Consider the following 121,896-nt stretch of genomic DNA (forward strand, 5'->3'; position numbering starts at 1 on the left):
ATTTTTTCCACTCTTTCTCATGCCGGGCCGTCCACTCAAACACTGTGTTGTGCTGTAGCAGCTCCCTTAGGCATGCTGTCTTGGAGGTAAGATTAGGAATGAACTTACCCAGAAAGTTGATCATCCCCATTGCTTGCAAGACACCTTTTTTGTCAGTGGGTGCTGGCATATCCAATATGGCTTGTACCTTTGACTGATCAGGTTCCACCCCTTCACTTGTAACCTTATCTCCCAAGAAGGTCATCTCTGAAACACCAAAGAGGCACTTGTCTCTATTCAGTTTAAGTCCATTCTTGTTAACTCTCCACAAAAGTTTCTCCAGCCTTTCATCATGTTGTTGCCTTGTATTTCCCCAGACTACGAGGTCATCTATGTAGACTCTGGTGCCTTCCAGCCCTTCAATCAGGGACTCCATTGCCCTGTGGAAGATCTCTGGTGCTGATTTAATTCCAAATGGGAGCCTCAAGAAACAGTAACGCCCAAATGGTGTGTTAAAGGTAGTGTACCTGCTGCTTTCTGGGTCTAGCCTCACCTGCCAAAATCCATGTGATACATCCAGTTTGCTAAAAAACTTAGCTCCTGCCATTTAACTCATTATTTCCTCTCTCTTAGGGATCTGATAATGCTCTCTTTTAATGTTTTCATTTAGATCTTTGGGATCAAGGCAGACTCTTAAGGCACCTGTATTCTTTTTCTTGACACAAGTGATAGAGTTCACCCAGTCTGTAGGCTCTTCCACTCGTTCAATGACACCCATTTGAGTCATTCTTTCAAGCTCTTTTTTCAAACTTGTCCGTAATGGAGCAGGCACTCTTCTTGGGGCATGCACCACAGGCACGGCATCATCCTTGAGCTGGATTTTGTAGGTGTAAGGCAATGTTCCATGTCCTTTGAAGACTGAAGGAAATTTACTGATAATGTCTGAACTTCCTTCATTCCCTTGGTGTTCCAGTCTTTTGCCTTGTTTGGTTTCTTTCATGGCATCAGTATTAATCTGATAGATCCTCTTTACTAGTCCCAAGTCCTCAGATGTTTTATCTCCTAAAAGTGACTCGTGTCCATCAGGCACGATGGTGAACAAAATGTTATGCTGTTTGCCTTTTGCTGTCACTTTAAGTCTGCATCCACCTTTTGTTTGTATTGGCTGGTTATTGTAGGCCCTCAGTGGCGTGACATTCTCTGTAAATCTTCTAGGCTTCTCAGTCAGTGCCTTGAAATCCTTCTCGTTGATCAAGTTAGCTTTGGCCCCTGTGTCAATTTTAAATGTTACCAATGTTGCATTGACTAACAGTGGAGCAGTCCATTTATCATCTGTGACTGAACTAACACTTTGGCCAGTGTTAAGTCTTGAAGACTGTGCATTGACATCTTCTTCATGTGACACCATCTTAATGAAAAATGTTTCACTTAGATCATCACTGTCATCTGTGTCTTCCTGCACAGTGTGTACTTTTTGTCCCTTCTTTTTGGAGAGACACATTTTTGCATAATGGTTTTGTCCTTTACATTTTGCACATTTTTTCCCATATGCGGGACATTGTTTTGGTCTGTGTTTCTCTCCACATCTCTTGCAAGGGAACATTTCATTGTCACAGGTTTTGTTTTTGTTGTCATTGTTTTTGAATTTACTCCATGGCTTTCTTTTAATCGACACTGCATTCACTGCCTCATTTTCTTGTTGCACTGCTCCTTGAACAGGCTCTCTAAAAGTCAGTACATGTTGTCGTGCTAGCTCACTGGCTTGACTTATCTTTATAGCACTTTCCAGCGTTAGTTCTGTTTCTCTCAACAGTTTCTCCCAGAGCTTCTTCTCATTTGTTCCAAACACTATTTGATCTCGTATCATAGAGTCTCTGAGATCACCAAAATTACAGGACTGAGCTTTGATCTTGAGGTCTGTGAGAAATGTATCAAATGACTCACCCTGTTGCTGTAAGCGTGAGCGAAAGAGGTATCTCTCGTATGTTTCATTTTTCTTTGACAGACAGTGCTCGTCAAATTTCTTCATGACTTCATGTAAGGAGAAAAACCTCAGGAAAGCAAAGAATCACGGGCCCAGAGTTAATTCATGTACATGGACGATTTCTGTGCACGATCTGTCAACTACAGAGTCAGTGCAGAAATGCGCACCAAGCATCTGCTCAAACTTTATTATATACTGCTTTACTCATGGGTGGAGTACAAGTTAGGAAAAAACAACTTCTTATCTGGTGATTGCATACGAGGCTGCACAGGATGCAGCCTTGCAAGACAAAGATGGACAAGTTGATTAACGATCTTGTAGTGCGTTAAAACAATACATGTGGGTGTTGTCTAAACTTGAGCAACTTCCTCATGTGATCACTTTGTTCCAGCTAAAGAATTTGCTGACACGCTATGTACAGGCATTTCTGTGCAATTCAAATAAGCTAAACATAAACATTTATCACTGTTGAATATTAATAAAATTCAAAATCTTTTGACACTTCATCAAAGTTATCTTTGTCCTTGGGCTGAGCAAACACAAAAGTGTTGAAGACTATTGCTTCTGTGCCGGCGATGGTGAGCAGCATGGCTATTTTCCTTTCATCTGCCTGTCGATCCACTCCGACAGCTGCAATATACAGTTTGAACTGCTGTTTGAAAGTCCTCCAACTTGCATCCACGTTTTCAGTCAGTTTCAACGGACTTGGCGGTTTTATTGCATCCATCTTGTTGCGTTGCTTCTTATTCTTGACCCGACTCCTGGTACCATGTAATGTTCTTATTCCTCTATGAATAAAACATCAAGAATTCCTCCTTGTGCTAGCTTCAGCTAGCTGTTTATTGTTTTTCTACAGTGATCACTTTCTTCTTCTAGTCTGAATATCTTATTGATTCCAGAGCGCCCCCCTTTGGGTAGCTTCAACAATAGCAGCTATCATTACAGTTGTGTCATCCCCAAACTTGATGATGATGTTGGACATGTGTTTAGCAACACAGTCGTGTGTGAACAGGGAATATAGGAGGTGGCTAAGCACACAACCCTGTGGCGTACCTGTGTTTAGGATGAGTGGTGAGGAGGTGTGCTTACCAACTCTCACCACCTGGGGCCTGTTTGTGAGGAAGTTTAGAATCCATCTGCAGATTGGTGTTCCCAGCCCAAGGTCGACGAGCTTCGTGGCAAGTTTTGAGGGGATGATGGTGTTAAATGCCGAGCTGTAGTCAATGAAGAGCATCCTTGCATATGTATTCCCTTTTTCCAGGTGAGTGAGGGTGGTGTGCGTTGCCAGGGCGATGGCATCCTCTGTGGCTCTGTTTGTCCAATAGGTAAACTGAAGAGGGTCCAGTGTGTCAGGGAGGGAGGAGCAGATGTGACCTTTGATCAGCTGCTCGAGGCACTTCATGATGACTGATGTCAGTGCAACAGGACGGTAGTCATTCAGACAGGAGACCACTGATTTTTTGGGAACAGGAATGATGGTGGATGCTTTGAGGGACGTGGGGACCACTGACTGCCTCAGGGAGAGGTTGAAGATGTTGGTGGTCGGCACACACTCTGAGAAGCCGGCCTGGGATGCCGTCCGGTCCTGGAGCTTTGTGAGGATTGACCTAGTCCAGAGTTAAAGTTACAGCCTCACTGTCCTCCTGAAGGTAGAGGATCTGCTCTCTGTTGTCTGCGTCAAAACGAGCATAGAAGTTGTTGAGCTCGTCTGCGAGAGATGCAGTGGGCTGAACATTGCCTGTATTGTCCTTCTTGTAGTCAGTGATGCAGCGCAATCCATTCCACAGTCGCCTGGTGTCAAAGCTGTGGTAGCTGGACTCCATTTTGTCCCTGTAGTCCTTTCTGGCCTTTTTTATGGACTTTCGGAGGTCATACCTGGCTGCTTTATATGCATCAGTGTCCCCGGAGTTAAAGGCAGAGGTCCACACTTTTAGCTTGGCGCGAACGTCTTTATTTACCCAGGGTTTCTGATTTGGATATATGCGGACAGTGGTTTTTGTGATGGTATCATCCATGCACTTTCCAATATATCCAATGACAGAGTCTGTGAGTTCATTGATGTTGCCATCAGCTGCATCCACAAATATCTGCCAGTCAGTTGTGTCAAAGCAGTCCTGTAGGACCTCCTCAGCCTCACTGTCCCATTTGTAGATGACCATGGAAGCTGTTTTTTCCGCACGCTTTTTTTTCCCGCACGCTTTTTTATTTTTTTCCGCATGCTGACTCTCGAGTCTCTCACCCTCTTTGTTTTTCACATAATGATATTATCCTATATCCTCGCATGTGATTGGCCACGATATGGAGGGATTGGAGCATAGCTGAGCCACTGTGTGAGAGCTGAGCAGCAAAAGGAAATTAAGTCAGGAGCCGGCTCTCACTCAATGGGAGTCGACTCTTCTGAAAGCACTCTCTAACAGAGATGGGCAGTAATGCGTTACTTGTAATGCATTACTGTAATCCGATTACTTTTTTCAAGTAACGAGTAAAGTAAGGGATTACTATTGCAAAAACGGTAATTAGATTACCGTTACTTTCCCGTAGGAACGCTGCGTTACTGCGTTACTAAAACCGTGATTTTTTTGCGAGAATGTCTCATGACAGTGACGTAAGCAAGTGCGACGTTCGTGGCAACAGCTGTGTGCAGATCAACAGTGGATCATATATCGAGTGCGGGAGAGAGTATGAGCGTGCAGCGTTTAAAGCGTGGAAGTACTGACCTTATTTTGAGTTTGATTCCATAAAAAGTGACAAAAACATTAGTGTCCATTGTGCGTGGGAAGAAAACTTCTTTTTACGGCGAAAAAAAACCCCTAAACTTCCAAGCAAGCACTGAGTGCGCTATGACGTAATGGGAAATTCACAGAGAAACTGCCGTATCCTTCCACTGACCGCTGCGGCTCACCTGCACCAGGGTAAACCTCCGCCTACCCCACTCCTGCTTTACAGGTAAAAATAGAGCAACAGGACCGTTAGTCTTTGATTTTATTTCTTTTCTGCTGTGTTTTACTTGCATCTATTTGAAAGAGTGAGTGTAAACACACACAAAAAAATATTTTATGTGCTGGAATGTGCAGAAAATAGGTTTAAATGTTAAATTTGTTCAAGTCAGAGAATGTTGCATATAATTAAATTTTTTCTTGATGCATAAAGTTAAAAGATTAAAACTAATAAAACAAGTTTTAAAAAGGGACCTTTCCATTTGATTACATTTTGTATGATGGATTATGCAGAAAAAGTAGAATTGGGCTGAAAGATCTATTGTTTTATCACCTATTCAGGTTGTAAATCGTGTTTTTAAAAAGTAACTAAGTAATTAATTACTTTGGAAAATAAGTAATCAGTAAAGTAACGGGATTACTTTTTTGGGGAAGTAATCAGTAATTAGTTACTGATTACTTTTTTCAAGTAACTTGACCAACACTGCTCTCCAAGCACGGCTCTGAGAGCTGATGCTTTTGCGCATGACACATTATCAAACGTTACGTTGTGTGTCATGGATACTGTTGACTCTAGAGGCGGAGCCAGACATTTTATACATTTGTTTATTTAGACATATAGGAAAAAAAATATATATATCACATATGCAGGACACCTTAAACTAGTTTTTTAATTAAGCATCAAGGCAGAACAAAATCAGGGCTGTATCAAGACACGATACACCTTTTGTGGCACTTTCTGTAAAGACTCCAAGTACAAGCTCCTTGGTAATTTGTTTTTGAGGAGTTCTCCAGCACTTTGACGTGATTGTGCACGCACAGGCCGCCTTTTCAGCTCTTTGTTATTATGGCAGACCTCACCTCCTTTGAAAACGGCTTCTGCGTTCAGTGTCTCTTCGTCATAAATCACCACAGCCACAGTGACAGGGCAGTCCTGAAATCTGCAGTACCCCATACACCTGAAAACCGGTGCCTTTGATCTTGAAGAGAGTTTTTTCACACTGTGTATCCGAAATCCAAAACTGCAATACGGATTAAGGGTTCTGATTCCACTGGCAATTATATTTGTCCACTGCAGTCCTTTAAATAGTCTTCCTGACTGATGTTGCCGTAACTCCTTCCATTTATTCTCATTTATGAAGAAGAAGCTTTTCTGCTGTGGCAAACCAGATGTGAAAATTTTTTCTTCTGAAGTGCTACTGTCTGTGTTGACCTTAGCTGTTTCATCTGATTCATTCCTCTGCAACATTCGGATATACATTTAAAAAAAATATATAAACACTTTCAATGTTTTTCACTACAGTGTCTCTATGAAAATCCAACAGCATCATTATGTTACAATTTCACTAACGAACCCATAGGAGAAGTTTCAAATTGTCTTAGGAAATTTGTCTTAGTAAGTGAATATGACTAAGAAATATTTATTTTACTTCGAAAGATCATCACAAAAAGATTTTAACTTTAAATTTAAACTTTGGATTACAGTTCAAAACACTTGAAATGTTTAATATAATAATTACATGCTGATAGTGTTTAACAAACATATAAACTCTGTGTTTTCTTTCTCTGTTGTGTATTAAAAACAGCGAAAGTTATGAAATTACCTTAGCATTTGCATTTGAAGACGAAGATTTAGAGTCACTCTCGAGGGATTGTGTGTCTGGGGTATGGATGCCGCTCTCTGCAGTTTTTTGAAGTGCATCCTGGGAATTAGAAAGCGTTTTTGTTTCTTTACAAATTAATGTTTTTCCAAAGCATCACAATGTAATACTGAATAAAATACAAATAATTACCTCTTTTCTTGAAGGTAAAAGTACATTTCCTACAGATTGTGGAGACTTTGGCGCAACAACAATGTCTTCCTCATTCTAACGAATCACAAATTAATTAAAACATAACAATTACACTGAAATTTCTGTATGTCTTTGTTAACCCTGATGTACCCGCCAGGGGGAGAGCGGCGGGGTCGGGGGATGCGGGTCCCCTGCGGAGGGACGGAGGGATGGGATGAGGAGGTCGGGGTCGCGAGAGAGAGAGAGAGAGAGAGAGTGAGAGATTGATGGTCGAGAAACACCCCGGCGAAAGCACAGCGTGTCGCGTGGCGAGACGATAAGAGCGTGGATGGCGGGTACTAAGTGTGTCGGGGTTTGGTTACGGAGGCGGCATCCAGGCGCGTGCTGTACTACAACAACAACAACAACTCTGGCAACAAGGTGCCAACGTGAAAGAAGAAGAAGAAGAAGAAGAAGACAATGTCACGCACTAGACCGTGGGAGCCAAAGAGCACAAAGGTCGGTACAGGTGGACCGCTTTCGCCGGCGGTGTCATCGTCGTCCTCCTCCTCCCGCTCACCATCACCGTCGCCGTCGCCAGCGCGTTTGGCGTACGTGGGGTGGTGTGCGGTCGCTCCGTTGTTGCGACCGGCCACGTTTCGTTATCGAGGGCTAGGGGTCGAGGAAGACCAAGAGCAGCAGCAGCAGCAGCAACAACAAGAGGAGGAGAACTCGGAGGAGGAGAGGGAGGAAGAGGAGCAAGAGGCCGAGGGGGACAACGACGACGACACGACAGCCCGAACGCTCGCAGACGAGGAGCGCTACTGGGAGGATCGGGAGGAAGAGACCGAGGAAGAGGAGCAAGAGGCCGAGGGGGACGAAAACGATGAGGCGGCGGACCACCAAGGGTACGCGGTCACAGAGGATCACGGTTACGAAATGTCGTTGCAACTTTGCCAGGACGGCGGCTCGCAAGGCGAGCCGAAAGGCCGAGAGGAGGACGAAGAAGAAGAAGAAGAAGAAGAAGAAGAAGCAGGCGCCGAACCGGGGCGGGGGGTTTCGGAGCTTTGGCAAGAGGACGCCGGCCGTGCCGCAGGTGGCGTTCATGATCGTGGGCGCGATCGCCGCCACGGTGCTGTCGGCGAAACTCGCGATGCAGATGTAGCCGATGATTATGATGAAGAAGAAGACGACGAAGACTACGAAGAAGACGACGAAGACTATGAAGACAAAGACTGTGGAGGAGGAGGAGAAGAAGGAGAAGGAGAAGAAGAAGAAGACGACGACGACCTCGACCCGCGAGGACGAGGAGGCCCCACCGAAGAGGCCGTGGCGGCGGCGCGAGACGAGGCCTCCTCGTTCATGGCCTACTTCCCGCCGGAGATCGATGACTCGGTGATCGCCATGACCAACCTGGAAGCGGACAGGCGCAGGCCCGCCATCGACGGATGGAAACCGATGGGCCGCGTCGACTTCCGAGCCTACGTGGGGCTGCTCGTGCTCGCCGGTGTGTACAGGTCCCGGGGAGAGGCCTGCGAGAGCCTGTGGGACGCCGAGAGCGGCAGGTCCGTGTTCAGAGCCACGATGCCGCTCAAGACCTTTCGAGCCTACTCGAGCGCGCTGCGCTTCGACGACAGAGAGACCAGACCAGCCAGGCGAGGCGGCGGCGGCGGCGATAGCTACGACAAACTGGCCCCCATCAGAGCCGTGTGGGACAAGTGGTGCGCGAGGTTGCCTGCCATGTACCGCCCGGGACCGGAGGTCACCGTCGACGAGAGGCTGGTGCCGTTCAGAGGTACGTGGTGTGTGTGTGTGTTGCGTGTGTGTTGCGTGCGGATGAGAGGAGGAAGAGGAGCGGGAACGACGACGACACTAGCTTTCTGTTATTGTCGTCGTCGGGTTCTGCGTTTCTGCTTTTACATGACTTTATCGTCCACGCTTGCACGTGTGTTCTCTGTCAAACTCACGTCTCTCTCTCGCCATCAGGAAGGTGTCCGTTCAGACAGTACATGCCCAGCAAACCGGCCAGGTACGGACCTCACCGAGGGATTGACGCCGGGACGCAACGTCACCCGCGACAACTTTTTCACCTCGCGCGAGCTCGCTGACAGGCTCTATCGCGAAAGAGGCCACACCGTGCTGGGCACTCTGCGATCGAACAGGCCCGAGATCCCCAGAGAGCTGCGCTGCGTCAAGGGCAGGGCCGTGGGCTCCGTCGAATCCGTAGTGCTCAGCGGCTCCGCAGGACGAGGAGGAGGAGGAGGACGAGGGCCCGACACGATTATCCTCTCCTACGTGGCAAAGAAGAACAAGAACGTGCTGCTCCTCACCACCGCTCCTCGCTACCACCACCACCGCCGCCATCGCTCCGGTCCCGAGCCCTGGCCTAGCCGCCGCATCGGCAACAGCATCAGCAGCAGCAACAGAAGCAGCGACAGCAGAAGCAGCGACAGCAGAAGCGGCGACGGCGCAAAACCGCCCTTGGTGCTGCATTACAACCGCACCAAGGGAGGCGTCGACAACCTGGACAAGGTCGTGAGCACGTACAGCTGAAAGACCTGCAGGTGGCCCGTGGCCCTTTTCCACAACATGGTCGACGTGGCGGCCTACAACGCGTTCGTGCTCTGGAGGGAAATTCACCCCGACTGGATGGCGGGCAAGCTCAACAAGCGAAGGCTCTTCCTCGAGCGACTGGGCAAAGCGCTCGCGCGCCCCATGCTCGAAGCCAGGGCGTTAGCGCGAGGAGGAGGAGGAGGAGGAGGAGGAGGAGGAGGCAGAGCCGCGGCCCAAGGTGCTGCTGCCGAGGCCGACGCGGATGCTCGTACTACACGTGCCGCCGCCGCCGCCTCTAATGATAATAACGCTACGCCACGCGACTCCTCTCCGGTCAAGAGGCGAAGGTGCCGCGTGTGTCCCAGGAGCAAAGACGTCAAGACCAAGATCCTGTGCCACGAGTGCCGAGTGCACCAACTGCGCCGTCACGTACTGTCCCAACTGCGCCGCTTCTTCTTCCCGCACCGCCGCTCCCCAGACGCCACCGACGTCGTAATAACACGAGCGCCCCACGGGGGGCCCTGGCGACCCCAACCCAATCATGATCATCATCATCATCCTCCTCCTCATCATCATCATCATCATAACACACATATGCCCCGAGGGGGTCGCTAGGACCCCCACCCTAGCGACCCCCACCCTAATCACCATAACACACATATGCCCCGAGGGGGTCCTAGCGACCCCATCAACATCATCATCATCATCACCATAACACACATATGCCCCGAGGGGGTCCTAGCGACCCCATCATCATCATCATCATCACCATAACACACATATGCCCCGAGGGGGTCCTAGCGACCTCATCATCATCATCATCATCATCATCATCACCATAACACACATATGCCCCGAGGGGGTCCTAGTGACCCCGACCCCATCATCATCATCATCATCACCACCATAACACACATATGCCCCGAGGGGGTCCTAGCGACCCCGACCCCATCATCATCATCCTCATCATCATCATAACACACATATGCCCCGAGGGGGTCCTAGCGACCCCGACCCCATCATCATCATCATCATCACCATAACACACATATGCCCCGAGGGGGTCCTAGCGACCCCATCATCATCATCATCATCATCATCATCACCATAACACACATATGCCCCGAAGGGGGGGTCACCAAGATCCCCCCATCATCATCATCATCAATACCATCCTAATAACAACACACACGCCCCTCGGGGGGGGGGGGGGGGGGGGGGGGGGGGGGTCACCACGACCCACGCCCCGAGAACAGGTGGGCGCACAAGGGTTAAATATAAACACTGCCACATGTTTAACTGGTCTTTGTGCTCATAAGAAACTTTGTATATTGGAAGTTAGCTTTTAACAAACATATAATGATTACATTTAGGCTACGTCCACACGTACACGGGTATTTTTGAAAACTGAGATTTTCCGTTTTTGTTTTAAAAAATAATCCTGTTTACACGTAAACGCAGTAATGAAGGAAAACGCTGCTAGGAACATGCCAAAGCAATAGGTGGCGATATATTCCTAACCGTGTAGACATGTTGGCCAATCAGAAGTCTAGAAGCCTCGGTGGGAAATAGTAAACAAGAATGGGGCTTAGAAGCAGAACCAAGTCGTATGTGTGGAGGGACAGTAACTGTGTGCATATATGTAAGCATTTAAACACTGCAGAGAGTACAATTAACAGTAACAGTATTGTAGAAATTCATTTCACCGAAACAATAACGTGGCGCATGCAGTATGACGTCAAAAAAGGTGCACACCTTTGACGCTGCGTTGTCTCCGTTTTCTCGTCCACACATAAATGCAAAAACTGAGTTTTAAAAAATATCCACCCTGGCCGGAGTTTTTAAAAATCTCCGTTTTCAGTGACCGAAAACGCCGTTTACGTGTGGATGATGAAAGGTGCAAACGCATAGAAAAATCTGTGTTTTCAAAAATACCCGGGTACGTGTTGACATAGCCTTAATTTAGTGGTCTTTTTTAAAAAAAAAAACACATATCTCTATAAGCCTAAACTAACGGTGGCAATACCTCACCTTCAGACACAGTAGTAGGTAGTGTTTTTGAATGACTACTTTCATTAAAAAGCACTATACGTGCTAGTCTACTTTGGTTGTATGAGGTGTACGTTGACTTTCTATGTTGTTCAGCCATTATGGATCAAATTAGCGTCTAAATCGGGGTCGGCTATACGATGGGACAAGAGGGGGCCTAAACAAACATCTTCCCCCTTTAACTCAAACTTTAGAAGTTGAGAAAAATAATAGATTACAAACTCAATATGGACAAGATATTTACTACAGTAGCTGAAAAGGCCACTGGAAAAGGCACAACAGAGATGATAGGTTTCACTTCTCATTTTCTCTTTCCCTCCGAGCTGTTTGTGCGCAGGCTCACACTGTATTCGGCAGCCCACTCGGCAGTTAGTATGCAAATGAATTTCAATTTCTGTGGCAGCTTTTAAACACTGCACGTTGTACTCTCCCACATGCCATATTATCCATTGTTGATCTACGCACGTCTGTTGGTGCCACCGACATCGCATGCTTGTACGTCATTGTAATGAGATATTCTCACAAACAAAATCACGGTTTAGTAACGCAGCATGTTTATGAGAAAGTAACAGTAATCAAATTTATTTATTTTTTTTTAAATGACAATCCTTTACTCATTACTTGGAAAAGGTAATTTGATTAGAGTAACGCCCATCTCTGCTGGTAACTTACTTACACTGCGTTCTTTTTTTTTTTGCCTGCCGTGTTCAGCACTGTAGCAATCAGAATTATTGTCTGAAAGCCAAGAAAAATGCCTAAAAGATTTGTTTTTTCAAGTGGATCATTACAGCTTTGCTATACTGGTCCACTTGATTGATCGTTATTATTATTTATTTATTTAGGAACTTCTAAGTTATTACAATCTGAACAGACATGACTGGGGGATAGGAAAGGAAAAGACGTAGACAAGAGAATTTCAATAAAAGTAGAGGGGGAAAAAACAGGGGAAGAGGGACGGTGAGAAAAGACACTAAAAAATCCACTGGATCAATGGCTGGGAAAAAAAAGAAGAAAACAAGCAAAAACAGAACAACACAGTAGGGAGACCACAGCAACAACCTAGATAATTATAAGTCAGAGTAAATAATAAATATTGAATGTTACTGAGCAGCACGCAAGACCGATAACGCACGGTCTTAAACTGAGTTCTAATAAGTTGATAAAATTGAGTTCAGTCTACTTAATATTTTTAATTAAGCACAAAACTAGGTTTTCCAGTGTGTACAGTGAAATTCACACTGTTGCTGTATAGTTTACGTCACCTGATTTACGACAACTTGTTGTTTTATGCCTTTCAAAGTAAGAGTAGTAGCTGTGTCCAAGCTGCAATAGAATAGTAAGCACTTATGAACCAGTTTGCGATAAGAAAAATATTAATTAGGTTATTTACACCGACAGGTGCACGCTATTTAATTTTTTTTTTTTTTAATTATTATTCAAAACCAACCATGATGTTGGCGTTGGGATTTGGGTTGTGAGAGCGTCTGCGTTGAATGTAGAAGCCACTAGTGATGGGATTTCCAGCTCTTTTAGAGAACCGGCTCTTTCGGCTCGGCTCACTAAAAAGAGCCGGCTCTGAACCGGCTCTTCAGGTTGTTTTGTTGCTTTAATTAATTTATTATTAATTATAATATAAAATTATGCACAAAAGAAATTACTAATGTAAAAAAAAGTGGTTTTATTTATATATGTTTATATATGTGGTGGCCCCTAGAGACAAAACACGTACAAACTCCAAAACACATTTCTAGCATGAACTGAACTTCCAAAACAGAGCTACCTAGATCACTTAAATTACACAATTGAAAGCATGAAAGCATATGTGTTCATTTACCTGTTATTACCACACACCAAATCCGGTCGTTGAGACTTGCTGACTTGTGCTGCCACTAGGTAACAAAAGCTCAACACTGCCCCTAGCATCCTGGAGCACTTCTGTTGTCTTTTGTACGTGTTTTGAGTTTTTATGTGCTTCGGAGTTTTTACGTGTTTTGGAGTTTGTACGTGCTTCGGAGTTTGTATGTGTTTTTACGTGTTTTGGAGTTCGTACGTGTTTTTATGTGTTTTGGAGTTTGTATGTGTTTTTACGTTTTTTTGGAGTTTTTACGTGTTTTGGAGTTTGTACGTGCTTCAGGGTTTGTACATGATTTGAAGTTTGTATGTGCTTTGTCTGTAGGGGCCACCGTAAATATACTTTTATTTATTCACTCCACATAAAATGTAATAAATAAATCATATAATACAAAAATCAACTATTCACATTTCAACTTTTTACTATTTAAATTTTCAGCTTTTTCCTTTTACAAATTTAAAGTGAAACAACACAAAACACTGCAAACCACAACACAATTAAATATAAATTAAAATATGAAACCAAAAGAAGATGCATATTCTCTGTCATATGGGCCAGCATGAATAAACTTTCTGAATCCTTTATCATCTGCAACTGAAAATAGTTGTGGATGATTACTATACCTTTCTAATGTGACGTTGTTGTCCCTGGCTCTCTTTCTCTCTCTCTCCCTCCTGCTCTGTTCCTGTGCTACTGCTACCGCCCCTCCCCCCTTTTCCCAGCTTAAAGCAAAAGGCTCGCATGCTGAGTGAAGCGGAAAAAAGTGCGAGAGAGAGTGTGAGAGAAAGAAAAAAAAATACACGGCTCGTGATAAGGAGCCGGCTCGCGTTGTTCACGTCAAAGAGGCGGCTCTAAGAGCCATTTCGTTCGCGACCGACCCATCACTAGAAGCCACGTTCAAAACTTCCCTCTGACGCCGCTGTCTTTCTAAATGGAGGGACAGTAACTGTGTGTGTATGTAAGTGTGTAAAAACTGCACATAGCAAGATTAACAGCAACCGTATTCTGTCTATATTGTCACTGTAGAAATTCATTTCACGTAAACAATAACGTGGCCCACAGCATGATGTCAAAAAAGGTGCACACCGTTGCATGAGTAAATCTCAGTTTCCCTCGTCCACACGTAAACGCAAAAGCTGACTTTTCTAAAATCTCCACCCTGGCAGGAGTTTTTCAAAATCTCAGTTTTCAGTGATCAAAAACACAGTTTACGTGTGGATGAAAGGCCCAAATCCATAGAAAAAGCTGTGTTTTCAAAAATAGCCGTGTACGTGTGGACGTAGCCTTAATCTCCAAAGACCCGAACTCTTTCATGGCATGCATTTTTAATTTCTCTTTGCTATTTGGGATGATTGGGACCTGATGAATGTAAAAACAAAGAATTACGTGATTTATTTTTTACCTGATTTTTGTTTCTGAGAAGAATGAGATCCACATATGAGGACATTCGCTTTAAATTTCGACAGAACAGCAGCAGTACAATGTCCTCGTAAGTGGATATCAGGCCCTTGTAGAGCAAAATTTAGTATTTTGGTCTAGACAACCCAAAATGTGATGTCCACATATGTGGACGCCAGGTCCTACGTTACTTATTATTTATGACTTTTTAAGGGGCTTGTTCAGATGAAATAGAACAAAATGCAAAGCATTAAAAAATGTCAAAAACACAACAATCTTAATCACAGCAGAGTAGTTTAGGTCCAGAAGCAGGGTTCATCCGCCATCTCTTAACAACAGGATTACGAATGAGGTTGTAGCCACAGTCAAAATTCTTATCCCATTGAACTACGTTATTAACTCTTTTGTTTTAACCTGTTTTACATTACTTCTCCTTGCTGGGACTTCATTTACCGTTATTTATACATTTTGAAAACAATTTAACGAAATAAATTTTTTAACATGACTGTTTACTTCATTCTGATCTTTGATTCGTAATCAATCTATCACCCACTCCCCGGCAAAATTACATGCTGTCCCGAAATCGCAACTCTTATAAACTAAGGGTTTTTAATTTAGTGACAGTTTTGATATCTAACTAAATTTGAGGGTATTTCACCAAATCCAGTTTTGTTTTTTTCTTAGTTCCCTCTTTTGTACTGAATCTCAAATATGTTCTTCACTCAGTATCCTTGCATGAATAGTGGCTGACAAATTTGGAATGGATTAGGCCACATGGTTATGTCTAGGTGTCGTATGGGTTGTTACTGGTAGGGAATTTCATTTGTATGCACTGCACTGTAGCATGTTGGATTCCCCAGTTGATTATAGGGTGAAGACTTTAGGGGCTCGTCTTTCCCTCCTTGGTAAACTTTTACTGCTATACTTTTAGTTTATGTATTTTGTTTTGCACTATGCATATTTCATATGCCAGCAGGTCATTTATTGTGGAAATTCTCATGTAGGAACTATTGTGCTGAATGATGGTTCCACTGGTGCACCTGGTGCTCATACATCAGCACTCCCATGCTGATGTATGAGCATGGCAAGTTGAGGAGAGGCCAATTTAAGTTCAAATGTTCTTAAAAGTATCTGTAAAGTGCTTATTTCTGCCTCAAAGCATGGGTCATCCAGCGAGGTTTGTTTTGTATGTTATATAGATCATTTTATGTCTCTGTTTCACCTGTCTTACCATTTCATTGAATTTTATGTTGTGTTTTAGTTCGATGGTGGTGTAGTTTGTGATCAAGGTGAAGCTGTAACAATATCAACCCCAAGATTTTACAACTCACATTAAAGCCAACTTAATGCCATCAGTAAAAAGTACTCTTTATTGACTTTAAGTGATAGTAAACTATAGGTCTTTTCTCTGTCCCCTTTACCCAAACCTGGATGTGGAGATACTAGAGTTTCATCCATTGTTTGTCCAACTAATTGTCCATCTTCCTCTCTATGGTCTTCTTCCTGTGACCTGTTTCCTGCTGTATGTCAAACTCCTTTTTGTACGTTATTATCCTTTATTTAACCAATGGTCCATCACTAGCCACCTCTGGTGTCTCCTGATCATCATCATGTTCCATGACTCTCTCTGTACTGGGCACTTGGGGCTTTGTTACTGGCTTTTAATAGTACCTCAATTCCTCCTCCTCATCTTCCACTTCCTGGTACACATTTTCTCCTTCATCCTTCTTTACTTTTGATTGGATAGTGATTTTGGTTGAGTTTCTAGAGGTAAGTCATCACACAGCAGCAACATGTTGCAATGCATGATTCTTTCCTCTTCCTTGCTCTGGTTTGACTTCATACACTGGGAGGCCTTCTGCAACTTGATGGATAACAACATGAATATTCTTTTCCCAATGATTAAGAAGCTTCCCTGTTCCTCCTCTAGGGGTCAGATTTCGAACGAGGACCAAACCTGTTCAATATTCCACTGGGGCACCACTGGGACAGAGCTGACAGAGTTTGTGCATTGGTGACAAAGGAAAACTATTGAGGACAGATTTGCAGTTTAATGTTGGAATTTTTATTTACATCAGTTTGTCATTCATTCCATTCAAACACATTTTGTGCCATTAATTGTAATGCACTTGTGATCATATTTTTGCACTTCTACATTAAATTTGCCACTTTGTTGACTTGTTCTTTATGTACTGCTTCAGGCAATTGCAATTCTGTCTTTGGTTGCTACCATGCGCTCACCCACAGAGAGGTTATGTTGGAGATGGTACACAGCAAACAGTAAAAACGCAGTACACAGTAAACTGTCACACAGGGGGCATATTCTGTGCAGGCAATCATGATCATCTGTCTGTTGCTGTCACTGAGGGCATCTTTCACAGGGTCACTCATATGAATGCTCCAATTGAAGGTGAGGGAGCGGTCTGTGGCCATGACATCAAAAATCTCTCATCATTGGCAGCTTCAGATTCCCCATGTACAATGTTATGCCAGTGTACTGATACATTTCATCCTCTGTGAGCTCAGTAGATTTAAATGGTTTACCTACAACAATATTTTCTGTTGCATTTTTGTTTGACAAATGTTTTGACAGCTGCCCAGTCAAAGTACATCCTGAGCAGCTCAGACACAGCTGGACTGTCCACATATTCTGAAATATAAGATAACCATATTGATGTTAGCATAATGGTGATAGGAAGGCCTCTACCCAACTTCCTAATGTGGGAGCCAACCAATAGGACCACTCCCTCCATGCATGTGACCAGTAAGAGCATGATCATCACTAGGTAACAAGATACCAGTGTTATGAAACACATACGTTGCATACCACTTGTATGCACAATCATATTAGGTCACAGTATGAACAAATATCCACAGGTGGTACACGGAAGTCAGGTAAAAAGGTACCTGGTGACAGGAAACTACTGTAAGTCATTTGGTCTGAGCGGGCCACCTGAGATTCAGTTTCTGAGGATGTTACATGTAGGACACTGGGTTTGGGCAATGGGTTGCAATGCTGAATATCCAGCTCAGCTCAAAGTTCAGTGTTTAAATTGTTTTCTGGCTCTCCAGTCTTCCTCTTTATACTCTTCCTCCGCCCTCGGTCTTCTCCTGGAACCGCCTGGTACTGGGCCGGGGGGCAATAACACAGAGGCATCATGACCATTGTCTGCATTCTCATTAGTGATGCTGTCATCAGTGTCATCAGGACCACTTTCAGAGACACTTTCAGTGTCACTCTCAGACCCCTCATCTTCCCAGAACCAAGTCATTTCCTCAATTATCGGATCCTCTGCTTGCTCTGCCGGGTTTATTTCAAAGTCTCATGCTGGGATCTCTGCTCTATTATTGTCCCAGGGTCCTTCGACTTCCTGAGGTGGATTTTATTTCAGTGCCTCCTGCTGGAACATGAGCCTCTTCCTCATTATTGTGAAGATTGTCCTCAATTTCATCTTGTGGCAGTTGATGGATTACTTGACTCAGAACAAGGAGGCTTTCTTCAGTCAAGAGATCACGCAACAGACCGATTCGCAGCCAGCAGATCATCGGATGAATTGCTTCAATTTCATCTTGTTGCTCCAATAAAAGGAGCAGTTGATGGCTTGGTACCTCTACAACAACAAATAGAGAAACTGTGTCCTTAAAACTTCTGAAATATTCATGTGTATTAACAAACTGTCCGATATTCCATCAGAAAAGTGAAAAGAGATATCACGTTTTTATTTCAAATAGGGTCGTTATGTTCTCCTTCTCCTCTCTTAATTTTTCTAGGATGAAAAAAGTCTGCTACAATAGACTGAAGGAAACTGACCCATACAGCTGTCAAACTTAAGCTGACTGGTTTCAAACTTTCAAAATGTCAAAAGTCCTTGAAAAAGATTTGATATCTTTTTAGCTAAGTGTTTAAAAACACGACTAAATGCTACTGAGTGCTGTGAAGAACGCTGTGAAGTGTTGACTGATATTTATCCACCAACTACATCCAAATATAATGACACAGAGATGAATGTCATAGGTTTTCTTGGTAGTTTGCGTTCTACACTTCTGTGATGTCATCGACTTTGGTTCATTCTGATGAAGCTGCTCAAGGCTCTGCTGAGACCTGCGGTTCAGTAACAGATATATTCAAATAAATAAATTTCTTGACTCATTTAGGAACTAATCTTTCAAGAATGGAAAAAAGTCTCTCCCTGCTCTCCTGTTCTCGCCTCTCCTCGAGAACAGGAGAGCATGATATAGATGATACATTTTAACATGGGAACAAGTCAGTTTAACTACAAACTTAGAATAAAATAGAACTTTATTAATCCTTTGGGGAGGTCCCCTTAGGGAAATTACGATTCCAGCAGCACAACACCAGGTCCCACTAAATGCAAATAAGAAAAATTACCAAGCAGGTACAAATAATTAAGAACAAAATATCAGCAGCGTAGCAACTTCATCTATCATGCTGCACTGTGTTAATAGCTGTGGTGACAGAGGTATCTCTAACCCCCTTTTATGTTGAGGCCATGGTGGTTTTCATGATGAGTGACGGTGTATCTGATGTCCTTGTGTTGGTGTTGTTCTTGCATCAGCACAATAATGCTGATCCAGGCTCAACATTGGTACTGACCAATTATTTTTTGTGCTTGTTTATATGAAACTCTATTCTAGAACAATTGGTCAGCATAAGTGTTTTCTTTATTCATTTATACAAGATAGTAAATACATTTTCAAGTTAGGTTTGCTGTTTAGTTTAGCCTAATTAGTTTATATTGGTTTGCCAGAGATAGTTTAAAAAGATTAGCCAACTTCTTGGCTTCTGCTGCTCCTGCTAACTGAAGGCTCAGAACTGATCACTGGTCAGTTGTGATGTTGATCCTGGACCATTATTGTTATGATGACGTAGAAACAACACCAACACATGACTATCTATTTTATGTGATACTTTAACTTCCTCTTACTGATATCAATTAAAAATAAATAACTACACAGTTCATGTTCACTATATTTCACTCTCGCTTTTGCACCTCAGCAATAAATGGTTAATGACAATAAATTAATTAATGATTGAACAACAGGGCAATTACTTTTTTACACAGGCCCAGGTAAGTTTGGATAGCTTTTTTCCCCCCTTCACACAAATACTTTTACAGCACTGCACCTGGAGTGAAATTGGAGTCAACAATGATACAGTTCTTAAAAACCTCATAATTTATTTGTATTGGTTGATTGATTGATAATACTATATTTGTCCTGGGGGGAATTGTTTTAAATTTATTTATTTTTATTCTTTTATTTGCTAACTCTACTGCTGTTAAGTCATGTGTATTATTATTATTACTTTTGTTATCAATATTTATGATTTTAGGAATGATTGCTGGGCTCAGTCTCAACCCTACCACTTGCATCCTCTATCCAAACAATCCTGACATTCTTGAACCTCAGCACAACCCATAGTTTCCAACAACACAATGAAGCTGCTTCCACTGGCAGTAGGAAAGGACAGGAACTTTCTAAGGCTGACAATCTAAAACGTTATTTATTAGCCTACAATGATTCCCCGAAGTCTAAAAGACAAAAGAGAAGTGGCACAAGGTTTCCGAGAAAGGGTGCCGACGTTTTGCCACAGATTTAGCTGTATGGTTTAGCCGTTAAGCTAGTTGACGCCTCTGTTGTTGTCCAGCGCTGTTTCTACTATTTTAAAATGGGTATGTTTGTAGTTTGGGTCATTTTTGTCAGATTGCTGAGGTGATTGACACATCTGTTTCACCCGAGGAAGTGAAACAGATGGAAGTCTTTAGGACCAGCAACAGATGGAAAGTAGTTTGAGTTAAATAAGGAGTGACAGAAGCTGGGGGGATTTGTGTTTGTATAAATGAAGACTGTTGTTTACTACTTTTACTTACTATCCTGACAGTGGATCAAAATGACGACACAGAGGAAGGAAAAGGAAAAGAACACCAAAATACAGAGGCTAAGACATCAAGCAGAAGTCGAAATTACTTACCAGAGTTGTCTTCAAAGAGAAGAGGACGCGATTCTCCTGTCAGAAAGACCTGGCACAACTCTTTGGATCTCTCTCCTCCCAGAAGTCTGCAGGACTCCCCAGACTTGTCACCACCGAGGCAACTTTCAGAGAAGTTAGAAAAGGTGCAAAGTACAGGTGAGTGATCCAATTAAATTCTAAAGCTGGTGTGGCAAGTCAATGTGAATAAAAGTAACAAACAGAGGACCATTTAATAAGAGTTTTTAACACACATACCATGATCTAATAACAAATCTTTCATTTGTATTCTAAAGAGAGGTTTTTCAAAAGTCATTACAAAAGAAAAACTCCTCATTTAGATAATAATAATGTTTGATATGATTGCTAATATCAAACCTCTGTGTTTCCCTCACAGATCAACTTATCTAATACAAGAAATTAACTGTGTCTTTGTCAGACTCAGCATTCAACAAAAGCAAGTTCAGTTCATCCTTAAGTAATCCTTAACTAAAAAACGCTCACCGGATCAGTCAGCGGTGGCTAAGAAGGATCAGAATAGACATGATTCAGACTCTGACCAGTCTCCTCCAAGGAGGCCCTCAGAAACCAAATAGGGCTCCGACTCCCAGACAGTCTCCACCCAGGGTGCGGCCACTGAGTAGAAGGGACTCAGATGGAGGTTTATCACCACCTCATAGGCCAGGCCAGTCACAGGTAAGCAGACTGTGTTGGAACAAAGAGTAATGTGAATGTAATCTGATTCTGCTCAAATTACTGTGTTTTTCATTGTTTTGCTATTATACCCAGAGTCAAAGAATGCTATCTGGTGGAAAGACAGGCCTGGTTTCTGTGGATATTTTAAGGAAATAGCAAGAGGAGAACAAACAAGCAAAAAACAATCAACTACTTTAACTTTTCCTCAACTTTTCGCTCTTGAGATATTTTTACCCCCATCGATGGAACGGCTTCATACGGCTTTGCATCTCATCTCAGCATATGATTTATTTTGTCATATTTTATTTAGTTCTAAAGTTCAACAATGAATTTCTACTGACTTACCCAGTCATCATCTATGACTAAATGATGAGGTAATGCTCAGACGTCAAATATCAATGCCAAATTCACCTCTCTGCTGTCATGTCAAATATCAATGCCAGACTCGCATTGATATTTACATATACATATACACATGCACATATACATATACAAATGTGTATAAACCAACAATGAAATAACTAATCTAATTCTTATATACAGAAAATACAGGATTACAGAAATGAAATGAATACCACAGAATGTACATAAAGTGCAGTTGCAGTCTAGCAGTTTGAAGCAGTGGGACAGTTCAATTGTTAAGGAGGGAGATGGCGAGGGGAAAGAAACCGTTCTTGTGTCGGGTGGTCCTGGTCTGCAGGCTTCTGTACCGTCTGCCAGAGGGTGGCAGGTCAAAAAGTCTGTGTCCAGGGTGTGAGGGGTCTGTGATGATGTTTCCTGGTTCTTGAGAGGTGCAGGCCCTGGATGGAGGGCAGGGGGGCGCCGATGATCTTTTCTGCTGCCCGTACAGTCCGCTGCAGTCTGCCCCTGTCCTGTTTAGTGGCTGCTCCATACCAGACTGTGATGGAGGAGCACAGGACAGATTCAATGACTGTAGTGTAGAACTGGATCAGCAGCTCCTGTGGAAGACTGTACTTCCAGTTGTCTCAGAAAGTACATAGAATGTAGAATGGGAGGGAGAGCCTTCAGTTTTCAGGCCCCTCTTCTGTGGAACCAGCTTCCAGTTTGGATTCGGGAGACAGACACTATCTCTACTTTTAAGATTAGGCTTAAAACTTTCCTTTTTGCTAAAGCATATAGTTAGGGCTGGACCAGGTGACCCTGAATCCTCCCTTAGTTATGCTGCAATAGATGTAGGCTGCCGGGGGATTCCCATGATGCATTGAGTTTTTCCTTTCCAGTCACCTTTCTCACTCACTATGTGTTAATAGACCTCTCTGTATTGAATCATATCTGTTATTAATCTCTGTCTCTCTTCCACAGCATGTCTTTTATCCTGTCTTCCTTCTCTCACCCCAACCGGTCGCAGCAGATGGCCGCCCCTCCCTGAGCCTGGTTCTGCCGGAGGTTTCTTCCTGTTAAAAGGGAGTTTTTCCTTCCCACTGTCGCCAAAGTGCTTGCTCATAGGGGGTCATATGATTGTTGGGCTTTTCTCTGTATCTATGAAGCGCCTTGAGGCGACATTTGTTGTGATTTGGTGCTATATAAATAAAATGGAATTGAATTGAATTGAATTCCAGTTGTCTCAGAAAGTACATACTCTGCTGTGTCTTTTTGAGGATGGAGTTGATGTTGGTCTCCCACTTCAGGTCCTGGGAGATGGTGGTACCCAGGCACTTGAAGATTTCCACAGTAGACACCGGGCTGTCTAATATGGTGAGGGGGAGCAGTGTTGAGGGATGTCTCCTGAAGTCACCTGTCATCTCTACAGTCTCATGTATTTTTAGTCATTCCTTCATCTAAACACAATGACACACTTTAGTTTGCAGTAAGTTTATTGATGGTTTAAATACATTTGTTTTATTTGTTAGTGTGCACATTTAGTTTACCTACATATTTATAACAATTCATTTCTTTTTGTTTTGTTTTGTGATTCTGACAAATCTTTGCTTCTTTTACCGGTTTCTTACACCCATTGATCCCTGGGAGCTGCCAGAATAAAGATGTTGGACTGCACCACCACTTCCTGCTGGAGGTGGGGGGGGGGGGGGGGGGGGGGGGAGAAAGTGTATTTTCTTTAGTTAAACAAGCTTTTGTATTTAACTAAATATTTGAGTTCAGGGTTTAGTGTTTTTGATTTTCTTCTTTGGTGTTTAGTTTATTAACTTGATTGTACTGCATCTTTTTTAACGGTTCCTGATTGTGTTGTGTTTAGTTACCCCTGTTGTGTCATAGTGACCTGATCAACCATTATATATACCCTCGTGTGTCATTTCCTGTTTAGGTCAGTTATGTTTGTGTGGGCAGTCAGTTGCTTCGTCAAGTTCACAGTTCTTTGCCTGAGTTCAGTTTTGTTTCTTTGACCTCTTTTATGAGCTTAACATTTATTGTTTTTGTAAATGTAACTTTTTGGGTTAAATAAATAAAAAACATCTTTTTCTAATAATTCCTGTGACGACTCCTGTTTTTCAAATTGGTCCATAACAATATGTATCTTTAAATTCTGATAAAAATGTTTTTTTTTAATCCAGAAGAGATGAATTAAAATTAGATGGCACTTCAAAATAAATTGTGGATTTCCTTTGATAACACTTGTTTAAGACATCTCATTAAATAAAGGCATGTGTCTAGAACAACATTGTTATATTGTAATATCCTGAGCTTGACCAGTGTATTTTTCTAATAGTTCAACAAGACCACTTCCAGATGAAATTATAAAATCATTGAACATTTTTATTTAGGTTGTTTCTACCTCGGCATGGCTCTGAATAGTAAAGTTAGAATAGAATAGAATAAAATAGAATAGATCTTTATTGTCACTATTACAATAAGAATGAAACACAGTTCGGCATCTCTCCATTGTATGTAGATTTACATTCAGATTCTTTTAGAATAGGCGAAGATGATAAACCCCCTGCAGTTTCCTCTTGTCCTCCACAGTACAGCAGTTGAACCAGTGTGGAGCAGTAGGTCAGAAGGCTCTCGATGGTGGAGCAGTAGAAGTTAATTAGCAGTCTCTGGGGTAATTGGGCCTGACGCAGCTTCCTGAAAAAGTACAGCCTTTGTTTTGCTTTTCCTACCTGGTGGAAAATGTTTGTGGACTAGGTAAGGCCAGCCGAGATGTGGACACCGAGGAACCTGGGATTGGGAAAAGTGGACCAGTGAGGATTCTGGGTACTCCTTCATAGATGAGGCTGAGCTGGACACAGAAGATGAAAATGTGGAAGTGTAACCTCTTTCTCCACTTGTCCAGGAGTACCCAGATGAAGATTTTTGGGAGGGATGGAGAGCTGCTGTTGCTCCCGCTTTCTTTGCTCTCACTGCCTCACCAGAACCCTCAGTGTCTCACAGAGCAGAAGAGGCCACTCCCTTGATCTCCACAAAGAGGGACAGGGAAGAAGATTATGTAGAGCAGGTAAGTACAAAGAGACAAAGAGTGAGTTTGGAGCAGCACCCTGAAGATACACCTTTCAACCTTGTCTTTGCTAAGTGTGCACAGTTTCTGTTCTTTTCTTCTCTGGGGTACAGATCACAGGTTTTCCTGGCCACACTGCATATGTGTCCAACTGACAAACATCAAAAACAAAATTCACTCATTTATGTTTGTTTTTGGCTTCCAGCTCCTGAGGGAAATATTAGGCTGTTGTTTCCTGTTAAATTCTCCAGTGTTCACCAGCTAGTCTCTGTCTTGCTAATGTTAGGTTCTGAGTAGGTTATGCACCTTGAGATTTTTGTTTTTAAAGCATCTGTAGCTTTTATCATCTCATACTTCTTTGACACAGAAGCCAACAAGTTCAGTTTCTGAAGCTTCAGTTTCCGTTTTCACATAAATAAATCTAATGAGATGCTGGAAAATGCAGACAGGTCTTTTTCATCTTGTTTTGTCTGTAGAGCAAATTTCATCCAGGGATTTGATGAACCAAAGCCAATTTAGGGAGTAATACTGACGGCTGCACATCAAACACATTTAGTGTTTGTTCTGAAGGCTTTTGGAGGGTAATGGTCATTTTTGTTTTGTTTATAGTTTTCTTTAACTATTAGCGAGGTGGTATTTTGTAATAGCTGAATAAGCGTATATCAGAAACTTTTAGTTTGCTATGATATCTAAAAGAAATCCAATGAAACTGAGTAGGAAGGCTCCTTTAGTGGTGTTTATGGAAGCTGCTGTCTGTTGTTGGAAAAAAAAACTGTCAAAATTTTGGGTTATTATTTAAAAATTTTGATTTAATAATTTCAAGTTATTTCCTCTAAGATTCGAGTTACTAAATGGACATTTTGGGATAATCCCTGAATTTTAACCTATGGACAACAAAAAAAAATGCTGTTTAATTTTTTTAAAAATTTAATTTAATTTTTACTGGAGGAAGCAAGTTTTTATACAAGGTGTTCTCTGTTATATACTGTGATATGAAATTAATTTTGGGGGAATGTATGTTTCATTTTATTGGGTGAGGACATATGAAACACGTGTCTGGTCTCTAATGTGTAAAGTGCATATTCCTGTCAGTAAAATATAATACTCCTTGTTAGTTAAAAGGGAAAACGTTTAGAATCATGATTTTATTTTTAAAAACTACAAAATTACGCAAGGCGCTCTGGTGACGTCATATCAAATGGTCCTTGTTAGGTAAAGCGCGGATTTTGAAAGCAGGAATTTCCCTTTAGTACAGTAGGCAGTTCTTTTCGAAGTTATATAAAATAATTTGACACGGCAGGGTTACACATATAAACTGCGTGTGTATATTAAGTGTGTTTCTTTGTATTTGTACATGTTTTGGTTTTCTAGGCTAATAGTGACGCCATCAAGCCGCGATGTTTGTAACGTTAGCTAACGTTAACTGCAACTTCACAGGTGAAGAAGCCTACTGAAAATGCAATAAGTTGTGTATGACGCATTGCTTGTAAGATAAGCCTACTGTTGGACGAACTCGGATAGTTTTTTTCAGTAATGTTAAACGCATTTAGTTTAGTTTAGTTATTGCTAATACTAGCAAGACAACTTTAGCCAACAAGCTAACATGAGAGAGTGACAGAAAACGGCTAACTAACCGACCAACTAACTGCTTTAATTACACATTTGTGATGGAGGATAACTCGTCTTCTTCTTCAGTGGTGAGTGGCGTCACTCAAGCGTCTTTCCTCCAGAGGACTTTGGAGCGGTTATCATCCACACAGAGCTTGAAACTGAAAACTGAGGAGGCAGCTCCTGTCGCTGTCATCGCACTTCAGAGATACCTGTCCGAGCAAACGAAAGGGCAGCAGCTCGACAGCTACAGCTACGATGTGACAGTCACAGATGGAGTCTGGCGAGCTAAATGCTTCCTTCACCCCAGTTTGAATCATCTGGTGCACAGCAACAGCCTAAAGACCGGGTCTGAAATCAGCATCACGCAGTGCTCCTTTGTTTACAACGAAAGGAGGCTGGGACATGGCTATATCTGCATTGAACAGCTCAGATGTGCTGCAAAAAGATCTGCTGTGCTGGCTCGTGTAAACACTGTCAGTTCACTGCCCATGCTGGTCAAGCAGGGAATGGAGAGGAGCGTGGTCTTGCAAAGTGATGTCCCCCTTCAGGTGAGCCGCAAACATTACCTGTCACTTTGGAACAACGACGACCCAGAGGGCGACATCTGGATGTCAGGATCCCCTTCAGCTGATACTGTGCTGGACGGTGAGATACTGCTATCTCAACCCCTCCCTCACTCTCACATTGTGTTGTTTATATCATTATTGTGTCACCTATAATTTATAACACTGCAGTGAACTTTGCTATTTGCAGGGGGAATTGATACACTCATAAATAAGGAGGCAATTAAGTGGCTTAAAGGCAGGATGTGGTGTATGACCAAAAATAATGTCCTCTATTGATTGATAGGTTGGTTTTGATTTATCTCTTAGACCTCAGAAAAAATAAAAGATTATAAATGACCATCACAGAAAAAGGCTTAACATAGGAGTTGAGCTCAGGAGGTAGAGCAGGTCATCTACTAATCGGGTGCTTGGTGATGCAGTCCCATTGAGATCAAAGATCTCTTTTAAACGGGAGACCTGACCAACAGGGCAGCAACACAGATACTTAAAAACAGATGTAGATTGCAATAACAAAATTAAAATGTACTCACATAAAACACTTGCACACAGACAAAGTAAACATACAGAAACATATATATATTTCTATAAAATTATAGTAAACAAAAGTTTTAGTTACTATTACTTGGTAGTAAAATTAACGACAATGGGTTTTCTGTAATGTCTTGATTCCAACAGTGTCCAAGGTTACACTGCTTTCTAGCCTGGACTCATCCTTCAAAAACACGTGGAAGCCCCTCCCTCTCCTGGTGAAAATCATACACAAATCCAGGTTAAGGTATTATGGAAAGTTTGGCCTCAAGATTGATTACCCATACCAGGTGTGATGTGAACAAGATCTCAGTTTTTTGTAATATACGTTCATGTTGTGACAGAGCATAGTTTAAATGTTTTCACCTCCTATGTCATCATATTTCAGGCATACTTTGAAGTTGCTGACCAGAGTGGCACAATGTCCCTTGTGCTTTGGAACGAACTTTGTCCCGAGTTTTACCAGCGACTGAATGTTGGCACAGTGTTGTACCTTCAAAATTACACTCTGAAACAGAGTTATTCAAACCGGTCACGCCCCCAAATGGACCACCATAGAATGAAGACCTTTAACTCTGTCGGTATGTACGTAACTACTGATGATAATCAGTAATTTTTAAAAATATAGTAGCACTATTTTCTGTGAAAAACCATTCACCATATAGTGTTTACATGGTTTTTGTAAAGACCTATAAACTGTCGTCTGCATGTGTTTTTTTCCCAAGAAATCTGCCTGAACCCTCGCAACCCAGCTTCAGTCATCACCGTGGTCTCACCAAAGAGCATACTTCCTCAGTGGGGACTGCCTGACATTTCCTACCAGTTCACTGCTCGGTAATGAATTAGAACCGTATTAGTCTACTGTCTTACATGTATCTCTCTGTTATCTGCACCTAAGGCATGGATTCAGTGCTGCAAGTATTGGTTTATGCATTACTGCAAACTACCACATCATTTCTAACTTACAAACATTAATATATTTTGAACATTCCAGTCTAGAGTTTGCTTGATGAAGTCTAGTGTAGAAACACTGCAAATAAATCAGTTATTACAGTGTTTGGGAAATTAGATTTATTACAGTGTGTTTAGACAGCGTGCAGGACTCTATTTGCTGTTTGTCCCTATTCTACAAAAAACTACGTGTTTGTGTTTCTACAAAATGAAGAAGTTGTTTTGAGTTTCGCCTAAACAACTGCTGCATGATGTTTTTGATGCTCACAGGTCAGAGTTGGAGAAGCTGGCCAACAATTCAGCATGTGATATAATTGGTTTGGTGACATTTGTTGGCCGTGTTGAAAGAGTGAAGAGTAAAGGGAAAGGTAAGAAATGTTCTTATCTTGTCTGTTGCCTGGAAGTGGTTTTTGATAATTGAAAGAATTTATTTTGGTCGGTGGTGTTCACCTTTTTAGGTCCAGAAAAGTACTGGACGTATCGCTGGGTACATGCAGTGGATGGAACATCTGACCATCCTTTTATTCTGGAGCTTTTTTCCACTTCTCAAGCAGAAATCTTCAGTCATATTTGTCCGAGTAAGTCAGCTGTGTCAAGTCTGCTGCCACACTGTAAGCATGCCAGTTTTTTAAAAAAATATATCCTCTATTCCATAGTGACCTACCTGGTTTGCACTCAGATGAGGGTTTGTCATGTGGAAGGCTCGTTGCTGTACCTCACGAGCAGCTGTGAGACTGAGACGTTCATCACAGGTTAGAACAAGCTGGAACAATAAGTACCTGATAATGTGGCAAATTGATTGTGTAAGTGAACTGTAAATGATGTGTCTAAACAACAGGTTACCATAAAGGTCAGCCGTACGTGAATGACCCCAGAGTGAAGAGCTTCATCCAGTGGACCAAGACTCTGAAGGACAATGTTGTCCTCCAGAAAACAGCTGTTGGTGGCTATTACCGCTACCCTCGCCCCTCAGCGATGTTTACACAGTCAATGGCTGATGGTGTGTGTAGTTGCATGTTAGCTTACATTGTTTTTCAGATCATGTGTTACAGCTTTATTTCATAACATATATCGCCTTACTCGTGTTTACATCTTTGTCCTGCAGCAAAAATGATTTAGTTTCGTTGTCAGCATATGTTCTGACTTTATTCTTTCCCTTCAGCTCAAGTTCCTCTGGTTGCTGCAGCTGATTTGAAGAGAGAGTTAGAAACCCTGCAGTACAGAGAACACAAGAAACTCGCAATCCAAGGTCAGATCGCAGCAGTGCAGTACATGGAAACTCCAGAGCCACAGGGACTAAAAGACAAAGAGGTGAACGACCTTATTTTAAATCGTCTTCCCAAAAGCAGTTGCCATTAGCAATATAAAACAAGTCAGCTGGTTTTCTGCAGGTGCCCAGTGCTTCCACTGATGTGTGTGATCAAACTGTGACGTACCCCAGTCATTCCTCAACAACAAAGCAGACTTTTGTGAAGAGTTTAACGTCTCACTGTACTGACAGCAGCTCTGAGAGCAGAAGGAAAAGAAGAATTCAAATAAGGTAGGATTGACTCCTGACTTTCAGATTTTTGAGCTTGATGCTGAGTCATTATTAAATTTTAACCCACTCATTACATTTGATGTAACATGTTTTCCAGTAAAACCACACAATCCTCCTTGAATTGCGGTAACATTCCAGCTAAAAGGTAACAACAACTCAGCAGGTAACACAACATTTATGTATCAACCAGTCTGAGCTCATTTGTCTTCTGCAGGAACGCTGGACGTAAAAATACAAACGAGGATGAAGAGCAGGCGGAAGAAGAGAGCAACTCTGCATTTGAGGAAGTTCAACAAGTGGGACTCAGTCTGCAAGCTGAAAATCCAAATCCAGGTGAATTGCTGCACCTTAAATACACATCTAACTCTGCTTCCTGATATATTGCCATGCTGATACGTTTGTCTTTCACCAGACTCTAACGATTTATCATGGGAAAGCAGCAGCTGGGTGAGGCAACAACAAGAAGTGTCCGAGCATTTGTGTAAAGGCGGTCTGTGGCAGGACAGCATCTGTCGGAGGTTCACGCTTGATGAGAAGAATGTCCTGCTGCAGTGGAGTAACCTTCAGCCAACACGGTGGACACCACTGCGGACTGCTGACGCTCTCTCTCCTGTGCTTTGTCCAGGATACTACCACGTAACAATATTAGGTGAAGTAACCCAGTGGTGACACCCAAAACTTAAAAACATGCTTTTTGCTGTTCCTGCCACTTCAGCCTCAGTGGAATATCGTCTTATTTCCTGCATAATACTCTTTTTTTTTCTTTTCTTTTTTTATGTCAGCAAACACTTTTTCTTTCTTAAATTTTCTTACTTTCTTTCTTATTAAGAGTCTCAACCAGACAAAAACCTTCGGTCTTATTCATTTAGTCCTGAATAGCCAAAGCAAACAGATCTTTATTATATTGCATATGCGTCATCAGTGAGTCATTGTGAGCTGGAAACTTGCTGTCAGTGGAAACACAATCACACAGTCAGAGGTCTGAGCCACCTTTAGAAAAGACCAGAATTTATATGATCTTGTATTATTAGGTTTGTACAGTTGTACAGTTAAACATCGCTTTTACAATCACAGCATTGTGTAACCCCGCCTACACTGTTAGCTAGGTCTTCCTTCAGTTATGGATGAAAACCAACGCCTAGAAATGGTGTGAAAACAAAAATCTTTAATGATGAGCAGGGCTTTTTTAATATTAGAAGAATGGTGATATATAAACCAATAAGGTAGACCTGCTAGACTTTTTCTTAACAATTAACAGTCAGGTCAGCATATGTGCAAAATAGTGTCTCTAAGCCAAAGGCTCAGGCCTCAGACTAATTTTCGAACTGTTTTTGCCTCTTTTAGCTATATTTGATAAAGAAAGAGATATATGTAATATATCTCAGAGACACAGCTCAGACTGTGTGAGCTCTGTGAGCACAGGAGCCTTACCCACCTGCAGCCCAACCCTTTGTTTGACAAGGGAAGGCAATGAGAGGAAGGTTTACCTAAAGGGACATGAAAGAAATCTTGTTTTATACTGTGGCTCAACTGAGGGACTGAAGAAGGGGCCAATATTAAAGAAATCAGAATTTCTTTGGACTATGAATCATGCAAAGCTTATCTGGTGGTAGTAGGAGTAAAAAAATATACATTTGGAAATGAATTCCCACTTAACTTTTTTTTCTGTTTTTATCTCCCTGGCAGGCATTAATAAGCAGATAGCTGTTGATGCTGTGTATATTCCTGTTGTTAGCTCCAGCGAGCCACAGGCTGTGGGCCTTCCTCAGGATCCACATGGCAACACGATGCTGTCCTGCCTTTCATCTGGTTTCCTCTGTCCTCTCAGCAACACTGCCAACAACAGTGAAGAGACTCTTCCCAGGCCAGGTAGTCACTGTGGGGGAGACAACGTCCATTCAGGAAGCATTTGCCGACACATGCATCTTTTACACTTAATATTTAAAATGTGTGTTTTTTGGGTTTTTTTCCCTGCAGAGGAAATCTTGGCAACTGCCAGTGAGCTTGAAGACACACATGTCGTGTGCATCCTTGACCTTTGTCACCTGGGTGGAGATAAGGTGGAAGTCATGATCAGCAAGGTGTACAGGTTGATGGAGGTTTCTCTTGACTAGAAGGTACATGAGAGCAAGCGCAGCATGTAAATATCAGCATTAATCATGTAACTTAACAGTTATCTAAAATAGAAGGAGCAATAGAAAGAGATTCCCTGTTATATGTACATTGAATGTTAAATAATTTATAACATTTTTTTTAATTACTTGAAGTGTATATTTTTACCATTAAAACGTTTCCACAGGGAACAACTTTGTGGTGTGAAAATGAAAATGTGCCCTTATTTTTTTTTTGCACCAAGAACTCAAAGCGGATGAGAAATATCCCTCCTGATGGATAACTTTCTAAGTAAAACTCAGAATAACATGCATATGTTTAAAAATATTTATTTTGAAATATTTCACAATATTCAGGTTGATTTATTTTTTATAAATATTTCAGTATCATTATTAATATCAAGATATTTTCGAATGTAAACGTAATTTTTAAATTTCTTTTAAAACAATGTTAACAGTATCTTTTAAAGCTTATTTTGATGGTAAATACAGAAAGAAAATGAACCATACAAGTGACTGTGCAACACCAACTCGAACGCAAAATAAGCCTCACCTCCTCTAATAAGACACTTCATCTGTTACAAAATTACTTTAATTTTAAAATCATGTAACATACATATGTAATCTATTAGACATATAAAATAAACAACTATGTAGCCTAAAGTTTTGTTTTTTGTTTTTGCTTTTTTACATTCTATTATACAATATATTCAATGTTAGTTTCTGCACTGAAACTGCAGAAATGGCTGAATACCAGGTTTATTTTGTTCATGTCCTGGCAAATCTCACACAGAAAACATTGACCTGACTGCCCACTCTCACACTGAGGGTGTCAGTCATTATTTTACAGATCAGAAAAAAAAAGGAAAATACAAGTTAAATGTGATTAAATTCACATACCTTCAAAAACAGTGACACTCAATGGCAACATCCAGGAGGAAGAAGAGCATTGTGAAAGGTGCAGACATCAAAAGAAAAGGTAACTACTGTTGGGGAAAGCATTAAAACTTGACTAAAAGGAACAACAGTACTGACTGAGTGGATGGATTATTTACAACTTCAACAAAGCAATACACACCTACAAGGAAAAGGAAAAAAAAAAAACACAAAACATCATCTCACATCAAGAGCAAAACCATCGCGATTGAGCACTGGCGTTTCAATGAACAGCAGTTCCCTCAACTACCTCTGCAAGGCAAACAAGACAACAATTTTGTATAAAGACATGGATCGAAATATTTCCTGGATTCTGTAAAATTAACTCAAGGAGAGATTTTACTACCACCGTCTGAAAGTATGGTATTGATAACTATTGAATAATGAAAGAAAACAGCTATAGTTGTCTATGGCACCTCTGCACTGCTGAGTAACACCTTTACTGTTTCTTTGCCACACTTGTAGAAGCATAGACATGAATAAATGGAGAATGAAACTTGATTTTACCCATCAGAAGTATTTTGATAATCCTGTACAATTGCACTTTTCCCCCTTTTTTTTGGCTGAATTACTGTGTGAAGTCTGCACAGTTGGAGAGCTGTTTCTGCACCCCACAATAAGGATTCATCTTCTTTATTTAATCTCTTCATTATTGTAAATGCATGATACTACAGAGCTTCTTTGTTAGGTTAGGCTCTCGTGTTTTACCTCCTGCTTGTGAGGAGCTACCACTCTGCACTACATTCCCATGCAGACAGACTATAAAGTGTGATCACTGCAGTCGTAGTGTATAGTGGACACCCTTTAAAGAAAGATACTGCTGATATAAACGGTTATGGGAATGTTAGGGCATTTTCATTAAAAAAATATTTCCATATAAATTACATGGTACAGCGGCTTATTATACACCTCTATATACATCTGTTCTGAAACATTTAAAACTATAAATTAACATTCTTCTCTTCAGTTTGACATTGCACATAGAAAAGTGTAAAACGGCACTGAATGGACATGCTCAAAGTATTCTGACGGATGCTTCTTGTTATCCAACGTGAACAGCACCAGTACAGTAGCTTCAGCTTCGAGGTGTGGAGACCAAGCTGTCGTATCGAGCCGCACGGGCTGCTTTAAATAAAGTGTAGCACAGTGAGAATTTCAGGAAACGCAGAGCTGTACTGGGAACGCACAGCAGTTTGTGTGAGATTGTCATTAACAAGATAAGAGATGAATGAATGTTCTTTATGGAGTTTACTTTTGCAATGTGGTTCTACTGTTAATCTGTCTACACTGACGCACTCCATTCTCATCATTGTGAAGTCATCGTGTAAGCGTAATCGTAAGCGCCTTGAGGCGACATTTGTTGTGATTTGGCGCTATATAAATAAAATTGAATTGAATTGAATTGAATCGTGTCACAATCTGACAACACACCATGCGGATTTGCAACTTCAGCCAAAGGGCATGTTTACATTTAGCTTTAGATTTGAATTGATGGACACAGGACTGCAGTTGGACACGTTGCTGCAAAAGCACGGTAATATAAAAGGTTAGACGTAAGACTGCATAAAAAAGATTGGAACATCCTGGAATGGTGCCAGGACTGCTTTCCAGATCTGCAGACAGTTTCTCATGCATGAATACAATAAAGTGAAATGGGTGGCTTTTTTTAATGCAATAGAGGCTGCTGTACTTCCATGTCTGCATTTTTCAGACGCTAATAAATTGGGTCACGTGGTCACGGTTGGAGCGTACTTTGTTTTCCTTCCCAGACGTTCAAAGAGACAAAAATGGAATGAAAATGTCTTAGATTAATTAAACATGTTTCGAAGATATTTAAACAGCTGTGCAGGTACAGCGTTGTTATATCACGGTATAACACGACAAGTGATGGTTAATAATGGCAATGGCCTTGTCACAGCAGACTAGAGAATCTCACCTGCATGTTTTTTATATTTATTGTTAAAAGTGAACCATTTTTTCTTTTTTTAAAACCAATATTTACATTGAAAATTGAAGTTTATTATGTAACCAATAATAATTGTATAATAACCATGGAACGTGCGCTTCCTAAGACCATCGTCATTTGGTGAAAATCCCAAATCTTTGCCACCCTGTATTCAAATCACCAAGCTTACAGTCAACTTACACTGCATTGCTTTGTATTGTAAAACCACAGCTGGCCCATACAGATGAATGGAGAACTGAAAACGGTTTGTGTGAAACTGTCATAGGGCAAGACACAAGGACCAGTGTTGACCTTTCAATGTCTAAAGCACAAACACAAACAGACAAAACTCAATTCAAACTTTTGTGTTTAAAAAAAAATTAAATTCCCATGTAGTGTTTCAATTATAAGTGTAATAAATAAAAATGAAATGATTTCATTAGGATTTCAGGAAATGGATAACTTGTGAATGAGACACTATCCTTACAGCCGGGGACCTTAATCTTCCAATATATATTTGTCATATATCCAATACAAATCTAGGCTTTTGTATTTAACTCTGATGCAGCAAAACAATAATCTATAACCTTATGAAAATATAACTTTGTATTTCAAATAGACCTGAGCTGGATTTTTAAAGCCGTAATCAGACACAACCATCAAACTGCGCCATGGATGTACCACAGCTGAAGGCACATTATTTAAGCCACCCCCCCCCCCCCCCCCCCCACTCACTCGGTAGGTTGGTTATCAAAAGAGGACTCATCCCGCACTGCTCATCAAAAGCACCGAAAATTTGTAACTTCAAATATCTGCTGTTGTCATTCGTTTTGAGGAAGTGGTGCAATAGCTGCAGCACCCCTTCTTCAGTCCCAGATTGAGGCTTTAAAAATCTAGATAGACCTTACTAAAAAACTGGAGAATTACTCTCTGAGCGTGGACCTGTGACATCTTAGTATTTACCAACCCTGATTTTTGATATGATGGTCATCTTACCACTGCATGTTTCACCGTAAAGCCCCTGTCATGTGACCTACATGACCTACAGTTCTCATGCACACAAATTCCATTGTGAGATTTGTCATTTTCACTCGAGTTATGTCGCCAGTGGGAGGGGTGTTGAGAATCTCACCATTAGTTAATGAAATAAACAACTATTGGGCAAAAATAAATACTCTACTTTTGAGTAGGAGGTGGTACCTAAGTGTGAACAGACACTTAAAGGAAACTTTGTTAGACAAAAATGTTCCACGTGTAAACATGTAAAAAGTTTCTTTTTAAGAGCTTTGATAAACCACTCGTCCCAGCAGTTTCACTGATGGACCCACTGAGTGCGACGTAGCCTGCAGATGAAGGCCCAGCACCTCACACTTCTTCGGGTCCCCGATGTTCAACGTCGGGTCAGTGCAATCTCTGCTTGTGGTTTCTCGCCAGTGACGTAAAAGGCCGGCTTCATCTGGAAAGGGCAGCTTCACATCTAAAGATCACAACAAGCAGTTTTCCCCACTTTTAACCAACTTGTCATCGAGTTTGACTCCCACATGACACAAAGTGCTTCCACCTTCACGGCCTCGTCACAGAGGCAGATCTCAGCACCACGGTCAAGTCCACAACGCTACCGAGTCAGCATGTTTCGATATTCTGAAACGCTGCCAGTCTGGTTTTGGGAATGTTGGTATTGCCTCTGTTGCTGTGGCGCCTGTTGCTGCTGCGCTAGTGGCTGTTGAATGTATCCCACAGTGCTTTGCTGTGGCACATTAGTGGTGTGTAAGAATGCTGGAGTAGATCCACCGTGTACGAGTCCTTGAGTCATCTGCAGACACAACAAGGAATATAAATATATTACAATAAGCAGACAGAATACTTTTTATCAAGTTTTATTTATAGAATCTAATGTTCGACTGATGTGCAGTGCAAACAGTGTACACATGAGGGCTGTCTCTGAATATCAAGACTTGCTCTGCATTAGGTAGAGGATTATATAAAATGGGTTTTGGTCGATAGTGGACTCTTTGTTAAGCCAAGTTGTGAGGATAGGTTTCACTGCCCAGTTGACCCTGGACCAAGGAGCTGATTGTGAGCTGCCTATGAGATATTGGAAGAACAGTGGAGAGGCACACCCCTGATGGTCATCAGTGTGACCACCTGTGAGATTATTTGGGAGTAAGAGGTCAGCAGCTATGGTTAAGAATGCCTAATGTGGTCATTTCAAACTTAAGGGGTGTCCACACTGGGAGCAACTTGCTCTTCAGGCATCACTTTGTCACTGACAGTTGGTTGCTACTGTACATTCTAGGTCCCGATTGCCTTGGTAACCCTCTAATGTATTTGGCACCCCATCACATGTCATCCTGCGCTCTCACTGGTAGTTAACTCAGTCACACAGCTTGAAGTTGAGAAATGTTAAGCGGGATCCACTCGCTCAGTACTGCCTGCAGTTATTTCACCTGTTGCTGCCTGAATTCGCTGAATAACTGACTTTGTATCATCCCAGGAAGTCACATTGCTGCTGGCCGCTTCTTATATGGATGCCTTCTTTAGAGAGAGAGTGGTGATGACCTACATCACCTCAACAAGCTAATTGTGAACTGTTACTCACATGTTCATACTTGCTTACATAGACACAAACATCACATGCATCACTCTGGAAATACAACACCATCCCTCATGGTTTGTGTGGTGTTTTTTTTTTTTTTTTGTTTGCTTGTTTTTAAAGGTATATGCCCTCATTGTAAACATTTGTTGATTTTAATAAACATTTCTTAACACAGAAAAATAATTCAGTATAATCTTAAAAATAGTAAGAATCACTCTAAAGTTACAGCACAGCTTTGGCACAAAGCTGAGGCTTTAAAACCTGTGAGAAATGCACCGTAGCTTGTTGCTGTGGTAACTCAGTATTCAGATACAGTCTAATACCCAAAAAGATCATAAATAAATAGAAAGCCTTGGTTATTTATATTATACAGCATTATGCAGCAATCCTTGCCAAACTGCCTTTTAGTCTAAAAATCTGTGCAAGAGGCTCAGGACGACATGCTGACTCATGTTGCTGCAGCGTACCTGAAAGAACTGCTGTGGTTGCTGGAGCTGCAGGGAGTGCTGAGAGGTCTGAGGCTGCGAGTGGTAGGCTGACTGGGACTGGTGCGTGATGAAGCTGTTGTGTGGGATCATTATCGGAGACGTGAAGACCGGCGAGGGCACGAGGACGGCATTGCAGTTGACCTGTTGCATGGGGAATGAGGGGGCGAGGATCTGCTGCTCCAAGGTGTATCTGTATGTGGCGCACGATGAAGAGGTTAGACACAACATAACATAACATAAAGACGTCTGCACGGTGAGAGGACTCACATCGACGGGGAGATGCCCATGTTGCACTGGGAAGGCTGCGAGGAGACGCTGGTGGGAACCAGCGTCTGCATTGGTTGGTTGAGAAGCATTCTGCAGGAAAAGAAACATATCAGGGTTAGAGGTTGGAGAACATGAAGAGGTAAACATAAAATGAATGTGATTCCTAAAATATACCGTTTCATCATCACCTGCCATACTGACATTAACACCTGGAGTTCTGAGTACTATGAGTGTTTCTCAGGGCTCTTACCGTAGTTGTCCATCTTGGCTGAACTGGTTGTCTGGGTGTCTTTGGTTTGCATCTTGCTGAGGCCTCGTGTTGGTCTGAGAGAACATCATGGGGTTGCTGTAGAAGGGCATCGTCAGACTCGTGTTTGTCTGCACTGGCAAACTCACTGACTGAGCCTGCCCACTCCGGGAAATCCTCGGCTGGACCTACAGAAACAGAGACACTTTAGAGCAACCGTCAACTCAAACGAGGTTTCAGTAAAACTGAGGATAGCTTCCAGCTGGTTGTGTTTCTGGTTTCAAGTTTGGATTTCTCTCTTGCACAGCGATGTACCTGTGTTGAAGGTGAGCTGTTTTCTCTCAGGAGCGAGTGTGGGGATGAGCTGTGAGCCCCGCAGACTGGTTTAGGCTGGCCCGACAGCTGTCTGATGACCCCAGACTGACTCTGCTGGGCAGGCCTTCCCGGGCCCTGCTGTTGCTGCTGAGGCTGCTGCTGCTGCTGCTGGGCCTGACTAAAGTCATTGTTGATAGGCTGCTGTAACAACATCTAACACACACAGAAATAGACAAATTGAATTAATTCTTTCTAAAAGGAGACAACTTACTGATTTCCATAACCTCTAACCTCGCCCCATGATGGGTGGAATACACCTCAGCACCCACATGATTGATGGATGGATGTACTGGAAAATTACTTCTTGTTTATTTGTAAGTCAGCAGGATTACACAAGAGAAGAAAAAGAAGCTGAATTTCACAAAACCTGGTCAAGAGATAGCAAACTGTGGCGCAGATCACTTGTCTCTGACAGCAAGACAGGGCATTGTCAGGATGCTGTAATACTGATACGTATAGGGGGATCGTTTAAGGTTCAATTCAGATTAGTTACATGTTGATGTGTGGCATGTTTATGCTTCGAATTACAGCTCATCTCATGTTGCCTGCACACCCAGAAGGTGAGCACAAAACAAAGAGACAATCACTGGAGTCAGTCTTTCATGTTGGCCTCTAGGTGGAGCCTTTTATCCATTACTGGCTATTATAGGTAATGTAGGCTGACTTTTCTCAACAGCTGATCTGGACGTAATGAGCATTTATTTCTGAAGTTAAGGCTGCCCATTTTGCCAATACAGAACAAAAACACTCCACTTGTGTCGTGTTAAGATCTCAAGATTAACTCGCGGCTGAATAAACAATCGCTGCAGTCTCTTCATTTGAAAGTGTGGGAACACTACCTGTAGGTTAGCAAGATGAAGCTTCTCCTTAATGTCGTGCAGCTCCTGCTGTTGCGTCTTAATGTCAGCTTGCAGAATGCGTGTCCTCTCTTCCAGCTGTTCCTTCAGCTGGTTCATGACACCGAGCTGCGGCTGTTGCAGCTGATACATGGAGGACTGCTGCTGTTGCTGCTGCTGCTGTGGTTGCTGTTGCTGGATAGAGAGAGCAGGTGAAAAGGGACGTAAGAACACTTTTGTGCTTTTTCAGGGAAACGGACAAATGTGGCTACAATCAAGTAGCGTGAGTCATGTAATGGTTTATTCCTGTTACGGAGGAAAGTACACCAATCTTCCAACCTTTTGTGCAATATTGATTCTACAGTTCAAATGTAACACAGATGAATGATTTCTGGGAGAAATACACAATAACTTCTTTTTATTAAACCGTGCACAACCAGCGGGTGAAATAAACACATCCAGCAGTAACAGTAAGACATTGTACACAAACAGAAAGTCAGAAGGCAACAGGCTGGAGAGGAAGTCTTAACACTAACCATTGCGGAGTGCTTGCTGCAGGTAGGAGAAAGGGGGAGGCTCATTGGGGAAACAAGGTCAAAGGAATTTTGTCTTTGTGCCAAATTCTACAGGGGGAAAAAATGGGAAAAGTCATTTTATGTAACACAATTTAGGAGACATTAATGTGTTATCTGTGCACGCTTGTTTCTCACAAACCATTTTTATCTCCAAAGACAAAGAGATACATGTAAACATTGTGTAAACTGACCTTTGAACTGCTTGGCTGGAATCTGGCAGATGTTTTTTCAGGCCCAATGGAAGCAGACTGCCACGATGGTGTGCAGGCTTCTGTGTAGGAGTTTGCTGCTGCAGGGCAGAGACAGGTCACCTCTAAGCAACTCGGCCGGGTTTGGTCATAATCACGTGAATTAATGTGAACACTTGTAACTGCGACAACTGAGTGAATTACCTTCTTGCGTTTATACTCATTTCACGAGTGGGATAATCATTGTGTCAGTAACACATTTACAGGTATTAGGCTTCATCTGTAGACACTCAGTAATTTTTTTTTTGGCTGGAAATAATAAATCCTGACCTGCCCTGCAAAGTTATTTAGAACAGTTCTACAAGGAAATTGGTGCCCAAAGAATTGCTTATGACTTAAGGATAAAAAATCAAGCCTGTGTCAACATTCGAGGTTTAAAAAAAAGAAAAAAAATGCTAATTTTAATGTCTAATTTCTGCAGCACAGTTAAGCCTTCATACAACATTTTCCACACTGTAGCCACACTCCCACAAGACCTATCAACAGACTTTGATTTCTAAAATAAGTTCCCCAAACAAAAATGGCCTGACTCGATTTTAAAAGGGAGACCTTTATGCATTTTTTCCCTAAACAGAGAAACTATAGCCTCTCTGAGAGAAAGCCAAAACTTCTTTGTATAGCGAACTGCTGATTTGGATTCTGTGATTACTCTCATTCTACCACAAATGGTTTTTCATTGTAGCAAAGTTTAATATACGTGTGGGCAAAGGAAAGACTGGAACACTGTTTTACTTTGCAAAAACTACAACTGTAATGAAGCTGCCACTGGTGCATTCTTCATAAATATGCAGATGGAAATGTTTTGGCATACTAGGCGGTGGGTGGAAGTCGTTGAGAATGGGGGCTCAAACAAATAGGGCAGGCTAAAGTAAGCCTTGGAAACCTTTCACAGATGCATCATCACCCACATACACCGAGGTGGGTGTAGTGACAACGTCTGGAGTTTTATTAGTGATCACAAAGATTACATAAAAAATAAGGATTGAGTGTGGGACTCTTCTGGAAACTAAAAATTGATCTTCCATTTCCATTGCTAATGAAAATGTCAAACGCAGGGACAGAGGGTTATCACTAGACTCGCATTATTTTGCTGCCTACAATCCCCAATAACAGATCTTCCACCCATACAGAGGAGCAGGATTTCTGTAAATAATGACCTACTGTTGAGTGAGTTAGCACTTTGGGGAGCAGAGGATGACTCACATGCAGAGTCTGACAGCGCTGTGTGGGAGGACTTCCGGGAGCTGTGGGAGGACACCGAACGTGCACCGCTGTTTCTGTCCCGTGGAGCGTCCAGTGTGGAGCAGATGTCCAGGTAGAGCTCTTGAGCCTGGAACACAGAGTAATGTTCAACATGGTGGGCCAAGTTTGAAGCTGACCTTGTAAATGTCACACGCTGTGCAGTATGTGTCCGAGTTACCTTCACAGAGGACGGGGCTATCTCAGGTGGCGACAGATCTTCAAGGCCAAACGCTCTCCTTCTTTCAGCTCGCACTTCAGCATAGCTGAAGGACAACAGAAAATGCAGTATTAAGGGAGGCTTGATCGATACACCCCTTACCCAAAGAGAGAGGAAATGTGTACACACACCCACACACACACACACACACACAGAAAGAAGAAACCAGGCTTACCTGACAACAGTGTGAGTGCAGACAATGAACTCAGGTTTGGAGTTCCACTGGTGGTAAGTAATGTAGTAGTGAGTCTGCAACCAAATCCACTGCTGACCTTTGGTCAGGAATCGATAATAGCAGGATTTACCTTTTCCAAACTGCATTACTAAGGAGAGAAGAAAGAAAGTCCACACGAGTGCTTTGACATTTCTGTAAATTTTTACATTTGCCCTTGATACAGTGATCATGAAGACTGGTAGAAAAAAAAAGCAACAGAAAAGTAGCTTACATTGCTTGTGACATTGGGCTATGAGCTCTAAGTCATCCACATGATAGTAATCATAGCCAGAAGTTCCAAGAACCTCGAAGGGTAAATAGCCTATGATTGGCGAGGCTCTGAAACACACACACGCGCACAAGGCAATAAACATGCAAGAAATACTTTTTCTAAGTATAGACTGGTGGCTGTCAGGATAATACAAATATTTTACCTGTGATCTAAAAACAGAAACTTCCATTCAAGGCTGTGTCTGGAGGTGAATTCATCACAGGGATCTTCCACGTTACACAAGTCCTAAACAAAAACAAAAAGACTGAGGAAAGTCCCTGCTAATATTTCACAGAGAAGCAAGGCATGATCGTGTTTTATGTACAGTATTTCCTGTATATGGTCATAGTTTTTAATATCAGAGTTGGTACAGTGCATGATGAAACTTAACACAAAGAGATCATTACACATCAAGAATATGCTTAGAGGGACCAAGCAGCAACAGCCACCGAGCATGTGCAAAAAGCTGCAAGCTGCTCAAATGGCCACTTGAGGCTGGCAACAAAAGCGAGTCAGTCCCTTTAGATTCCGATGTTAGAGAAGAGGAGGTACAGAAAAGTGTTTTGGTCTCTGGCTAATTTGTCCATAATAACTGTAAAGAGGATGATTTCTTTTTTATTACTGTAGAATTTTTATATTAAAGGTTTAATGTTGTGTGTCATCATAGTAACTAGGATACTAGCAGTCTCTGAGGTGTCGCCTTAGCTAATCTACGTTTGTTGTGCGCATTTTGGAACATGTTAATAAAATTATCTGACAAAGAGCATGGCTTCTTGCCAAACAGTCTGTGCTCCAGCTCTGCTGAATGAAAGTCAAGTGTTTTATTAGTATGTTACTTACTAACAAACAGGCGTCTGTATTTGTGCAATACACCCATGTACACGATGGATGCTTTTTCCAAACAAGGATTACTAGCAGACAACGTGGCAACAGCCATAATGCTAGTCCACAAACCAAAGACACAGTTGCTGTGTCTATCGTTTTGCATATTGCCCGGGATAATGCCAACGTTTTTATTAACACTTGTGTGTCACAGTTAAAATGCTGTGACCTTGAACCTCTATGGAAAATGAGAACAATGCACCTTTGAAAAGAACTGGGGAACTTAGTATTGTCTACATTTGAAAAACTGATGCCTACTGTTTACAAAGGATTCATCTTGAGACTGAGAAAAAAATCTTTCCATGTCATTCGTCCCAGTAGATATTGTTCCAGTCTGACCAATCAGTGTAATCAGCGTGTTTTCCAGTTTGGAATAACTAGTCGGCAGAGCTGAAGTCTGTGCAATAGATGGGGGGGGGGGGGGGGGGGGGTTCGAAGCTTTTTGGCTTTTAATAGCAACTGACCATCCTGTACATGTAAACTGCACTCTGACTTCTTTTACATATTGGCATTTAATCAATCTTCAACAAACCATCGCCGGAAACGTGCCATTTTATACATTTCCTTTGGGACGCTTGGAAAGGGTATAAAATCTGAACTGATCTCACAAAAATTTACAAGAGTGTGACTTTAATTCCCTTCTGTAACTTGACAAGTGGCCAGATTTCAATTCAAAGGGCCCTTTAGGGATCACAGCGTATCCTCATGATGTAACAAGTTGGCAAGTACACAGTGTGCCACACTGAACCTATTTGCCGCGAGAAGTTTTCCAGAGTGTGTGTGCCACGATGGAATCAGTGTATGCCGAAGTGTGTCACCTCTCAGACCTCATGGTGCCACTGATCCAAGCTCACTATTGCTGCATGGACCGAAACTGCTTTAGTGCCACATTTTAGCCCTCGAGTGATTTAGTGACAGCACACACTAGCGACACAAGCAGAGAAACAAAGCAACAGAAGCGCCATCAGGCTGCTGCCTTTTTCACTGATGATGCCACAGCAGGTAGCGCCACATATTTGATTTCCTAACGCAACCCGCGTGAGATTTGCACCCTCCACCCCCTGGGTCTTTTGCTTGTTAGGCAAATGTTTAAAGTGTTACTCTGTGGAGTCACAAGCAGAGAAACAAAGGAACAAGATTTAACATTCAAGCTGGTTTTACCTTCAGAAACTGCGGAGTGACTAATCGCACGGTAGCAATGAGGCAGACCTGCTCCTCCAGAGACGACTGCAGACTCCTTGGTAACGTCAACTCGAGCCCATTACAAGACGACGTAGGCACTGTGTGACCAAGAACATGTACATATGTATGTGTATTTCTGTTTTGTTTTTTCTAAATGTATTTGTTTTAAAAAGAAAACAAATCCTTACCATGGTTGTGAAACTTAAAATCTCCAACAAACTTGACATACTCGTATACAGGTGGCTCTTTTGGGTTCATGTTACCTCTAGCTAGATGACAGCAAAATTCAATGTGTGCCTCACCTAAAAAGCAGATATTGTCATGGTTACACCCTGAACATAATGAAGTTTACATGCATCATTATAAAAGCTGAGGTGCTTCTCAATGGTATTTTTGACAGAGAAAAACCAAAGAGTCAAAATGCTGACACCAATAGAAGAGGTTGCTTTGTTTCCTGTACTAGGACAGTGTAAAATAAACTTACCTTTGCATAGCAAGGTAATAAAATGTAATCCTTTTTACTGGTAAAAAACAAATGAGGGATGTGCTCAAAGGATGTTATTTACTGCAGACTTGGCTTTGTGACAGTTTGCTATTTAGGTCTCTAAAGATAGGCCGAGACTCTTGCGACTCGCCCTCTCTCTTCCCCAGAAAAGTCCAATAGTAAGACAGGATTAAGGTCAGGTTCTTGAGCCTCCCATACTACATTGCTTTGGATTACTGTGCTAACATAACAGTGATTTAAAGTCTTAACTATGATACTAAGCTAGCTCCTATTATTAGCTAAAAGTCTAATCATAGATACACACTAATCAGCAATCCAATAACCTGCAGACCGTCAAGTGTTGTTTTTGTACTTCAAACAAAGAAGAAGATTCTTGAGCCAACGTAACTTTTTGAGCTGATTTTTAGTGGAGAATTACACCAGCGGCAACTGTTCTGTCCACAGCATTTTGATCTCCCAAAGTGGGAGACAGTCTACAGGCTTTAACCTTTCTACTTCCGCTGTGTTTCAACACGATGACCCAGACACAGTGTGTGCAGAGAGCCCGCTCAGCGGGATACTCACTGTCAAGGAAGTCAGCAGCAATGGGGTCAGTCATCAGCATGTGGGATGATAGCAGCTTATACACCTCCCCGTGCTCCCGCTCCGGGAGGAAATTCAAGATATTTTGGTCCACCATATCTGACTGGTGCAAAAAAGACAGATGAATGGCAGTCAGTCTTCCTGGCACCATTTCAACAAGTGATATCTTACACAACAGTCTTAATGGGAGTCACAACGGCAATCTGCTTCAGATAAAGCAGCAAAACAGAGCTTTTTTCTGTCTAACTTCACTGTTATGGCAACAAAAATAAAACGAGGACCAGATATGGTGAAGTGAAATCTAATGTTGTCTAAATCACTGCTATGCTTAAGTGACAATACAGAGCTTTGATGGTTGCATGACTTTGAGGCCCTCTTACTTACCGGTAAATGGCCAATAAGTGAGGAAACACTGTCAGACACGTATATGATGTTACCATCTGTAGTTAATGCAACCAAGAAACCATCTAGGGCCTGCAAGAGGGAGGAAGTTACCACAATTATATTACTGTATTACAGCATGTTGAAAAATTGCACAATAATTGCACAATGTCTCATCGGGTCTTAATTAATCTATCAGCACATTATGCTGACGTGTTAACGTGCTGATATTTACTCTGCTTTCGCATATTGCCTGAAGAGACCTCACGTTTTCACTGCTGATCTTATAGCAAACTATGAATACAGGCACTTAAAATAAAAATCATCATTTTAGAGAGGATGTAGCTTTGCCTTTGTGTTTATTAATATTACCTAATGGCAGAGTTATAATAATAACAGCTACTCTTCAAAGACATCCTCCTGAAGTTTACCTCCAGCATTAGCTGAGTGAACTCCTCATTACTGAGAAACGAAGGCTTCCAGTCCTGCCTCACATCGCAGGTGTCGTTCTGTGCAGTAATGTCTGGAAAAGAGAAAACGGCGGAGAAAATGTTAGAAATATGTCTATTAAATTAACAAAACTCAATAGAAAGACTATAGAAATAGAAAGACTACATAAAAGCCCGTACCTTTCTGTTTCTGCAAAAAGTCGATGGTCCTCTGCAATATGGTGGACTTGTCCATCTTGCGCGGATGGCCCTGACCCTGCAGCATGGTGCACAGCTCTTTGATGAGCACATTGAATTGGTCTCTTCTCTTCTTTTCTGATTTGTTACGGGATGCCCTATAACAGAGCGGTTATTGCAAGTGAAAATTAAGTGACTTTAGTTCAGCTATCCTGTTTACACGGAAGATAGTTCGGAATAAGGAAAAAAGAAAACTAGCAGAACAAGAAAGGTAAATGTAACAGCGGCACGGCACTGAAAATGTAAGCAGAGCCTGAATATATTCAAATCTGTGGGTACTTTGTTATAAAAATAGGGCATGAAAACAATTAATTAAACATAGATTTAATCATACAGAATTTACATTTTTAAAAAGAGAAGGCTGGTTATTCTACCAACGGTAGTTATTCTAAGCCCCGTGGTTGAATTTGATATCTTCTGACACCGTGTCCTAGAGTGTCCATAGGAATTTTTCAGATAAGAAGTAATATGTAAATCTGGAGTTGAACCTTTGTGAACTAAGAACTCAGTCGCTTATAGGCTACGTTCACACTGCAGGTGTTAATGCTCAATTCCGATTTTTTGATCAAATCCGATTTTTTTGTCTGCTCATTCACACTACAAATAAAATGCGACAGCAAACACGCTCTAGTGTGAACGCTCAAAGCAGCCCGCATGCGCAAAAGAAGGCGTCACACGCAACACGCTCTGTTTAGACCCAGAACAAACAATATTGTTTGACTGACGGCCCTTAATATAAAGACTTCGGACTTCACGTTTCCCAATTTTTGCTTTAAGTTATTAGGTTATTTACATAATAATGTAAATAACCTAATAATTATCCTGATTGCTGTTTTAGAGGAGCGGTGCTTCAAAGGATAGTTGCAGATTTCTGTCAGAATCTGCAGATTATACAGTACAAATAAAATGTTAACGTTTCTCCAACGTTGTCTTCCCAACAGTTTCACCGGATGGCCAGGAAGCGTTCGCGATGTCTTATCGGGCGCTTCTCCGGCGCTGATAATTGGCGTCTGTCTTGTGTCGGTGACGTAAAAGACGGATTTAATGCGACATGACCGTTCAAACAGCAGTCGCTTTCTGAAACATCGGATATGTATCGGATTCAGTACCACATACGAAAGTGACCCAGATCGGGTTTGAAAATATCGGATTTGTGCCGTTCACACTGTCATACCATGATCGGATATGGGTCGCATAGGGTCAAAAAAAAAAAATCGGATTTGACGCGCTTTCGCCTGCAGTGTGAACGTAGCCTTAGACACCAGTATTTGTAAGTGTTTAAAATACTAAACGAGCCAAAAGAGGCCCAGATTAACCGTAATGTCACAGAAAATGAAATGAATTTCTTCATTTATTATGTCCAGTCCAGTCCAGTTTCTTTTAAAGTGATGACCTACCACCAATAATCTGTTTTCCATTCCCATTTATGTAAATAGTAATAAATGTGTGATACTATACATGAAGTGTTTGCCCAGTATGCACAGACGTCAGTACCTTTTTGCCCTGTCCTTCTCATCTTCATCCATTAAATCATCCATGCAGCTATTGGTGCTTGAAAAAGAAGGATACACGTTAGGAAGAAGTTCCTTTGACGTCATCAAACACGTGTCAGTGATAATATAATGAGTTCAGGTCATATTTTTGTCTTTTGCACAATATAACAAACAGTTTTCACAGCAAGACTTTTGAGCTGTCCTAGTATGAGAGCAGTTTTCACTAACAACCTCAACAATGGCTCAATCATCCAGGATTCACAAGTAAAGCAGATAAAAGAAATGTAGCCATTGTTTATTTTGTCTCTGTGAGATGGCAAAATATGTTGTATTTTTAAAAAAAAGACTATTTAATTGTCAATCTCAAGAAATTTCCAGAGACAATGTGTGGACCAACAACTACTAATGCTGTGATTATGTTAGAGGTAACCACATTTGAAGCCTCTGGTCTTCTCCCATGTTTAACAGGTCACTGTGACTTGTAAGTGACCTACTCCATATTTGTATTATTGCTTTATACTCAGAGGCTCGCGTGGTTGGATGTCTAAAGGCAGACAAGTCACGAGTCACTTCCATATCTTTTTTCTTACGAATTACTCCTGGTCGTAACAGGATATTTACTACCTGAGAACACAGCAGCAGGAGTTTATTTTTATCGCGTGTAACTGGTTAATCAGCAGCAACAGAGATAATCAGTCATAAAAAAATGTGTTAAATGTAATCAACCTTGTCAGTGCATGACTTTGACCCGGGTATGGCCAGTATCAATTTTTCGACACTTGAATGTTTTTACATGACTACACTGACTATGACCTGCATTATATTCATTGCCTTGAGAGTATCATGTGCTAGGCTGTAACTTGGGCGTTATCTTTAAAATGTCAAAAGAAGTGACCAGCTTGTACATCATAGACACAGCAGGTATTACAAAAAGGAAAAACTACTACTGAGGAACATTGAACGTTATGAGTGCATAACTCTGCGTGAGTTAACTTATTATTCCTGTGGTATTGGATCAATATTAATATAGTCCCACAGTGATTCATAAAATGCTTCATTACTCTTGATGGATGTAAGTGCTTTGATCACATTCGTATAAAAGGGTTTATTTTGCTTTGCATTGCAGATGATGTTCTAAGAGAACTGCCTGAATATTGAACAGCGCGCTCCTCACACAACTCAAATTGAGGGTCATTAAAGATAAATATGTTCTTCATTGTTAAAATACAACATTTACTACATGTTTGTTATGCAGTTTATCTTTATACATTTCTTAAATGTGTTGTAGTTTTGTGCATGTATGCTCACAATGAAAGACTATGAAAAACTTTGCTAAATGGTAATGTCTAAAAAGATATACCAGATTTCTTTAAACTATTACATGAAAACTTTCACAATTATTTGAATGGTATATTGTGTTTACCACTACAGTGATGGTTATGAAGCATGAACTAAATAAAGAACTTTATTTCGTACTCACTCCCATTCCCTGCGGCCAGACGGACAGGGGCCTCCGAAATCAGAAAGGTTGTCCATACTCACTCCTTCTGCCAACCAGGCCCTTCCTGAAGTCTTTTAAGTCCCATCCGCGCCGTCCTTGTCTGAACGCTCTTTTAGAAAAACTTAGCACGGTCCCGTTGTCCACCACCTCCTCAGTTCAATTAAAGAAAAGCCAAATCCTGTGAAAACAGACAAAACTCCTGAGCAAAAACTGCAGGGCACGCATTAACTCAATGACACACCTGTTCAGCTGCTCGACAACCTGCTAAAGTTTAACCCGAGCATCAGAATGAAGAAAAAGGGCGATTTAAGTGACTTTGAACATAGCATGCTTGTTAGTGCCAGACGGGCTGGTCTGAGTATTTCAGAAACTGCTGATCTACTGGGATTTTCCCCACACAGCCATCTGTAGGGTTTATGGAGAAAAAACACAAGAGGTTCAAGTAGTGAGCAACAGTTCTCTGAGCAAAAACGCCTTGTTGAAGTCAAAGGTCAGAGGAGAAAGGACAGACTGCTTGGAGCTGATGGGAAGGCAACAGTAACTTAGATAACTACTTGTTACAACAAAAATAAGTAGAAGAACATCTCTAAACACAAATCAAATTGAACCTCTAAGTAGATGGGCGACAGCAGCAGAAGACCACATTGGGCATCGCTTGTGTCAGCTAAGAACAGGAAACTGAGGGTACCATCCACACAGACTCACTGAAACTCAACAGTGGAACACTGAAACAACGTCCCATCTGATGAGTCTTGATTTCTCTACAACATTTGGATAGCAAGCTCAGACGCTGGTGTAAAAAACATGAAAGCATGGATCCATCCTGTTCAGTGTGCATATGTTCTGTTGACAAAAGGGGGTCAAAACTAGCAAGGTCTACCCAGTGAGTGAGTGTAGACTGACTGCTTGTTCTCAGGACATTTCTGCAATTAAATCCATAATAATTGAGCAAACATGGTATCACTGTCACCACAAGATTTTCCATTAGAACACTGTGTTCAAATATTTCAAATGAACGTTCTCCCAAGCCACTTTTTTAAACGCATCGAGAAAATATGACATTTGTTGCTAACTTGACCACTAACAGACCACTAGCTTTTTTTAAGAGCGGACAGTGGAGACAAGACAGGAAAGATAGGAGAAAGACCAGGACGACACACAGTAAATGGCCTAATCACAGATTTGAAACTGGGCCTCTGCAACCACTAGGAAGCCTTCTCACAACACATGGTTTGCCTGCTGAATCCGTTGAGCCACTCAGGCGCCCCATTAGCTTGCCGTTTTAACAAATCAATCAGTCGCACCAATGTTAATACTGTGAAAGTTAGCATTTTCTGTAGGACTTGCATTCAAAAATGCTGTTTTTACTGTGAGGACTTAATGTGTGCTGCTGAAAGACATTAATAACACCACATGAAACAAATTAGCTATTTTCACCTGGCTAGAGTACTTCATCACTTAAGAAGTGTTTTTGCTTAGAACGAGCTCCTCTGACCTAGAAAAATGTCTGAAGCAGACACTTCTTTTGATAACCTGGCCTGAAAAAACAGAGCGCACAGCAGCCACCTTCTTCACACATCCTTTGTATGCGGCAATCTTAAACAACATGGAGCAGACGCTTCTTTTATAGACCAAACTAAGAACTCACTCAGACGAGCTTTGGACAGCTCCAGTTAAACAGCATGAGACTGTTTTCACTTGCAGACCAATTAATAACACGTCTCCATATAATGTATACATGAAAACATATGTTTTCCCCTAATTGTGGCTGACAGAATACCGTGCATCTTCTTAGAAAGCCAGAAATTAAGAGCAATTATTATATTCCAGACACTTTCCAGTAGGAAAGCAACGCTCATGCTTTCGTTTAACCTTGATTAAAATTGTCCGCGGTTTCATGGTCTGGAAATAAATTCAACTCTGAATCAGTTATATTCAAATTATAATTATAGTTAGTGGTCCTTCTTAATGCATGCAGTCGTCTGTGTTTGTCTTACTCCAAATGTAGCCTACACTGAGTGGCCTCAGGCAAAATTACTAGATATTGCTGCTTCCATTATTTTGCATCTAAACGAGACCCAGAGGGACAAGAGAATCGCGATGACTGGAGATATCTGAGTGATGTGTTGCAGTCTTTAACAGCTCACTGCTAAAAAGAATAAAAGTCTCTGGCCTAAGCAAAAGAAAAACTGCATTTTAGCTCACACCCTTTCCTTCCTTATAAAAGGAATCATTTTCTATCTTGGGTTTCCAGACTCTTGTTCCTATAGAGCATATAGGAACACGCAATTGTTTGAAGCTGGTGTTTAAGCACCACTTCAGCCTGAGGTAACTGAGCCAGTAACCACTTGCACACCAGCACTGTTGTAGAAATGTAATTATGTGCATTCCTTAACGGGGACTATATGAAAAGATGATGGGCTAACTTCTGGAGAGGAAATCCATGGATTAATCTCATTCTCAACCTCCTTCATATGCTAAAGTATACATTTCCCCACTGGCATGTTTAATATTGTAATTTACCTCAGACCATTTTATTCAGTTATTCTCTGTCATTTACATCAGTGAAATCCTGAAATTCATGCTCTTATATGCATTTAAATCTGATTTAAAGGGACAGTATTGCTAACACCAAAGACTACTTTTGAGCTGCCCACCTTTGGAGATATCAGCCTGGAAATGTGTTCCTCCTCTTGAATATAAGGGAACTAAAAAATGTTTCCCTGCTCTGTGCACCGGTAAATATTGAAACAATTTTCTCTATTAATAAATAACACCTCCCAACTGTATCACTGCAGAAGAAATGGTCCATCTGGGCGTGACAAGAGGCTTAGGTTAATGGTAGTGTGGCATGATGAAAACACCTGAACTATGATGTCAGCAGGCCCCGTGCAACATTTTTATTTATTGATCTTTATAAATGCCAGTACTGGTATGTTTTGAAATAGGTAGCATCAGCCAATATATCGACATGGCCAATAAATAGGTCGGGGTCTAATCTAAAACAAAGCAAAGGAATATTGTGTGAACTTTCAACTTTGCATGTATAATGTTTGGAGACTATGCACACAGCTGATATTTCAAAGGTGACCATTGTTAAACTAAAAGCATATCACTTATGCTTTGTTTTCATGCCAATCCATATTTTTAAAGATCCAAATGCTACATTTTTCGTTAAATTCAGGCTCTGGTGTTTAACATTTTGCTATGCTATCCTTGTCTGTGTTTTACTGCAGAAACTGCCCTCAGCTTCCTGCAACTGCTCCGCAGTAAAATCCTTCCAGTCCAAAAAGAATCCAAAACACAGAGCAGCAGGCAAAAATCAAACACTCACCCATAATTTATATTTCTAGTTTGCTTCTTTCCCCATACTTCATGGGCATATATGTAGTCTATTTGTAGCTTATATGAAGCCATTTGTAGGGCGTCAAATGGGTCAGCATGAGCTAATAAGGTAAGTAACTCAAATGAGAGGCAGAAAGCAAGACGATATTGCTGAAAGTCTTTCACTGCAAAGCAGTAATTCAAGCATGTTTAATGTCATTACTTGTATATTGTTGTGGAAAAGGTTCCCATGTTAACAAGGTGACATTATGCCTTAGGTTACTACAAATTTGTGACGTCTTAGCATTAGCTTGTAGCTACGGATGTCCTCTTTATGACACACAAACTTCCATCCCACTTTCAGGTTTCCATAGCTTAGTAAAGACACAAAGGTGTCTAAAAAACACACGAGAAAAGAAATCCCTCTGTATACAGAGCAACCCTAAGGATGAAGCGCGAAAGTGTTACTGAAAAATCAAGCTCTTATTTAATTGGGCCAGATTGATGAGAAATGCCTTGCAAAAAAACCTAAATGAAACAAAACAAAAAAACATTAGTTACCGCAGAGGGGAAATGCCAATGTTTAATCAGAAACACAATTTCTGCATTTACTGCCCTACTTACTGCCAAACTACTCTTCAGACTGTTTATGCTTTTACAGCATAGACACAGACAAAAAAGATCTTCCTGAATTGTTGACAAAACAAAAAAGCTGAAGTTTGTATAGCAAGCAACAGAAATTACCACTCATAAACTGATCTACTGTGTAAATGTCCTTTTTTCCTTCGCAAGATTAAAGAGAAACACTGCATTAAGAATCACCTCATGCAGCTTTAAATGTATCTTTTCTATGCACAGCTAAAATAAACCTCACATATCCATCTGCATTCTAGTACTGAGGTTAAACCACACCTCGCAAGGTCAACAGCTAAAAAACATCCGAGTCTCGTTACACTCGTGCCTTCGGGTATTTAAAACCCTTTAAATTGAAACCTGAGCTCACTTCGCAAGGTGGTACACTGAAGTTCAAGTTCATGATGAACACTGTATGTAAATGGGCTGTAAAAGAGGCAGAGCCAATGACAATGGCCATGAAATAGTTCATTTTCTTTATGAATTCTTAGCGTGTAGACTTTGTATTGCAGTTTAAAAGAACTCTCCACCCTCAACTATAGCTTGTTATTAGGTTTAATATGCTCCATCTGTGCATTTAATTTAAACGTAATAACTATTATCACTTTGAGATTAAAATAATTAACATCCACATTTGAAACATTTACAACCCTTATTTTCATTTCAGATGTGAGTCGGTGAAGCTCACTAATGGCTTTAATGAGTAAAAAAGCATGCTGGTGTCATGCTGTTTGCTGAGAGCTGAGGACCTAAAGTACTCTTCTACTGCAGTGAATGACATCTAAAAAGCTCTCATGTCCTCTCCACTTTTGCTTTTTCACCTTTTGGTGGGTATTTGTGATGATGTTTAAAACACTCAGTTAATGAGCTGCAAACACATTCAGGCAGGATGAGTTTTATTTTTTTCATTTTGTAGTTTTAAAATGTATGAGATGCTAAGGAACTGTCATATTATCTCTGGATCTTTTTAATGATGGATTACCCTCATGCAAAAGCAGCAGCAAACTGGTTGTTTTTGATAGCATCAGAAACTTTAATACTGGCTTGCAGAGGCATGGGCGCGTGATGAGATGAGAGATGCTGACAGTAGATATTTCTCTGTCAACAAAAAAAATACCTGTTTGACACAGCGATACGGGCAGCGAGCATGTGAGCTTTAAAGATTTTCTGTCATGTGATGTAGAATAGATTTAATTAACATTTTCCTATATTGATGGCATGCACATACTGCTAGTGTGTCATTGTCAAAGTACAGCTTGGGAAATGTTATTTTCTAAAATCACAAGTATATAGGAGCAAAACTCAGTATTTAATTTGTAAGGCAAAAGACCAGATAATGTGATAAACTGTATTTAACTGATCAAGAGCTATAATTTTTCTACTTATACTTTATTTCACAACTTACAAATCAGAATTAAGACTTGCAAAGTTAGCCTGCATTTGAACAGATCTAATAAATAAACACTTAAACTACAAATTTTGAGTTACAATCAAGAAATTAGATTGTAATGTTAACAGTGGGGCAGCTCTCTCTCTCTCTTTAACGTCTCTGAGCACAGAGTAAGACTGGGAGTACTTTGAGATTTGAACTAAATCTCTAAAAATTGCATTTGTTGAATTTAGTTAACGAATCTGATGTATCCATGGATTGTTTCACCCTCTGGTTTCGAGCACAATTCACAATTCGACTTAAAATGCATCCCTATTGCCCACTACTTTTCCATCCATAAACAAGAACCTAGCAAACCTTTGCTAACCGTTAGCATAGTAATGAGCATTTGCTCATTACATAAAAAACTAACAAAACTAACCAATACTAATATCAAATTAGCTCGGAAAGTCAAATCCCTTTAAATATTAGCTATCAGTTATGACTGTTTTAAAAACTACAAAAAACCCCCCCAAAAAACTCTAAATGCATTGTCTAGGTTTGAAAAATTAGGCCATTTCGGAAATGCAAAAGCTGCAGTATATCAAACATGGTAGCTTGAGGCTAACAGACGGCTACAGAAAAAGGTTAAATCCCTCCTACTGGGTGATATATTTTTTAACAACTAAGCCTTTAAATGCTATTAAGGTATACAGTAATGCCTTATTTGGGTAGAGCTGGTTTGACAGACAACTGCATGGTAACACAGCAGTGTTAGCGGTGTTAGCATCAGCTAATTAGAGACAGCGAACTGTTCCTCTCACTGCACCACTGTTAGTGCCTTTTAATCAAATTACTTTACATATAATGTGGTGTGCTATGCAGTATTAACAATCCGACCAAGAAGCCTGCTCCAATACTCTATATGTTAGCTCTAATTAAAAGGTATATGTACGGCCTTTGCTAATATGCTAGCACACTAACCTCTTGTTTGATTAAAAACCCAAGATGGGGGCACCATTGCTTTATCTGTCTTATATACAGATTTTGCTAAATGCACAAAACCTCTTTAGAATACAAACAAAAAACATAATGATGTAATAAAGTAGCTACTTTCAACTGCTCCCTCATTCACAAGCGGTCACCACAGTAGATAGCTCCGCATGTTTTAGCATTTTCACACCAGATGCCCTTCCTGTCTCAACACCAAGAGGAATTGTGTGCTTTTCCCGGGATCAAACCTGGAAAGCAGTGCACTATGGAGCCACGAGGAAAAATCTGTAATGAATTCAAAAGGACATTAGCTAGGAAATACAGACTGCACGGTGGTCACCCACCAGTTGTTATACATTTACATTAGTTAGTTACAAGTGAAAAACGTAGACATGCTATAAACATATAAATTATTTGCTCCTCCAAAAATAATCAAGAATCTGGTTCCCAGATTGAAAGGTTACAATTAAAAAAGAAAAAAGATAAACCACGAATAACCAGGACAACTGTGTTATGATAAGCTGAGTAGGCCTAATGACTCACAAAAGTATTATATATAACTTTTTGCAACCCTAGAATAACACACAGGAAAGTGAACCAGGCAACAGAAAAAGTCTCTCTGCAGGTTTTCTGACAGCCAACACCATTCCCCACAACTACTCTGGTATTCCACACAGAAAGCTGTTCTGTGGCTCTGGCGCTGGACGACTACTATCTGCTCGTCTGCAGGTTTAAACTGTCTGACCACATCCACCTGCATCTGGGTTTGAGCTGACAGCTCAAGCCGTCAGGTAAACACTAACTGGGCTTGGACAAGCTTTATTTCAGTCAGTGTGGAAACGTTTTTAACATGTATCTAGGTCTTGCTGTTTAAGCCTAGATTACATAAAATCTGAAATAATTTGCACAGCATTTACCCTTTTCTCATTTGCGTCATGACTGTACAACATTCATATTATTGGTTATTTGAAAGCTTACAACCTCACCACCATTTATCAAACACACATGTAACGCTGCATACTGTACGCACAGATGAGCACATGCAAACATGAACACTCGTTTCAAAATGCATTCAATAACATATAAAAACGTCTTTCTAAATGCGTCGTGTTATGATTTCCAGTGTAGGTGTAGCTGCCTTTAACTGATAAGAAAGCAGGAAGCACTTCAACTGACTGCAAACCTATAAATGAAAAACAGAGGAAAGGCCACTGACAGCCCTCACTGACCCTTTAACTTTCCAGTATGTACAGGGTAAATAAATAGCATTGCCACACTTGATGTAGACTCAAACAGTGGAAATGCTTTGCTCTAATAAGAAATCCTTTTCAGTTGCAAATAATTAAATTAACAAACAAATAAATAAACAAAAAGCCCTGAATGAACTGTGAATTCGAAGACCTGTGGGTTTGTCAGAGAAATGTGAACTCCAGTAGGCTTAAAGCTGCCAGGTTGGGTAACATCAGCCTGACCCTAAGCCTGCTGAGAAATTATCTAAGCATACATTTTCCGGTGACATTTAACATTTTTCTTTGTGGCGTCTTAGAGGAAGCAATGACGAAAACCCCTTTGGTGTTTTGGCCATTAATGTCATCATCGGGGGCACGACGGGTGGAGGGAAAAAATAGGTTATTTCAGCCTTGTAACCAGGGCACTTGATGACTCTGAGCTGAAAACATGTAAGCAGCATTCAAGAGCGCTAACGCTGTCAAACATACGGACACCTGGATTTTACCCAAACCAACCAAATCAGCCTGCGCTCCGTCTAATAAACATGCGGTCGCCCACCTCTCCTTTATTGGGAAAAGAGTCCAGTCGTGAACTTTGATCATATAAAACGGAGTAAGCGGGTGGCAGCAGCCTATGACAACATTTTGCGCTCGTCTGTCACAGTGACGCGAAACTGAAAGCTTAAGTTAAATCTCACATACCTTGAAAACAGGTCTCCAGCAGAAATCCGAATCCACACTTAACTTTAACCAAACTAGTCATTTTTAAGAGAAAAAAAATGTAAAAAAAACTACAGCATAGCAGCCGAGCGCAATCAGCAGCCTCTGACTAACCAAGCGAGAGCGCTGAAAGCGTTAAATTGCATAACAGCGCCTTAAGTTAATAACGTGCTGTTATTAATCGCCGGTGAGCTCTCTGCGGCTTTGACAGTCCTAATTTATCAACAACGGAGGACCAAATTTCTGATTCGTGGCTTTTTTTTCTGTAGTTGCGGTCTTTCTCTCTCTCTCTTTTCCAGGGTCTGTACTCCACATCCTCCGCTGGCAGCGGCTTGTAAACAGGACCGAGTGGCTGAGAGCAGAGAAAGTAGGTCAGCTGGTAGCTCAATACTCGGGTAACGAAGGCAGCAGCAGCATAAGCAGTAATGCTGTGCAACACAACCGAAAGAAACCTGCGCTGGTGACCGGGAAGGAAGGGGGCAGATTGCAATCTTTAACACGTGCTTAATGAATAATAACAACCCACTAAAATGTCATTAGAGCAATGCAAAGAAGAGTAGATTTGTAATGTGGCTTTTGCACCGCAGTTTTCCGACTGTTTGAAACTGTGAAGCCTACCGAGACTTGGCCATAGGAGCCTAACCTTTAATCTACTAAGGTATAGCTTTACATTCACAAGAAGGACTCTATAGGAGGGGGTGATGGCATGCTACAAATTGACCTTACAGGTACTGCTGGTATATTAAGGCAAATCACATGGGCAGGAGGAGGTGGTGAACGGTGCCTCCTCCCTGCCAGCAACACGGAGCAGATTAGCCTGTCTGACCCTGTTTATAAGTTTATAAACCATTTATTTAAATCTGCAGGGTGAAGGGAGGCGGGCCATACAGAAAGATGACAACACTTCAATGTATAAGCAAAACAAGAAGCTGTAGACTTTTGTTTTGCCCCCCCTAAGGACTTCCCCATACACTTCCTATGTGTGTTTTTTTTTAACAACTTCCTGGTTCCCTTCTCTCCTCAGCTGAAGTCCCAAATGTGGGTCAGCAGTCTACATGACTAATTTCAAGCTTTAATGATGGATAGCCTCCAAGTATTTTGTGTCTGTCAAGTGGCTTCACAAGCAGCTACAGATGTGGGCATGTCGAGAATGTTAAAAGAACCAAAGAAAACGTTTACATGGAGAAACTATTTGGAGCGTTAAAAAAAACGAGGCAGAGGTTTTACTGTAGTACGCCTATATGACTGTCACAGTCATATCAGTAGTTTATCTAATTGTGCTATTTGGACAAAGCCTACCAGTACACCAGCCATTTTAACCAAGTCCTAAATTTTATTAACATGACATGTATGGATGGCTTTTGTATGAATAGATGCCACTTAGTCTACGTGGCTAAAGCCACAATTTCACTGCTACTGATTATAGCCCTCATTACTTGATAAATGATTTCTAATAACTTAATGGTAGGTAGACTAATTAGTTATTTTGTTTCCCTATGACATTTCTGAATGCACCTTTAATTTTTAAAGATCTTTAAGATCTTTAAAGACCATAATCTTAAAAACAGTAATCGTGAACAATTAGGTGCCAAATGTGTAAATGTGAGACTCTTTTTACACTCATACTTTCCCAAATATCAAGCTCTACTGTACTTGTTAGCAACATAGATGGTTTACATTATTAACTGCATGTGAGGCTTGCTTACTCACAAACAACTGAGGAGACCATATTTTGGATTATATAGACAATGTTAAGTAAAATAATAACTAAAAAAAAAACAACATTTTTCAGTAGGAAATAGCCACATCTTTGATTGCACTGATGTGCTATCCTTTCCTTCTTATTTAAAATACTTTGGGTTACATAAATATGTTTCTTTAATGGCAGATCTTGTAATCAAGGCCAGTTCTCGTGTGAATAAAGAGCACAGAGCACATGAGAATCAACGTTGTCACCTGTTGTGCCTCATCTCATTAGAGAGTGAGTGTCAACTGCTTTGACAAGTTAGCCTTTGACATCAGAGAGCTTTAAGTGCATGTTCTTAATTAGAAAAATGGAGCTTTTCATAATGAAGAGTGTGAGTGTTGACCTGTGAGTGCCAGCGTGTACTTTGAAGAGTTTTTGCTAAATCCATTTAAATCAATAAAACAGAGCAACTTGTAAAATGCAAGAAAATATTAAAAATATGAGGAGAGAACAGTTTCAGTAAAATAATCTGAACAGATGACATGAAAATCTTTACTTTGTTTTCTATATTTTGTGGGTCTTTCTGGGTCCTTTTTTTCCCATCATTGCTTTTAAAGCATACAGGTTTTATTGCTAAGGTGAAAACAAAAGAAAAACAATGTTTTAACCCAGACAGGAAAAAAGTATTTGAAATTTTAAAAAAAAACCCAGTGGACACATAATTTCAAAGTCAAAGCGTCTGTTTCTGGCTTGGCCGGTCGTCATGATGTTTTATGATTTGAATTTCTCTCCAGATGTCCCTGAACTCCAGACGCACATTTGAGGCCACGGTAGATATGCAGACCACTTGTCTCAATGACCATCTTAATGTAATGAGTCACATTTTCCACACAGCTGATGCAGCCTGCAGCTGTTGGAGTAGTCCCAATTTCAGTGACTGGCTCATGAGGTGGTACCAGGATGATGCCAGTTTTGCCAGCCAAGTTAAACATGAAGCCTCTCTGGAGACATAAACATCCTCCATCAGGTGATTGAACCTTCTTAACTGACTCTTGCATCGTTGGCATGACTCCGCTGTGATTTGTCAGCGCTAACCAACCTTGAAACTAAAAGCCTTGTATTACCACTCCTCATAGTGGCTGCACCACTGCAGCTACACAGTTTCACACACTTCTTGCACACCTAACATCTGTGTAGTTTGCGCAACATCCTCAGTCCTGCACTTATGAAAGTGACTGCAGAACTGCTAGGATATCGGCAGAACCCCTAAGTATCTTCTATGAATAAAAAGATATACTATTTAAAAATAAATAAATAAAAATAAAACACAGCAGAAGGAACAGCTTAGTTTGGCAGGAACAGCTTAGTTTGGCAGGTCTGCATTACTTAAAAGTAAAGTTTGTAACAGTGTGTTACAGTGTGTGTGTGTTACTCCCATAGTGTGATCACACTGGTTGTTCTAGTTTCTGTCACAACTGAGAAACTTGAAAGTCAGGTAGATGACAAATCTGGTAGGTAGGGCTGGGAAGAGGTGAACTGTCCTTAAATTTTAGTCACTACCTGTTGTAATTAATGGATTTATTTATATTGAAGAAATGTAGGCGATCAAGTCGTAGAGCATGCAGCACAGCTAATGTGACCTAATTCAACCTTGGGGGAAAAAACGAAGTGCTGACAAGTTGAAAAAAGAAAAATAGAAGAAAACATAGCAAGAACGATGTATTGTTAATGTATCCCGAGGAAGCTCTCGTTAATGCAGCCATCCCAAAGAAGAAACAGCACGATTTACATGTTTGCGATGGCTCAACTTAAACAAAGAAACTATGCAAAATGCGCTGTGTGCTAACGCAAACCAAAAACGGAAAACAAAACTATACGCATGCAATTTCAGCCTGCTCAAGAATGAAAGAAAGCGAGCGAAAGTAAGAACGAAAGGTTTGTTACTGCAGATACTTTTGATGGTTTCTGGAGGCTTAAGTCACTTTCACAAAAGTACTAGAATAAAATGTACTTTCACTTACAGTCTGGCAACAGTAAGAAGCAAACCGATGCACTTCAGACTAAAAGCATGAATAACAGTAAATAATTATTAAGAGTCAGCTTCAAGCATCAACTGTAAATATGCCTCTAGAAACTAGATTGCAAAATATAGGTTTGCTTATACTGTGATCAGACCTATAAAAGACACTTCTCTCATATGAGATGGTGAATGAAACAGACAGAAGTCCTGGAGGATAAATCAGTCACGAGGAGTTCAAACAACCTACAATTAGACCACACAGAGGTATTCAGAGGCTTCATGGGGTTATGATTGGTAAAAATCTACAAACTCCATCCAGAAATTAAGCAAAATGAAGTTAATAAACTGCATAAGGTACACTCAGATTTACCCATCTGTCAACTGTGAAACTGTGATGCCCTAAAAGGTATCAGAAAAAAAAGATCCAAAGTCAGTGAGTACTTTTTCTTTCCTAAACAGAGTGCTTCACTTTAGGATTCCTCCACCACCTAACTCCCGTTAAGTACATGTTTGCTTTGTCTCTTAATGCTCCATTAATTTTTTCCTCAAGCTTCAGTAATGCATACACAGCACTGGGACTGTCTTTTTCAAAGGTCTGACACTGTAAGTTCTGAAGCTCTCGCCAAAACATTTTAGAGCACAAATACTTCCAAATGTGCCCCTCCATGGATGAGTAGTGTTGGTGCCAAACGAATAATGTTCTTTGGGCTGATAGAGCAAATCTAACAAGGATGTGGCGCACTGACCTAATTACCACCACTGCTGTGTGTAGTGGCTTAGTTTTAAGGATGACAGTGCTGGTCAATCAGGTCTGGCGGTTGTTTGTCTTGACTGGGCAATGATTCCCAGAAATGTTTCTTGGTGACTTTGGTGAGCCCTTGACCTAATTATATATAGATTTAGTCTTCTGAAGATTCTCAGAGTAAACTGCAATAGTATGTTTTCAATATACTGCAAAACTATACTGTAATTCTCAAATGCGCTGAATTTAGTGCTAATTAGCAAATGGTAGTACGCTAATATATTAAAGTCACTTAAACATATGCTGACAGTAGCGTTTAGCTCTGAGCACTGCTGTGCTATACTGCAGTCCTGTTTGCATTGTTAACTCTCATATAAAGTGATGACCACTATTTACATATTTAATGACATGTTAACACAGAAACTCCTGACACCTGTTGTGTATTAAATGAATAAATATGTCAGCAAATGAAAGACTTTCAGCTAAAGATCTGTGTTGTCTTCTTATTTCTATAGCATACTCCATGCACACTAGTAGGGCTGTGCGATATGACCAAAATCTCATATCCCGATATAAGAATTCTATCGTCCCGATAACGATATAAATCACAAAAATGTAACATTTTCTGTAAATTCTGTAATTCTCGACTTGCGGAAAGTGTTTCCAGCTGCACGTCATGTAGCTGGAGTCGAGTGTTTTAACAGATGCATGAAACTATACATTTTTAGACATAAGTTGTAACGGCCACCGTTTTCTTTGTGAGTATTTATTACACGGCGTGCTGCGGGGAAAAGCCTGTTCTAACGTTTGAGTCTAAGGTTTATTTATTAGCACCTGGCGGCTCTTTTTTACTTCTCATGCGTAAATAATCTGCTCTTTCACGTGATTCAGTTTATTTTGAAAAGTCTCAACAGGATCTTGAGCTTCATTGTGAAAGGCTTATGTGGAACATAAACAAGCGGACACGCGATGGTGTTACCGTCGTTGTTGCTAACCACAATGCATAAAACAGGCGCTTGTCCGTCTGTAGTGTGGTTATATTAAATATAAGAGAAAGCGAGAACTTTAAGAAATCAATATAGCCACTACAGTGACCATCAAAACAATGAAAAAATATTGCCGTAAAGAGTTTATTTTGCAACACCACGAAACAAACAATAGCGTAAAATGAAACGATAGACGTTTTTATATCGTCATCCGATATATATCGTTATATCGAACAGCCCTACACACTACACACACATTACAGTACCAAAGCATTGAGCAGATAGTACAGGAGAAACATTCTGAAGTCCATTGTTACCTTGCCAGCAACCAACAAGACATCTAAGATTCATAAAGATCTCCCACATTTTACTGCATTATTCACCATCCGCCTACATAGAGATTAGTGGCGCTCTTTTTATGTAGGTCATGCTATTGGATAATGAGATGACATTTAGTGCTCATAAGCGGGCGTCACTCCATAATGAAGTCACATCATTGCGTTCTTTACACGCTGCACCTTTTTCCAGACTGCTTCCAGCTTCATCAGTGAAAAGTGACTATTTGTATAATTACTCAGACATTAAGCCATATTGCCTCTCGCTACATCTGTGCTGCTGGTATTGATGATGTCATTGCGGCCCTCTGCTGAAGCACTGACTTTCATTAATTAGACGGTGGCACTGCTGTTCACTCTGTGTTCCCATGGTAACAATGTGTAGTGTCTACTTTCTCCCAGCTATGCCCATCAAGCTGCCGGTTTCCATTTTTCTTCTGGTCGACAAGATTTCTCATACATAACTCAGGAAGTCATTTGTTATACTGTTGACTATTAATAAAGTGCCAAAGCAACCTTGCTGGCTGCATGCTTTGATTTCTCCTTACAGCAGTTTTAACTCACTCTCAACTCACAACAACAGATGAGATACACACTTCAGGACTGCTACGCAATAAATGTACATGTTAACCTAAAGTTTAATACTGGCATCAAGGTTTTCCAGCATGTCACTGTTAATTTTACAGTATATGTGCCAAAATCTACACAGTTTAATACTGTAAGTACACATGTTGAAACTGCTCTTTAGTGCAAATATCTAATCAGCCAATCACATGACTAAAACTGGGCATGAAAACATAGTCTGATGATGACCGATCGTCATAATGGAAAAGAAATTTGATTTAAGTGGGCCAGAGAGGTTGCTCTGAGTATTTCAGAAATTGCTGATCTACAGGGATTTTCCACAAAACCATCTTTAGGGTTTATAGAGAATGATCTGAAAAAGGGAAGTCTCCAGAGAGCAGCGGTTCTCTGGGGGTAAATACCCTGTTGATGCCAGAGGTTACAGGAGAAGGGCCCAAGCTACTCAAGCCGATAGGAAGGCAGCATAACTCCAAGACCAACACCAAGGACTGCAGAAGAGCATCTCTGAATAAACAACAGATCCAACATTGAATATATGGGCTATAGCAGCAGAAGATCACACAGCGTTCCACTACTGCCAGATAAGAACAAGAAACTGAGACTACAATTCCCACAGACTCACCACATTGAGCAAAACATGCCTAGTCTGACGAGTCAAATTTCTGCTGCAATATCTTGACTTTAGGGTCCAAATTTGGCTTAAACAAAATGAAACGCTGGGACCCCATAGTACACCACAGCCGACCCGAGTATTGTTCATCCATTTATGACCACAGTGCACCCATCTTTTTCATGGCTTTTTCAAGCAGGGTAATGCACCATGTGGCAAAGCTCAAATCAACTGAAACTGGTTTATTGATCATCGCAATGAGTTCACTGAACTCAAATGACCTTTGGGAGGTGATGTAACGAGAGATTTGCATCATGAATGTGTAGCCTACAATCTGCAGTGAGATGCTATCATGTCAATATGGAGCAAAATCTCCGAGGAAGGTTTCGCGCAGTTTATTGAAGAATGAAAGTGTTCTGAAGGTAAAAGGGGTCCAATCCAGTACTAGAAAAGTGTACCTAATAAAGTGTATATTATAAGCCACTGCGTTGCCAATATACTAACATTTATTGCTTCCATAATTAATATTTTTCTACTGTAAAATAAAGTAAAATATACCTCTAAATACACTAGTCTTTCTGATCAGCCCTGTGTCAATATTTTCATGTATCATCTTTCTTAAACTATGATAAACTATGGTCACTTGCTTGGGTTGCTACAGGAGTTTTCACCTAATTTTAAATTTCTTTATATGGGCTGTGTGCTCGGTGTGGCACACAGTGACTTGATGCAACACGAGTAAGTTTATTTTCTGACTCAAATGAAAATAACACTGCAGTAAGACAGGAGAGTAGCTTTCTGTTGCTATTTTTTTAAAGACATCATCATTGACACTTTTCTGCTGTGTCGACCTACACCACCATGTTATCAGTGCGCAGCAGTTGCTTTCGTTTTAGCAGAAATTTGTTAGTGTGGGCTCAGCTACAGGCTACAAACGATTTACCTCAACGCCACTTGTTAAAGAAGAACAAATGAAAAGAATTTCAAGACATATGTGGCTTAATGCTTCAAATAGTGAGCTCTGTCTCACAGAAGGAAGAAAAATCACATCCGGAGGTGATGCTCAATGACTTTTCACACCGTGTAATTGAGTATAGATGGAGCACCACGGCTAAAGCCTTAGAGCTCATTCAAATGCATGAAATGAAAAAAGGAAAACAGTAAAGAAATAATTCATTATGTCCCTTCTCGGGAGAGTTTTCCCACAAGCTTTGCCCATCACCACCAAACAGAAGCTCCACACTAATCCTGCCCCAGGCAACAGCTGAACCCCACTCTACTCAGAGCAGTTTAACACATCCACACCTGTGGGGGGAAAAAACCTGTTGTTTTACCCTGTTTTCCTAACTGCACCTGTTAATGCACCTGTTGAATAATCAGCTAATCAGCTAAGGAAATGAATCCTAGTTCACATCAACCTCACAGCTACTAATTCACAACTCACAGCCATTAACCTAGTCAACCATTAGTCAACCTGCATATTTTATGTAGATTTTCTTCTTTATATATTCCACGTTTACTTTTTGGTAACACTTTAGTCAAAAGTGCCTTGTAATTACACATTCACCGCACAGCACAGAGTGTGTGGTGAATGTGGGTGGTCGCATCCTTTCAATGAGAAAGCAGTCCCACAAAACAAACATCCTTTCACCAGGTAGATCCACTCTCAAATTTTCTTATAATTATATTCTTTCAACAATTCCAAATGAATCACAGTTACTCCAAGCCTGTTATTGTCTGCTGCTGCTGCTCAGGAAAATAAAAGAAAAAAAAAGGTGCAATTACCTAAGGCAGTGTGAGCAAATATGTGGGTCACCATTCTGGGGCATGGGTGGAAAGGGCAGCGGAGCTGTTTCTTTTCACCACTCAAGCTCGGATCCCAGGTTAGATCTTTGATTAGATTCCGGCTCATTCTTAAACATCGCCTCCAAATGAAGCATTTTTGAGCTGTTCACCCGAACGTCATTGTTATGAATTCACCAGTGAGTGTTTATGAAACTGCAACCGGCCCCTCTGTTATGCACAGACTCTGAAGTGAACTTAAATAGCCTTTTGCAAAGAGTCCATGGAAAAAATGACCTTATGTCTCCATTCCTATCTACTGCTGTTTCATTTTCCTGGTTATGAAACGATGGCTTCCATATCTTCAAGGCTTTCCTCCTGAGAGCACGCAAACCTCTCTTAAGTTTCACAGAACAGTAGAAAGCAGCTTATAAATTATTCTCTTTGAGGAAAGACTAAAACACATTGAATATTGGCTTCCTCTATGGCCAAATATCCATTCTGCCTAATTCTTATTCTACCGAAACAAAAAGCAGTGGACTGCAGATATTTGATTCGATTTGATTATTTTTGAGCTACATGAAAATATTTCATGTTATTTTAGGCAGTTTAACATTTCAGCTGAAATACAGGATACAAAACCTGCTCATCGTGCATCTTTTATTCATCCGATGAGTGGTTTAAAAGTAGTACAAATGTTAACACGTAATCAGGATGGATGCTCAGTCAACTGAGAAAGTGGATTAATAACATCTACATTATTAATGACAGAAGGCTGGATCATCAGAAGTCTCTGGAAAACAACTCGCATAATGACTAGTTTTCATATTTTTAAGTTTTTACCTGTGATGCTTCTTTCCTACACTACATTTGTCTTCTTGGACTTCTTGGAGTAGCTGTCCATGCCACGCAGTTCAGGTGCAGCTACTTTAGCTTTGTTTAGCTTTTTGTTAACTTTCTTCTGACTGGCTGCACCTCGCAAACAAAAGAACTTTTGGCTTAAAAGGATTTCTTGTACCTACATTGATTTTAATAACTGAAATTCCACCATGTTTATTGTGAGCATAAACCTTTGTTACAGTGTATATGTGCAAATATGAAAAGAAACACAACTGGTTTTCTCTCTATCAGACAGCTAAGCGTAAAGAGGCCATTGCATCTGAGTGGAACTGTGTGTGCACATTACTCATGCTTTAATGTGATAATAATTCATGAATCATGAAGTGTCCTTCAGGAAACCTAAAATCACTGCCAGCTCTGTAAAAAAAACTGAAAAAAAGTCTTTTTGGCTTCCTCTTGATGGTGGAATAGAACTTCCTGTAGATTTTCATCAATTTCATCATATGTTTCTGTGTTTCTCTTAAAATGCACTCACCAGCTACTTTTTTAGGTACACCTGTTCAACTACTCGTTAATTGAAAAAATGTAATCGGCCAATCACATTTATACATGTAGACATGGTCAAGATGACCTGCTGAAGTTCAAATCGAGCATCGGAAAGGGAAGAAAGGAGATTTCCAGTGAGGGGGAATTTTCTGGGTGTAACGAAGAGGTGTTTCATTACTCTGGGCAAAAATGCTTTGTGCCCTTTCTTATGCTACTTTCCACTGTGCTGGGAGAAGACTGGAAAAATGTTGCCTGGTCTGATGAGTCTTGCATTGCAACATTTAGACGGTCGGGTCAGTTTGGAGTGAAAACAACATGAAAGCTTGGATGAGGTAATGAATATTGTCCAAACACTTATGGCCACAGTGTACCCTGATGATGGCTTTCTACGGGATAATCTGTCAAAACTCAAATCATCTCAAACTGACTTCTTAAACGTGACACTGAGTTCACCTTGTTTTATCTGTGCCATGAAGAATTAAGGTGGTGCTAAATGGTGGGAAAGGGAGTTCAACCCAGTACTAGCAAGATGTACCTAATAAAGTGGACAGTGAGTGAAAATCAGTAAAAAAGTTTAAACACTTAATTTTTTTTTTTTTAAACTCAGAAACTGGAAAGTTTTAGTAGGAAAGTTAATAAATTCCTTGGCTGGACCCAGACTAAGAATGAAATTCAAGTATCACAGCACTATGTGAACTCTCCAGTTCGCCATCAGTGGACATGTTCAGGTTTTGCTCCATGACATCACAGATTACATATGGCTTACTTAACATTAAAGGAAGAAAGAAATGTGTGTGGGAGGGCCCTTTTCATTTCGCCATCAGACCTGACACGATCTTGTTGTGACTCCACTGAAGCAAACAACGTTGTAATGCACATGCAGCCAACACCCTCAACTGGAGATGTGAATCACTAGATCTAGGTCACACACATACTGCGAGGCCCATTTTTCTTCTTCATCTGACACACAATGTGTGGCCACACCCGATTCTTAAACGTAACCTTTTGTAGTGAAGCAAGAATAAATGTTACATCCTGTGAATCAGCTATATTTTAGAGACACACGGGGGGGGGGGGGGGGGGGGGGGGAGCATTTATTTGTAGACAAAGCACACAATGTATCACTCAGATGATGATAACAGCTTCTAAAAGAACCTCATTTATGTAGATCCGCACTCCTTTGAATGATGAAGTACCATAAAAACCTTTCCGAAAGGTCAGTATTAGTGCAGTGTCACTGAAGAGCTCTCACACACGTTAGTTTCAGGTAATGTCATTTCATGCCACAAATAAAAAGAGAGGAAGCAAATTCACATAATGTGACTGGTCTCAGTGCCAGAAAAAGGAAAGCTTTTTCTTTTTATAAAAGGAATAAATAGATTTGAAAAAGCCAAATGTCTTAATGATGGCGTAATGGCTCTGAGCCTGCAGCTACTGAGGACAATCACTGTGTGCTTTAGAGCAAGAGTTCAGCGACACCAGCAAGGCCGATGACGTCAGTAGAGGCAGTTATATAACTGGTGCTGAACATTTTGTCTGTCATAGTTACAAGGCCAAAGAGGGTGACATGAATACCAGGCATACTCTCAGGAGTCATGTGCAACATAGTTCCACTGGCCAAAGGAAGCAAAAGGCAAGCAGGCCTCGGTATAGAGGGGTATGGAACAAAAAGGAACGGCTCTGATTAATGATAACAGTCTGCATGCTTCCACATTATCTTCTTACTGGAGATTGATCAAGTATTCACAAGTCTAAAAATTCCCAAACAGCACATCATGTGTGTGCGGCTTTGTCAGCTGCAAAGTTTGATAAAAAACTATAAAAGTCTGAACAAACACTACAAATAGAAATTATTTAGACATACACAGTAGGCCGCACAAGATTATCAACAAACAAAAGAAAACAACCTGAAAAAAAATCATAGTTTAGAGAAGTTCATAATTTAAAACTGTCAGTTTCACTTGGTATTAATTTAATTTAATGGCGACTGTTGCTTCTAGCACCATAGAAGATAGACCCTGTAGCAATAAATGGTGTAGATAAACAGTGGCTTTTGGCCTTAACCCAAATACTGCTACACACTGTACTGACACCTCTGCCATCATTGATTATCCTTATAGGCCACTTTCTTAACTGGCTCTTTTATTGATTCTTAAAAAAAATTTATGAGAGGAAATAAGCAGAATTCCACAGAGTCAGTGTAACAATTTCATTATCACTGTCACAAAAATATGCCAGCACTGATATAAGGAAATGATAAGGTGTGTGCCATGTGATTCCATGGACCATTTAGTACAAGCTTTTAACTCGAACCATTTCTTACTTCCCATCAGGAGTTCTCTGAAATATGTTACCTAAGAATCAGAATTACCAGACAACAGCGATCTAAAGCCAACAAATAAAGGCTGTGGATTGGCCTTTAAAGGATAAGCGTCACTTCAATGTTTTTATAATCATTTTAACTAAGCAATTTGACTGATTTTTATTGGACAATACACATTTCACATGCTAATTATAGTTGTTCGCCTATATTTGATTGTAAAGCTAAAATTGTGGCTGCTTTAAAGCCAGCTGTCTGCAGGGTAACATCTGCAACAGAAAGGCTCTGAAATATTCTCTGCCCAGCTGTGACAGATGTTACACAGAATTTGCAAAGAGGCAAAGACGCTTACTTCTTACACCAACCATAACCTGAGAATCAGTGCCACAGCAAAATCATGTAACATGGAACTTGAGGCAAAGAGTGGAAATAAAGTTCCACTATAAATTTAAAAAATGCCTACACAAAGGAGCCGACAAGGTAATGTGTTTATGTATTTTCTGGCAGCAGTCCATTTTTAATAGCGTATGGTTGAGGCGAATACATAAAAAAATAAACCACACTATATTTAAAAAAAAAAGAAAAAAAGAAGCACAATCTCTTGCCATTTATTACTTTCAATTTATTTTATACCTGAGATAGCAATATCTCACTCAAGGCCCTAATGCTTTAGAGAATATCGGCATGGCTGTGGCCTTGTCCCTGCAAACCATTCAGAGCTGTACTAATATTCAATAAACAGCACTCACTCTTGTGTGATATTGCTTGATTAAGCTGTCTCAGACCAAGGATGATGCCCTCTAGTTTGATAGTGAATCACTGAAGCAATTTCCCTGGTTCCAGCTTCTCAGATGTAAGCCTTCGCTGCTTTTTTTCCAGTTTGCACCCAACTTGGTCTGATATAAATCATAATTGTGGTTTTTCTATATTTTTATTAACCAATTATAATTGGGCCTTTAAAAAACCCTTGATGAAACTAATCCTCATGGGGACAATCCCAGGAAGAGAAGACCACGAGTTATGTCTGCCACAGGGGATAAGTTCATTAGAGTTACCAGCATCTCACATTAGAGACACATTACTTCCCAGAGTTCAAGTAGTGGACACACATTAACACCAACTATTCGGATGAGACTGCGTAAACTCGGCCTTAAGGGTTGATTCCTATGGGTTACCAATTCCAACAAGTAATAAAAAGACACAATAGGACAAAGAAATACCCTGAATGAACCAATGAAAAACTGCATTTTGTTCTCATAATTGTAAATGAGATTTTTGGTTCAAATTGCTGCATCTTTGCAAGACTTTGCTGTTGACAGCTGTTGGAGATTCGTTCAAAATTAATGGCAACACTGCTTACCCAGCAGAGCTAACACAACATCATGGTCTGAGCTCAGTTTGTTTGTCATTGTGACAAAGATCCAAAACACATCTCCAGGAAATGAAAGTCTATAACTACTAAGATATAGAGCAATAGAGCGCAACATCAGAAAGCTCAGCTAACAGAAAGCTGATATGATCTGGGATAACATCGGGGTCAGCAAGTGCACAGCAATAAAACTATTCCCTTTGACAACTTCATTAGACTTGGACACCAAATTAAGAATTCAAAGGTGTTGGTTGAGCAAGAAATTCTGGCTCTTTAGAAGAAGGTGGTTCAAGACTTTTGCACTGTACATGTATCTAAATAAAAAATGTTTTCCATAAATACAACCGACTATAATAACATTGTTGCAGAAATGCTGTTGTTTGTGTTGTGGTATGACTGAGTTAATTACTTCTTGTAATTAGCTCCATTGTCCTTGGGTCACTTGGTTGTAAGATTATGGTCATTAAACTTTAACTACAGTTGAAGGAAGTTCCTAGAGAAGCCACAGTGATTTCAGGTTTACTTAACTTCTTTAACATTCAGCTCTGTCCTAAACAAGGTTATTATAGTTAACTTAGACATAAAACTGGATGTGAAAATATATATGTATAAATATCAAATTTTTACTATAATATAGTTTAAAAAAATAAATGAATTAATTAAAATACAATAATAATAATAACAATTTGACTGACACTTTAAATTAAACTAATTTCATTTTTTCACCCTGGTGTTTATGACAGAGTTGGCTGTTGGGGAAGTTCATTAAAAATCACTGTGGCTTTTGTAGGAGACAAGTGAGCCATGGACAATGGGGCCAATTACGAGAAGTCTCAGTCAAACCACAACACAAACAACAGCATTTCTGCAACAATGTTGCAAAAGTCAGTTGCATTTATAGATTTATAGACTGTAAAAGTCTTTAACAACCCTTCAATTCTCAATATTTTGCTTCCAAGGAGCCAGCCTTTCTTATAATTTTTGGATTTGAGTAGCAGTTCTCCAGGCTAGGAAGGGTTTTTCAAAGAGGAGTCATTTCTCTTGTTAATTCATTACGTCACTTCACACTGAGACAATCAAGCATAAAAATGGACCTAACTCAAAAGATGACCCAGTTGTGTTCTCACATAACAGACAACTGAGCAAATAATCAATTTTAACAAGTACCTTTAGGAACTTTAATAGAAGCCTATTGAAAAACACATTTTCTTCCCATTTCTTTAGGTGAATCTATGAAAAAGAAAAACCTAGCACATTTTCAACAGGAATAAAATTGTTTTTTTACACTAACAAAATAATTTCCAAGGAGCTGCTAGCTGTACAAAATTGGCATATCTCGCTTTGTGTCCTTAAAAGCTTTTGAGAGAAATGAAAAAGTCGAGGGCAAAAGAAAAGACTATTCAGGGCAGATGAACAGTATCTAAAATTCTTAAGAAACATGAAAGAATTCAGCAGCAACAAAGACAGAGATGCATCTGCTGTTCACTGAAGCCTCAGAAATGGCCTCAGTGAATAGGGAGAAAAGGCTGAGGTGTGCCAGATTACACAAGAACTGGACTGAAAATCAGTGGCAACAGGTTTGATGGAGAGATGAATCCTAATCTCAAATTTCTGTTTCAAATTGTTACTGATATGTAAAGAGGAGATCAGGGGAGAGGTGCAACGGTGAGGGTCTGCAGCCATCTTCAAAACACAATCTTATTAAAACTGATGGAATTATGACTGTGTGTCAGATGTGTTGTATTTTTGTTGTTTTCCCTTTGTATGTTTTTAATCGCAACTTTTTCAACTGATAAATAAGTCTTTAACCATTAAAACCTGTGAGGTCAAAACTGATTTGCCAGAACGGTGTTTTTCTTTCCACAGTCATTCATTTGTGCTGTTTTCTTCAACACACACTTCCTGTTTGTGTTTAATAGTGTCACAAAAAAGCTGTTATCTTGACTCACACGGGACAAAGTAACTTGCTTCATGCACGTCTCCTCTGGGACAGAGAGCACGCAAAACACTTGAAACAACAAGAGCTGTTGTTGGTAAGAAGCAGTGAAAGTCTAGCTCTGATGGAAATTACAAATACTCTGAATGCCTCTTTCATGTAGTCAGGGAGCCTGTTTCCCATCTCTCTCAGCTTTTTTTCTGTTTTATTACCTCGAACTTACCTATTTAAATGTTTGGCTGCTGCTCTGTCCAAGTACGCATGCCACTGTGGCGCTCATGTCTGCTTTTCTTGATGTCTGTGGAAATAACTGGCTAACCTAAAGTCTTACATTGTATTTGTATGCCTTCTAGTTTTATGTGGAAGATTTTAAATTAATATGGTTTGTTAAAGAAAAAAGCAAAACACCGTGATAAGACTTGAAGTCAATGTCAGTACTGAGACAATAAGGCCAAAATGAGCTAATCACACACACAAAGATGACACCTCTGGTGTTCGGAGGTAAGCGGGACTTGGTTATTTGCAACCTCTGATCTATTAATCAACCTGTTGTGAGATTACACCCCATTTCATGCGTTTGTGATGAATCATCATGGGTTGAACATTCAACATTCATTCTATGTGGAGCGCAGCTCTGTTTTCTTAAAGAGACAGAAAGCAGGAGGAGTCCCTTTGCTGTTACACAGACCTACACCATTTGTGCATGCCCAGTCACACTAAGCAGCTCTAGCAATATTCAGACTAGCTTTCAGTTTAAGCTTGCAGGACATGGCCCAGTAACCTACTTTCCCCACAACATGCTCTGTAACATCAGAGAAGAGGCTATGTGTCATCAGTTAACTAACCTTCACCACAGCATAGTTTCAGCAAAGAGATGAAAGAAGAAGAAAAAAATCACAGACAGTAACCACAGTTTTATGTCAGGACGGAAATGTCTACAAGGCCTCATGCTCAGTTTATACTTAAAGGTGAAATAAATCCAGATAGAACTTATAATATAACTTATATTCCCTGCATTTAAAGGTCTCCAGGGGAGGAGACTAAAACTAAAAAAGACCACATGAAGAAGATTAGAGAAGAAAACTTTCAATTTGAGAGCAGAAAAGTCTCAAATTGCCATTCCACTGAGTACAGGGCAAGCGATTACATTACAATAAATGTTGGTTATAAAAAAACAAACAAACAGATGTGTAACATTTGTGGCAGCATTTCTCGAAACTCTGAAATCCTTGTTTGCCTCGAACACATCTTAGCAGAACCTCAGCAGATTGGGTTTCCCTTTTTTCTTCTGTGCACAGACTCGTGTATCAGGTGATCAGCACTGTAAATGGTTAAACCCCACTACCTGACACCCTCAAACCAGTCTTCTGGGTTTCTGGGTTACCACACACACACAAAAAAAATGAAACACCCACACCTGTGTCAGTGGTGCACAGTGCACTACTGACACAGCTGGTCCAGGCTCACTCTACATTTGTTTATCACCCAGAGGCCAAATTTTTTAGTCTGACAAGTGGTGGATGACCTTCTCCATGATACCTATCAGTTACTGGAAGCTGTAAAAGGATTTTGATTGACTGCTATATACTGTTTTCATAGTGGTAGACCTAATGCCAAAAGTGGAATCCACAACTTTTTCTAGCTCACCGTGTAACAATGTTCTGATTGTCCCATTTAGCAGCAGGATTAGAATTGGCTGAAGGGAGACGAAGACAGCATGAGTCATGAGGCAGGCCCAAATGTTTAGCAGCACGATATAAAGAGGAGCATATGGTGCAATGAACAGCCCAGTTCAGTCAGTCATGGAACAGCCTCATCCTGCCCCGCTCAGCTGTCAGCACACATCCTCATCACTGCTCATGGCTCCTGGGCCAACCTCAGCACTGACACAGCAAGCCGGAAAAATGGCACAAGCCTCAACACGAGTGTAAGTAGATGGACACACAGGATAATCTTTTAGACTCTGACAGCAGCACACTTTGGAGCAAAGAAAAAAAACAACCAAAATGCCCCGGATCCCTGGCTCTGGGTTTTGTTTCGCATCAGGTCCCTGAACTACAGCTGTCACTGACATAGCATCGGTCATTCAGATCAGACATTCAGATGTATATCAGAGCTGATTTTACTAGGACAAGTGTCTTGGCTTATCAGACTCTAGTTTGTTTGTCTGTTCGTGCCAATTAAGCCACATTCATATTTCATTCCTCATATTTCAAATCACACACACACAAGAATCTTCCTTTTTCAGATGGAGTCAAGTGTCTCCATATGGAAAAAACTGACATTTCAGAGCTATGTCAGCACATAGATTCCATTATACAGTAGTTACTGCACTTACTAAGATTCTTACACAGCTCCCCACAATATAATGATTATAACACACACTAAAGGACTAAGACTTTCTTCACTTAGTAAACAGAAATAAAACAAACAAACAAAAAACAATCTAAACAGTTATGTATGTGTTTGATTGGGACATAAAGAAGCAGATATACCATCTATTGCTATTATAAACACTGTGAAGCAGACTGAATCAGGAGAAGAGGATAGCTACTAAAAACAACTTTTTAAAATATTATTATTATTTGAAAGTTTCCAATTTGAAGCCACATTTATAACAACCGTAACAAGTAACGAGCACAAAGCCGGACACTCACCTTATTCTGCCGAATAAGGATCCAAACAGGAGCGGCTGTATGTGTTTGTGTGTGAGAGTCTGGGTTTTAACAAATAAAACTCAGACGTGTTACATTCCAGAAAGTTGCTCACATGTGAAACTGCACTGCAGTCTGCTAACGATTCCTGCCGCTGGCTGTATTTAGGCTGCAGCACGCTGCTGAGGTGACCCAGCCTACAAACCTCACACGTTCATTAGAGTGCGCTGGTCAGTCCGGCTCCTGTCCGCGGACTCATGCAGGCTGAATGGAGAGCCTCCGGCAGCAGCCAGTGTGCGCCCGCGCTCACAGCCCCGCCCACTGGTCCACATACTATATTAAGTTATGTGAGCAGGCTGGTTGCAGTCTGCCGAAGAGCGGAGGCGGTCTTTTAAGCCCCGCCTGTTCTCACGACGTCATTGGAGGAAAGTGCCATCCAATACCGCCCTCTCCACAGGGTTACTGTAAGGGGGCGTGGCTGGACCTCCATCTAGCCTTTCAGTTGTCTGCGTTTTGGGGTTTCTCGGCCAAACAACACTACAGGTAAATTATCGCGTGGGTGCAACACAACTGAAGATTTTAAGGCGTTTTGAAGATCACATTTTGGCTGTTTTACACACCACTGTTCGGCTTATTTGTGTGACTGATTTGTGTCTCTGTGGCTGACCCAAAGACCACGTAAAGTTTGTTGGTCTGAGAGGCGCACCGCTGAGTCGTACCTGTCCCCTACTTTCTCCTCAGTCCAACCAATCAGTGGACGCTGCAGCGCCACCTTTAGTTCAGTGCGTAATATCTGCATGGGTAAACTGCTAAGAGTGCAACAGCTCAAATGAGCCACTCCACTATATACAGTTGGTTGAGGCTGGAAGAGTTGTACCTCACTGAGTTTCTCTGGTTTGCTATTTTACATTACAACTATAGCATTACAGGTCACTACTCATGCATACCATGCATACTTCACATACAATGAAAATGGTTCAGATGTTAGTGGATAAGCAGATATGCTTTTAAATGCTGTGTTGTAGGTCAAAGCAACTGGGGTCCAAACATCTGTCAGTCTAGAATTGTCCTGCCCAGAGCCCAGACCTGAACGTTATTGAAGCGGTGTGGGATCATCTTGACAGTGAACATCCAAAGAAGAGCTTTGAACGTCCTTCAAGAACCCTTGGAGAACTATTCCTGAAGAAGAAAGCTGCCTAAGAGAGTTTAGATTGACTTTCAAGCTCATTACAATTGTGAAAACTCTGTTTTTGCCCTATATACTCTATGTTCTTGTTTGTACAAAAATCACTGGACCTATTTTTCAGTTTCCAATCAAAATATTAAGAAATAACGGATGGCTCTTTGCTTTTGCACAATGCTTTATTTATAAATCTGCATTATTTCTAGGGTTGCATATAAACAGAAGAAAATTTATGTGACAGGAAAGGTTAACTCCTTTTGAAAAAGGCAGCTGAAGCACATGTTCAGATCACACTCCTGCAGATCAGTTCTGGAGGCATTTGTACAAAGTTAGACTGATTTGTGGTTTTTCCTATGTCTAAAGACAAGGTAGCATGTAACACTCTAAAACAATTCTGTTGTGAAAGTTGCATCCAAAGCATGATCAAATAGGCCAACACCCCCACTCCTTCACTTCATCTGTCAAAAGATATGCTGTCTAATAGACCTCTCACAGGATGTGTGTCTCTAAATCACTCCTCAGGAGGGGAAACAAGGCCAAATGCTTCGAGTGGGTTTCATGACCGTAACAGAAAGGATGCTGCCAGAAGGGAGAATGACACCACAGGATATAAAATCATTTTCAGGCCACATAGATGTTTTGTCTGCAAAGAAAACTCTTTTGCAACTGCCTGCGAGAAAGCGTGTGAGTCTGCCAGTCGTCGCACATCATTTTCCTTTACAATTTTCCCAGTGAATAGCTATTCATGAACAGGGCAAAGACCACATGGCTCTACGTGAGGAGAACTAAATCTACACCATCGCTCCACTGTTATTCTATATATAAAAAGCTTTATCGTGGAGTCAAACCACACACATAACACACACTGGGAAACACACACTCACACACAAAGAGTCCTCTTCAAACAATGACGAAGTGAACATAAGCTGCCAATTCTCTCAAAAGCAATATTTGAACAAACCACAGCAAACGGCAAGAGAACTTTTTTTTTTCAATTTAACTGGAGATCACGAGGGAACCTTGAGAGTGTATGTATGTGAGCGAGTACGTAAAGCCACAACTCAAAAGTCCAATAACAATCACAGCTTTGCAGCTGTGATCTGTGATGATGGGTGTTGTGTCAGCCAGCCGTGCACGGTGAGAAACTTCAAAAGAAGTTTATACGTAATCTTTGTTTGTTCATTTTTTGCTAGTTACAAAGAAGGAAAGCATAGGGTATTTATTTTCAGCTTCCCAAATAAAATAGTGACCTCACCTTGGTGGTTATTTGAGACTCAGACATGCTCTCAACCTTTCCATGAGTCTTTCTATCTAAGCCAATGAATGGAGCTTTTTCAGTTTTTAGATTTTCAAGGAACTGTGTGCAGGGTTCAGCTTCAGTATAACACCGATACATTCTGTGGTTTTTTGTCAACACGTGTGAATAATATACCATTAATGTTTACGCATGAACTATTTAAATACATAAGTCTGTCAAATTTGTTTCTACGTGTGCAAAAATGTGTGTTTCAAAAACATTTCATAATGAAAACATGTCAGGCTGTAAAACATGACTGTGCATCACCCAGAAAACTTCACCCTGGGTGACAGTAATAAAATAATGAAAATTTATGCCTCAACAGTTCTGCATCATTTTGAGTAAAACTGCATAATTTAGTGTTACTTAATCTAAAAGTAAGAAAGGCCATGAGGTTTTCTTCTCCTTCTTTCACTTACTCCCTTTAGGGGTCACCACAACAGATCAGTTGCCTCTCTTTTAAGATATGCACAGCATCCTCTACACCCTCTTTCAAAAGTACTTCCTATCTCCTTTTACTACCCAAATGGACACATACTTCACCATAATGTGTTCTTACCCTGTTGTTTTATGTGGCTCATACAAATGAGAACAACCTTCATTACAAAGATATTGTTGCAAGATGTTATGAACGAATCTGTAATTGACACAGGTGGATGGTTCGAAACTGTAAGCAAAGTGCCAAAACTATGGCTCCGTCCTAAACTCTTTACACAGTCCTGCTACGAGCCGAGCCGCACTTATTATACTGGCGTGTTCATGAAACATATCAGAAATTATCTAAACTGAGTTTTTTTATCTCAGAATTGCGCAGAGACTTTTCTCTATTGAGTCTGTTACAAACACAGTGAGATGTCTGTCAGAATATAGCTATTAATGGGACTGTGTCAGTGTAGTAGACTAATATCTGAGCCATGTGCACATTTACCCAGGTGGCACAGTAACGGTACTTTAATTATCACAGGAACTGTCCATGATCAATCAAATAATGTTAGGTGTTTTTCTACACATCTTACAGGTCTTCTGTTAAACACAGATTTCAGGTTCATTTGGTGAAGCTGTTAAAAACAATGCAGCTTTCCTATGGATAAAGCTCCACCTGAGTCTTAGCCCCTGGGACCTCACACACAGTGCCCAGAGACTTCTATCTACACCTTATATATAAAAAAAAAGATCATCCATCAATTCTTCCCATTTGTGAATTACATAATTATTTTATTAAAAAATAATATTTTTAATAGTAATTGCCTTATTATTTTGTAATATTTTTATTAGGCCTCCATCACTCATTCTCACTTGGCACTTCCTTTATAGGGTTTGCTGGCTTTGAGCTGTTTCTGGTTATCACTGAAGTGAAATGGCTGGGTTTTTATATATAAACTATAGAAAACACTGAATGGATAAACCTGTGATTGCAGCATTACAATAATTTACCTCTAAAAGCCTGTAAAATTAAATACATCTTCTTTTCTTATATTTACCTGTTGAAAAATGATACAGTCTGCTTTCTATTTCTAGAGCTCCCTTCCTAAGCATTTTAAGAACAGCTCTTATTGGCTGTTTAGCAGACAATTCCAGTCACTTCACTGAGTTAGGAACCTTCCTAAACAAAAAACATCCATGAATCTCCTCTATGCTTGTTCTCTTTTCCTCCTGCCTGGCAGCTTCATCTTCAACATACTTTACCCAGCGCATCCACTATCCCTCCTCTGCACATGCCCAAAACCTCTCAACCCTGCCTCTCTAACGTTGTCTCCACAAAGGCAATGATGTTCAAGCCCACTCTTTAGAACTCAGCCTTGCAAAGGTGAGCTGGTGGAAATAAATGCTATACTATTTCACAATTTAACAAGCTGCATATTTTCTTTGATACTGTTAAAGTTAAGGATGATTCTTCCACAATGACACCCAGATGCTAGAGACTGTAAGACGAATGCATTTGTATCAATAACTGTTTTCTACAGTCACTGATTTGTACCTACTAGAAAATGAACTGATAGAAAACTTATTTGGAAATACTTTTTGTATGCCCAAATATATTAAGATCAGTGAGATTTCTCCAACAATTGCAACTGTATATTGACTGACAACGATATATTTAAAACCACAAATATTTTTATTTACAAAATAGCATTGGTGCCCCCTCCCCCAAAATAAATAAAAATAACAAAATACATTTGCGGATAAATTTACCCTTTAAAATATTAAAACTGAAAAACTGAAAACTATTAATCCTGAAAAATGTTATCTTACCGCTGGAAAGTATTAACATTCAATTTTTGTGTAAAATCTGTGAAATTTGAACGAGTTTTATTTGTAACATGGATTCATTCTTTCTGAAGAAAGCCCTCCGTCCGGTACTGTGTTGATTCACTAGAGGGCACTAATCCAAGGCAGCGGATAGTATGGGAACAACTTGCGAGAGGAGGCCATTCACTAGCCTGTTTTAGCTACACACACCTAGCTACTCTTAGCTAGCCGGCGGCTAACCAGCGAGCTAAAACATCAGTTTGTCTTAATGTCGCCTGTCTTACCAAGTGATGGCAAGAGAACAGTGTTCACAAATCGAAGCTGGTGAGTACTGACCGCTGCTTTAATTCGCGACTAAATATTTTGCATTTACGCTGTTTCCAGTTGTTTGCCAGGTAGCGAGCTAATTAACCGAGCGCAGCCCGGAGCTGGCTAACGCTAGCGCTGCTCAATAGCTACATCAGTTAGTACCAAGCTCATTTACTGTTTTTCTTTTCAGAACTCTATTACCTCATTGCCAGATTTCTGCTGTCTGGACCATGTAAAAAAGCCGCAAAGGTAATACCCTACGATGAACAAAATAGCAAGTCGTACTGGTTAAAATCGTCTAAATAAGTAGGTTTGTTAGCATCCGTAGCTAACTGTGTCTCTGTGTTGTTAGATCCTGATCGAGGAGCTGGAGGAGTATGAGGTAGGTTCAGCTGAACCTTTCTGAGTTTATTCTCATGTGCGGTTTCCGTAGTGATGCCCATCTTGACGCATTTTGGGGCCAGCTTTTTAGTAGTTTTGATCGATGCTAGATAAAGGAGCGCGATTCCCTGCCGGGACGAGCCTCGCAATTTTGTGTCCTCTCTGATATCGTCTCTTTTAACTTTAGTTGGTCCCGCAACGATGGAGTTGGAACGGGAAGAAATACAAACGGAACTTCCAAGATTGGGTGAGTGTGAATAGTCATTAATAACTTTTTAATAATATGGATCTTTTTATTCCGCTTTCGGTTGACAATAACCTTTCCATGGATGTGAACGTTTTAATTCTTTTAACCAACCAAAACGGTGTGTTTTCAGCATGTTTGTATTTATTTTAACCTATTTAAGAATCCATATTAGTGCAGGCCTGTTGATAAATAACTATATACAGGCTATGCTATTGTGTGGGCTAGTGGGCGGAGAATGAAGATAAGAGCCGATAGTGATAGGCTGAACTAGATCCAGCGCTGTGTCAGTCTTCTTTTGGAGCCAATGATATCGCAGTTGCGTTGGCGAGCGAACCGGAAGAATAGCAAGAAGCTCTTTTGATTCGCTGCAAGCTTTTCTCTCCCTCCTCTTTCTCTACCTCTCCCCCCCGGTTCCCTTGATTGTTTTCCAACTATCTGCATGACAAAACCACGCACACATCAGGCAGCAATAAACAGGAAGAGGAAAATGAAACAGTTGCAGGCTACTTATGTGTGATTGCAGAGCTGTTTGGATTGGATCTTTCTTGCCTGTATTGAAAATGAGTCAGTTAATGTTATAATCAACTTAAATTACAGGAAGTGAGACTCGTGTTTTGTTTTTTCTCATTTGCAGTGGTAACCAGCATGCACAACATTTTGTTTCACCATGTTCTGTTGTTGGTTATTAAAAAATAGTAGTTTCTTCAGTGATCAGTTAGCTGATCAATTCAGTTCAGTTGGTTTTTCAGGATTATGCCATTGTCTAGAGTCATTTAAATTAACTTTATTGTGTTGTTTTGTTATTTGTTGTATTAATATGTAATTACCATCGCTGACGCGTGCAGGTGGTGTTGAACCAGCACATTCCTGCAGACTATTTGCTCAGGATTTGCCAGCGGATAGGCCCACTTATAGAAAAGGAGATCCCACCTAGTGTTCCTGGAGTCCAGACACTTCTGGGGCTGGGAAGACAGTCCTTGCTTCGCACCAGCAAAAGTGAGCATATTCCTGTTTTTCTATGATTTTTTTTAAATGTATTTATTTTATGCTTTTTCATTAGTACCTACTCAGATCAACTCACCACAGCTTTCAGGGTTTTCCATTAGGTCCTAGTACCTGGTACCAGTTACTAAAATAGTACCTACTTGGCCAGGGTTCCAAGCGATCTGAGCAGGTACTAAAGTGTGCCGTCATCAGACTGCATGCCACCAATTGGTAGGTTATTGACGTCACCCAAAGAGTCATGAGTGTCTTGTTTGTGAAAATCTAAATTGCCAATTTTGAAACCCGGCAACGAGGGAAATGGTAACTAAAACAATGCTGTGGTCCCCAAGTCTGATGAAAAGCCACAGATTGAGTAGCAGCTATATTGTTGCCTTGATGTCCACCTTTGTGTTCCTGTAATAGCTACTACACACATGAGGTGGTACTCGATTGTAATGAAAAACCAGTCAATCTGAGGCGAGTTGATCCGAGTAGGTACTAATGGTAAAGGGGCTATAGTGCAGTATTTTTGGCATTCATTCTTCAACTCACTGTTTTTAACATAGGTTGTAGCCACAAGGTATGTAGTGGCTCAGCTGTCGCTGCACTCCACCGAGGACGTCCACCAGAACCTCCAGTGAGCAATGGAAGTTCTCCTAATGTTGGTGTGTAAACTGTTTTTTAAATACATTTTTACAACAATATATCATTTATGCCTTTTATTTCCACTAAGCACTTAGACCCCTGGTATTAAGTTGTCAGTGGCAGTGTGTTGCTTCTACTAATTATTCGTATGTGTTTCACATCAAGTGTCCATCATGGGTGCTCGCCAGGCCACAGGCACAGGTCGTTTTGGCCAGGTTCTGCCGTCTTCCGCCTACCAACACATGAAAATACACAAACGTATCCTTGGCCACCTTTCTTCAGTCTACTGTGTGGCCTTTGACCGTACCGGTCGTCGAATATTTACGGTAAGAATTTCTTATTATTTCATCATCCCTGTCTATTTTATTTTAGTGATTGTTCTTCCAGTTGTCGTGCCAGATCTAAGATAACTACTGATCTCTTCCAAAACACAACATGGAGCTTCAGCCAAAGGTGGTTTCCAGTGGAGCTGTCTTATTAATGTGTCGCTGTCGGATTGTTTTTTAGGGTTCTGATGATTGCCTGGTAAAAATCTGGGCCACAGATGATGGCCGGCTCCTGGCCACACTCCGCGGCCACTCAGCAGAGATCTGTGACATGGCTGTCAACCACGAGAACAGCCTCATTGCTTCTGCCAGCTGTGACAAAGTCATCAGAGTGTGGTGCTTACGCACCTGTGCGCCCATCACTGTGCTGCAGGCTCATGCTGCGTCTATCACATCCATACAGGTGATACTTAAAAGAAAGTGCAGAGCCCTTTTACAACATTTGAAGTATCAAATAAAACTAAAAACTTGACTACATCATACAGGAATTAAATGTTTGAAAGCAAATTCATCTACTTAATGCTGTCATCTTATCTTGAGCACTTGACCTGGGCCTGCTGCTGGCTTGTTATGTGAAATGCTGCACAGTCCTTCCCTGTGACTAACCAACACCAACTTTCCTTCTCTCCCTCCTCCAGTTTTGTCCAGCAGCCAGAGGAACAACTCGGTACCTGGCATCAACTGGTGCAGACGGCATGGTGTGTTTCTGGAAGTGGCACTCGCTCACCATGAAATTTAAGTAAGTATTGAGGCGTCTAATGTGCCATGCTTAGTGGTTGCTTGGTGGTTTTCATTAAGATAACCACAGGTTCTGTTTTTTGTTTTTTGTTTTCCCTTCCCCTCAGTGATCAGCCAGTCAAGTTTATGGAGCGTTCACGGCCCGGGGTGCAAGTCTCCACTTCATCTTTCAGCAGTGGTAAGTGTATCTCCATGCCAGGCAACAATTTGTTGTTACATGATCTCAGCTGCTGTGATTAGCAGAGCAAACACAGATCAGTTAATAACTGCACTTATTTTTTTTTAATTTTTACTTTTGTGACTCCTGTTGAAAATCAATTCCATCTCCTATTTTAGGTAAACTTTTGTTGCTTTTAAGATATTAACTTAATATCCATGCATCCGTGGAAGGCCAAACTTCCACAGATGCATATAAGAGAATCTCATTTGAGTGATGGAATAAATGCTGCCCGCAGTTTAAAAAAATAGGGTAGTGTGTTTGCAAAATGAAAAGCATTTCATCATTTGAAATGGTTACAAGTTAACTAATATACAGTATGGCGGAACATTGTGAGGGTCATTGTTGTAGACTGAATGTGTTCTTCTGTTAATAGGTGGCATGTTCATGGCTACTGGAGGCACTGATCATATGATCAGGGTCTACTATCTTGGTGCTGAGTCTCCTATGAAGGTTTCTGAGATGGATGCTCACACGGTAAGAAACAGCATCTAGTCGCTACATCCTGCTTGGTCCGCTCTGTTGTGTTTTTTAAGCTTCGTTCACACAACTTGTGTTCTTTCCTACTTTTTGTGCTTTTAGGATAAAGTCGTGGTCGTCCAGTTCAGCAATAACAGTGACAGGTGAGTGTGCTTGCTCAAATCTGCAGGGACTTCAAATATTTTTTGTGTGTTTTACAAGTGTGTGAAGAATAACTGTGTATGTGTGTCCAGCCTAAGGTTCGTGAGCGGCAGTCGCGACGGTACAGTGAAGATTTGGCATTACCAGCAGCAGGAATGGAAGAGCACCACTTTAGACATGGCTGCAAGGCTTCCAGGGTAAGAGAGGGAAGATTCGTAGTGTTTAGTGATGGCACTTCTGCCGCTATCATATTTCACGTGCGATGGGATGTTGTTTTTAGGAGCTCTGCCGCCACAGGGGACGACAAAGCTAAGCTGGTGGTGACTATGGTTGCCTGGGACCGCACTGACAGCACCGTAATCACAGCGGTGTCAAACTACCTGCTCAAAGTGTGGAGCACATCCACAGGACAGCTGCTGCACATTTTGTCTGTGAGTAGCTGAAGCCGACATTATCTGCAGCTCATTCGGTGTAAAATGGCAAATTGGCCTACTTGATTGTCTGTGCTGTCTCTCTGTTCAAGGGTCATGACGACGAGGTGTTTGTGCTGGAGGCTCATCCATTTGACTCCCGCATCATGTTATCTGCCGGCCACGATGGCAACATTTACATCTGGGACCTAACCAAAGGAGTCAAGATCCGCAATTTCTTCAACATGGTAACCGATCCTCAGCGAGCATCCCCTACCAGCAGTGCTTTGTTTTTCACCAGCTTTAAGTTCAATTTTAAATGTTTGTTTGCAGATTGAGGGCCAAGGCCACGGTGCTATTTTTGACTGCAAGTTCTCAGCAGATGGGCAGCATTTTGCCTGCACTGACTCACACGGCCATTTGCTCATCTTTGGTTTTGGCTGCAGCAGACCATATGAAAAGGTAACTGCTAGCTGAGTCTTGTTTGCCCAAAACAATCACCCCTATCATTTCCTCACTTTTAAAGGAACATTTAGAATAAATATTTGGACAGCACAGTGGATTTGTGATTACACATTTTCTTTAATCATAAGAATCGGTGTCACCCTGTGGCGGCGCGTTGTTCTTGTTCCCCTCCAGATTCCCGACCAGATGTTCTTCCACACGGACTATCGCCCTCTTATCCGTGACTCTAATAACTACGTCCTGGATGAGCAGACGCAACAGGCGCCACACCTCATGCCTCCACCCTTCCTTGTGGATGTCGACGGGAATCCTCATCCTCCTCACTACCAGCGCCTGGTGCCTGGACGGGAGAACTGCAAGGAAGAGCAGCTAATACCTCAGATGGGATACATGGCTAACAGTAAGCACAGATTCACAGGTGAAAATTCAGAAGAAGTGACAGATGGTATTTGATGCTTGATTTCTCCTTGCTTTACTTAGATGATGGAGAGTTGGTTGAGCAGGTTCTTGGCCAGCAAACGGCAGAAAATGGAGAAAGCCCATTGGACAATCTCATCAGACAGCTGCAGAATGAACAAGATGAGCGTCAGAATGCAGAGCGGGAGGCAGAAGGGGAAGAAGGTGTGTTTTGGTTTTTTTTACTCAAAATGATTGAAGTTTTTTCCCAAAACTTTAAGTGTCTTTTGTCTTGTGTCCCACCCCTCTCCCAGAACCAGCCACGGCAGACCCTCCCTTCTGCTGAAGGTTTCTTCCTGTTAAAAGGAAGTTTTTATTTTCCCACTGTTTGCCAAGTGGTCGCCTGATTTTTGGGGGTTTTCGCTCCAATATTGCAGGTGCTTTACTAGTGGTGCAACGGATCACGGTTGATCCAAAATCCGAACCGATCCCACTCCACAGTTCAGTACGCACGTGATCCGAAGATTTGAAAAAGAAAAAAAAAATTCCGTATTCCGTTGTGCTAAACAAGGGGTTTAAACTGTGAGGAACGTGCTTGAGCCACGCTATGATATCTCGTTGCGTGTCCACTTCAGTGTGACAAGATCGTTCCAAGCATGTATGAGCATGAAAAGTTTAAAGTTATGGCTGAATTGTCCCAGGCATCTTCTGTTGCTCTAACTACAAATGGGTGGACCTCCAGGGCAACGGAAAGCCACGTGACCGCTCGTTATATCACAGCAGAGTGGTAGATACAAAGCCTTGTACTGCCCTATAGATTACATTAGATTAGATGACACTTTATTTATCCCTCGGATGGGTTCTTCCGGGAAATTCAGTTTCCAGTAGCACAGCACCAACAGAAGTTGCAGAATGTGAGCAGAAATATACCATATATACACATATATAAATACAGAGAATACAAAAGGGATAAATAGAATAAATAGGAATAAGAATACAAGGGAACGGCACATTTCAAGTATTGTGAGTCTATTACACCGTTGGATATGAACAAAAACTGTTGCACAGTGAAAAGGCACTACAGCTTACTTGTTCCCCCCTCCTTTGTCCCCGTTTCCTCTCCAGCGAGGAGTTAAACAGTTTGATGGCGTGTGGGACAAAGGACTTTTTAAGTCTGCTGGTCCTTGACTTTGGGAGAAGCAACCTGTCACTGAACAGACTCCTCTCGTTGTTTATGGCCGTGTGCAGAGGATGCAGAGGATGCCCAGCATGGTCCATAATGTCCATATTGCACCTTAATTTGTTTTTATATAAGTGCGTGGAATGAGTCTTCAGTTGAATGTTTTTTAATAGGCTAAAAATACTTAAATAAGTAAATGGCGACTCGAATTTTTGTCTTTTTTTCCCCTATTTTTGCTGATCCGAAAATTGATCCGATCCGTGACTTAAAACCGTGATCCGATCCGAACCGTGAGATTTTTGATCCCTTGCACCACTAGGCTTTACCGTACAATATAAAGCGCTTTGAGGCGACGCTTCGTTTTATTTGGTGCTATATAAATACACTTAAATTAAATCGAAGAAAACATTTTTGGCTTTCTCAGTGGCTGAGGTTATACTTGTGAAATTCTACTGTTTTTGCAAAACTCTGAACATAAACATTTCTTGTCAAGTTTTTCCAAAAGTGGAGTTTGTCCCCAGTAACCTGTAATTATATTTAAAAGAAAAAAATATATAATCTTGTTTTCAGCTAGTGAAGGCGCAGAGGCAGTGCCCTCCTCTCCAGTTGTTGCACCTCGCAGAAGTGGGCAGGTGGATGGGGTGTGGCAAATGCAGCATAACGCCCTTCCCAGTCAGGTGGCCACCGAGAGGGACCTGCTGGCCTGGAGCCGCAGAGTGGTGGTCAATGAAGTGCTGCAGGGGATATTCAGGTGAGGAGGATGAAGGGAATTAGATTAGTTTTAAGGGGATTGCATAGAAAGATTTGATTTTAAAGCAAGGAGATCATTTTTTTTATAGGAATTCATAATGCTTTTTTAAATTTATTTTTAAGAGTTTCAGAGGAGTGCAGACAAGCCAAAGGTGACATTGAATGTTCTCTATATAACGCTGAGAGGAAGAAGAAACCAGTAACCTGTGCACCTAAGGTACGCTATTTTCTGCGTCACTATTGTTACATCAGAAATTGCACATGTGCTAATTCATTCCTGATATTTTGGGTTTCGTAGAGCGATCTCTTGTCTTCACGCCTGCGCTCCCTGCGGCCCACGAAGAAAACTCATAAGCGCCATGCCTATCAAACCCGGTCAGCTCAAATCCGGCGTCCTGGAACCAGGAGTAGAAATTCCAGCAACCGACGTACCTCTAACAGCCAGATGGACTCGGAGAGTGATGGAGAAGTATGATTCACCTTGTTCTGCTTGATTTTTAAAGTTACCGTGCCATAACGTCACTTAGTAAACAGGAATAAAATCAGAAACAAGTGCTAACTATTAGCAGTCATTCATGTTATACTGAAGGTTTTGGATGTATTTTTGTTAGCAGGCAGAAGAACAGGTGGAGCAAACCGATGCATCTTCAGATGGTGATGCTCGGTGGCAGAGTGAAAGCAGCTCCAGGTAAATAAACACACTGATCGAGGAGAATTTTCAAAATATAGTCTGATCACCTGCCTGACGATACCCCGCTTTGATTCCCAGCGATTCCTCCAGTGAATATTCTGATTGGACAGCGGATGCTGGGATCAATTTGCAGCCGCCAAAGCGACCTACCAGGAGACCTGTGCAGCCTCCAGATTACAGCAGCTCTGAGGAAGAAGAAGGAGATAACGAAGCCAAGGAGGCAAGGACGAGGGAAAATGAGAAGAGGAAGAAGAAGTCCAAGGAGACCAAACAAGTGAGCCACCTGCAGCTGCAGTATTCACAGTAAAAGCACATTTTGCTAGTTGTCACATAACATGGCACGAGTATGTACTTTAACATAGTAAATCATATACACTCAGAAACCCACATCCTCTCTGGGTGGACTTGATGCGGAAGAGTGGCTGCCGCCATCTTGGATTATGGAGACTGTCCCCCGCCGCTCTCCTTTTGTTCCACAAATGGGAGATGAAGTAAGGACTGACGCTCCTAATGTCAAACAGGAAATACATGTTACATCACACTTTTTAAAATCATGATTCTCCTGTCCTCCTCCAGCTCATCTACTTCAAACAGGGCCATCAGGCTTACGTCCGGGCTGTTCGCAGAGCTAAGGCTTACAGCATCAACCCTCAGAAGCAGCCGTGGAACAGACTCAACCTCAGGGTGAGGCACAGTTTTATATAATAGCAAGTGCTGTGTATCGGCGCCAGCGTGCTCCATTAGTGCCCAAGCTGTTTGGAGAGTCTGAAAACGGCAGCCAATTTTTGTAACCACCTGAAAGCGGTAACCTGGTGGTCTCACTCACTTTGCACTGCTCTTAGACATGAGCAAAAATTAGCAAACCTCTAAGCTCTCTGCTGGGGGACTCAGCAGAGAGCTTAGAGGTTTGCTAATTTTTGCTCATGTCTTGCAACCCCACTAGTTCACCACAATCTGCTGCTGTTTTTGTAAATGAAAACAACTTGAATCTCTTGAAACACAATATACAGAATGCCACAGTAATCCTTCCTTACAGGAGTTTGTACAGCTGCATTGACCTCCTTTTCTCTTCTTCCGCCTCAGGATCAGGAATCTGTGAAAGTGGTTGGAATTAAGTATGAAGTGGGACCTCCTACCCTCTGCTGCCTAAAAGTGGCGTTCTTGGACCCAGTCTCAGGGAAAATGACCAATGAGTCTTTCTCCTTAAAGTGAGCATGAGCAATACTTGTATATTCAATGTAATAAACGACTGTGACCACATGTATTTGACCACTTTTTCATTCCCACACTCCCCAGGTATCATGACATGCCTGATGTCATTGATTTTCTGGTACTGCAGCAGTTTTACAACGAGGCTAAAGAGCACAACTGGCAACCTGGTTAGTCACTCCCCAGCAGTCTCCTTCCTGTATTTACTGCTCACGTAAAATTTTAAGGACTGTCCATCACCTTAGTTTGATCCTCTGTTCAGGCATGAGGTTCCGCAGCATCATTGACGACGCCTGGTGGTTCGGCTCTGTGGAGGATCAAGAGCCCCTGCAGCCAGAGTATCCCGACAGCCTGTTTCAGTGCTACGCAGTAAAGTACGTCTGTGTGTGAGCAGAGCTCACTGTAATTTTTTAATTTATTTTTTGCTGGCTTCATGTCACCTTCTCCACAGTAAAATCAGATAAGCATCTCTAATCTCATACGCAGCATGATCTAGTGGCATATTATCACATTTGTTTCATCAGATGGGATAACGGTGAGCGGGAGAAGATGAGTCCCTGGGATATGGAGCCTATTCCTGAGGAAGGTCAGTGCGCCCCAGGGTGGCTGTGGCTACAGTGTATCTTGCCATCACCAGTGTGTGAATGTGTGTGTGAATGGGTGGATGACTGGATATGTAAAGCGCTTTGGGGTCCTTAGTGACTAGTAAAGCGCTATATAAATACAGGCCATTTACCATTTTACCATTTATTTATTGAAATGTGTGTATTATTTTGAAATATGGCGCTCTGTTACAGAAGATAAAAGACGCAGAAAAAAGTCAAACATAATCGTACCCAATAAAAGGGAAATACTGCACATTATGGCATTTCTATTGAAAATAAACACATTTGATCTAATTCATCTAACAGCGGGGTAGAAACCCACAACAAAAACATTGTCTGCCCTTCATTTCCGTGTCCTTATTGGAATAACCATAGAAATGACAGGGAGACATTATACACACACTGTTCTGTTGAGTTGCATATAAATAATGCCAGCACCCACCTACACTCTTTACATGTTGTTTCCTGCAGTCATTTGTTTTCTGTAGTTTGTTAATTAGGAGCCATGGCAGTTTTAACAGGTAGCAATCTAGACCGTACCTGAAAATTTGAAACCTCCCCAAAGTCCTTTTCAAATAGCATCATACTGACATCAAGTAGTTCATTCTGAATGACAGGCTCGTATGAATGGAAATTTTTACATTACTTGTATTTCTTCTCGGTCAGCACAGATTTATTATCCCATTTTCTCTCAGTAGCAAAATGGTAACAAAATCTCTTGTCACTGTAACACTGTTTGTGTTTTTATTGAATTCTATTCCATTAATTTTAACCCAGAGAATTCTTTATAGCCTGCAGTGTAACTTTTAACTACCAAAAAAAAGTATTTTACTTCTCTCCTTTTTTTTTCTTGGTTACTAACTGCTGTTTAATGTTCTAACACTTTTGTGGCTCCATCAGCTGCTTTGCCAGAGCAGGTTGGTGATGGTGTGGAGGTGGCAGAAGAGGAGCTGAAAGCTCTACTCTATGAGCCTCAGGAAGGTGAATGGGGGGCTCATACACGAGATGAAGAATGTGAGCGAGTCATTCATGGCATCGATCAGCTTCTGACACTGGGTATGCCTCCCAAAAGGATTGATGAAGCTTTGCGGTAAAGTACAATCTGACCTTGTTTTCCTGACCTTTGCTAGGTTTGATTTTATTTGTGTTTGTTCCCCAGATGTAGCCAAGGCGTTCGCATTACCGGTAAATTTGCAGGACTACCCTCTGTACTGCACCGTAGTGGCTTACCCCACTGACCTCAGCTCCATCCGCACACGTCTGGAGAATCGCTTTTACAGGTGAAGCATCATGCACTCATAAACCTTCTCTGTGAGTTCAAAGTCCTGGTGTGTTAACGTCTGAGTTTCAACCACTGATGCGTTCCTCTGCTCCAGGCGGATCTCTGCATTAATGTGGGAGGTGCGTTACATCGAACACAATGCCCGCACTTTCAATGAACCTCAAAGCCCCATTGTAGCAGCCGCCAAGGTGGTGACTGATGTTCTCCTTCACTATATCGGGTAAGACTTGACAGAGTTTCTGCTGTGTTAAATTCACCGATGCTTTAACAGTGGAGTGACCATGATGAAAACAAACATTTCTGATGCCGTGATCCCGCTGCCTCATTCAGGGACCAAAGTTGCATCGACGTCTTGGATCTGTATCGTAAACTGAAGTCTGAAGTCAGCAGTGAAGCTGAGGTGGGTGTTGCACAAGTATTTCCGTGTTTGTGTGGTTTGTATTATTAGACTGACTATAGGATTCCTGCAGATCACTGAAAAAGTCAGTAGAAAAGAAAATGAGGTCTTTTAATGTTTCATGTTTCCTACAAAATTAGTTACTTTATTTTAGGATGTGATTTGAACCATTGCACTAGAGATTAGCTTAGGAAGCCAACTGTATTTGTTATCCTGTAATCCATTAATGACCTGATGTAGACGTTGCCTTTGTTTCTTGCTTGGTTTGGAAATGAAAAGGAAACATAGGCTATCCCAGCTGGAGATCACTGTATCACATTCACATGTCCCAAAAAGCAAATGGAAACATGGATTTTTATGTGGTTGGTTTTTTGGGGTTTTTTTTTTTTTTTGCAGTTTGACTTGGACGTAGATTCAGACACTCCAGGAACATCTACAGGACACCGGGTAAGGCAGCAGTTGATATTTGGCAGGATTTTTAACCTCCCAGCTGTTGTCTCAGTCTCAGTGACTTTCATTTTGTCTCTGCCAGGGAGGCACTGCAAATTCTAAGAAGCGTGGTGTGGTTCTGGATCCGAAAGCCTGGCGAGGTCAATGTCGAGAGCTGTTGCGTCGAATGACAGCTTCCACGAATTCCGAACCTTTCAGGCAGCCTGTGGATCTCTTTGAATATCCGGTAAAACAATCAGGATAAACCTCCATTTAAAATAAAACCACACATGCCAGACAATTTTTACAGCTTAAAGTAGCATTTGCAGTGCATGCTGCAAGTGTAAAACTGAAGTTGCATTCAGGTGAATCACTGTGTTCTTCAGAGTTTCTGCTCTCTTTTTTTGTTCAGGACTATCGAGACATCATTGACACTCCCATGGATCTGGGTACAGTGTCAGAGACACTGGCAGTAGGAAATTATGAAAATCCGATGGAGTTTGCCAAAGACATCCGCCTCATTTTCAGCAACTCTAAAGCATACACTCCGAACAAGAAGTCACAGGTGAGTAGCTCACTGAGAAATAAAACATTCTGTAAAAACGCTGTTGTTATAGGTGCAGTCTGAGAAAGCTTTGGTTTAGCGTTTACATATCGCATTCTTTTATTTCTAGATCTATACCATGACCCTCAGCTTGTCGGCCTTCTTTGAAAAACACATCATCTCCGTCATTTCTGACTACAAGTCTGCCATTCAGAACGAACGGCGGGCTCGTCAACATCTCACTTACAGGAACAGATTGCACAATGGAGGCAGCTCGCCACCTAATAGTCCATCCCACAGGTACTCGGCCACATTCACAAACCTAGACGCACCGTGTTATCAGATTATATTTTTCACTCGGGCCCATCAAAGTGTCTGCAGCTTCTGAAAGCATCTCAGAAGTGCCGTACTGAAATAAAGAAATGTTTTCTCTTTAATATCATTTCAAGGTGTCGTGGTTGGAAAAACGATTCCAGAAACTGCTGAAAGTTGCAGGCAGCCTGTCGTTGTTTAGATTTATTATTGTGTTGTTAACAATAATTCTGAACTGTTGCTTCTTTCTTGTTCCCCTCTCCTGCCCAGCTCAAAAGGAAAGCACAAGTCAGGGAAGGCATCAAAGCAAAAAAAATCCCAGACCTCAACAAAGAATCGTTCTCAGAGATCACATAAAGGTACGTCTGCACTGTTGTGGCTTTCTGTGCTTTATAGATCCTTCTGCTGCGTAGACTCGTGCAGTGAGCTGCAGTGAGTTGGTTAAAGTAATAGCTCTTACTCTTCAAAAACCAGAATGACCTCAGTTTGGTTTTAATCCATTGAAAAGCTGCAGAGGTTGTTTGTATCAAAACTTAACAGATGTTTGTTTCCTGTGAATCAAAGCGTAACATCAGTGTCATTTTTCTTTTTTTCAGCTTTTACAGTACATACAGATGGCTCATTAAAAGTGTCAATAAACAACTTATTATATAGTAGCAGGGGCAGTATGACTGAACATTTATATACCAGTATTTTAGAAGCCTTGCAGTTTCATGACATATCACCTTTAAAAAATAATAATTATAATAACACACATTTTATTTCATAATTGTGTCTTCACATAGCTTTACAGTGACTCGTTCTTCAGGACTGGATAGGATGTAGAAACATAAATGTCTTGATAAACTAAAAAATTACACATCTGAAACAAAACATAATCTTTCAACAAAACTGGCATGTGTGGAACAAGGAGCTGCCTATTCCACTCTGAGGTCACACGTAATGACGCTGAAGTCAATATAAGGCTTCTTACTGTTGATGCTTCCTGCAGCAGAGCTAGGAAGTGCAGCTTTGAAACAAACTCTGTTTGCGCTTTTCCTTCCAAACTTTGTGGCACAAATTATTCATTTGGAAAGACGTCAGTTAGTCTTGAGTAACGCATTAAGCAAAAGTTGATGTGACGCAAAAAGCAATTCTCTCCTTTTTTTTCTTCTTTTTTTCCCCAAGGCCAAAAATGCTCCAAACAGCAGATTCTGCCCTCTTTTCTTTATCCTGCATCACTTTTTGCTGTTGTTGGAAGTGGTGACTGTTTGCTGTTAGTTAAGCTATGCTAAAAACAATTTCCGTTTCTGCTAGAATGTTTGTTTCCCCCAATTAAGAGAGTTAAAAATTGTCATTTTAAATCAAATTCTGCATCCTAAAACTGTAACGATTAATACAGGCACATCTCAACAGAGGTAACACGTGCGACAGCGCAAGAAAAACTGACCAAAGGTGTATATTGAGAATCCCGTCTTTTAGAAATGTCTGGAAAATTTAGTTTATTGAACAAACTGCAAACAAACAGTGAGTGGTTCTGCCCCAAATCTTTGTCCAGCAAACATCAACTGTAAGGGGAAAGCCGTACTCAGCATGGCCATGCAAGCCTAGAGGTGTCAGTCAGCCAATAAAATCTCCCGCCTGAGTGATGCAGGCAACTTTTCCCACCTTTAGCATGTGGTGGTGACGCTGTGTGGATACTGATCAATCTAAGGTTTTGTGTAAACTTGTCTTTTAGTTTTAGGAACATGCTACAAGCCAGTATTTATCTATTTATATCGTCACTAAATCTGTAGCAGGTCAGCAAATCATGGAAAATAAACCAGGATGGAAGAATGAATGAAATATCCATGTTAATCAAGGAGTTTTGAAAGCTTGGGGACATGAAAAAAGGAAAATATGAAAACGCTACCAAACAAAAGACAAAAAAATCAGTTTTCAGAGAAACTGAAGAGAAATGGTAGGAATGGCAAACAAAGTATATTTTTCCACTTATAAAACAGGTCACATTTCAATTTGTCCATTTGGCTCTACTTTGTTTAGTGTTAGTTAGGTAATATCGAGGTTAGCATCCCAACAAAAAGCTTCTAGTATCTTCTAATGTGATTAGTTGCTTCTGTACTCTCAGCTTTTCTGATGGATAATTGTAGCTTTTTTTTTTCTTTAGCTCAGCAAAGCGGTAGTGTAGCAGAGGAAGAGGACGTCCAGCCTTCTTCCCCAACTTCAGGGACGAGTGTCAGGAGCAGAAATCAAGGACCACATCGGGTGACCCGCAGCCAAGCAACTCCCGTGAAGAAATCCGGTATTGCGAGCAGTAACTAAAAAGCATGCACGTTTCCCCTTTTCAGTGTTTCTGCAAAGTTACGGTGCAGAAATGACCCGCCGCCCTCTTGTTTTCCATCAGGTCACCAGAATAACTTGCACCTAAGTAACGGCTCCAGACAACGGCACTTGCGAGAAACGTCGCAGTCCGACGATGAAGAGGAGGCGTCAGGATCCAACAGCTCCTCGTTGGAGTCGTCCTCCACCTCGTCGTCATCATCCTCCTCCTCCTCATCCTCCTCCTCCTCCTCCTCCTCATCGTCTGACAGCGACAACAGCTCTGACTCTGAGGTGGAAAAGTACGTGGAGGGAGGAGGAGATCACGACTACAGCAAAGCCCCCTGCCTGTCAGTACGCCTCTCAGCTAAGGGTAAGGTGGCAGCCTCAGGAAAGAGGAGACACAAAGGAGGAGAGGACACAGAGGCACAGGGACCTAAACGAGCACGACTGCAGCTTGAGGTAGAGGAGCAGGAGGATGATGAGGAGGAGGAGGAAGAGGCAGAGGAGGATGAGGAAGAAGAAGAAGAGGAGGAGGAGGAGGAAGAGAAAGAGCAGCAGCAGCAGCAACAGGTGGATTTAAAACATGAGGAGGAAGAAGAGGAGGAGGAGGAAGAAGAAGAAGAAGAGGAGGAAGAAGAGGAAGAGGAGGAGCCAGAGGACGAGGATGATAACAACTCTGAGGTGCAGACACGAGCAGCAGCAGCTCCAGCAGCAGCTAGCAGCCAGAGAGGCAGCCAGTGTAAGTCTCGGCGGGTCAACACACGAAACCAGGGCCGCAGGACAGTTCGATACGGAGACGACTCGGAGGATGATGGCCATGGGTCGAAAGACGACCCTCTAAACCTGGGCATGTCCCGCTCAGGACGGGTACGCCGTATGACTGAGAAAGCCCGTGTCAGCCACCTTATGGGCTGGAGTCACTGACACGTCGCCCCTCACCCATCCCCTTTTTTCCAAACCTCAATGAAAGAACGGTAAAACATGAGTAACACATCAGGGATTATTCTTTTTCTTTTTATACAAATTTGTGTGTGTGTATATATAATATATAAATATGATTTCTCTTTTTATCTAAAGACTGATTATGACTCAAACTGATAGCCGGTGCTCATAAAATGTTGCCACGGATTTTTTTTTTCTTCCCTGGTCAACAGAGCTTCTGTTCAACACGGACCCTCTCCAACTGGATTAACTCACCTCGGCCTTACTGCTTCTCTGGAAGAGCCCTTACAACACAGCTCTGGTCTTCTTCCTCCTCATCCTGTGGTTTCACGTCCAGAACTTTAAACACTATATAAAGTCCCCTTCTTCCCTCCAGCAACCTTTCTTGCTCCTGGTCACCAAAGAAGGATGTGGAGATGCCAAAAAAATGGTGCTCGTATAGATATCTGTAGTTTTGTTTTGTTTAATTTTATTTCTTTTTCACTGAGTAAATCAGCAAAACTGTTGTGGTAGTGGTCACAGCCACAGGTGCAGAATCACTTAAGGTATCTGATGTCAACCTTTCTCGTTTGCAGCACAGACTTCCATCTGATTGTGCTCTCCTCAACTGAGGACTAGCAATATTAGGAAGAAGTGGGTAAAATAAAATGGCAACACGCTCTTACCCCAGGGCATAAAATACTGCTGTTGTTCTTGGCTTTGTACAGATGTTGTCTTGAGATGGGGTTATGTCACATTTGGGTGCTTCATTGTATTTCAATTTTTACTTGCTGGTGAGATTTGAACACCAAAAACTGCTTGGTTAGGAAAAAGATTGTTGTTTACACCTGCTTGTTGAAGAAGAAAAGTTTACCTGCTGTGTTTAAATGCGACTCCAAGCGGTCCATAAGACCCAAACTGTTTTGTATTTGAGTGGTTTCCATAACCCATCACTACACTGTCTCCACCTCTTTGCATTTCTTTGAGACACTGGTGGTTTTGACACAACAGCAGTATTTGACGCCCTGGGAGCAGACGGAGAATAGATTACCATAGTAATATTATCCCTTTCAATGTCCTTGGTCTGTGAATGTGAAAGGAAATGTCTTTCCCCAGCTTCTTCTCGCTTGGGTCTTCTCTTCAGCACTGTTATTTAGATAGAGTTGGGTGCTGTTTTTAAAGGGTAAAAGTGGTGTATTCTTTCTTTCGGGGGTAACAAAGCCACTGTTTTTAGTGCTGTTGTACTCTGAGTGATCAGACCTGCAAATATTCATGGTTATTTCCGCAGCTCCTTCTCTACCCAGCCTGTGCAAAAGCAAAGGAATCCCCTGGCCAGCTCTCTTCCACAGAAATATTTATTTTTCCATTGCATTATACTCGGGTTACTTTATCTATTTCATACTTTATTAGTGATGAGGAAAAAGGAAATATTTGCACATTTATCTCCTCCATGTGGCAGCTGAGTAATAAAGATATTAGAGAAATAAGATGAAACCTCATTTTTGTGTAAGAATGTTTGAACTGTGCCGGCGGCACTTTCGATTCAGCCTCCCCCCCCCCCCCCCCTTTTTTTTTTTTAGCTTTATATAAATATAAGTAGAAATCTTTTTCAATCTGTGCATGATTAAACTGAAGGTCTCATCTGATTGCGCTTTCTTCTGGTTAACAGCAGAAGTGTCATCCTTGGATCACCGTTTCTTCTCTTTGTAGCCTGATGGGTTTCAAACTTTGATAGTAGATCAACTGCACACATGATGGCTTTCTCCATCACTCTATACAATCACTCCCCCCCCCCCCCCCCCCCCCCGCCCCCCCATGACTTACATTCTCATATCAACACTGGATGCTATGATTCAGACACACCTTCTCACCCCTCCGTGTGTCACTGAGGAGAGAGGCAGGCCTCCGAAGTTATTGTAAAGCTCGGTTAGTGACAGATTCTGAGAGACGAAACACAAATCGGCGTCTAAAATCAGGTGTGCTGAGCAGCAGCATTAACTGGTGTCTTGGAATTCCTGGCTCAGTGTGGGAAGACTATTCTTATTTTCATACAGTATTTTCATACAGTAGATGACGCTTAGTCTTGCCTCAAAGCATCAGATTAGTCAACAATGACAACGTTCTCCCATAGGTTGAATAAGCTTAATGTGTTTTTTATAATGTTTTAATTGTGTTTTTTTTTTTTTTTAATAAAAAAGAAAATGAACTTCTCTTAGAATTTTGTGCCCCCTTTTTTTTCTTTTAGAAAATTTTCCATGTCTGATATCTGTCCACGCTAAGCCTGCATAAGCTTGAAGGACTATTCGCCCAACACAGGGACTGAGTCATCAGTTGTCTTAGTAATGGGTCGTAAACAGCCACCGAAGGCAGAGATTCGAGAGTTTCTGAACACTGGGGCTGCTGACTGTGATGGTAGGCAGTCATAAACCTCACTGTACCATTTGCAACTGCCTAACTGCATTAATGCACTGAAAGCTGGGGTGAGTCAGACAAGGAACAAACAAGGTTGAGCTGTGACGCACTGTGCTCCACCACACCTAGAAACTGCAGTGATGCTGGAGGATCTTACGATTTCTAACTATTCGGTGCATAAAGAGATAAAGGTCATTTTTAGTGTGATAAGTGTGCCAAACAGCAACAAAAAAAAAAGGAAAAGGTGACTTGTTATATAAAACACCTTCATTCTATATCTAAATTGAGTCTTAAACTGCTAAATCCTCAAATGCTTATATCAAGTGATTAAAATCTGATTAAAGGCTTTTTCTTTGTAAACTACAGCTGCTGGGTGAGTGCAGCACACGGCAGGAAAAGAGTGTGTTGGCCAGTTTTGTCTTCAGCATTAATAAGGTAATGATTAGAATTACATCCTTTAAAATGCAGCATTATACAATTGAGGGTGGTCTTACCAAAATACTGTGAAAATTGGTAATGTGCTCCTGGGAAAGTATGAATTATTCATATAAAACGTAAATCCTAGAGACACACCCATCAGCTCTCACAAGACTGATTATAGGTCCTCATCTTAATAATGTGCCAAAACATAACCTAGAGTAAGGATGTAGCATCCCTCAGGACATTTTTCTAATTATATGACCCATCCACCCTTTTTCTTAACCACATTTACACAGGTTAAAGTTGTGTGGGGCTCCAGCCAAATGTCATTCGGCAAATGAGATGCGTCCTGGGATGGGTTGCCATTCAATTTAGAATTGCCAGTTGACCTCACATGCAGAAGATCCATAGAGTAGTGGTTTACACATTTTACTAACAAGGGGAAGTTCCAATTCCTGGAGGAATCTGAGTATCTGGCATAAAAATCTGCCCAATCAAACATGCAGAGCTGCCACTGTGGCATCTCCTGGTGAATAAGGGGGAAGATGAAAGTAGCTGCGTAGTTGACCTGATGAAAAACCCAAACTCTACACAGAAAGACCGCAGCCACCTGGTGGATTTGAACCCAGGACCTTCACCACCATACACCAATCTGCCTAATTATACTAATAACTCATAATGAAGCACAAGAATATTATTATTCTAAATGTGGCAGAAAAAGTAAGGACAGTGTGGGGTTTTTTTTGCATTTCTTTGTTGTAACAATACTTCTTGGCAATAAATCTTAAACCACTGGAAGGTCTGTTTCCCCTTAAATGGTGGCACATTTGTAAGGTAAATGCATTTGTGGGTTGAGCAGCAGAGTTGAGCATGTAGGTTGCGCTGAAGAAAAATATATTCTGCTATTGACACTTGTTTGGTGCTGTTTATTGGATTGAATGATTGAAGTCTAATGAAGCAATTTAAAAATGTATTCATTTAACAACAGAGGCCTTGGCGTGTAGAGCCACAGTAGCCTGGCACCTCCCCATCATGCTGGTCAACCGCTTGGTCACACACTGCTGTGGGATGGGGTCCCATTCTTTAACCATCATTTGTTGGCCAGTGTGGTTGTTTTGATCAATGAATCAGCTGTTTTGCATTGGCAGAGCAGATTTACCAGGTTTTAATGGGTGCAACCCACATGCTCAACTCTGCTGCTCAACCCCAAAATGCATTTTCCTTACAAATGTAAGGAATTAAAGGGAAATAAAACAGGCTTTCACACGGTTTAATATTGGTACAGAATGATAAGTGTCAAACAGGTTATTACTCTGAAGATTTAATGCAGCTTTTAAAAATGATATAGTGGAAGTCTGACCACAAAGGAAAAGACTCCAGACAAAGAGAGGTTGTGTTAGATTTATTATCACAATAACACAACAATCTGAGCAACTAGATATCATAACAGGGACATTTCTCTACTGGCATAACAGTTCCTTAACGATACACAACAAACCCAGAGTCTAAAGATAGATACAACCACTACATAGTGCACCACAGAGTACTTTAGATGTGTTCGATACTTATGTGGAGAGTCACGAGCATGTCCAACACCTTTATTACTCGACAACACCTAAGTGCATTTACATTGTGCTTCAGTCTCAGTGTGAATAGTCCACATATCCTAACCTGTGCTTAAATGATTTAGTTTTTTTGTTGTTTTTTTTTAATATACTGATTACATGTACTATGCATACACAGTGAACAAACACACAAAGACAGAAGTGCAATAACTGCTGGCTGCACTGAAGACAGCTGAAATAATTAAAATGAGCAGTAACATTTTTGCACATAATAGCAGGCACCACCCCGACAGAACGTACATCTACCTCGTCCACTACAACAAACAGCTGTCAACACATTATACAAACACAAACTCTATTCAGCCTGTCGACTGTGGGAAAAGGGATTCAACATGCTGTCATTTCTCAGCTTTTGTGTGAACAAAATTAAAAACAAGACAGCCAAACCCTCGGTCACAAATCCATAAGAAGGAAAATGTTTGTGGTAATTCCCTGACACGGAATAGGAGAATTTAGTTCTAAAATGCAGGTAAGTTTGAATCTTATATGGGCACAGATCTAAGCTCAGAATTTTACACTATGTCATAATAAATATCAACACACTCAGAAACACACAACAACAACAATCCTAGGAACATGACATCTGTCACTTATTGTGAGCAGAGGTGTGTCTTAACATTTTAAGGGACTGTAGGAAACATATTAGGTGTGAAGAAGCCTCAGAAATCATTTCTCTGCCATCCTTGTTGTTATCATTAATAATATGGGTTTATATATAAATACTCTGTATTAAAATAAAAGATTAAAGACCTTTGAAAACATCTTTTATCTATTAGCTTTTATAGTGTGGATGATGAGGTGCTCAAATGTAATGATCTGCATGTCTCACAAACCCATATTTTATTGACAGTAGAACACAGAAAACATATCAGATGTTTAAACTGAAAAAAGGTAGCATTTCAAGAGAAACGTAGCTCATTTTAAATTCGATAGCAGCAACACATCTCAAAAAATGTTGGGACAGGGACACAATTACTACTGTGTAGCATCACAACAGCCAGTAAACCTGTTGGAACTGAGGAGAGTAACTTCTGGACTTTTGGGAGAGGAAAGTTGCCCCATTCTTGTCTGATACTGGATTCTAGGGGTCTTCTTTGTCGTATTTTTCACCTTATGGTGCATCAAATTTTTTTAAATGGTGAAAGGTTTGGTCTACTGCCAGACTTAGACTCTTCTATTGGAAGTCATGCTGCTGCAATAGATGCAGTAAGTAGCTTAGCATTGTCTTGTTGAAATATGCAAGGCCTTCCCTGAAAAATGTCTTCTGCATGGGAGAGCGTGTTGCTGTATATACCTTTTAGCACTGGGTGCCAGTTCCACAGGCACTAATGCACCCCCACACCAGATTACCCATACTGAATTTATGAAAGGCTTTTAAACCGAGCGCTGCTATAACAAGCTTCTTTAGTCTGGAGGATTCAGCATCCATAATTCTACACACCAGATTTTCTACTTTACTTCAGTCCATTTTAAAGATGGCGGCATTTCTGGATCATGTTCACGTATGGCTTCTTGTTTGCATCACAGAGCTTTAACCTGAATTTGTAGATGGCACAGTGAACAGTGATTTCTGAACTGTTCCTGGGCTCATGCAGTGATATCCATGGCAGAATCATGTTGTTTAAGGCAGTGCTGTCCGAGGGCCTGGACATCACGGGCATCCAATACTGATTTCCTTTGTAGCACCACTTACTTTCCAGTCTTTTGTGGGCCCCATCTCAGCTTTTTTGAGATGTGCTGCTGCCATCAATTTCAAAAGGAGTTAATATTTTTCCTGAAAACATAAAACGTATAAAAATTTGATACATTTTCTTTGTTCTTTAATGCTTTATGAGATTTGCAAATCACTGCATTCTATTTTTATTCACATTTTACCCAGCGTCCAAACTTTTTTAAAATTGAGATTGTACATGAATACCCACATATTAAGAGATTATATGGTCTTTGTTGTAATTTTTTGACCTTCCTGTAAAGTATGGAGTGGTTGGCAAGTTGTTATGGTGCGTTTACTTGTCAGGATTTAGCAACACAGCCATCAAAAGCTGTTTGTTTGACCTTTCCTTTTGTTGCTATTCCACTGCCAATAAAATCTGATTAAGTCACACCCTCAGTGAAACAATATTTTTCTCGGATAAGATGTTCACTGTGTTTCATTAGGAGATTATGGACCAGCTATAACCAGGCCAAAACATATGACAATCTACAGGGTAATTACCAACCAAATTCCATCTGTCACCCAAAAAAATATGCTGGTCTTGTTCTCAGTTTTTGCCAACTATGACACATTATTGTGCCTGATATTCATTGACGGATGTCCTAATTAACTCAAATTTGTCTTTTTTTGTGTGCCAACTCTTTAATCTGAAGCTAGCTTGAAAGTTTTCATTTCATAATTAAAGAGAAGTCTTCTCCAAACAAAAACTCTGATGCTTTCTTGTTTTTCTAAGAGTATGATTTACACTTACAAGGGCTTTGATGTAGAAGGTCTTTTTTTTGTGTGTATTTCTACAAAGGCCCCCTTATCAACCCGGTAATGTCCACACAGTCCCTAATGGCACTAAACTTTTCTGCTCTCTGAAATGATGTTTACAATCACAAAAACACAGAACTTGGCACCAAGATTATGGAAACACCACAAGAGATTTCGTCTAATGTTTTCTTTTAGTAAATGCAGTCCTATTCCTCTACAGTGAATACATAGTTATAACCACACGTTTGACTTTACTCTACGAAGGCTGTCGACTTAGAAAACACCTATATGGGAGATTTAACCCTGGAGAAATTACCATGACCCAAACTTTACTCAAACTAGGATTTCTGTTGCCAACAGGTGTATTTTGTTTAATTGTTAGAGAGGTTTATCGAACCATAAGGAAAGTATCACAATACGATGTTCTCATCACGGGATGATGATCAGTTCAGAGCTCCACCGAAACGCAGCTGAAGCTGCCACAAATAAAGTCCCTCGGCTTCAATACGATCCTCTTCACAAGCTCTCTGAAAAGTGGGTTCCTTGTGTTTCTTTCCTTTGTCAAAAGTGTTCATCTTGAAAGGGTGACGTGCTTTGATCCCAGACCACTTGCAGTTCTGACCTTTCATTGCCTTTCATGTCATAAGCAGGAGGGATTTCAAAACATTAAACACCACTGCGCCCGTGGTTGTTTTTTGTTGCTAAAACTTGCATTTGTGCTTCTGCTTGCAGAGCACCATGCTGAAAGCAGCTTGCATGCCTCCCTGTTGGCACATCAACGTTGCTACACCAGACCAGTCTGCATGTGGACATGTAAAGGGTACGGGTGGTAGACCAGAGGCGGCTGGGCCTGAGTGATGAAGTAGCTGTTGTAAATGGGCTCTGTCATGTATGGAGCCGGCTGGTAGAAGCAGGTAACGTTGGCCGTGTTGGGGATGGCGTTTTGCTCGCCCAGCACCCTTAGAGCCAGCACTGTGATCATGTTGAGGGTCTGCCTCCTCTCATGTCCCATCAAACACACCGTGCTCTCATCTATCACGCGCCGCAGGGTCATCAAATAGTCATACTTACTAGTCTCCTCGCTGCCGATGAAATGGCACTGCAGGTAGGCCTCAATCTTCCGCTGCTGCTCGCCTACGTCAGGAAAGTCGATGAAGAAGCGGGAGCACATGTATCGCTCCAGGGACTTTATCTCTGTCTCGCTGGCTGGCCGGAAGTTCCTCACTAGCAGGTCACTGTATTTTAGCAATCCCCCACCCCGGATCTCCTCTGGGTTGTGGGTGGCAATGAGGCGGTTTCGAAGATGATCCATAGCCTGATTAAAGTCTCCGTACATGCACTCAGCTTCAACAGTGATGGTGGGCTCTCCTGCTTCCCCAAGCCATGAGCTTGACTCACAGCTGTTTGGGACGGCGTCTGCCAGCTCCGGTTTATGCTCATATACCTGAGGCTGTGAGACCACACCTGCTGCACATGGGTTGCTTTGAGGCTCTGAATCAGGAGGCTCCTTTGAGTGTTTTGGCTTAACAGTTTGTTCTAAAGTTTCTCTGGAGCAAGTCCCATCCTGCGGTGTACTGACTATACTGTGTGTGGGAACTGTAAGTACATCTGTACCCTCCGAGTTCTCCGTCTGACAGCTTGGTATGTTTGAACTGTGAACTTGAGAACTCTCCAGCACAGCAGGTTTTGGCTGAAGTTGTTTTGGTAGCTCTATGGGTGGAAACAGCTGTGTGGTGAGGTCTGACAGATCGGTTAGTAAAGACCATTTTTCAGGCTTACTAATCAACTTCCGTGACATTTTTCTTTGTAATTTCGGGGAGGGGCAGTAATCCGGCACAATGTCCGCTGATGTGCTGCAAGATTTTTTAGCTGGGGGAGGAAAGGAAAACTCAAGATTTGAATCTTGCGGGTTTGGGGTAGAATCAGTCCTGCAGCTTACAGAGTCTACGTTGAACTTTTCTTCACAATGAGTTAAATCCTGTGGAGCTGGTTTTTCTGTATGTGATGTGCACACTACAGGCTGGGAAGCTTGTGCCTCGTATTTTTCATCATTACTCTGTAGGGTTAAACATGCATGTGTCGTCAGAGGATCCCCAACATCTGAAAATAAAGTTTTGGGCGATGCAGCTACAGGATAATTGATTTCACACTGTTCTTTCTCTTCTCCTTTTTTCTCACACATCTCAAACACAATTTCCTCCTCTGATTGTACATCCTCAATGCCCTCCACTTCCTCTTCCTCCTGTTGTAAGCTTATGCTCTCCGGTTCCAGCACCTGCTGCACCTCGGGCTTTTCGTCTACACTCTCGACCTCTTCGTGACGAAGCTCTTCCTCGAGTGGAGAAACAGCTTCATCCTGGCACGGACTTTCTGTGCTAGTCACCACTGCAGAATCTTCTTTCATATCATGTTCAACCTCCTGAGGAATGCTCGGCTTCTCTTGTCCTTTGCTTTCATCGTCATCGTCCTTTTTAGATGAAGGCCCAGCAGTCAGCGCCAACTTCCATTCTTGTTTCCTTTCGTTCCCCCAGTAAGATTCGAGCATACGATCTAATATAATCTGGAAGGAGTCCACACTGAACTCAAACTGTCGTCTTAGGGAACTAACAAATCGGAGCCCCACAGTTTTAGCCCTGTTGTTAGAAAGCGAGATAAGGCTCCATCTATCATGCTCATTGAAAACTTTCACCATCTTCTGCACATAGGCTTCCTTCATTGTCAGACAGGTGATCTTACGTCGGTTAACCCCAGAAGGGAGAAGGTCTCGCAGGCTCCCCAGCACCACCTCCTTAATAACTTGGAAGTCTTCCTGCCTCGGAAGCTCCACTCCAAAAATGATGTCTAAGTCTTTGTAGCCAAGCCCGTTGTCTTTAACGAGGATGTGGCTGGCAGTCATGCCGTTGAGGCGTATATCTTTAACCTGAATGTTCCTTTCAACCAGACGGTCCTTCACTACACGAATGATGTCTTTCGCTCTCACCTGCAGTGTAGGAAAATTACCTCGCCCATGGATGGGGATTACCTCAGTCAAAACTTTGTCAAGAGCCTGAACTTGCTCCAGGGTTAGGTTGTGGAACCTCTTCTCTGTTTGAAGCTCCATCGTCTTCACCTGTGAAACAGAGTTTTGCATCACATTATGACTAACATCTTACACTGGCAAGGGAACGCATGGAGCAGGAAAAGAGATCAGAAAGCATAACATCCTGTGAAAAAATGCACTTTTACGTAGAGCTGGATAAGCCACTAGCGCTGAGCCTTTGCAAGAGAGTGTGCAAAGAAAGGTTTTGTAGACTTGGCTTTTGCCCCTTTGTTTTTCTCTCCTCTGTAAAGTATTGTGTCAAAAATGCAGTCAAACAAAAATGCATATATGAGCTAAAGTCTTTTGCCACCCTCATTCCTCTCTGACTGCAATATGTGCTAATTGTTTATTAGTTGGATTTGAAATTCAGCAATTCAGCATTAGGAATAATGGGCATCTCTGAGGATTGAGGATATCTCGGTGATTAGCTTGCCTGGTGTGTTGCCACTAGATGGTAACAGAATCGTAACATATGGCAAAGTCAAATAAGTGGCACAGTAAGGGCTTAAACATAAGCCACTGATGACGCACAGTAACAAATGATATTTTCCCAGTAATCCAACAAATGTAATAAAAATATGTTCTTATAAGATCGTGTCAGAATGTCTGCCACAGACCATAAAACTAAGACCATGTACATCAGCTAATCAAATACACAGGCCAAATATGTAACATTGTTTCTACTTTACGACCCCTCCCACACTGAACTGGGGCTTTTTCTCTGCCAGCCATGGACACTGCCAGCTGCCTTTCACACCATTTTACTTGTTGGTCACATTGGATAAATATTCAGTAATCAAGTTTGTTGAATTTCTTCCATGATTACATGTCCTAGTTACAGGTGACTCACCTGTCTGTCATTCAGCAGCTGACTGGTAATCATGGAAGAAATTCAACTTAGCGACTACAGAACCTGGTCGTTCTGTATAAGGCAAGCTGGATTTGTCTGTTTGGCTTGCACCTCTATGTCAAAAGGAATCCGAGGGAGTCATGCATAATAAAAACAGGGTTGCGGTTAATACCCCCAGACTACATCTTTCTGCAAATATACAGCATGGCGTAAATGTTCCTGGTCTTTTAATGTCACAACAAATTGTATCTGACATGGTTTTTGTTAAACTCTTTAAATTAAGAAGGGGGTAAAGGGGAAATGAGTTAGAGTGGGGGAAAGGTGGTCTACGTCATCATTAATGCACGCTGACTCACTCTGTACAGAGACAAATGTCAGATTTTAGCCTGTTACCGAACACACACCACAGAGAAGAGCTCCACTTATGTGTGTATCTGTAAATGTAGCTAAGAAATAGGTGCATTTAGCTTATTATATACTACCAGCATAAGCTGGTAATCAAAATGAAACCAGCAGTGTTTGAAATCTAATGTTTAAATCTGCATAACTTGATAAATAAATTTAATCAACTTTCAGGTCAGATTCAATTAAAATCAAAAGTGTGCTGTTCTAAGAATATTTTTCATGCAATACTCCTTCATAATAGCTCCTCATATATAGTTTATATAAAGATCAAAGAAAAGGGAATGGTTCAATTTTAACGTGTTACATCAAATATGAGCATAGTGGCTAAAGCTTAATGAAAATACCTGTGAAAATGTTTTAACCCCATTTTTAAAAATGCAAACTGAGACGCAAATTGTACCGATTCCATTCACATGGTTTTCACGGCTCTGTGACGTACTGTAAACAGCACTTAATTAACTGTGCTGCGCACAGCGTGTGACCAGCCTTCTGCATCCTCTATCCTGTGTTAGTATTTGACGGTCATCAATGCAAAATGCAGTCAGTGGCAGCAACTCGGGGCACAGGGAAGCATGGCCCACAGCAGCCTCTAGTGAATCTCAGGGGTTATATCAGCTCGGTCCTGCAGCAGGACTGCTCCTCTGCCACTTGGCTTCTTTATAGATAAGACTATATGACTCATACAGCCACTGAATGAAGCATCACACGTTGGCTCTCCTGGATTGTTTCTCTGTGCGCAAAAAAACAAAACCACCACGACACCAAATGCACCACTTGCGGTGGCATTATGGCTGTGAAACTCTTGAAATATTTAGGCAGGGAAGCTTGTGAATGGATTGAAGCATAGTCCACTCCACAATACTGAGCACACAGATGGTGATCGTGATGTGGGGGACACACAAAAGGCTGGTGGTGGGCATTTCTGCTTGGACCAACAACATTTTGCTCTTTAATGTTTCAACCACAGAGCAACGTGTTGTCCTCGGAACTTAAAATGTATCACAGATTAGTTCCAGATGTGACCAGCATCTGGATTTTCCGCTCCATTTACAAGCTACTAGTTGACAAGTTGACAGACAGTGTAAGTAAATAAACAGGCCAATCTTTGTTTCTTTGTTTGCTTTTTTTGGCTGAAACTGAGCAATATGCTGAAGGAAGGAGAAAAAAAGGGTGCATTTACTGCGTTGTGCCAGCAGAAGAGATAATTATGCGTTTACAAAATACAAATAAAAACTCACCTGCTTCGTGGTGGAAAGTAAAGCCAGGGCAGAGACAAGAAAAATGAAAACTGTGAAGTATCCAACAGGTTTATGCGACCTCGTTGGAAAGGTTGATGCTGAAGCTGAAGTTATAACGCGGACACTTTCCTCTCAGCGCAGGAGCCCTGTTTCCATGGCAATCAGGCGTCACGAAATTTACGGTAAATCACGACGCTCGGTGTCTTCCTTAACTGCAAGTGACAACCACTCAAGTTTGAAACAAAGAACGTATCTGAGCGCCCTCCAAACGCATCTGAAGTGTTTGGTAAAGTTTGGCTTGTAACGGCAGAGCACACCGACCTGTCAGGCTGAACTACCGGCGTGCCACCGCACTGCCGAGCTGTTGCGGGGTGAACATCACATCAGACGGAGTGAGTCATCCTCTCTCCCAGCCGTGATCCACACCGTAAATCTAATCATCAATCAACCGCTTTCACCGCCCACCGGCACTCCGCCGGGTACAACGCCACGTCCACTTTTATCAGTCTGTGCTCACTCGGTCACTGTGCTCAGCCGGAGTTTACTCGTAGAAAAAACTGCGGTGTTTTAACGTTAGTTTTATTTATTTATTTTTTTTTTTTTTTTTTTTATTCTCATTCACATTTCGGGTGGAGGAGGGGGGCTAGCCGCTCCTTCGTGACGTCTGAATGGAATACCGTCACCACGTGACGCTGACGTCGTCCATATTTTGATCAGACATCAGGAAGTGCGGAAGAAGACGAGGACCGAAACCTGAAAAGGTGAAGTTTTACTGGGAAGTTTTGTTATATTTAGCAACTTTTTTGTGTGTTGATTTTATTGTGTAACTGTTAGATTTTAAAAGAACGGCCTCAAGATGCCCAGCATGGAAAGTATCCTTTTAAAAAGAGCGGTGAGAGAGAGTCACTTGGTGTAATGTTAACGCCGAGCTAAACGGGCGAACACAACACGGTGTTTTTTGACGAGACTGCTGAGATTAATGTGCGACAGATGTCTGAAGCGTCGCGGAACATGTTTGATATTGAGCGAAGACACAGGTAACGCCTTACCGAATAACCTGAACCTTTCATAGTCTGTATAGGCGACGTAACACGGCGACCAAGCTGGGCTGAAGGCCTTAAGAGCTTACACTGCTAATGGGTGTAAATAAAGCAGCTGGCGCTCGGTAGTTTCCCGTGAAGTTTGGGTGTTAGCTAGCACTCCGAATCATAATAAAGGAACAAGGTGGATGTGTGTTGTTGAACACAGCGCGGCGGTGGTTTCCGGGAGCCATACAAACATAGGCAAATTATTAGAAAACTCCAAAAATACCTGTTTTGTAACCTGTCACAGTATAACTCATGGGAACAAATCTCAGACTTTTTTTTTTAAATGTAAATGTTATTCAGACTGACAATAGAATTTTAAGGGCTGTATTGACATTGTTATTACGGGTTTTAAAATCCAGCTGACTAATAGTATTTTTAATAAACAGTAAATCTTAAAGATAATCCATTTGAATAGACTTTGATTAAAAAGAATTTTAAGTAACACGGGTAGTAAACAGGATGGAAAATGAACTTGTCAGTGCTCTCTTGTGGACAGATCATGCAGTGGTGATGCTGTTTCTTCAGTCTGTTGGTGCAACTCTGCTTTTTGCCCACATGACTGTATTTAAGCTGAGAAAATAGATACACAAACCATTGTTGTGTGGCTCAAAGGTGTGACAGACATTTTTTTTGTAGCAAATCTCTCCATCCAAAAGTCACGTGATGATGTCAGACCTTTGTTATCTGAGTCTGACTAATATGGGTCAGAATTACGCAACACTTATCTAGAATAGACTGACTGAACTGCTAAGTTTGTATTTATATCTTCTACTAAAGTATAGGGTTCAAAACTGGATAACAACGCGCCCTGGCAACACTTGTGTTTAAGACATATTCTCCTTGATATCAAATTTCTGCTTGCACATCTATGTTTGAGTGTATTTTTGGCTGGAGTGTTTAGTTTCACAGTATTCCCATGACATCAGAGCACCAGCTTCAGGTTTATTTCACATTTGGTGATCATTTATTTACCTTGAAATTCAAGGAGATGCATTTAATTTTTATCTTCCTGTAGTGGTTTAAATGCATCAGATCATGGTTAAAAAATAAATAAATTGTGAGAACTATCACCTGATACCAGATTTAAAATCTTTATGTCTCTTTATGAACTGTCTCCTTTTCCAATAATTATTACAGCGTTTTAGTTTAGGCCAAACTTATGTGAGGAGACGGAGGTTTACAGATTTTGGTCTTTGGGGTTTGTATTTGGGCTTTGTTCTTCTTTAACTTGTTGTACCAGAAAATCTCTTCAATCTAAAGTTTGCTGCCAAAGAACTCCAAAGAAATTCCAAGAAATGTGACAAAGAGGAAAAATTAGAGAAGGCTAAAGTCAAGAAGGTAAGCAGTGATGACTCAGAATCCATTCATCAGTTCATGAAAGACTGCTCAAGATTTTACTGAACCATTATTTTTGTCTGCCACCCCACAGGCCATCCAGAAAGGAAACATGGAAGTGGCAAGAATTCATGCAGAAAACGCCATCAGACAGAAGAACCAGTCTGTGAACTTCCTGCGGATGAGCGCTCGGGTAGATGCTGTGGCAGCGAGGGTCCAAACTGCAGTCACAATGAACCAGGTGCTGTAGTCCATCAGATCAGTTAGAGGCTGAAGACAACATTTCAGTTTGAGCTCTGTTTGTGGCTATTTGACTGATGTGGTGTTTTTCTATCTCAGGTCACAAAATCAATGGCTGGAGTGGTGAAAGGCATGGACGCCACATTGAAGAGTATGAATCTGGAAAAGGTACAACAGTCTACATGTGGATATAATGTGATGATTTAAGTAAGAAAGAACCGATTAAAACACATCATCAATGCTTGTTTTAAGATTTCTGCTCTCATGGATAAATTTGAACACCAGTTTGAGACACTGGATGTTCAGACAGCCCAGATGGAGGATACGATGAGCAGCACGACAACTCTCACAACACCACAGGTACCCCACGCCGTGCCAGTTTATTCTTATATTCTTTCACGCTGTCAGGCCGTTAAAGACTCAAAGGTGAAACCTGCTGTGTCATGTGTGTTTCAGAATCAAGTGGAGTCGTTGCTGCACGAAATGGCTGATGAAGCAGGGTAACATTTTCACTGTTTGTGAAATATCTGATCACATGGGCCAGCGTGTGATGTAGAGACATAGATATGATCTGATGTTTTACAGGGTGTTATGAAAGAGTAGATATTTCATTTTGGTTTAAAAGTGTACACTTCCCATGTCCGCCTCTTGCTTAGGTTGGATCTGAACATGGAGCTCCCTCAAGGACAGACGGGATCAGTGGGTACCAGCGTGGCCTCTGCAGAACAGGTACACATGCTTTTAACATCATAGCTGTTACTCCCACATTTGCAAAACTCGCATAGATGAAGAAAAACAGGAAGAAGTTCTTTGTGGATCCAGCAAACAAAAACGGTCTCATCTTCATCCTCATTTAATCGCTGTCTTTTCTCTCACTCTCATATCCAAAGGATGAACTGTCTCAAAGGCTCGCCAAACTTAGAGATCAGATGTAAAGAATGACTGCAGTCGAATGGCGCTGGAAGAGGACTCCAAAGCGTCTGTACACTACCTGAATATAACTCCCCAACACCTTTTTATTTCCATCATGTCTTCTCTCCTTTTTACATCTTCTGTCTCCTTTGAGGGGCTATTGTATCACTTTTCCTCATGTTGGTGATATATTTATGATAACATCACGTTATTAAAGTGGTTTACTTGGTATGGAAAATGTATGTAATTCTTGAATATATATATTTACCAATAAAGAGGAAGTAATTTATGATTATTGTTAAATATGTATATTTAAGAAGTCCATAAATGTGATGTGGGAGTTTGACAGTTAGTACCCTGTATTTATAGGCCAATTTCATATAGTTTTGGTGAAATGATAAAGAATTTTGGAGGATAGAATTCAATTTTTGTTTGTGATTGCATGATTGCAGACAACATTTATGCATTTCTTTCTGTCTTCTTGACATCAAAGAGTGGAAGACCTCCCCAGTTATCGGTGAACTGACTTCTTCTGTTGATTTATTTTATTTGCGTGAGGTTCCTGAAAGATTAGCCTGAAATTTTGTTTTTGTTTTGTTTTTCTGGTCTTCAATAATCTTGCTGATTATTTGGAAAAGGGGTTCTGAAAATAAACAGTAAGAAAACAATAAAATTTTATAACACTTTTATTTCTGTGCTTTTTAATTAAACCAATTCATCCTCCTTTTGTTAACTATGAATATTTTATTTGGAGTGAAATGCCCACTTTAAGAAGTACGCACATGCTTTGTGAGGGTTAGGGCTGCTGCAGATACTCGTAAAAGCAATTTCCAGTGGTAATCTTTCCAATTATTTTGCCACAAAAAAAACAAACTGAGCACATTATGAATATATAAAGGATGACACCTGTTTTCTCAGGTGTGAGTGAAGTGTCTCGACTTGCTTTTGTGAGAGATTTCCAAATGCAGATTTCCTCTTCTTCCCAGTCAAGTCTTTAATTTTCCTCTTAAAATAGACAAGTGGTCCAAATTAGCTGCTCTGTCTGTTGTCCCCCTCAGTAATCATTCTATTTTTGAATATTCACTTGGACTGTATGCAGATACGATCAGAAAACCCCCCCCACTTTAAAACGGCTCTACAAGAAAAATCTCTTTAGATGGCTATTGAGAGATGTCAAGAGATTTGTGTGCAGTGGTGTTACATGAATGAGCATAATGAATTTCTGATCAAAAAATGTAATGTTCCAGTTTATTTAGTCCTTTCTTCTTACAGATTCGGTCATTGCTATGTTGCTGATGTGATTCTCACGCTAAGTCTTACATTCAAAGGCTAATGAGCAAATAGCCAAATCTGTTAAAGAAATCACAAATGTACTACCACAGTTTAAAGTGACATTATTCTAGTTAGTCACAATAAAAAAAAACTGTAAATCAGGATTCTCAATGTGGGCAATTTTATATTTATTATATTTACTATTGTTTTGTTTTTGAACTATCAACAATGGCAACAATGTTTTTTCTTAGTGTCAGTTTATCCATTAGAGCTGATAAAATGGGGCGATCGTGGCTCAAGAATTGGCAGTTCGTCTTGTAATCGGAAGGTTGCCGGTTTGAGACCCGCCTCTGACAGTCTCGGTCGTTGTGTCCTTGGGCAAGACACTTCACCCGTTACCTACTGGTGGTGGTCAGAGGGCCAGTGTCCGGCAGCCTCGCTACTGTCAGTGCGCCCCAGGGCAGCTGTGGCTACAGTGTAGCTTGCCATCATGAGTGTGTGAATGACTGAATGTAGTGTAAAGCGCTTTGGGGTCCTTAGGGACTAAGTAAAGTGCTATACAAATACAGGCCATTTGCCAAAACACTCAACAATGAATTCTAGCATTTAAACCCACAAGTGACACCTCTGTGATTATATTATTATTTTGAAATCTGTTCCTTCACGCACATTGAGCCTACGGGTGTCTATAACAGACCTCTAGTGGCCAAGAGGCGGAACTGCATCATGTAAGTAAAGAAGCGCTTTTTGCGTGAGTGGGAATAATTGTGTGAATGATAATAATCAGACACAATTTTTTTTGAGAAATCTTTGATCTCAATGTCATGATAGAGACGCTCAAAAGCAGCGAAATTAAAAGCGCGTTGTAATGCTTCACGTAATAGGTTTCAAAAATAAATCAAAAATCCAGAACCAGTCACGCCTACAGCCATTACTTTGGTTATTATTTGGTTCTTTATTTAATTCATATCCCTTTATTGCCACTCAGTGAATACATCACAGATGCATTGCGGAACAAAATTATGAGCACAGAAAGACAAACACACACACACATACAAATTACAATAAAAACAGGACCAGGTTGAAAGACAATAAAAATAAATTAAGGTTATCCATATGTATAAAAATAACTAAATAAATAAATAAAAAGAATATATAAAAAATAAGATGTAAGGCATGACGTGGTGTGCTATTGTACTGAATAAAGCTATAATTTTAAAGAAATTCACAAGTCACGACCTGTTTTGATGTTAAGTGTTAAAGTTTAGGTCTTTAATAATTAACAATACATCTATAAATTGTATTGCAGCCACTCTCCGATACAAATCAATATGGGAGGTTTAAATTATGCCTCATAAATAAGGTTTGCCTTTAGCCTATTGAAGTATAAAGTCACTCTTCTTTAAAAAAAAAAAAAAAGGGCTACAACTAAAACTATTTCGGAGTTAAACTGAAGGTTGTTGTTCTCTTTTAGACTTTAATCTAAAAACATCTGTAAGGTTTAAATCTATGACGTCGCCTGTGAGACAGAACTCGGGGCTCAAAGCCCATATTACTCATCATGTGACTCTTGGCGTACACAGGAAGCAGCTGATCCTGACTTCATTGCTGCTTTCACCAAGTAATGTTTATCAACTGTACTCGTTTAAACGAAGGGAAATTGTTGTTCAAAACTGCACCGGTTTAGGTAACTGGTCGACTCTTTCGGGTAGGTTGATGATACGCTGTTGAATTTTAGTGCAGCTATTCAGCCGTTTATTTAAGCTAAGCTAACCTAGCCTTATATCTGGACTGTTTCGGGCTAGCTAAGTTAGCATTAGCTCAAGTGTTTATAACAGAGAAAGAAGAGTAAATAAGCCCAGCAGGTTTATTGAGGATTATTAAAGATCAAATGTTACGGGATATGTTTGATTTGTTTCTGTTTTAAGCGTTCACACGTGTTATGAACACGTTTTGGGTTTTTTTTCTGGGGGGGGATTTTCTCCGTAGCCCAAAGAGAGGAAGGGGAGGACAGCTGCAGACACAGCCTGAAGTCATCTGACCCGCAGCTCACTGAGATACCCGACACTCGTGTTTGCTGAGGGGGATGTCAAGCACAGCAATGAAGAAAAAGGTAAAGCAAGGGCAGATCGCTTAGATCTGTTAGATCATTACGGAGAACTGATTTTATCCTTTTTGAAGTGTCCTTTGATTTCAAGCATGTACTTCTAAAATCAGAGATTAATCCACCTAATTACCCTTCCCACTATAATAGTGAGTCACGTGTGTGTGCTTTTCAGGTGCTACTGATGGGGAAAAGTGGGTCTGGAAAGACCAGTATGAGATCAATCATCTTTGCCAATTACATAGCTCGAGACACACGCCGCCTTGGAGCTACAAGTAAGAGCACAGTCTTATATGAAAATCTATTTTTAATGCTGAGCATTTCATTATCTACATTTATTTAACTCTTCTGGTTTTATTTGTTGACCATAGTTGACGTGGAACACTCCCATGTACGGTTTCTTGGCAATCTGGTTCTAAACCTGTGGGACTGTGGAGGGTAGGACACACATTTGCTAATTATTTGCCATTTCTGGACCAGCTTTGAGAAGCCAAAGTTATTCCTTATTTTTAATCACTTATCTGTGCTTTTTAAACCAACAGACAGGACACATTCATGGAGAACTACTTCACCAGCCAGAGAGACAACATTTTCAGAAATGTAGAAGTTCTTATTTACGTATTTGACGTTGAGAGCCGTGAGCTAGAGAAAGACATGCACTACTACCAGTCATGTCTGGAAGCCATCCTGCAGAATTCCCCTGATGCCAAAGTGTTCTGTCTTGTGCACAAAATGGACCTTGTGCAGGAAGACCAGAGAGATTTGGTGAGATTCAAGTAACATTTCATACATCATTAGTACTGCTGTCCCGCTCACAGGGTTACTATTTTGCTCTGTCTTGAATTTGCAGTGTTATACAATGATATTTAATCTGCGAGTCAAGTGCTGATTAATAGTCTGATCCGGTTCACTCAGACATGACACTGCCCATCCAGAACAGAAACAGGAAAAAAAATATTGATCATACTACATATTTTCTAAGATTGTACTGTTCAGTCTTTTCCACAAGCACAGCCATAGTGCCCAGTGTAGAACCAGTTCCATGTGTTTCCACCAAAAAGCTTCCAACAAAAGTCTCCCACTCCAACTTCATTTAGCTGAGTCTGTGAACTCCTTTAAAGTGGGGAAACAAGTTAATATAACAGTATGTACTATTAAGGTTTGCTTGAGTTGTTGGCTGGTTATTCAAAAAAATAAAATAAAATAAAATAAAACCTTACCAAGACATAAGTGACTCTGGCACCAGCACAGGAAATGAGTTGTATATATTTACTCATTAAACTGGTCCTTTTTAGACTTTTGCACTAGTTTTTCTTGATTGAAACTTGAACTTTTATTTCACTGAAAAAGTGAAAGGGATCACTTTGATGTGTAAGCTACAGTATGACCCATTTAAGTATGAACTGAATATGAACAACCTAAACTCAAGGGTACCAATAATATTTGTAAATGGTCATATTGTTCACTTCTTAATTTTACTGCCTGTTATGTTAATCACATCTAAAATAACATCCTTTCATACTTTTTCTTTGTATTTTACTTATTTGTGTCTATTTTGATCTTGAGCTGGTCCCACTTCTCTTTTGGTGTGACCTTTCTGTCTTTACAGATCTTTAAAGAACGTGAAGAAGATCTGCGAAGACTGTCCAGGCCTTTAGCTTGCACATGCTTCAGGACATCAATCTGGGATGAAACCCTATATAAGGTCTTGAACCTGACTGTCCATATATTATTTATTTATTTATTGCCACAGCTAATAAAGCTGAGGCTTTTTTTCTTTATTTCTTTTTTTCTTTTTCTTTTTTTTTTTTGTAAATTTAGCTGAACGTTGTTGGGTTTTTTCTTTTTGCAGGCCTGGTCCAGCATAGTGTACCAGCTCATCCCAAACGTCCAGCAGCTGGAAACAAACCTGAGAAATTTTGCACAGATCATAGAGGCAGATGAAGTTCTTCTGTTTGAGAGAGCGACCTTCCTGGTGAGAGTGTCCGTTTCCTCTGCAGCGTCTGGGCAGGAAATACAAATTTGGAAATGAGAGTCATTTATCTTGTCGTTTCCCCGTGTTGTTTTGTAAATGCAGGTGATCTCCCACTATCAGTGCAAAGAGCAGCGTGACGCTCACAGGTTTGAGAAGATCAGTAACATTATCAAACAGTTCAAACTCAGCTGTAGGTAAGTGTTTTGCAGATGCTCCGCCTCCTCTCCAGATGCCATCAGCTGGAGTGTGTTGACTTTAATTTTATTTATTTTATCATTCCAGTAAACTTGCAGCTTCCTTCCAAAGCATGGAAGTAAGGAACTCAAATTTTGCAGCCTTCATTGACGTCTTCACCTCCAACACTTATGTCATGGTCATCATGTCGGACCCTTCTATTCGTAAGTAGTGAAGATAACATTTCTCTGCAGCAGATTCACAGTTATGAGAAAAAAATCACGATAATAATAATAATCATCATCATCATCATCTAAGGAGCTTAGAAAGAAAAGCGACTGGAAGTTTCTTGAAGATATTTCACCTTTTCATCCAAAAAGCTTCTTCAGTTCTAAAACCAAATCCCTAGTGGGAGTGTCCCTTAAGAGGGTCGTTGACCCTCTATTGATCATGTACCTCATGACATGAGGAAGTTTTGAGATCCCTTCCCAGGCATTTCAGATCTTGCAACAGATGATCTCACATGATGGGGTGAGGCAAGGTCTCACAATAGCCGCTTTTCCATTAGTACCTGCTCCGTTCAACTTGCCTTGACTCGACTCGGATTGACTGGTTTTCCATTACAATCGAGTACCACCTAATGTGCGCGTTCATTGTCATAGCAATGCATCAGAGCGTCCCATGACGTAATTAATATCCGACAAGAATGCTACAACAAAGGTGGATGTAGAGGCGATGATATACCTGCTGCTCTGTCTGTGGCTTTTTGTCAGACTTTTTTTTGTAGCCGTTTCACTTGTTGCCGGGTTTCAAAAATAGTGGTTTTGATTTTTGTGAATGAGACACTCTCACTCATGGTGTGACTCATCGAGTGACGCCACTGACCAGCCAATAGGTGGCATGCAGTCTGATGACGTCACATTTTAGTACCTGCTCAGATCACTTGGAAAGCTGCTGAGCGGGTACTTTTTTTAGTACCTGATACTATGAGGTAATGGAAAGCCCTGAAAATTGTGGCCATCAGTGACGGATCGATCAAAGTAGGTAGTAATGGAAAAGGGACTAATGGTTTCACCCCAAACCTCTGCCGCTAATGACTCACACCTTTTTTCACACCATGGCTCATGCGATGAGGGACATGATCAATAGTGGGTCAACGACCCTCTTAAGGAATAATCCTCACTAGGGTTTAATTACATGGGACTCTCAACCATTTGGTTTTAGAACTGAATAATCTCTTAGATGAGAGGTCAGTCAGTTTTCTTTCCAGGCTGCTTAGATTACCTTGTCCTAGATGACTGAGAACCTACACAGACAATAATAAGAACTCGCATCTCCTTTTTTTCCAGCATCTGCAGCCACTCTTATCAATATCCGTAATGCTAGGAAACACTTTGAGAAGTTGGAGCGAGTGGATGGACCCAAGCATAGCCTGCACATGCGGATGCGCTAGCCTGTGCATTTGTCCCAGTGGATACTCTCAGCCAATCAGTTCACAGACAGCATGTTGCGGTCTCCTGGTGTCACATGAGCAGCCCTGCACCGTTTCGTCTATATCTTCATATTCAATCACAGTTATTACGCGAGAAATCATCTTGTTTTTGTTTTGCTCTAATTCTTACGGGAGAAGTGATAACAACTCGTTGGGAAATGTATTGTGTTTACTACAGAGGTGGGGGAGGGGAGGGCTACATTTGCTGTCACACTTTGTCATATTTCAGTAGATTCATTCACTCCATGCAGTGAATCCCAGTGATTGGGGATGTCTCTCCGTATGAGAAACAGCAGATATTGTATGATTTGATTTTCAAATGTCGTTTGTAAGCTGTTACAAACAATATAGTTCTATTCAGAAAAATATTTGAAGTGTGGGGTGGTTTGTTTGTTTTTTGGTTTTTTTGGAGGGGGGGGGTTCTGTTTTTAATCTTTGATAATACTAACTGCTTTTAGAAACAGGCGCTGTAAACGGATGTACACAGAGATGGATCAGAGATCGTTCTTATTGGTCCTTTTCTTCATTGTAGTCTCACCAGGCTAACTTGACAGGTGGCACCAGTTGTCTTGTACACATAGCAAATAGTGCACCTGTTAAGTGAGACAACTTCAGGGGATGGACAGCAAGTTACAGCACAAATGGCATATTTTTGTTCATTTAATATGGCAAACAGCTGCTGAGTGTGTTAAAGTAGACCTATTTCCATTTAACTCATTTCCAACTCTATATTTTTATTGGATTCTGATGGAGTGGGGTTGTGTCAGGAAGCTGACCAATCAGAAGAAAGTGACATTTTTGAGACCGTGGCCTTAAAGGGACGAGCTAAAATGCCTTTTTTAGACTGGAACTTAGAGACTGCTAAAGATCAGGTCTAAAATAAAGAATTTATAAATTTTGAATCATGCAAAATGATGCTAAAGAAGTGCCAGAATACATGTTTCTCCCTGGAATTGAGCACTGGGAACCAGTGATACAAGATTGATACAAGTAGCTCTCATGCTCACTTTTGCTCCTGTTTTTTTTTAATCAAAAAATTAAATGGAGCACAGGCCGACTTAATTTTAACATTATTGTGGTTTTGATGTGTGATCAGTTACCACAATTTCAACACATTTAAATTATAATATTTATTGGGATCAAAACAAACCGAGTATTAAAGTCTAGCAAATCCATTCTCCTCTTAAGGCTATAAAAACACTCACTTTATTAGGTACACTTTGCTAGTACTGGAGTGGACTCCCCTTCTTCTTCTTTTGGCTGCACATCCATAATGCAAATATCCAGTTCCACAACATCTATTGCTCTGGTGTTGTGTGTTACGAAATCAGTTTTACCCCTGTTCTTTTATTCGTCGAAACTTCCAGAGACGGCACCGGAACTCAGTAGTCATTTTCACAAAACTTTTATTCATCTTTATTCATCTTCATTTAAGC

At 41.0% G+C, this 121,896-nt stretch overlaps 7 protein-coding genes and 1 long non-coding RNA gene across 18 annotated transcripts in view; 5 read left to right on the forward strand and 3 right to left on the reverse strand.

Annotated features, from left to right (window-relative positions):
- LOC146509640 (uncharacterized) overlaps positions 1 to 7,442 on the reverse strand; it is a 7,926-nt gene extending 484 nt beyond the window's left edge. The window contains exons 1-2 of the mRNA XM_085175193.1: positions 6,693 to 7,442; positions 1 to 6,602 (exon numbers count right to left, since the gene is read on the reverse strand). The exon at positions 1 to 6,602 is cut by the window's left edge and continues 484 nt beyond it. Coding sequence (XP_085031319.1) covers positions 3,571 to 4,122 — 552 coding nt within the window. The 5' untranslated portion in view covers positions 4,123 to 6,602; positions 6,693 to 7,442 and the 3' untranslated portion in view covers positions 1 to 3,570. The remainder of the gene's footprint in view (positions 6,603 to 6,692) is intronic.
- Positions 7,443 to 25,554: 18,112 nt separating this feature from the next.
- radx (RPA1 related single stranded DNA binding protein) lies at positions 25,555 to 36,627 on the forward strand. 6 transcript variants are annotated; one of them, XM_085175408.1, is made up of 15 exons: positions 25,559 to 25,877; positions 25,995 to 26,060; positions 26,319 to 26,879; positions 27,476 to 27,618; positions 27,717 to 27,909; positions 28,054 to 28,162; positions 28,550 to 28,647; positions 28,738 to 29,031; positions 29,118 to 29,279; positions 29,442 to 29,590; positions 29,671 to 29,819; positions 29,917 to 29,964; positions 30,034 to 30,152; positions 30,232 to 30,468; positions 31,506 to 36,627. In XM_085175408.1, the coding sequence occupies exons 2-15, from the start codon at positions 26,021 to 26,023 to the stop codon at positions 31,931 to 31,933; spliced, it is 2,730 nt and encodes a 909-aa protein (XP_085031534.1). In that variant the 5' UTR covers positions 25,559 to 25,877; positions 25,995 to 26,020; the 3' UTR covers positions 31,934 to 36,627. The 6 variants fall into 6 exon arrangements, with proteins under 6 accessions (XP_085031535.1, XP_085031534.1, XP_085031533.1 ...); XM_085175410.1 differs by having other exon boundaries at positions 25,566 to 26,060; positions 28,738 to 28,857; positions 28,936 to 29,031; XM_085175411.1 differs by having other exon boundaries at positions 25,570 to 26,060; positions 31,506 to 31,688; positions 31,797 to 36,627.
- npas2 (neuronal PAS domain protein 2) lies at positions 28,914 to 76,546 on the reverse strand. 4 transcript variants are annotated; one of them, XM_085175414.1, is made up of 23 exons: positions 69,156 to 72,386; positions 57,850 to 69,002; positions 49,579 to 49,777; positions 48,100 to 48,156; positions 46,549 to 46,703; positions 46,351 to 46,442; positions 45,923 to 46,012; positions 45,521 to 45,641; positions 44,640 to 44,753; positions 44,431 to 44,549; positions 42,551 to 42,633; positions 42,349 to 42,455; positions 42,078 to 42,225; positions 41,864 to 41,948; positions 41,647 to 41,773; positions 40,387 to 40,484; positions 40,157 to 40,243; positions 39,624 to 39,815; positions 38,725 to 38,937; positions 38,413 to 38,597; positions 38,163 to 38,252; positions 37,875 to 38,085; positions 28,914 to 36,624 (listed from the first exon to the last, which is right to left on the reverse strand). In XM_085175414.1, exons 3-23 carry the CDS (start codon positions 49,632 to 49,634, stop codon positions 36,427 to 36,429), a joined length of 2,628 nt encoding a protein of 875 aa, XP_085031540.1. In that variant the 5' UTR covers positions 49,635 to 49,777; positions 57,850 to 69,002; positions 69,156 to 72,386; the 3' UTR covers positions 28,914 to 36,426. The 4 variants fall into 4 exon arrangements, with proteins under 4 accessions (XP_085031540.1, XP_085031541.1, XP_085031539.1 ...); XM_085175415.1 differs by lacking the exons at positions 57,850 to 69,002; positions 69,156 to 72,386 and adding an exon at positions 76,283 to 76,546; XM_085175413.1 differs by having other exon boundaries at positions 57,850 to 72,386.
- A 97-nt stretch (positions 76,547 to 76,643) lies between these two features.
- On the forward strand, positions 76,644 to 80,358 carry LOC146509643 (uncharacterized). Its single transcript, XR_014876531.1, has 2 exons — positions 76,644 to 76,822; positions 77,305 to 80,358. It is a non-coding gene; the product is annotated as an uncharacterized LOC146509643 (long non-coding RNA).
- A 751-nt stretch (positions 80,359 to 81,109) lies between these two features.
- brwd3 (bromodomain and WD repeat domain containing 3) lies at positions 81,110 to 98,863 on the forward strand. Of its 2 annotated transcripts, none has more exons than XM_085175406.1 (40): positions 81,110 to 81,333; positions 81,509 to 81,567; positions 81,671 to 81,700; positions 81,887 to 81,946; positions 82,792 to 82,942; positions 83,497 to 83,595; positions 83,741 to 83,901; positions 84,083 to 84,304; positions 84,540 to 84,640; positions 84,747 to 84,817; positions 85,233 to 85,333; positions 85,439 to 85,479; positions 85,570 to 85,674; positions 85,758 to 85,908; positions 86,001 to 86,135; positions 86,221 to 86,349; positions 86,527 to 86,752; positions 86,833 to 86,973; positions 88,499 to 88,679; positions 88,802 to 88,895; positions 88,977 to 89,147; positions 89,293 to 89,366; positions 89,448 to 89,643; positions 89,750 to 89,860; positions 89,946 to 90,053; positions 90,453 to 90,577; positions 90,666 to 90,748; positions 90,841 to 90,952; positions 91,103 to 91,164; positions 92,084 to 92,239; positions 92,343 to 92,463; positions 92,560 to 92,685; positions 92,796 to 92,865; positions 93,259 to 93,309; positions 93,395 to 93,538; positions 93,704 to 93,856; positions 93,966 to 94,135; positions 94,418 to 94,506; positions 96,294 to 96,428; positions 96,531 to 98,863. In XM_085175406.1, exons 1-40 carry the CDS (start codon positions 81,300 to 81,302, stop codon positions 97,370 to 97,372), a joined length of 5,391 nt encoding a protein of 1,796 aa, XP_085031532.1. In that variant the 5' UTR covers positions 81,110 to 81,299; the 3' UTR covers positions 97,373 to 98,863. The 2 variants fall into 2 exon arrangements, with proteins under 2 accessions (XP_085031532.1, XP_085031531.1); XM_085175405.1 differs by having other exon boundaries at positions 81,111 to 81,333; positions 89,290 to 89,366.
- Positions 98,864 to 101,588: 2,725 nt separating this feature from the next.
- On the reverse strand, positions 101,589 to 110,412 carry LOC146509645 (terminal nucleotidyltransferase 5D-like). The gene is made up of 3 exons (XM_085175417.1): positions 110,190 to 110,412; positions 109,869 to 110,080; positions 101,589 to 107,405 (listed from the first exon to the last, which is right to left on the reverse strand). Exon 3 carries the CDS (start codon positions 107,394 to 107,396, stop codon positions 105,081 to 105,083), a length of 2,316 nt encoding a protein of 771 aa, XP_085031543.1. The 5' UTR covers positions 107,397 to 107,405; positions 109,869 to 110,080; positions 110,190 to 110,412; the 3' UTR covers positions 101,589 to 105,080.
- Positions 110,413 to 110,502: 90 nt separating this feature from the next.
- LOC146509646 (charged multivesicular body protein 1b) lies at positions 110,503 to 114,132 on the forward strand. The gene is made up of 9 exons (XM_085175427.1): positions 110,503 to 110,629; positions 110,703 to 110,740; positions 112,197 to 112,294; positions 112,386 to 112,532; positions 112,631 to 112,699; positions 112,784 to 112,891; positions 112,988 to 113,031; positions 113,188 to 113,260; positions 113,422 to 114,132. Exons 2-9 carry the CDS (start codon positions 110,725 to 110,727, stop codon positions 113,464 to 113,466), a joined length of 600 nt encoding a protein of 199 aa, XP_085031553.1. The 5' UTR covers positions 110,503 to 110,629; positions 110,703 to 110,724; the 3' UTR covers positions 113,467 to 114,132.
- A 2,110-nt stretch (positions 114,133 to 116,242) lies between these two features.
- On the forward strand, positions 116,243 to 120,828 carry rraga (Ras-related GTP binding A). 2 transcript variants are annotated; one of them, XM_085175426.1, is made up of 10 exons: positions 116,243 to 116,336; positions 116,705 to 116,828; positions 116,995 to 117,094; positions 117,191 to 117,257; positions 117,362 to 117,584; positions 118,429 to 118,524; positions 118,672 to 118,794; positions 118,897 to 118,988; positions 119,077 to 119,192; positions 120,318 to 120,828. In XM_085175426.1, exons 2-10 carry the CDS (start codon positions 116,802 to 116,804, stop codon positions 120,419 to 120,421), a joined length of 948 nt encoding a protein of 315 aa, XP_085031552.1. In that variant the 5' UTR covers positions 116,243 to 116,336; positions 116,705 to 116,801; the 3' UTR covers positions 120,422 to 120,828. The 2 variants fall into 2 exon arrangements, with proteins under 2 accessions (XP_085031552.1, XP_085031551.1); XM_085175425.1 differs by having other exon boundaries at positions 116,256 to 116,423.
- Positions 120,829 to 121,896: the final 1,068 nt, after the last annotated feature.

This window comes from Neolamprologus multifasciatus, chromosome 10, assembly GCF_963576455.1.
Source record: "Neolamprologus multifasciatus chromosome 10, fNeoMul1.2, whole genome shotgun sequence".
NCBI classification, from domain to species: domain Eukaryota; kingdom Metazoa; phylum Chordata; class Actinopteri; order Cichliformes; family Cichlidae; genus Neolamprologus; species Neolamprologus multifasciatus.

Coding starts and splice junctions, on each gene's coding strand:
- LOC146509645 (XM_085175417.1), bottom strand. CDS start 107,396: ATGGAGCTTCAAACAGAGAAGAGGTTCCACAACCTAACCCTGGAGCAA.
- npas2 (XM_085175415.1), bottom strand. CDS start 49,634: ATGGACAACCTTTCTGATTTCGGAGGCCCCTGTCCGTCTGGCCGCAGG. Junction 46,704..48,099: donor GAGAAGGACAGGGCAAAAAG/GTACTGACGTCT, acceptor GCTCTGTTATAG/GGCATCCCGTAACAAATCAG. Junction 45,642..45,922: donor CACTTATTGGCCATTTACCG/GTAAGTAAGAGG, acceptor TTTTTGCACCAG/TCAGATATGGTGGACCAAAA.
- radx (XM_085175407.1), top strand. CDS start 26,021: ATGTTTGTAACGTTAGCTAACGTTAACTGCAACTTCACAG. Junction 26,880..27,475: donor AGCTGATACTGTGCTGGACG/GTGAGATACTGC, acceptor TGATTCCAACAG/TGTCCAAGGTTACACTGCTT. Junction 29,280..29,441: donor TACACAGTCAATGGCTGATG/GTGTGTGTAGTT, acceptor CTTTCCCTTCAG/CTCAAGTTCCTCTGGTTGCT.
- rraga (XM_085175426.1), top strand. CDS start 116,802: ATGTCAAGCACAGCAATGAAGAAAAAG. Junction 117,095..117,190: donor ACGCCGCCTTGGAGCTACAA/GTAAGAGCACAG, acceptor TGTTGACCATAG/TTGACGTGGAACACTCCCAT. Junction 118,795..118,896: donor TTGAGAGAGCGACCTTCCTG/GTGAGAGTGTCC, acceptor TTGTAAATGCAG/GTGATCTCCCACTATCAGTG.
- LOC146509646 (XM_085175427.1), top strand. Junction 112,533..112,630: donor CTGCAGTCACAATGAACCAG/GTGCTGTAGTCC, acceptor TTTCTATCTCAG/GTCACAAAATCAATGGCTGG. Junction 112,892..112,987: donor CAACTCTCACAACACCACAG/GTACCCCACGCC, acceptor TGTGTGTTTCAG/AATCAAGTGGAGTCGTTGCT.
- brwd3 (XM_085175405.1), top strand. CDS start 81,300: ATGGCAAGAGAACAGTGTTCACAAATCGAAGCTG. Junction 81,334..81,508: donor GTGTTCACAAATCGAAGCTG/GTGAGTACTGAC, acceptor TTTTCTTTTCAG/AACTCTATTACCTCATTGCC. Junction 81,947..82,791: donor AACGGAACTTCCAAGATTGG/GTGAGTGTGAAT, acceptor TGACGCGTGCAG/GTGGTGTTGAACCAGCACAT.